We start from the raw sequence: 109,893 nt of genomic DNA on the forward strand, positions 1-109,893 counted from the left end.
AACCCACGAGCTCCGAATCGCGCGTCTGAAGTAGAAATTAGAATTCTTGGGACGTCGAATTGCCCTTTAAATGACGTGGCGTAGTATGAATCTCACGTCTCCGTTGCATGACAGATTTCCTACTACTGTTTTCCACACACCATGCACCTCTGGAGCATGTACTGTGTATATATGCAGCGTGTATTTTTGACAGCCGTTCATTGGAATACAAAATATGTTATTACGCATCGACCGGCTGCTTTGGCAGTATACAGAGATAATTAAAAAAAACTGCTCAGATCTCCGCGCTTTCGCATCAGCTGCACATAAAACGCAGAGGAAACAAAAACTATTTTGTTTTGGTCGAGCTTTGCTGCGATTGCCGTTATTAGCATTGCTTTATTTTAGTTGCTGCTGTTGATTAATTTGTGTCTTCCAGTGCACTGATTGTCCTGACAATGTGACAGTAGAACTTATGTCAATAAACATAGTGCTGATAAATTTGGAGACATTTTCGAGTCATCCTCCGGGCCCGCAAACGGACATACTGGTTAAAGGGGGGCTATGAAATGTTCTGAAGCTTTCAATTAAGTTTTCGAATATATTCTTCAGTACGTTACTCCCAAGCCTGCGCAGCAACGGAAGCTGCAAAGAATGCAATATGGCCGGCAAACATATTGTCTAAACAAGCCATCTGTACCGACTAACATGCATTCATAACGCAGATGGCTACGGAACGAAAAATGGTAGGGGTAACATTAAGAGATAGGAAGCGTGCAGAGTGGGTCAGAGAAATAACTCAGGTCACCGAAATTCTAGTGGAAATTAAGAAGAAGAAATGGGCATGGGCAGGATGCATGTAGTACGAAGAGAGGATAACCGATGGTCGCTTAGGGTAACAAATTGGATTCCAAGGGAAGGAGAGCGTAGCAGGGAGCGCCAGAAAGTTAGGTGGGCGGATGAGGTTAAGAAGTTCGCAGGGGTCAAGTAGTGGTCGAAATTTCTGGAGCCCGGTGTCTCTCAGCCTGAGTTGCTTTGAGACGTTAAACATCACAAACAAAACCGAACCAAACTTCTGGGTGCACAAGTGAACCATGCCGTGAAAGGAGGAACCATGCCGTGGGAAAAGAAGTGCTGCCATAGTGGAGAGCTCCGGAAAATGGCGGCAGTCCGCTAAATTTAGCGGGCGCTGTCCGCACAGTGCGGCTGGCCCACCAAATCTGGCGCCCGCTCGCGACACTCCATTAGTTCGAACGTGGGTGCTGATGATGTGATGTCAGTGCAGGATTAGTGCAGGTGGTCGAAATTGTTCCGGAGACCTCCCCTACGGCAGCATTTTCTCTCTTCTTTCACTCCTTATTTCCGCCCTTCTGTTATGGCGCAGTTCAGGTTCTCACCCAAAAGTGTGACAGATACTGCGCCTTTGCACTAAACGGCGTTCGTATGGAGCCTCCCTGACCATACGTCTCCACTTCTATCCATGGCAGTTGGCGCTCGGCGTGGCGTGCATGCATAGCAACACCTTCAGTTCAAGCTCAAATCCCAGCGTAACGCGACCTTGACAAATATGAACAGTAGAGCTAACGCTCTAAAAAAAAAAAAAACAAAAAAACTCCGCACCGTTCATGTCCGCTCCTCCTCCGGTTAAGGCGTTGACGTCACGGTGTCGTCGCTTTGAAGGAGCCCATTCAGAGCCTTCCTGGGCGCGCACCGGCTGCTAGTGCACAGAAGACCTTGCATCCAGAAACGCGCCATCATGAATGCTACGTGAAGAACGGTTGCGCCACAATTTTGGATACGAATTAAGGGGACTCTTGCGCCACATGGAGGTCCGGTAGTTATATGCTGTGTATAGTAAATGGTGCGCTAGAGGCGGTAATTGGGAAGAGCGGGCCCTGCTGCAATAATATCTATTGTGCATACCGTCGTCCCACTAGCTGGTTCGGTGACTCGACAATGGCTGGCATAATAGCTGCTATGGCAACTAGCCAGCACTGAAACGGCTAGCTACGTTGTTTCCATCAAACTAGCACTTCCATAAAGTATTGCCGCGAACCATTGAAATCTTTATTTGTTCTTTTTCGACAGCCACCGGCATGCGGTCTTATCATTGTGAATCTAGCGCGCGGATCACTTCTGTATTCTTCGTTTGTTCATGCTCGTTGTCGTGAGGCGCAGCCTTATCATTTCCTTTGCTGTGTGTCACAGAATAGGCGGCATCCATTAATTTGCCCATGTTGCATTTATACACACGCGGAATTGTTGTTCTGTAAGTATGTTCCCCACTAAAAGTCACCCCTACTACGTCCAAAGTATAGAGCTTCCTTTGTTTATCCGTATATTCTTTTTTCCCTGGCAATGTGACCCCCAGAAGAACCGAAGTTAGGGGCGTACGTGACTGTTGTTGTTGTTGTGCGTTATGTTTTTCAAACCTAAGATGGGCGTCCATGCAGTGCTGAAGAGTGGTGTGTCTACGTGCGCCTTCCTCTGTGAGTGAACTACTTTGTGCGCTCTATGTGTGTGTTTTGTTTCGGACCCCGACCCTGCGCACAAGGCATCGTCGACAAGGGTTTAAAAAGGAGCCGCCGAGGCCCCAAAGTCAGTCCGTCCAGTTCGCTCCCGAAGAAGGAAACCCGAGCTGCCGCGTGCTCCCGGAGGGTACCCTATCGCCGCCGCCGGCACCGCATCCTCAGACCGCAAGCTGCACCAGAAGGACCGTCGCCTTCGAGTGCCGCCCGTCTGCGTCGTCTCAGTGATGGACTGCCGCCGCGCTCCCCGGTCAATTGTACGTTCGAAACTGTCCTGAACTTTCTTTCCCTTACTGTTACTTGAATTGTTACTTCCATCCCGGAAAAAGCATGACCCTGTATACGTAATTCGAATTATTTAATTCGATTGTTTCTTCACTCATGTCGTTGCCTTTTAGAATGTGAATTGCTGCCCTCTAAATGTTTTGTGTATTCCTCGTTCTAAGCCTATAAGCCTCTTCTTATTGTTGTTTCAAGTCAACGCGTCTTCGTCTCATTCTCCACGTTTCTTACCGGCTACGCTGGACATCGAACGACCACCCCCCTCTTTTGTCATGTCTTGGTGATGACCTCCGGTGATTACCGAGCGCGTGACACTGTGGCAGATAATTCGAAATGTATCTCGAAGGATTCCAGCCAGCACTTGTAATTCTACAAGGTTCCCTGTTATGCTAGTCACTGTTCGCGGTTTTATCTATAGATGTTTCACGCCGCTTTTAAATTGAGCGCTGACGAGTGAAACGGGCATTTGTAGATCGACGACCGCTGAGCACGATTGTTGCTATCGCCGCCGCCGATTGCTTAGTTCAAGTCAGCCCAATAAAGAGTTTATACATGTGAACATCAAGCTTCCTCATTTGTTGTCAACGGCATTAAACGCTTTCGTTATCGTGAGTTATTGTGCCGGTAACGTGTCGAACGCTACCGGTAGTGAACGATAACTCACGCAATACAAAAGCTTCCACGTGACAGCGGTGCCACTTCAATGTTCCGAGACGCGTGTCAGCCTAACAAAATCCGCTCTGGAGGGCTCTCTACGAGGAAGCTTTGTTTGCGCACTGGATGAGTAATTTGAGCTAGAAGCTGGCCACGTGAGAGCTTTCTTTGAAGGCCAATAAGTATAATGTTCGCAAATCGTGACCTGATGGAAGCAACGTAGCTGGCCATTTTTTCGGGATAAACTGCAACTTCTCACATGATACTTTGTTCTCCAACCTGATAAATAAAAAAAGTTTGCTAATTAGTCTTTACTAATGATTTAACTTTGGTGCACTAAAATACTGCAAATTATAGGGCAAGCGACTCTCAACTGATTTAACTGGGCTAGGACACACCGCATTTGGTAAAATCTTGGTTGGTTACATTTAGCTAGAACATGGAGCCCACGTAAAGGGACATTCACACATTCTCCGTATGATGACCATGAACACATTCTAGGCAGGCTTGGATTCCAGGGTGGGAGGACAGTATCGCAGCTGAGTAGCTTTAACTTCAGAAACTTCTCGTTTTATATAAGAGGGAATGTTGCGGAGAATCGACTCACAGACGGCAGATCTGGCGGTCCGATCGCATGATGCATGATGCATGGTTGTGAAAAATGTGGTTGCCTTCGATATGACCAGGAATCGGATGAGAAAAGCACTTAGCTGCGTAGACGTCACCAGCTTGAGCTCGGATGGCCACTGTGCAAACTTGGTTCAGGAGACGTGGGTGTTGGTGTGATAAACTGTGGTCCATGATGAGTAGGCGAGCTGTCGGGGCTCGACAGGCCGAGTCTTATCGCCGGTGACAAGTCGTATGGAGTGGGTTTACAAGGCAAACGTGGATCGAGGTTATGATACCATGGAGAGAAGATACTGCAAAGTCAGAAGGTCAACCAATTGTGTCGGGGAGGCTATGAAGGTTTCCACCTTGTTCTGAGGTGGACAGAGTGAGTTTTGGATTGATGGGATATGGTTGGTAAAATTGTTACCAGACGAAAAATATTTTTGTCTGGTAACAATTTTACCAACCATATATTTTTGTATTTACAGTTAGAACAACGAACCGGAAACCGTGCTCTTCCAGCTAGACGACTGCAAAATCCGGTCAGTCTGGATAGCTTTTTTTTTTTTTTTTGCTTCCAGCTGGGAAATTTCTACTTCTAGTTGAAAAACGCCGCTTCCAGCAACATCAACTGGAAATTCGACTAGAAAAGTGTGTTTTCCGGTTGGAATCTGCATTTTCAAGCGAGATTCTGCTGAACTGAAAATGGCATAGTCCCGGTGCACGTGCAGATTGCTGCCAGGACAAACAGTGTGAAGTGGCGATGGAAAGTGAACCGAATTTTGAGGTGTCTGTGTGTGGCGAGGAAACGAGGTGTCAGCAGGAGAAAATTAAATGAATGAGACCAGATGACGAACAAAGCGTGCTACGATGCATTCCGAGAGTTTGACGGAACAAGCGGATCAAGACCAATGTTGCTTACGCGATCTTTGTGACGTCGACGTCACGGACACTGAAAAAACAATAAGCACAATGAAAAAAAAATACAAAGCACGTTTTATTGTTATTATGATGAAATATATGTTGTGTCTGCGTGAACATATATACGAAATTTCACGAAGCCGGCCAGAGGTGTATTGATAAGCGGGGCTAATTAGAAATGGATCTCCCACACACAGGCTAAGTTTCCCTACCAGAGAACCGTGTTGGTCGTCTTTTCTTTTTTTTTTTTTTGACGAAAAAATTCCAAGAAGTGTGTAGAGCAAATGGGACCACCCCCTTGACGAGATTGTCCACAAATCCGCCCACGAACTCGGCATGATCAACCAAATTTGTCGCCGCATGCACAGTGACGTCGCTCGGCAGCGCGACATGGCCATTACATTTCACGCTAGAGCATGTACAACTTGTTCAGTCGGCAAGTCATCGTCGCATTTCGGCTCGGGTTTTGTCGGAAGTGTTCGGAACGTGGTAGGAAAGGAGGAGATGACTGATACTGCGTCTTTCTTTTCCTATAAGCTAATTTACAAATTAAGTGTATATGTTCATCGAAAATTGAGACACAGCGCCTTCCTTTCCCTCAACGAAGTGCCTAAAGATACGTCCGACGTATCCATTCGATTCACCGGTGCAGGCCCGGCTGCCCTTGCTATGCGTACAGAAGCTCAGCCTTCGCTACTAAGAGATGCTGACAGGGTTCGCCCATCCTTACGTAGTTGCATTCCCACAATGGTGCAGATCATTGTGTCCACTCGGGGTTGTGTGCGGCGAGCATCGCTTTTCCTGCACGCCCGCAGGTTGCAGCTATAAGCAAGCGACGGCGGCAGGTGACGCGACGTACACCAGCAGAAGATACGTTACACATTCGCGATCAAGCAGTTTTCGTTTCGAACTATATAAACTGTCACCTCGATCTTGTAATGTAAGCTAGTTATTCCTAGCATCGGCGCTGTGTCCGATCCTACATCGACCTCCGAAGGTCGAGCGCCGACAAACACGCACATCGCCGCGCAGAATAGAGGCTTTACAAAAGTTAGCGCCATCTAGTGAAAGAAACAGAAACTGTGCGCGGCGGCCATGTTTTGCTCAGTCCGCCCGCGCCTCCCATCGAGTACGCTGTCAAAGTGCGCCTTCGTAGAACCCGTGCATGCATCGCAAGGTGCATTGGAATGCTCACAAGCGATTGTTTCATTTTTTAACATCACAGCAGTCGCTGTTAGCTCCAAGCTCTATTCGGAATGATGCCAGCATGTTGTTGCGTGCCCTTCTGCAGCCAGCGCACCGTCATAGACGCGGACGGAATCAAGGTATACGCAGTATACGCGTGTATGCGACCGTTCGTTTGCAGTCCTAATCGGCTTTACAAGGGTCACTTGCACCATGTAAAGCATTACTGCACGTCCCTCTGACTGGGAGCTAGCTCACAGAATGTGCTATCACCTAAAACAGCAAGGTTAATTGTTTTGCGCGCTATGGAGCCTTGTGAACTTGAAGGATAAACTTATGCTGCGATGGAGGACACGGGAGAAGGAAAAATGCATGTGTAACGAATGCTATTGTGCAATTATGTTCTTTGAAACATTTTGTACGTAGGTTACATTTACCATTGTGTATTTGATTTAAGACACGGGCATGATTACCGAAACTACTTTTTACAGTCGTACGAAATGGTAGTGCTTGGTGCAGAGAGCAATACGGTTGTCTAGTGCGCCCGAGGTGCGTGTTTCACGCTGCAAAAGCAAGTGGCTGCCAAAACCACGGCGTCTAGAAAAGCAGGAAAAGATGACATCCCACTAGTGTGTTGTAACGTGCTCACGTACAGCCCGTTTCGACCGGTCCACGTCCAGAGCGCGCAGCTCAGGTTTTATACCTGCCAGCGCGGCCGATAAAATAACGAAGCGTGCGCTTCACTTTTGTGTGTTTTCGAGTCACCCGATGGTTCGCTAATTCACAGCTACCTGAAATTCACTGTAATTTTTAAATATGTCGATTTCTTGTTTATTCCCTCTGTCAGAAAGTAAACATTTGAAGCCGTAATCTCATATGAAAGCGCTGACATTGGAAGCTTCGAGGAACTCGGGGGAGGAAGAACTCGGCTGAAACGAAAAGAAATTTGAAAAGTCAACTCACATTACTGCGAAGTGTTTGTGTTTTGTGCAACTGGCTGTGTTCATAAAATCAGATTTATATCATATCGTTATAGAAAAATTAGGGGGTCACTTAAGCTCCGCCGTTAAAGGTATAACGTGATAGTGTCTCTCTCATACACACACACGCACGATGTTTTTTCTTCGCGTGTTATACTTTAGCTCTTTTATTTATTTATTTATTTTATTTACCAAATACTGCAGGCCCTAACTGGACCCTAGCAGGAGGGGCGAAAAGAATACAATGCAGTGAAATACGAATTCACCAAAAGTAACATACTACACACAAGTGTAGTATGTTGTATGTTATATGTTATGTATGTTATATTTCTATGTTATGTATGTTATGTTAGATTTCTATCATTTCTTTATTTATTTTTATTTTATTTGACGTTTTATATTTTTATACACCAATACGCATGCGTCAGCAACAATCGGCTTTCCATTCTGAGCAATTTGACACTTTTGAACACATTCTTCAATTATTTCAATTAATCAATATTCTAAATTTTCTTCCTTAGCATCACCAGGCACTGGTTTTTCATTCTGACACCTTTAAACCCTTACTTTCCAATTTTTCCTTTTTTTTCGTTTCTTTATTTCATCAATTGAGCGATTAATTAGAAAGATTTTATTAACTCGTCATCGCCTATCGCACACCAATCAATATTCAATCACTGGAAGCACAAATTACCATGGCCTTTTTTTTTTTTTTACGCAGCCCCCGATTATTTCCGAGACTAATGCCAACAATTGCGTCGACGGCATGGGAAGGAAAGTGCTAAGCGCCAGTCCAACTTACGTCAAATTACGCATGATCCTTTTATCATAAAATAAAATGCATCCCCGCTCATTTCACCAACCATCTTCCAGTGGGATGAGCGACGGTGATTGCGCAAACCAAGCAAACAAACTCGCGATGATCTCTCATAGGCATTTAAGTAAACAGCAAAGGCGCACAGACAAAAAAAAAATCCACATTACAGAACTCTGGATACTGTACCTGGATAGGGATGACGCTGCGGATTGCCGAGGGGGGGGGGGGGGGTATGCACGACTCGTAGAGCAATTTGTAACTGCGCTCTGTAGCGCAGCCGGTGGGCCCCGCCACGTCTCGGCTTTCAAAATACGCTTCTAGGCGTCTCTAACAGAAACCGCCAGGGACCGAACAGAGGTCCAAGCACAGCACACTAGGTTAAAACGTGAAAAGCGCGAACAGAACGGCGAGCGCTGACGGACCGACACGAAGCGAACGGAGCGAGCAAAATATGGCGGCCAGCGCGGGATCAGGGTGCCGCTCACGGTTGCCAGACGTACTTTTGTAAACCCTCTATTGTAATCCGTATAATTCTTTGCATGCAGACGGAGGGAATAGAATGTTTTTCATTCAATCCTTCCTTTAGATTTTACTATTCAGCCATGGCAAAAGGCATGCCCCGAATCTACTATAAAGGTTTATATGGCTGGTACATCAGCGATGGCCAGCAGGCCGGCGAGCCTGTTGAGGTAATTAAGACTCGCTGCACCGCACTATTTATGAGCGTACAACCGGAAAGCCGAAAGCGCGAATGATCCGCTTCCGTACGAACAGCGGTGTTCTTTAGGAAACGATGCATGCTGGGTAATCCGCCATGATGTCGTTGGCAGCAGACAACGCAGCCCGGCACTGCGCCACACAGCCTCGTCTACATGGTCGTGTAGTGCGCACAGACGATGCTGGTGCGATCGGGCAGGCTGACTGCTGGCTCATCAAGATAAAAAAACAACAACAACAACATACATCTGCACGACGGCGAGAAACCAAAGGATTCATCTAACGACGCCGACGCTAATGGTTTGCACGGGACACACCGTGCACGGCGCAACACACGCGAGATCGACTTCAATCCGGGCAAGTATCAAACTACCCGCCAGAACTAGAAATCATGAATGTCTGCGATATGTCAACGGATGGCCACAGGTCCAGACGCATAGTGCAGTCAGTCGTATGCAACGTCACTGCGCGTAGCTTGAACAGGTACGCGTCGCACATGCTTTGCATTACTTCATGCGCGCCCGATTTTTCGGGTAGAGCGTCGACGCGTACGTTTCTCAGGAATCTGCCGATCATTGCAGGCACATAATGGCAGTGCGCACGACCAGCCGCTTGTTTGCTCGGTGGACCATCGAAAACATGGAGGAAGGAAAGAACTTAGGAGAGGCGCTGAGGCCCTGATGTGATTTTTTTTTTTTTTTTTTTTTTTTTTGAAGCCGGCGCGGCCGTGCCGCGACCGGACGCTGCAACGTCTCTCCTTCTTAACCCTCCGCATTCTCTTTCTCCGCGACGCTCACGTACCTAGGGCCCTTAGCAACGCCGTTGCTAGTGTCCCGAGTTTTCATAGCAACAGCGTCGCCGTTGCTAATGGCCCGACTTGGCTAACCCTAAATTTTGACGTCACTTCCGCCACACTTTCTCCAATGCATTGGGAATGGCAAGGGCCTCTTCTAAGTTGTTTCCTTCCTCCATGGTCGAAAATGACAATTGGCACTTGCTTATTTCAGCCTGGCTGCGCTGCCCGCCGTCTGCTGCCAGCAACATCATCATGGCGGATTTGCATCGCTTCATGCAAGCTAGGAAGCGTGCAGAGTGGGTCAGAGAAATAGCTCAAGTTACTGACATTCTAGTGGAACTCAAGAAGAAGAAATGGGCATGGGCAGGACATATGCAGTGGAAGAAAGGATAACAAATGGTCGCTTAGGGTAACAAACTGGATTCCAAGGGAAGGAAAGCGCAGCAGGGGGGCAGCAGCTGAGCGGATATGGGTCAAGTGGATGCAGCTAGCACAGGACCGGATTAATTGGAGGAATATATGGGAGAGGCCTTCGCCCTGCAGTGGGTATAGTCCGGCTGATAATGAATGAGTGATAATGATATAGCCAATTATAGTGTTCAGCTGCATGCAGCTTTGTCTTCTCGTACATGTACGCGATTATTAGCGCGTGAGTCGATCGAACGGCCACTCGTACACGACAAACGAGTGGAAGATATGAGGAGCCGGACTTCGCTACCCGGGAAAATCGCATAAATGTTTGCATGGAAATATGGTCAGGAATAAATTTGCATTTCAACGCTCAGAGAAGTGTGTCAAACAGCAATAGTATGCAATTCCGAAAGGCATTTATATATGGGCTGCTCACACTTAAGCATGTATACGCGCATCGGATGCCAATCGGCCTGCTTCGGGCAATGTACTGTACGTGTAGACGCGGAAAAAACGGGCTAAAACTATAGCCACCGCGCGACTCACACTTGTGCAATTGCGCCAACTTGCATCCGTCCTGTAATTACGATCGAAATTCACACCGTTGTATCGGTACCGAACTTATGCGAATGCCTCGCGAGATAAGTCGAAATTTTGAAAACCACCGTACCCGGAGAAAACAAAAAGTCTTAGGTCCGTCCGACGTATATCTTGGGCCACATCATGAAAAACAGCGGGCGAATCCGTCCGACGTACCCTCTCTCTCTTTCTCTCTCTCTCTCTCTCTCTCTCTCTCTCTCTCTATATATATATATATATAGCCACCGCCTTCCCTCAAAACCATCTTAAAAATATATATAACAAACGCGGAATGAAAAAGTACGGGTGTCCAGTCTGGAACGGATCTGCGTGGATCGCTTCGCTGGCGTGACCACGCCAACCACGTTCTCACTTCGAAACGATGGCAACAGCACGATCGTCATGCGGGTGATGAGAATGCCATCCACTTTACATCACCGTACGACAGACCTGCTATTTATGGCTGCCGAACGTGTTGTTTTAGGAAATATGCGACTCCGAGGCAGATGCGTTCTGTTGTTTACCGTCGCTGCGGCCCGCTTCTACTGCGCCGTCCATCTGCGCCGCGGATGTTTGCCCAAAAAAGTCACGTAGCGGTTTCTCTACCGCAATCTGGCTACCCTGGGCTCTGTCCTTAAAGCCGTCTGCTGTTAACGCAGAGATCTCAGGATGTGGAGCTCTGTGGACTAACGTAGTTGTCGCGCTTGCAGCTATTAATAATAGCTGAATTTTTTGTTAATGATATACAGGTATAGTTAGCAATGACGGCTTTTTACAGAAACGTCTTCTGGTTTGCAAAAGGCATGAAAGAATACAGCAGGTAAGACAGCTGCGGGGCATATTAATTGACACATGTTCAACGCAGTTTCCAACTTTTATCTTTGTTTTGCGGTAGTTATGCGCGTGGGAACCAAGTGTATGTTGTTCCGAGAACGCTCTGGGGCAACAGTTACACCAGTTTCAATGTGTTTCAATGCGACCTGACAGTTGCAATTTAGGGTGTGTCCGCGGACATACTCGTATTAAGAATGCTGTTGACATATCTTCTAAACCTGCCCTATATCTCTTGTTCGTCCTACGACGTAATGCGCCATCACTTCTGTTAACGCACGCTGCTGTGTGAGGTGTTTTAGAGCTCTTTTGTTTCGCACTTTAATTTTTTCAGGAGCGGATTTCGGTCTGCGTGTCGGTCCTTCAACCTGCCTGACTTGGATGTTGACTGCACCGGCAAGATCTTCATGATTACTGGTGCTACGGGTACGCTCGGCAAAGTTGTCGCTATCGAAATCGCTCAAAAAGGTAAGAAATTTCACTGTAAGCTTAGTGTGTATCCCTTGTGACCTTTCAGCAGTTTTCAGCAACGTATGTCCTGCTGGTACTAGATTGAACTGTAGTAATAATGACCGTCCATCGAAACGATCTTTATTTGCACAGGCATCGTTAAAACAGTGTGTGTGTGGTGTTGTAGAAAGGGTTCACTTCGTATAAGTGAGGTTGGAAATGACCAGAGCTTGCTATCTTGCTCATCGCTTTGTAAACAGGTGGCACAGTGCACCTTGTGTGCAGAAACGAAGAAAAGGCAGAGGCTCTGAGGAAATCAATCGTAGACATAACGGAAAATGAGGTAATGAGTGCATCCCTTCCATATTTTAACTCATTGAAAAATACGTGCCAACTATTTCACAATTATTGCTTTCACAGAGCGCTGTTATTGTGCACATCTTAGACATGTCCAATCCCCGGGCCGTGTTCAATTTTGCGAAACGATTCAAGCAAAACAATATCATCTTGCATGTGTTGGTAAGTAACAATTACTCTGGCTTCGACTTGCATGTATTTAGCTCTGTTTACAGTGAAAAGCTAGTTTCAGCACTAAGACGTTAAGAAATGCTCTCTGCAGAATCAGTGCAACAGTGTTTAACATCAGTGCAGCTTCCTTCTGTTCATCTGGAGAGCTCTCCATGTCATCTCTTTCTCTTAGAGCAGCGAGAAGGGCATCGCAAAGTTTACTGTGGGACTTTGTCAGCTATTGCAAGTTCTAGTGTGCACAGTTAACTCTGTGTAAAGGTTCCTTTATTTTTATTGTAGCAAGCATTTGTGCTTGGGTCTAAAAAGTGCTTATTACATTGAAATTCATATGATACTAAGCTCAGACGTTTATTAATGAAGTGACGGGTTACTAGCCAATGCAGTTCATTTTTCTTTGAGATCTTTGTGAGATCTATGTCTCACATTAAAAGCTCTTGTGTCAGCTTTGTATGTGGCAATTATGTACATTCAAATTGCATAATTTAGCTTAATGAGGACATGCTAAGCCCAGTTTAACTTTTGTAAACATTACTTTGGTGGGCATACACAAAATTTTCTGTAAATTAAATTCTTATTTTCCAGAATCATGGTATAATTGCTGTCTTCACCTGCACAAATATGTTAAAATACCAGTATGCACTTTAAATCCTCTCTGAAATTCTCTTCATGCACAAGGGACTATTTTGTCACTTCAGCAGCAATAAGTCATGGTTTCTGCACACCCACAGCTGCCTTTGTCAGAGCTGCCTTTAGTCTCAGCTGTCAAGTGTTGTAGAAAGTGTGCCTAGTGTCGGCTAATCAGCTGCCAGATGCGCAAGGTTGTTTGCATGTGGGAAGGATGCATGCATGACTGCACTGGCTAGTAATACAGCTCTCAAACCACCAGTCAGTCACAAACTGTTTCTGCATGCAGGCAGCTTCGTGCATTTGGTCACTAATTAGTTGAGTTAGTGTAGTCTCCACGACTGATGAGTGAGGTTGGACATGCTGTTTTTGTTTCCCTAGCACCGTCTCCCCTCCAGTTCCACAGGTTTGTGTCCCTGACTTTCGTTGGAGCCAGTTTTACATTTTGTTTGTCTCTCAGTGTGGCATGTTGGCATGCTGGCACAGTGAGTCCCAGAACTAGAGCAGAATTATGGACCATGGGCACCTTCAACAAAACTCGTAATTGGTGGTGGTATGTAGTTGGGAAAGTGGAGCAGATTCGTGAAGATAAGAATACTGCATACTGATGGAGGCAGCGCCTCTTGTTTTGTGCAATGTCAGCAGTGGCGGATTTAAAATTTCTTACCCAAGGTACTAGGGATTTTAAATTAACTCTATGAATCTCCGTTTTCAAAGTCTAGGAAATGCATTGCGATTTATAGTTGACTTTGAGTTAACCATAAATCCACCTGTATGTGTTAATGTGCTCTTTCCTCAACATGTTCTCATTAACTAATAATGCTTGTCTTCCAAACCATAATCAATTTAGTCTAGTTCAATTTATTCGCTTTTTGACATGAGATTAAATTAACAAAAACTTTTGCTCCATGGGACAGTTAGGGCACTAACTGAAGCTACTCAGTAAAACTGAAAAAAAAAAAATGGAAAAGGTGGAAAATTTTACTTGAATTGATCAAAGCCGAGTGTACAGTCCCAGCCATAGTAATATGAAGCATGCCTTGATGGTAAGAAACTTTGTGATGTGTTGCATAACAAATATAATAAAGTACCTTCTACATACATTTACACATTCTGCTGGTGCACTCTTGTATTGACCCATGTAACCATCACATCTTTGCAGCACACTTGAAAAAATTTCAAACACCCCCAGAAGCATGCGCCATAATATTTCTGGCTGCAGCTGTACCTGTAGTATTTGTGTGGATTCAAACTCTCCCTAAATGACACGATGCTTCCTTTATTCAGTCATATTTTGTTAATGAAACAGCTCGTGCACAATATTGTGCGGGGTACTGACTTTTGATTTGCTATTTAAATAAACATAACAGCTGAGTACACACTGCAGTGAGATTGAGTATGTGTACTCCAATCCTTTATACCAGAAATTGATATGTTTGAATGCACGCGTATGCTTATGTGATGTTGAAATTCCTGTTAGCAAAGCAGTGCAAGTGGCAGTGAAAGTGACTGAAAATTGTTGATGACTGAAACGGTTCCTTGGTTATGAAAATCTTTTAAATGAAAAAACTGCCAGTTTTGTCTATTTTCCCTTACAGTTACATCTGTCTGATGAAGATTAATCTGAGAAAAATAAATTATGTCAGTATGCTTGTGCGTGGTTGACAAAGTTATATTGGCTGCAGATGCGCCGCTTCAGCTTTTGACAGTGGTGTCGTGCAGGAGACAGTGCACTGTTTTAACTGCTGGTACTTGCATGAGTGGGACGAGAAAAATTTTAATCGGTTAACTGAAATTGTATTGTAAAATGGTGTTAATGTCACTTTCAGGTGAATAACTATGTATATAATCGGAGCTTTTTTGGGCAAGCTTTGCTCGATGCTCAAATATAAACCGTACCACACTCTTTTCTGTCCTGGATTTTCGCCATTGCAGTGATAGCTGCGTCATGTAGATTTATGCTCGTCAGGTGTAATAAGTTCAACCAGTGTGTTAAGTAAGCCCGAATTCTGCATAAAATTAGCCATTCACATGGAGGTTGCTCTACTGTCTGGTACATTTACCGTGCAGTGACAGTTTGGTAAGTCAGGCTTGCAATTGATGCTCTAGTCCCAGTCTTATTTTTGTGTTTCTATTTTCCTCGCTGCAGATGCAGTGCTTTCACATCATATTCACTACAGTAAGTCATTGTTCGCCGCAAACTGCACCAATTCTTTCTGCAGTGCTTTAGCACTGGACTAAATGTTTAAGTTGGTTCAGTAATTACGTTTACTTACATCTTGGTAGCACAAAACAGGCAACAGTCGTGAGGAGTTTCAGGGCACTTAATGCGAGTTGCACATCTGTGTGTTGGAGGAATGGAAATTTTTGCTGATGTGTTATTATGTGCGATTTACACAGGTCAACTGTGCTTCAACAATTACGCAAAACCGAGAAATCGGGGAGGATGGTCTTGAGAAAACCTTTGCCACAAACACACTTGGTGAGTATAAAGAAACTGCCATATATTTTTGTTTGCTTTTTGTGATAAAAGGCTTGTTGCTTGATGCACTGCTAGGCTCTAAGGTAATAAAATGAAGTGAAGTGAATGCAGCACTGGGACTTGCCTCTGATTGGTTACAGGCAAGCAATTCATGCACACTGTTCTTGGTTTTAACTAGCCTCAAGCTTGTGCAAAATATGTAATTGCATTTATGGATATCTTCTCTTGTTTTTGGGCACTGCTGAAATAAAAAGTACTCTTAACTCTGGGTCTCATAATAATTGGTTATACAGTCGTGCCTCGTTAATATGGACACTTTGGTTTCCGACCAAAACTGTCCATAAAGCGAGTCATCCATAATAACGAGTCATGAATAAAAACAAAAGGATTTTATTGAGAAAAGAGAATTGTAATTAACGACTGCTTTTGTACATAACGGTGTGCACTAGACTCAAAATTCCACAGAACGCCGGCAATTTTGAGTGCATTATCCTTGTCATTGTTTTAGCAGTAAACTTTTAGTGCAGTCTGAAGCGACTCGCTTACCATGACGCCCGTGATGTTGGGCTTTGTGTTGGTCGAACTTTCGAGCACGAACTCCTCACTGGCCGATGAATCGGCGTCTGATTCTCTACTCACCGCCACTTCCAAAATGGCCTCTTCAATGAGCAAAGTAGCCGCTAAGTAGCTGCTTGAGATTCTCCTGAGGCGAGAAAACAGCTGAGCTGTCGATACTAGTTCCTCGCAGCTTGGATTTACTGAGATGGCTTTTGCCGCTTGTATTCACAGATTTCTCCGCGTCTACGTTCAGCTCTGTTCTTTTGCGTTTAACTCCCGCCTTGCCAAAAGCCAGACTCAAGTTGGGGGCTACAGGCTCCTGATGCTGTGCACTTTTTTGCCTAGTTAACCTTTATGCCTTTCCGTCCTGATTCTTTCTTTTTTTGCCTTGTACTGTTTCTGTAAGGAAGCAAGGGAGTCAAGTTGGCAAGCTGTTATGCAGAGGGCTATCGAACGTCATATCTTCTTGGCGCCGTTTTTATGTGTTCCCATAAAACAAACACTGCAAGCTGAAGTACAGTTTAGAACGACGGCTAGCCGATTACGACGGGCTCAGACCTTTTCAAGGCCGCATCGTTGACTCAAAGCGAAGCCGACATACCTAGTGTGCAAAGTTTGTCAGTTCGGCAGCGCAACGGGGACGAAAACCAGGAACATGAGAGGGAAGCGCGTCCAGGACGGGACGCCCGGTCCCGGTTGCGTCTTCGTACGTCGCCTTTCTTTTGTCGCTCTACTTTGTGAGTGTGTCTTAACTCATCGAAAAGCGTTAACGGCTTCATGGAACACACATTGCGCTTTGGGAAAGAAAACTTCAGTTCCCACCGCCACTGTAGGCACTTGTCTTTCTTCCTGTCATTTCTTTCTTACGCTTTTACCGGCCTCTCTGTTCACGTTCAGCAGAATTTATGGCAACCACATGTTGCTGTTTTCCCGACTGCGGCGGCACTTCCGCTGCACCCAGAAATCTCCTGGTTCCCCCCTTTCGGGGTCTTTCTTACGCTGACCCTCGGTTTTCTGTGTACGTTCCGCTCCGCTCTTGCGCTCCCCTCCCCCCTCCCCCCTCCCTTAGTACGGCGACACGCAGGCTTTGGTTCTTTCCAACCCCACAGGACTCGTTCAGGCCTCCCGCCGTATCGGCTGTCGCGTAGGTTCGCGGGCGGCGCGCCCTTCTTTAACTTGCTTTCGGACTACTCTGCTTTTTTTCAAGCACTGTACATATTAACGAGACAAAAATACATGGGGCGCATGCATTCTTCCCCTGTCCATTGTCCGGACAGCGAGTTTCCATATTAATGAGGCAAAAATACATTGAAAAGGTTTCGTCCCCAGAAAAACTGTCCATAATTCGGGTCGTCCATATTAACGGGGGTCATATTAACGGGGCATGACTGTACTAGTACTGGAACCAATGGATGGTTGTTGCTTTTTTTGTTTGTTGGTTGGCTAATGGTGTTTCATGTTATGTGCAGTCTGGATTCGATTACTGCTTTACTCAACAGCATTTTGTTCCTCATGTGATTGTTGAATTTATGACAGGTAGTTTGACATGAACATTTTGCTCTGGCTGAGATTTGGTTTACTGTTCTGTTAACTGACAAGAATAGAAGTCATTATTAAATTTTAAAAATTATAGTATAACATGTCACAGTCTGGAACTAGCACTTCACATTTTTTGCAGTGCATTGACAGTGCCATTGTTGGAATGTTTGTAATGGAACTTTTTCCAGTAATACTACTGTACGTGCGCGAAGTCTCGCCATCCACCATTTTTGATGACTATGCCAGGTGAAAATGGAGGAGGAGTTAGCTGCACATGCTTTTCCACAAATAATATCCCCACAATGAACTGCTGCACAATTATATGTGAAGTGCTAGCATCTTCTAGGCCCTCTGAAATGCACACATTGTCCCCACTTGCCCTGGCATCAAGCGAGAAGATGCGGTCAAGTTTGCCAGCGTCCTTTTGTCATGGATGAAGTAGATCAAGCCGAGGAGGAAGGTGTGTCAGGGTGTGTCCATGGATGACTCACGTGCCTGCCTCACACTGCACAGGCTAGGCAAGACCATCCCTGCGCTTGACTACTGCTTGGAAAATGGGCCCACCCCACTATTGTTTATGAATTTCTGCAGGGAGTCTCTGTAACCTGCCCCATCAAATGTTCTTCGCCTGGCAGCCCCGAGAGGGGTGCGTTACTAGAAAAAGATATATTGTAATATACATTATCAAGAAAACAGTACCAAATCCAACAGTGTGAAAGCAAACCCTATGTCTGTTCTGAGCACATTTTGCATGAAGCTTTGCACCTTGCTATACTGTTCAGAAATGGGAGTGAATTTGTCAGGTCTTACCTTTGCATTGAATAGTTTAAATATTAAATGACACAGTTATGGCCATGATAACTTGAAAATATGTTATTTAAAAAAAAAAAAAAACCTAACCTGCATCTTGAAAAAAATATTTTACAAATGTAGCAGGCCAACTTTTTGCTATCTTTCTGATCGGCACAAGTACAGTAGAACCCTGCAGTAGTGAACTCGGAGAAAAACTCGGATACGTATAGTAAAGCGAAACTGCAGTCCCAGTTTGCCTTTTATAGATGACTGTACCTTTCTTTTTTTTATAGTAAATGCATTTTTAATAAAGAAACGGTACTTCCCATGGAACGACATCGCAGCACGCAAGCAACCTAGGGTAGCAAGGCTAGGTACCCTTTTTTTTTTTTTTTTTTTTTCGGAGGTATATGAATAGCAATAAAACGGCGTTTTTTGAGATTGCTTAACCACCAGGTTCATGAGCTTCCAGCTTCGCAAGGGCCTTGGAGCAGTGAGGCAAGCATGCAGCACGCACAAAAAAAAAAAATTAAAGCAAGCTACGATAGGGCAAGAAGGCGGCACGGTCCATTGAAAAAGTAAAAGGTAGGAAGGGTGCAGCAAGATGTAGGGAAAGGAACAAAAGGGCAAACTTTCACACCGCTAGGCAGTATGCAGCACGATAAAGCAGTGGCAAGAAGCGGAAGCGTGGTGTGCATGTACCGCTTGACTGTGTAGCACATGTTTAAACTGTTGCCTCTTAAATAACACAGAAGTCGCAGGAAATGATGCCATGTTCACCCAAAGCTCTGGTTTCCACATGGAATCAAATTTTCATTGTATTTGTTAAGTCCTTGTATTCACGCGAAAGCGGTACTTCCACTAGGCATTATAATGAAATCGAAAACGTGGTAAAGTAAAATGTGATAAATGAAAAAAAAAAAATCGCATAAAGAGATGATAAAAGAAAGGTGGAAGGTATTCCTAAGTTCCTTTTGTACACCGAGTACACGTGCGTCGAGTAAGTAGTCAGTTAATTACAAGACAGCATTTCCAGAGTAATGCCATCAAAAACTGATGTAGTAAAAATTTTTGCCAGTCCTGTGATTTTACTGTAAAAGGGCTATACTGAATTTATATTCTTCTAGATTCCCGATGCTAATAGAATAGTGGAAAAATATTGGGTGTTTCTTATTTCGTTTTTTTTGTCTGTAACTGTAATTAATATAAAGTGACTATGTGTGCGAGTGTGATGTACTTGGAAGCAGTGGAGAAAGTTGTGGCTGAGTATGAAAGAGGGAGTTTGGGTTCCTTTTCGTATTACAGTTGGTAGTGCATGCCTGTGTTGTTTTTATCCACGTGTTTGTGTACGTTGCGCCGCAGTTCTGGATAATAGGCTGCAGTATTTGTGCTAGTGATTACAAGTCTGCAGTCTTAATTCTTGCCTGGGGCAGCTGCATTTTGACGAATAAACACTTCTCGTGGTTGCAAGAATGCTTATGCACCGAAATGTTTATGCTTGTCAAACAGTCTCCCAAGCCCTATAGTGCGGTGGGCATTGTAACTTGGCTGCACTTTGTCGCATAAAATGTGTACTTTGTCACTGACCTTAACTTGCACGACTCTAGCATACTTTAAGGATTGTGACTGAATATATTGTGCAGTGTTTCGCTGCTGTTTATTTTATGCACTTTGACAGGTCATTTGTGGCATGTCAGTGTGGGCTTGGCTGCTTGGCAAACTTGGTGGTTGCTAGATTGCTAGAGGTGGGAAGCGCAAAAATGCCTAAGTACTTACATTTTGGTGCTTAAGACAAGGTTTAAATGTATCTTGGGCCCTTCACTACAGTGTGACTCAGAGCTAGGTGTAACTTCGATAAAATTCATTTCGTACTGGGGATGTCTATTTCAAACCTGCTTTCACATTTTCTTGCAGGAGTTCATATTCTGATTACCAACCTGATCCCTCTGTTGAACCAGAGCTGTGAGCCTAGAGTGGTGAGCTGAAACCAGGCTCTTATTGCTTCTTTCCTTATTCTCTGCCTTGAGTTTCTGGTGCAAGAAGTATGGCAGAATTTCAGTGTGAAATGCAATTGATGTCACTCTGCACAAGCCTCAGCTTTAGCAGTACATTGGCATCCAACTGATGCCACTGTTATTGCCAGTTCATATCTCTTCACATCACTGATACTGTGCTTGGCCTAAAAATATATAGGTATTTAGAATATGCTGCTCTTTGATATTGCTGCGAAATCTGAGATGCCAAATGTGCGTGCGTGCATGCGTGTTTGTGTGTGCACGCGCACATGCAAAAACACCTAGGAAAGAGAGGAGAGAGAGATCCGTAGCCTAGTGCCTGATGCGGCATGCAGATTGTATTGTGCATCTGGTTTGTGATGTTTTGTGTGTGTTTTTGTTTCGTATTTGTATATATTTCTGATGGTTAGTTTTCTCACCTAGCTTGTACAGGCAAAGAAAATGATTGATAGTGCTTTCATCTTAAAGCAGCGCGAAAACACAAGACTAAAAGGAGCAGGAGACGACACAAGCGACACAAGATTGTGCTTTCCATGGAATGAAAGAATAGAGACAAGTAGGAAGAAGGAAACGGTCGAGTTTATGCATTCGCTCTGTTATTTCTTTGTGTCATTTTTATTTTACGCTGAGAGCCATCATTTAGTGCCCACCCTGTGAAGTCGTTTAGCTGGAGCCCATTGTAGTTTTTGGCACTCCTCTAAGCCAGGCCAAGTGGTGAAGTGAGAAGTAGTAGAAGGGAAGAAAGGAGAACATAATAAAGAACAAGGCATGCTGCTAGGTTGAGGCATGGCTCCTGTGCCCAACTCATTTGTACATGAAGAGTGACATCATTGTATCGTGGTCTGGTACGCAAGCATGTGCTCTGTCCTACGTTGAGGAAGCGCAGCTAATATGGGGCAGCGATTTTCAGGTGCTGGTCACATGTGGGAGCCTGCTGATGCAGCGATTGGACCCAGTGGACCTGCAGTTTGAGTGCATGTTCCCCTTCAATGGGCTGGCAGCTTTCACACAAACGAAGCGACACCAGGCTGTGCTGGTGGAGCACTATGCTGAAACTTACCCTGGCATCCACTTCTCGGTCATGCACCCTGGCTGGCTTGAACCCCAAGGTAGGCACAGCTGTGGCGTGACAAAACCTCCCTGTATTGCACCCATGCCACCCATGGGTGCAAAGAAGGCTGTGGGTTCCATTCTGTTGTGTAAATATCTTTTGCAGGCAGCAGTTGCTGTGATAAACATAAATTTCCAGCAGTTTTGTTTGACGAGCTGCAAGCATAGAAGCAGCGGCTGCGCCTTGTGGAAGCATGCCAGTGCAGGGAACTGTAGGGTGCCTTGAGAGGTTGCCACTGTTACTATGGGCTTGATTTAAGATGGCTGGCAATTAAAAGGCGCGGTGTGCAGGTGAAATGCTGCATAAAATATATACTCTTCTCATCTTGCTTAAGGGCATATATATTTAGACAGGAATAGTCAGGTGAGGGGTAGATTGAGGTACACACACGAAAGAAGCCAAGGCTCATTGAAATAAAGAAAATTGTCGGATCAAAATGCATGTTAGGAAAGAATTGTAATAAAGAAAAAAAAAAAAACTTGGTTGATTAAGTTTTTAGTGCATCCTATTATATTCTATTAAAGAAAGAAGAATGGGAGCAAAATAATGCAAAACATATTATGTCTCGAGGAAAACTGAGAGCTTACTGTAAATTGTATTTTGCATGAAAAAAAAATATACTTAAGCCCAAATTACGAAACCTTTTGCTCAATAACAGTATTGGTACCTGAATTAGAGCTAAAAAAAAAACTTTCTTTCGTACCAAAATCAAATGAAAAAGGACCCTATTTGCCTATTCCTGGCTGCTCACAACATAGGGATAGTCTTGCTTGGGATGTTAAGAAGTTTACTGATTTGGCATGTATGTACACTTGAACTCTTAATTAAGGAAAGAGCTCTTTGTTGCTTGACATTAACGATTTTGTTGAAAGCTTCACACCAGCTAATTTAAATGTGAGGTGACTATATAGTGGAATGACTAAAGCATTCGTGGCAAATTATTGCAAGTGGTCAACTGGTAATATGTATGCGCCTTTTCTTTTGCCACGAAAGATTTCCAATTGTTTGCTGATTTGTTCTCCAGGCTATACATTTTGCTTGTGTAGTTGAGGGACATGGTAAGGGCATTGAATTTTGTCATAAGTAGTCTCACCTGCTGAGAGGAGCCAGCTTTAGGCATTCTTCTCTGAGCAGGTGCCACAGAAAATGCATCACTGCAGCATCACACACGTATCTTGGCCTAAAGGTTAGGAAGGCAGCCATGGTTGTAGAGGCTGTTGAAATATGGAGGCATATATGTCAAATGTACCAAAGTTTTGGTTGGTTGAGGCAGATGCTTTTAGTTTTCAGGCCGCTGTTTTGTCGAATGCTGAAATGGTAGTTTCTTGCGGAGTGAATGGTAGCAGAAAAACTTCTTTTCTTGTATTTATTTACCTTCCTAAAGGGAGAGTTTATTTTCATTTACGTCAGCCGTTTTGTTCGAGATGAAGCCTCACAAGAGTGGAGCGAGCAGAAGCAACGAAATGGTTTTCCCAACAAATCCGTAATGTTATGCAGTGCTGTGTAAAGTGCCTGTCACTGTTCTAGCATAAGCTCGGTATAAAACCAGTGGTTCTCTGATCTGTGAAAGGTAACATCGGACTTAATCCCTTCTTTCTTCACCTACATTGCATGTAAGTATTTGGCAAAACGTCAGCATTTCTTCACTTGGCATGCAGTATCTCCACAAGGCAATTGTTGGGAACATTAAATATGTTTTGTTTTTTTTTTAAATTATAACCAAAAGTGGAGCTTGTTTAGGAGTTTTCTTTGTATTAACCAATAAACGTTTTTAACGAGACATGTGCACTGCTTTACTAATTTATTTGTATTATGTAGCGTGGGGGGGGGGGGGGGGGGGGGTGTAGTCAGCATTTTTTGATAAGTGATTTAACATCGGAACTTGTGTGCATTTTCTAGAACGGCAGTCAGCTGCTGGATAACTTTTTTGATAAGCCGAGCGGAGCAACCAGTTTGACAGGCTGTACCATGAGGAAAACTGTGGGGCCTGTTCCCACCCTATCCAAAACATTGTAGTTTGCTAGATGATGCAACTTGGCATATTGGCTGCTCTACTTGTTTGAAGAAAGTTCTCCCATAGCTGACTGAAGTTTTTTGCAGATTCTGGAAAATGCAGGGAAGTTAGATACTTATCAAAAAAACATGGATCATCAAAAGCTACTTTGTGTTTGGTATTTGAGCCCAGATACTAGCAGGAAAATACTTTATAACACATACTGGTAGGCATGAAAAATTCTATCTGGCCAGCCTTAACTTTTTCGCATTTTAGGAAACGTTTCCTAAAATGCGAATGCACCAACTCGCCCAATTCAGCATTCTTAACTTTTTTTTTTTTCTTTGCATTAAGATGAGCCTCTCTGCGCTTGCAAATACACTTGACTAATCTGACACTTAAAAAATGCCAGCCCTGTTTCCTCAGCTAACTCAATGTCTGTACATAATTTGACCATAGCCTGAGCTTCTTACCTTCATCTAGGTACAGTAGATGCTTATCCACTCTGCATTTTCAGTACTTGCCTTTAACCAACTACTAAAACAGAGCGCTGCAGCATAGATATTGGAGGCTTTTAGTATAGCGTATGGACGCTTTCGTACGATAAATGCCAGAAAATTATGCGACGCTACTCCGTGTGTTGCATCGGTGCTTTTAGTTGGCCGTACAAAAGCGCGAACGCAAACGACAGTGCCGACATCTAGATTTAAAATAAAAAAAACACATTCAAGCTTTTTTTTTTTTCTTTTACTCCCAAGCCAAATCTAGCCAAGTCACCTCGCAATTTTAGCCAGTTTCTTTGCTGCGGCAGTTTCGTACTCCCCAACGTTGGTATTCCCGTGTTGAATACTTTTACCTTGTATTGCCGTCATGGTGAGTACCGGCCTCTTTTCAGCTCCGTACTGCCAAGCATATTTTTACGGATACACACGTGTAAGCAGTCAAGCAAAGGCGATCCACTTCATGGCGTTGCCAGGCCAACAAAGCAACACTACTTGTCAGGCTAATGGACTGCAATGCCGCCGTTCAAAATAAAAAAACAAAACAAATTATTCACTAATTATTTGAGCTGAATGCTACACGAGGCAAAGCAAAGACTCCATGTGCCATTTATAGGCAGCAGCGCGTCCTGTAATGCGGTAATGAAGACACATTCACTCTGAAGCGGGCGGCCTGGACGTCGCCATCTTGTCAACACTGATCTCCCATTGTACGTGAGGGCTGGGCACGATAAACTCAAGTTTCGGCATACGCTGGCGGCCGATCGTACGAAAGAGCTCGGTCTCTGGTATCGTATAGCGCATGCGCAGTACACGTCACAATATTTTCGGCGTGCGCTATTCCTCTGCGTGTGTCTGTGTACGCTATACTAAAAAAAGTCTCTATTGTGTCAACGCTACGTTGTTTTTTTTCCTGTGGTGTTGGTTCTCCTATTCTTTCCCATTCTGTCTGATGAAACTAGTTTATATTCTGCGACAGCTTTTTGTGCCAATACTGTAAAAGGTATGGAACCAAAGCATGCTTGCTCTTCCTATGCACTGGAATATAGTACCCGGTTGCAGTTCATAGTTTCTTCCTAAGTGCAGTATATAATATAGTTCTAAGTGTGTTTCTAACACAACAGAACATTTAAGCGTTAGTCGCACCAAAACAGTTTGTCGGATGGCAACAACTTATTTTGGCATGTCCAGTTGCAAGAAATATCCATAGATGGTGCCAGCTGCAGCACTGATGGAACACAGCAACTGCATGGCAAGAATTATGCTTGTCAAACTACTGCCGTTAAAAAAAGGAAGCAAAGGAATGGACTCAGCACTTCGACTCTACATTTAGCAAGGGCATAGATTGCCGCACACAGTGCCTCGACCATTCCTTGCAGGTGTGAAGGAAGCTGTTCCAAAGCTTCTGCGCAAAGTCTCCGTGCGGTGCCGGTCGGTGGAGGAGGCAGCAGACACCATTCTGTGGCTGGCCATCTCTAGGGCAGCTCTCAAACACTCAAGCGGCATGTTTTTTCAAGGTGGGCTTGGGCTTGTGCAAAGCACGTCTCACACTGGAATGTGGTTGTTGGCATGAAAAAAAAAGAATTATTTTTGAAAACCGCACCACAAATATACTGTCAGATTGACGGCATTTGAGTGTGCACATTTGAATAATGGTATGCAGATAGTGGATTTTACCTGTGCATGCTTTCTTTCTTGCTTAAGTAAGCACATCATGTTAGAGATGATGCTGCTGCTGCTGCTGATGTGGATGGAATTGTCATACGAATACTACCAACACTATTGCCATATACACAAGCTGTTTTTCACCCAAAGCCAATGTTAGCCAGCCAGCCCTTTAAGTTTGTAACATGCAGAGTGAACTTTTAAGCCTTTGTTTTTTGTTTGGCGGTATTAGTAGTAGCAGTAAAGGTAAAAAGGGGATGATTGGTCAGTCAGCAGATCACTGGTTTTGAAATCTGACAAGTCTCTGGTTAAACTCATTTTGACATCTGTTTAGATTTTGTACACGACTTTTCAGAATTAAAATTCACTGACACCCTGGAACACAAAATTTCATTTGAGATAGGTTTGACCTAAATTTCAGCTCTTATTGCAACATGGGGCGATATTTTTTTTTTTTTTACAATTTTTGTTTAAAAACCTGCGAAAGATGTGCCTGTGCAGGTGGATTGTAAAGCAAAGTATGCACTAGGTCCATGATAAAGTGTGATGGCTGACGATCAGTTAACTGAAATCGACTTTATTTCTGACTTGAAAGTGCAAAATTATAGTGCGAAATTGAAGCCCATCAACATCAAAGGCAAGTCCTCTTTTGAAATTTTCTTAATCGGCAATGTGGGTCAGATATCGAATGCCAAAAATATGCATCTGAAAGCTTTGGAGTAGGCTTTCATGCAATGCACATTTATAAAATGGCATCACTGTGTGTAGTGTTGTTACCAAAATCGTGTTGACTTCATCAGCAAATACATAAACTGCATCTGTATTTGGTACATAAAAATTGCTAGCAACACCATTCTATAACTGTGCAATGTGTGAAAGCAAACTCAAAAAACTTTCAGATGAATAGTTTTGACATTTGACATTTTGAGCCACACTGCGGAAAAAAAAAATTTAAAAAAGGTGGTCGACCTTTGAAGTTGATGGCCATCAATTTCACAATATATCATCCCCTCAAATAAAAATATAAAGTATATTAGTTAACCTTAACTATCTAATCATTAAGCTCTATACATTAGTGTCTGCCTAGGTTTACAACCAACCTGCACACATTGCAGACTTCTTTTACATAGTTTTTAAAATGCATATCTATACACATTAGAAAAAAAAAACACCCCATATGTGCACATACCTTGTTGCGAAGTTATTTGAAACAGATTTTAAAAGAAATGTTTTGATTAGATTACTATTTTTAAGCTGTTCAGGGCAACCGTAGCCAAACTACCTGAATTTTCCCGTCACTGTAGGCTCCTGTGCAAGTTTCTGGCATATTGGCCTCGAGATCGAGCAGAGTCGCCACCTTGCGGCTCAGCGGTGAAACCTACTCAGTGTGGATGCGTTTTCGCGTCGCGTGCCAGCCCGCAGTGATTTATGCGTGCGCATGCGGCGTGTACAGGAGTGTTTTTGTTTGTTTCGTGGTTTCTGTGAGCTTTTGCTTACCTATATGCATGCCTCTTGCAAAATAAATATGAACAGTCTATTACCCCACGCTTCATTAAAAAAATATATATACTTGTCCGTATCGAACATGTCATGCTTGGATTAGGACATCATCCATCGCGGTCTTCGGCGCTTGAGATCCTTTGACATGCAAGCCTCAAACGAAGTGGTACTGTCGTTACTGCCGTGTCAAAGCAAAACAGATCGCTGCCGTCAATAAAAGGTAATGCAAGCGCTCAGAAATCGCATATTCCCGTTTCTGTTTGGAATACCGCAGCTACTAAAACATATGCCACCGCAGACTGCTTCATATAGCCGAATGCAGTTTGAACAGACCACTCTATGCCTGCTATGCCGTCTGTATGCACGATAGAGTTGTGTGAGTGCATTGTTTTTTTTTTTTTTTTTGCTTTTAAACTTCTGTCGCAGTGTCTGAATGGTAAGGGCGCTCGACTGCTGATTTCGAGAACAGGGGATGCAATCACAACCGTTTCGAAAGGCGCTCCTCTGATGTGGGATTTGACTGCACAATAAATAATCCCACGTGGTAAATGTGGTGTTAATAATGAAAAAAAAAAAAAAAACGACACCAAAACCAGCCTCTGCAATCATCCCTCATAGCCGATGCCGCTTTCATGCGTTAAACCCGGACCAATATGCCTGCCTTTTCTTTTTTTTTTTTTTTTCCGAGAAAACTCGTTTCTGACAAGGGGAATAAAACAGCTTCATGCGGGCTTAAATATCAGTGTTTAGTTCGGGACTAAATACATTTTTATAGTCGCATTATAAGATGACCTCCATTTCTTTCGAAATAGTTCTTTATCCGGCATCTGTTTTGGAAGCAACCCTAATATTTTACTTCGCATAAGTTTTAGTCACTGCTAAATAATTAATGATAAAGAAATTTTCAGCCTGTAAAATTGCTTCCCAGAACATGACAATGCCCATGCGCAGTTTATAACGATGTCTTCGCAGCGAGGAATTCGTAGCTTGTACTTTAACGTTACTGAAAATTAATCGCTGATCATTGTAAATTTTGTCAAGTGTGTAAAAGTTCTCTCACACGGTGAAATTTATTCGCATTGCAAAACAAAATAATTACACTACTAATTTACAGTTATATATTAACATCACACACATCAAAAATCCCTTATACTTTCCTCGGTTTCAGGAAATCATTTACAGTTAGTGGCGCATGCATTAATACACTAACACATTCTATGACAGTGGCCGCAAAAAGCATCTCGGCAAATTCAATCCACTCAGCGCTATACACGTCAACAATCAGCTTTCCTGTGCGGCGAGGTTTCCTGTATGGCGTCGGCGTGATCTCATTTTTGGGGAATACTTGTGCGTGGTTGTCTGGGGCCAGAGTTGATGTGCACTCAGTCTAAAGCAACTTGCCATGCAGTGCGCTGCCAATGCTACATTTAACCTGCTTAATCCTCGAGTCAAGTACGATATAATGAACCAGGCTTTCTCGATTCAATCTAAAGTACCGCAGGTCAGAGCACGAACCTTGTATCTGCGTGGGCTTGACACTAAATTCGCCGGTCTCACTCGCATGAGACACGCGCAAACTGTTTAAAAGTCGATAAGAAAAACAAAGCTGTCATTAGGCAGGCCCAGGCATTTAGTGTGTCAGCATGGTACAGCGCAAGAAACGTGCAAAGTAAATCTAGAAGACTGCGTGCTTTGTTTTCCTAAAATCCGCTCTTCTTCTGCTGCATTGGCGAAATCCTTGGATATTTGTCTGCAATATTGCAGAAATACTGCAGAAGACACGTTTTCATCGCCAACAAACCCGCCGTAAATTCGGAAGCAGACCTACGCAACGTGCGTTTCTACGAGCGCCGCCGGCTGCCGATCCACACTACCGGAGTGACGGTGGCGCCACCTCTAGGTCGATCTCGCGGCGAATAGCATTTTAGTAGCACTTCCTAAAAGAGGCAACTTCATACTGACGACTGTCCAGGTTAGAAATCAAAAAATATTTTTACATAATAGTACACAGGTACAACCAGGTACCATTTCAATGAAAAGTGAATACTTGAAGAAAGTCTTTCGGCGGCTTGAACCCCCCAGCTGAAAACTCTATTCTCCAAAAGGTGGAAAAGGAGAAGCAGCCAAGAAAATCTGATGGTTTTATAGGTGAAGGTCCTGCACATTGCTCGACTAATTAACTAGGGCACCTTCTTTTTAAAGCCGTTTATTACCTGCATCTCTGAGGACAGCACGTCACTGGCTTGCATTGCATACCACTTCGAATTGTGAAATTTTTAGAACCAGCCACAAGCAGAAAAAATAAGGGCACTGTGACTATGCTGTGTATTTGAAAAATTACCTGCACCTCTCATGATGCGCTAATACTTACAATATTTAGGGGATCTCCCAATGGTGGAGTAGGTTTGTAATTACTCCCTTATTACAAATCTACACCTTGGGGGGGGATTCCCATAAATATTTGGTCAACATCGTTCCCACTTCGAGTTACTGATCAGTTTGCTTCTCACCCTGCCATCTGATCTGCTGGCTGTCCTGGTTAGCTCAGTTGGTAGAGTGACTGCCCCGGAAAGGCGGTGGTCCCATGTTCAATTCCCAGACCAGGATAAATTTTTCTTAAACTACAAAGCTTCCAAAAAAGCTGTATAGCTGCGCTTGGGTAGATGTCAATGAGTAATTACTCCTTTATTACTAATGCAGTTTGTGATGTTTTCAGTGTGTATGTTTAGAAAAGCCGTTTATGCCTTAGGCTATAAAAATTTTTATGGAGCTGTTGCAGCAGCGGCCCTTTAAGCAGCCATTTATTTTCCTAGCAATGTTGACTTCACAAATAAGTGTTGGAAGCGGATTTTAAGAGTTGATCAACTTTGCATGTGGGACGAGAGTAGTGCTCAGTTGTCACCTGTTTCTTACCCTGCTGTACTGATAGTGCTTGGAACTTTACCACGCAGACAGAAGAACAACTTGCCCCCATATTCCCTTTGGCAAGACCAAGACCAGCGTGGATGACGAGAAGTTTTTCATGAAAAACTTGGAAGACTTTGTTAGCAAGCTGGGGCTCTCATAGCCTATGTATTATGCTAACACCGACGTACGTGACCACTTTGGCAGCACTGGGGCCTGTCTTACTTAGTCATTCTATTGTGTGCTCAAGACCAGGGGTGACCCCTTTTTCTGCTGCCACATTATTACGTATAATGAGGTGCAATGTTTCAATCATTCTTGTACCTGGCATGGCACAAACGCGTTTTCTATGCATTTTGTGCATGGTTGCCATGCGATGCGTATGCAGCTGTTATTGCTAAACCTGAAAGTGCTAAAACTGCAATTTTTTTCACTTTCGTCTCAGTGAGGGCTGCAGTAGCATTTGCAACCTGTTTGTTTGCATTTGACATATGCATGCAATTGCATTGTAAACAAATCTGCTTGGCCACTAACATCTAGTTTTTTACCCCTTGAAGGAAGGATGTTTCTTAGCATAACGAAGAAATGCTGGTGTTCTTTCTTTGGGATTGTGGGGGTGGGGCTGGGGGGGGGGGGGCAGATTATTCTACCTTTAGTTGAACATTATATTTCTGATATAGAGCATAGCTATTGCTCACTCGAATGGAATGCTTTGCAAGCTTTTTTCCAGCAACAATTACTTCCTTAAATGCTCATTGTATTTACTGATGCATATATTTATTTGTGACGAAGACCGCCACTTGTGATGTCCTCTATGTACGTAAAGGCTGCAGAGTGTTAGTTACCTGTGCTTGTGACATTGTGGTGTTAATTGTTTTGCAAATATATTGATACCGTTATGCGTGTGGGCCTGTCGGTTCTCTTCATTCTGGTCACAGCTAATCGGGTCAGCTTTTACAACTCTGCTTAAGTGCTCTATTCCCAGAGACGAATTTTGCGATGAAATTGTTTAACAGATGTAATGCAGGAGGGGCCATTTCTGCATAATCAGTACCCAAACAGCAAATGCACCAGTTACCCTGGAGAACAGAAAACTGGGCAAGTTGGTTTGCGTACAAATGAGACATCGTTCAAAAGCGCTAGCAACACAGACAAGTAGGGCGTTCTCACTTCTACCCTGCTTGTCCTTGTTCACACTGTTAAACCACATCTCACTGGTACCAGCTACCCACTAGCCTTGCCATGAATGTACATCGAAATCTGTGCGAGCATTATATACTTGAATGCTGTACATTATCGAACTTGCCAACTACTGCTTGCAAGGTGATCCAGATAAACCTCATTATAGTACTACTTGTATTATTGGATGATATAGCTCGGCAGATTTTTGTGATGTTCTCTATAAATGGTACCTGCAATTGCTTCATGGCTGTCTAATAGTAGTTTAGGCAGTATGTGAGCCTCTTCAGTGTATCATTTTAACTCTATCCACTGTCCTCGTGTGGTTTCACTGCAAATGCATGCTTCTCCTGGGTTTTCACCTGTCCCCCTTTATACCTAGTGGCACGGGCAGAGGCATATTTTATATTTTTGGGTAGCCTCACCATAATATATGTCCCCCTTACGGAAGCAGCGACACACACCTGTGATCGATTTGAGCCAATTTTCTCAATAGCCAAATTTTCATGTTTTACAATGTGTGCCACATCTTGTCAAACAGGCAGGTTATGCAATCAGTAGTTGCATCTTTTTGAATATCAGTGGACATTTTTGGGTGTCTATTTCAGGTCAGCTTTTGTTTCCTTTTTTGTAAATGGCGTTGTTTACGAAGTGCCTTCTTTTATTATAATACAGCATTCATGTGCAGTCAATAGCCACTTGGAGAATCCTTTAGCTATGATTGGTGGTGGCAACTGAACCACGTTCACGTTGGCTGTCACAGATATACTGAAATGATAGCTTTTGCTCAGATGTACCATTTTCTGCGCAGCACAGCTGTTTTGCATGGAAGCCACCCTAGTTGCTGCCAAAGAAGGAAGCTTTAATTTGCACCTTTTTCGGTCAGCCACCTCATTTAAGTTGCGCAGCGTTATTTTTTCTCAAGTGACGAGACCAATTCCTTCTACAAGCACAGCTCCAAATACGACCACTTGCATGGTAATAGCAAATAACCTTTTCGTGCTGACAAAAACACCAAGATACTCTGACATTTGGCCACACAGGATTAAAACATTTTATGATTTGGAGAAGGTGGTAATTCATCCATCAAATAATACCACTTGCAAAAAATATACAGTACTTGCATCCTGAAAAAAAAGCCTGCCGAAATTTGGTGAAAACAAAAAATCCATGCCCTAGATACAACAGTTTGAAAGTAGTCTTGCATGCAAATATGCTTATCGAAATACTATTGGAATTTGGAAAACTAACAGAGGTTAAATGACTTAAGGGGACACTTAAGTCCATCTGAAGAGTGTTAAGTGTTGTTAGACAGTGACAATTAGAGCCACTAATTAGTGATTAACTACACAATGCTGTACTGTAATCTGCATACTATGTGAGGCATAGTGCTTTTACTAGGTCCCAGTTTATTCTCGCTGAACAAGCATCCGTTAGTGGCAAAGGGTTGGTGTGCCCAGGTCGTGGGCCAAGGGTCAGAGGTTCAATTCCAGCAAGTGAACCACACATTTTTCTTTTAAGCAACGCCACCATGTGCAACTTGATTAGAGCTCAACCCTCTTTTGGCAAAGTAGGATTTTTTAGCCGACACTAGGTTTTCCAAGACCATTAATGCTGTCATGTTAATAATGCAATTGTCGGACAGAAACTCAAATTGGAATAAATTTCAAAAACAGCTGCCACACCATTTCTGTGCTGTTGCTCCTAGTTGAGCGAGGGGGTGTGGCATCCATGTTCTGCATTAAGACTGCAGCGATGGAAATGCCACTCAACCACTGCAGTATGCAGAAAGCAATTTTTCTGACAAATTCATACTTATACGCATGTGTATTAGAGTACCTACTTAAGCCCCAAGTGGTTGGTTGTGGTGAACAGCATTAGGCTAGCAGATGACATTGACCAAGAAGTCTAGCCCGCCCCCCCCCCCCCCCCCTCAAGTCTTCAGAGGTGCGTGCAAGATGGCCGAAGAATGCCAGATAATACGAAATTCCAGTTTTTATTCTGACGGCAACACCTTCTCCCTTGCTTCCATACCTTTTCTCTTTGGTTCGAGTATACCTCCTACTCATTGCCAGCCAACAAGCAGTGGTGCACATTTTAAATGTAATGACCATTTTTAGTTGAAACTAGGAGTGCAAATATACTAGAATTTCTTTACACGATTTGAATGAAAATATGAAGAAAAAATACCTTTGAAACGGTGAACACCTGATCAGCATGAAAAAATTTCGTGGAAAGACAGGCATGTGTTGTTGGCCTTTTTTTTTTTTTTTCAATATAGTGAATGGTATCAGCAACAGATATTAATGCTAGACTGCCTTAGCACCATACAAAAACTGCATTAAAATGAGCAACACAATGAAGATACTGACAACTGCCAGCTAAAAATAACATGATAGGTAGTGTAAAACTTCAATTCAGACTTGAAAGCAAACTTCTACTCAATTATTGCTTACAGTAGAAATGATTCTCTGGCTGTTCCTGGTGATGTTGAAATTATCTTGCAGCAAAAGATGCACTCACTTAGATTAGTTTTAAGAATAGTTTCCTTGGTCAATTCAAACTCTTGACTTGCTTAAACACACACACTTGCGAAATCTGCTGGCAGTGGAGACATCTGTATTTTGTGTCCTACTCTGGCTTATAAAAGCTCCATTTTGTGTGAAAGTGGTCCTTTTACAATTAAGACATGGGGCATTCTTTGCATTCCTTTAAGGGACCATAAGAAGTACCCAGATTATGCAATGGTCAATTTAGCCCAACAAGCGGGATTTTCAAATGATCACTTTGCCTGTTACACCTTGAGTGGGCCCCACTTCAGGAGCACCATGCAAAATTCTGCAAGGAAGCTTCCCCCCCCCAATACAGTGAATTCTTGTTCACTTGGCCTCGAAGGGACCAGAAAAATATGTATGAATTAACCAAAGGCTCAAATTATCGTATGGGCCCAAACTGCTGAAAACCATTTACATCACAAATTTTGTCTGATGAACACCTGTACAATTATCTGCATTTGTGATTAAACCGGAAAATGTTTTTGTCCGGTTTCATCAAGTGCTTCACTTTATGCACACTGTCCGGAAGGGCTCCACTATTTTTTTTTTTGTTTTGAGTCCCTCTTCAAAAAACGGCCTCGTTGCTATCTGAAGATGCTTCACCACACAGCGTGGTAAATCGCTGCGGTAAAGCACGTAGTGCAATGGATTAGAAAATTTTCAGTGCATTCGGTACCATTTTAGAGAAATTCCAAATGTCAGTTTTTCAAATCTAATAACCACAATCAATTTATAATAATAATAATAACTGGTTCACAGGAAGGGAAAGGTGCAGATCTGTCGCACTTGTTTCTGTGGACACCTGAACCGTGCCGTAAGGGAAGGGTGCGCTGACATTGCACAGCACATGAACGCCTCTTCGTTTCACATCCATCGAAATGTCAATTTGTGCTCAAAACTTCGATTATATGCAGACCTCTAGATCCACATGGTGAATGTGTTGGAAAAAGCGAAATGGATGCTTTTCAGTGTTTTCTTGACATGCAAAGCTCCAGCTTTGGATATATTGCTCAGATATTGCGTTTGTGCCGTAGATAGATAATTTGACTGTGGTAAAACCACAATGCCTGGGCAAACTATCCAAAGACACATCTGAAATTTTGAATATTTTACAGATCCCTTGTTAAAAACAAATTGCCAAAAACGTTAATTGGTGCACTTTTTTCTTTTTAAACCAACAAGTCCAACACTTAGTAATAAGTGATGCATTGCACCACAAAATCCATAATTATGAACAAGTTGTGCTGGCTATGACAACAGGTAGTGAATCTCATTCAGAATGTGGCAGAGGAGAATTTCCCGTTTTCTGTAGTGTCTGGGCACTACCTGAAAAGAATTTGGAGAACCTCACTTTCTCCTTTTGATGCTTCCTGCAAAAAGCCAGCTCAGAGGTGTGCATAAACTATAGCATGAAAGCTCATGGACTATAGAGTAGATATCACTTCTGTTTGAAACATGTCCTCAAAATATGGCTTACTGACTGCATTCGATTTGGTTAGCACATGCAACCCATCGTAACCACCAGCAAACCAATAAACATCACCATGACAAAAACTGACTCATTCCTTTTCAGGCATTTATTCAAGGACATTAACCCACTTCTTACTTTGCAGGAGCTCATTATCACAGATGTATATAACAGCTTTCACGAGACCACGTAAGTGCTAGACTTTAGCCACTGGAATACAGTAGTGTTCCACAGTGTTTAGTTTATAAACCTCCTTATGCAACATTCATCAACGACATGGCAAAAAGACTGCTTACGTATACACAAGTTACTAGAAAAACGGGCAACACACAACAAAGACATTCTAGCAACATAGAAAAAAGTGAGGTGCTAGGCAAAGGAAATGGGCGACTTTGCAGCCAAGCACCATAAAACCATGGCTTTGTCCCTGCCCATGCCTCTCAGGGAGAAATCACATCTTCAAAAGTGGCCCAGGGTACCAGAGAAAACGATCTGCAATCTGCACGAAAGGTACGACGCAAAGCTGGCACAAGCGCATGAGACAAAATGAGGCTTCCATGCAACAAACTACCATTATAAAGTTATAGTAACCAAAATCAAGCTGAAAGATTTACAGGTACACGATATGACACTGCCAGTGCAGTCTTGTGGTTATATATATATATATATATATATATATATATATCGCTCAGCACTGTACACCACAACAATGGCTGCAGACTATGCGTGCATGCGGAGCATTGTTGCTTCACATCTGGTGGATCATGCCAATGCCGAGAACTACCTTGCATTGCGCGAGTTCACACCACAGCAGTGTTGGGCAGGTGCCCCCCCTGAGCCCTGCTACAAACTGTGCGTTGCTCCACCAGGACAGCTGTGGACCTCCCGAGTACCGACAGAGCAAGGTGCACAAAGTCGACTTCGTTTCCACAAGACCGAGCCGGGGCAGTGCAAGCTGCCAAGAAACCTGCACTGCCCACCTGCACAGCCAGTATTATGCGCAGTCTAAAAGCAAAGAGAGCAAGCGTGGCATCTTTGGTGCTGTGACTACTCTCTATACAAAGCAGTCGCTCCCATTGGCAGTTTTGCTTGTTTGGATAATGGTTGAAAATTATGTCCTTGCACGCGGGTGTAGTACAAACACACTAGTATGTGCACATACATCCCTCCTCCCCAAAATCTGCAAACTGCCCCTCAACAGCACACAGGAGAAACATGCCTGCATAGAGCACCCACATAGGCTGTGTACACTGGCCGCTGACAAACGCAGTATGTATACGGTGTCTGCGCGGGGGTAGTCTCTTGCCGTGATTAGCATTGCCACTAGGGTTAACGCAAATTGCACCCACCCATCGCACCACTGGTAAGGCGATCTTTGCCTTGCACTTTGCAACTGTGCACAGGTCAGGCATGGAAACAACACAGAACAAAACCGCGACGGGCAGGACAGGGTCAGAGGCCAAACCCCACTTGCATCGCGCTACGAAGTGACTTTGCCTTCCATCACTGCAAAGAAGAGTTGACCCGTGGGAGGAGGCCAGGGACATACGGTGGAAGACTACCGATGGCATTTTCTCCCGGCTGTACTCTCCCTAAAACAGCTGTTTCTAGCACAAAGAATGGCAACACAGTCCCAACAAATAAACGTGTAGCAGCAAGGTAACTTTTTTTTTTTTTTTTTTTTTCTCATCCAGCCCCTGCTTTCTCCATGGCACACCTTGGTTGACTACAGCATGTGGCTGATGTCCCAGATCTGTGAAAGAAAAGTGCATCACTTTTTTCACACCCTGGAATTTCATTCATTTTTAAACTACTGCACTTTCACCTCTATTAGAGTCCATTAAAGATCAGTGATGCAAGAAAGATGCAGTCGCATTAATGTTTTTTTTTGGTGGGGGAGAAGGGGGGCATAACAGCTGAGGGCACAGCCCATACAAATGCCTGTAAAGAAATTATTTTTAAAAGAATTTTTCTCATCCAAACTGTACACCTGGAAGGTAGCCGTTCATTAACAATTGGCAAATACTTTTCATAAGAGCTTGCAAAAGTATGTAGCATCACCTCGAAGCTGATGATGATGATGATGGATTTTAATGGCGCAAGGGCGACTCAGGCCAAAGAGCGCCAAACTCAAGGTTAATGGTGCACTCAAGTTTATATGATGGAATAGTTGTGATTTTTCTTGAAGGGATAAAAAACTGGTGTATAGGGCCTAAAAATGTATTCGCTCTGTGATATCGCTAAAAACAATGGTGTATAGGGCCTAAAATTCATTTGTGATATATAATGGATTCACAATGTATAAGTAGATGTATTAAAATATCTCATCCGTCCTCTCAAGGAGGAGCGGGCTGAGACCCACGTCGATAAAAAATTTCATGTAAAAAGCCTACTTGTGATAAAAATTTAAGCACCTGTTTTAAAGGAAACATTGGGTTGTCGCCAATAAAAATGGATGGGTGTGCAGGTATTTGATGAGTGAACAAGGAGGGAAAATGACGTCTTCTTTCTGGTTCCAGTTGTGCACATATGATTAAAACATGTATGACAGTGAGTCGATCACCACATCTCGAGCAGTGTGGTGCAGGAGAGTTGGTTAAAAGATATGTATGGGTTATGTATGTGTGGCCAATTCTCAGCCTGCACAGGGCTACTTCTTTAAATCTGTGTTGTTTTTCTGTGGTGTACCTGCCTATTTTTGCCTTTATTGTGTGTAGTTTATTTTCTGATGCTGCGTCCCATTCCTCTTGCCATTGTTGTCGAATCATGTTTTTTATGTGTGGTTTGAGGTCATGATAAGTTATCTTATCAATGTCTGTGTCATTTCGAAGGGCAGCTGAAGCAGCTAGCCTATCAGCTGCCTCATTACCAGGTATACAGCGGTGGCCTGGCACCCAACACAGTGTAATTTTAATTTCTTGTTCATGGGCAAACATAAGGGTGTTATAAAGAGAGTTCAGTACTGGGTTCTTATTTTGCCATTTCCAAAAGGATAGGGACTTTAAAACACTGAGGGAGTCTGTGTAGATGATCGACGTCTGTATTTTATTTTCTATAATGTGTCTCACAGCTAAAAGGATACCATTGCATTCAGCGGTAAATATACTAGTATTTCTGTTCAGGGTTTTTGACTGTGAAAACTGTGGCCCATGTGCTGCACAGGAGACTTGAGCAGACTTCGAAGCATCAGTGTAATATTCATCACAAGTGTACTTCTCCTGAAGTGACATGAAATGCTGCTGTATGGCAATAGGGGATGCATGTTTGCCCACTTCAAGAAACGACAGGTCGCAATTAACACCGTGCATTTCCCAAGGAGCAATTAGGTCTTTTATGGAAGTTGTATGAAGACTGGTAACCGAAACATTCAGATATTCAATGTGCGTGGCAACTCTGATTGGATATGGTGGTGTTAGAGATGGTTTTTTTGAGAAAAGTGCTGTGCCAGTTTTGTCAAGCAGGAGCCGACGACATGGATGGTCCAGTTGGCATAGTACCTTCATAGCATAAGTTAGAGAAGTAAATTGTCTCCTTCGTTGCAGTGACCATCGGTTCGCCTCGACATAGAGGCTAGCAATTGGGCTAGTTCGGAAAGCGCCTGTAGCGAGGCGAAGGCCGAGGTGGTGCACGGGATCGAGCAATTTTAGCGCAGAGGATGATGCTGACCCATAAACCATCGAGCAATAGTCAATGCGTGATAGAACTACACTATTCAGAAGGTTCAGAAGGCAGTCGCGGTCTGTGCCCCATGACCGGTGAGAGAGAATTTTTAGCAAATTCATCGCTTTGAGACACTTCAGTCGCAACTGTTTTATGTGGGGAATGAAGGAAAGTTTTTCGTCAACAACTACGCCAAGAAATTTATGTTCTTTTTTAAAGGCAAGGCTCTGGCCATTCAGTGTAATGTTGGGGTCAGGCCTGATGCCACGCTGCTTAGAGAAAAGTACACAAACACTCTTTCCAGAGTTAAATTTAAACCCATTGTCATCAGCCCACCTGGACAATTTGTTTACACCTAGCTGAATTTGTCGTTCACAGATGGCCAAGTTGCAAGATTTGAAGCTTATCTGGACGTCATCAACATATACAGAACAAGAAATAGTTTTTGGCAGCACGCTTTTTAAAGAGTTCATTTTGACTACAAAAAGTGTGCAACTGAGAACACCACCTTGAGGGACACCATTTTCTTGAATGTACTGCTTTGAATATGCATTGCCAACACGAACTTTGAAGGTCCGTTCAGACAAGTAACTTCGAATTGTGCTCAACATGTTTCCTGTGATGCCAAGAGAGAAGAGGTCGCGGATGATACCATAGCGCCAAGTGGTATCATATGCTTTTTCAAGATCGAAAAAGACAGATAAACAATGTTGTTTATGTGCAAAAGCATCCCTTGCATAAGACTCAAAGGCAATGAGCTGATCAGCTGTTGATCGCCCAGCTCTAAAACCAGCTTGGTTTTGATAAAGAAGACCATTGTATTCAAGGAAATGGAGAAGGCGACGATTTACCATTTTCTCAAAAAGCTTGCATAGACAGCTGGTTAGTGCGATAGGCCGATAACTAGCAGCAAGTGTGGGTTCTTTTCCGGGTTTTAATATTGGGATGATGATCGCTTCCTTCCATGCTTTAGGAAAGCGTCCTGTGGCCCATACTTTATTATACAGGTAGAGTAGGGTTTCAACAGTGTTCACATACAGATGCCTGAGCATTCCATATGTGATCCTGTCAGGACCTGGAGCTGTGTTACCACATGTGTCTAGTGCAATCTTCAGCTCCTGCATGGTGAATGGGCTATTGTATCCTCCTGAGGATGGCCTTTTATCATGTATGTGCTTCCTCTCCTCTCTTGCCTTGTGCTGCAAAAAGGAATCTGTATAGTGTGCTGAGCTGAATATGTATTCAAAGTGTTGCCCTAGTGTGTCTGCTTGATGTTCAAGAGAGTCACCACTGGTGCTGACAAGGGGCGTTGGGACTGTGCTATATCCTTTAAGTGCTCTTATCCTGTTGTGAACTTTGTGTGCGTCAGAATAGGAGTTCACTGAAGAAAGGAATGATGACCAGCTTTCTCGCTTGGAGATGCGTCGAATACGCCTGCCATTTGCCTTTGCACGCTTAAAGGCTATTAGGTTTTCGGCTGTGGGGTATCGGCGTAGTTTCGACCATGCCCTGTTTTGAGTTTCACGAGCAGTCTTACATTCTGCATTCCACCAGGGTCTTCGTTTATTTCGTGGCTTACTTGACGTCTGTGGAATGTATTTTTCTGCTGCCTCTATGATGTGCAGCGTGATTAAGCGTTGAGTTTCATCAACGCCTAAGTCAGTAACTGATGAACTGGCCAATGATGACTGTTCCCTGAACATCTTCCAGTTGGCTGCATTTTCTTTGAATTTTCTGGGATTCGACACATTTTCATTTCCGTTCCCAGTATATTTTATTAAGATCGGAAAATGGTCATTTCCGTATAGATTGTTAATGACAGTCCACTCTGTAGCTGCCAGGAACATCGAGGAGCCAATGGCTAGGTCTATGGATGTGTAAGAGTTATAAGCTATATTGTAGTAAGTTGGCTGTTTCGTGTTTAGTAAGCATGATCCCGAGGACAATAAGAATTTTTCGATTAGAACACCTCGGGAGTCCGTTCTTGTACATCCCCATAATGGGTGGTGAGCATTAAAGTCTCCGACCAGCAACCAAGGTTCCGGAAGTTGATCAATCAATTTTTCAAAACTTTCGCTACTTAGCTTATAAGTTGGAGCAATATACAGGGAACATACGGTTGTTATTTTGCCATAAACTAAGCTTCTGATTGCCACTGCCTCTAAGTCTGTGTTGAGTGAGATGTTTCGAGAGGGGATTGATTTTTGTGTTACAATGGCAACGCCACCAGAGGAGTGAGAGCTGCCTTGCCTGTCGTTCCTGAATACATTATATTGCTTAAGGAAATTTGAGTCTGCTGGTTTTAAATGGGTTTCTTGCAGACAAAGTATGTTTGGCTGATAGTCCGCAAGAATTTCATATATATCATCTAAATTTTTAAAGAGTCCTCGGCAGTTCCAATAAATGAGGAGCGCCATAATTAAAAGTTATTTAAGGGACAAGTTTAAATTTAGGTTTGTAGGTCCTTGGGACCTGTTATTGGGACTTTTCCCTTTCTTTTTCGCTCCAGTGAGCTTTGCCGCCTAGGCAGCTGGGGTGAAGAAGTTGTGTCCATCGCATCTTCAGATGCGGTGGACGACTGTGCAGAAAGCACAGGATTGTCAGTTTTAGGCCTCGACTCATGGGTCGAGGCCTTTGGGCCGGCTGACCTGGGGGTCCGCGCAGCCAGCTTTGCGGGTGGTGGTGGAGTAGCGCTAGCTGACTCCACCGAGGGCGCAGGTGGCGCTGCCCTGGAAGAACTGTGTGCTTCCTGGGCAGGTGCCAACGACCGCTGTGATGCCGCGCCCTGCTGCGTCACAACGGAGTAGTGTGGCTTTTGAGGGAGAGAAAGCCGCTTTCGTGCCTCTCCGTAAGATATGTTTTCGGTGACTTTCAGTGTAATTATTTCTTTTTCTTTTTTCCAGTATGGGCATGAGCGTGAATAAGCTGGGTGGTTACCTTCACAGTTTGAGCAGAGAAGCAGCTGTTCTTCGCAGTTGTCTGTAGGGTGTTCGTGCGAGGCACACTTTGCACATGTGAGTTGGCCACGGCAACTCTGAGAGCCATGGCCATATTTCTGACATTTGAAGCAGCGGCGTGGGTTAGGGATGTAGGGCCTCAGTTTTATCTTTGTGTAGCCTACTTCGACTGATTCTGGGAGAGTGCTTGCAGCAAAGGTGAGTACAATGTGCTTTGTTTCTATCTCTTTGTTATCTCGTCTGATCTTTATCCGGTAAACATCTGTGACATTTTGTTCCTTCAGGCCTTCAAGAAGTTCTTGTTCACTGACGTACCTAAGGTCATCATCAGAGATGACTCCTCGGGCAGTGTTTAGTGATCGGTGCGGGCTAATCTGTACCGGTATTTCTCCAAATGATTCGACTGCACTTAGCTTCTGATACTGATGGTTGTATATTAATTCTAGTAGCAGGTCACCGTTTCCAAGTTTCTTTATCTTATAGCCCTGGCCAATGGCCTCAGTCAACGTTCGAGAAACAACAAATGGGGACACAAGTCGTGCAGTGATTTCCTCGTGGTCACTGTGGACCACGTGGAAACGAGGAAAGTTGTTTATGTTCTTTGAGAAGAACATGGTGGTCTCGGTGCGCCCCCTTTTAGAAGGAGGACGATCGGGGTTAAGGTGTTTAGATGCCATAAAAAGTGTATTTTTCAGCTGCAGTGCCAGCCACCCACCATGGAGCCCAACGAGGGGACGGGACAGAAATTGTCTATTCCTGCCCACGCCAGCTGTACACCGCAACTATAACCCAATATGGCGTAACTCAGGGTAGCTAGCCACACAAGGTTAACCCTCGCCGCCTGGAAGTAGGAAGAAATGAAGAAGGTAAGAGAGGACAGGACAGTTCTAAGAAAGAAAATAGGAAAGTGAAAGATGGAGGGGAGAACAGGAAAAGGCGACTGCCGATTTCCCCCGGGTGGGTCAGCCCGGAGGTGTCGTCTATGGGAAGCGTGGGCCAAAGTGGTGTGTTGCCTCCGCCGAGGGGCCTTAAAGGTCCAAACACTCGGCATCGGCTCAACCACCAGGATCCCCTTTTCCCCAGACACGACGATGCCACGCACGGCTAAGCGTGGGTGCTCGGGGTCCGTGGTGTCGCACAAAACACACAAACACCTGCTTTAACAGGTGCCCCCTGCGGGGATCACCTCGAAGCTGATACGTCATAAAACTTAACTAGCAAATACTTTTCAGAAGAGTTTGCAAAAGTATGTAGCATCATCTCGAAGCCGATATCGTCATAAAACTTCTCAATAAATGTGTGCTGTGGTGCCGGACATACTTCCCACAACCTCACACAGGCACTTATCAGCTAGATATTTCTCCAAATTGGACAAGCTTTTCATGAAGCTAGTTTCATCCATGTTTCACACGGGGTGCGGATTATGTCTGCACTATAGTGAAATTTGCAAATGCTCAAGCAGATGTCTGTAGACAACCAACGCCACAAACATGGGGGGTGACCATGGACGCCGGGAGTATTGGTGGCACTGCTGTGTGCTATGGTGTACGGTTGCTTGTAAACATGCACTAGTTCAAGGTAGACATACTATACAGCTCTACATGGGAGGCAGTTCTCGAATGGCGTGATGAGTAAACCGTACACCATAGCACACAACAGTGCCACCAATACTCCCGGCGTCCATGGTCACCCCCCATGTTTGTGGCGTTGGTTGTCTACAAACATCTGCTTGAGCATTTGCAAATTTCACTATAGTGCAGACATAATCCGCACCCCGTGTGAAACATGGATGAAACGTGCATTCTACTTCCATCATTCTGTCCTCAAGAATTCAATGTAGCAATCGTTGCACGCGGGTGTCCTAACAACGCTTGTGTGGTGCACGAAATAACCAAATTGGAAATCGACTCACTGAAATGAGAGACGCCAGCCTCACCTTTATGATCCTATCTGTGCCTGTCGTTAAGAGATGGCCACGCGTCAGGTCCAAGTGCATGTGCACAATCGCGTGCTTCGCATCATGGAATGTGGCCATTGAGGTGCGACTGAAATTGAAAGTGGAGCCACACTTCACAATCTGCACATAGTGCTGTGCCAGTACGTAAACAGTACAAACCAAAAATGCTTATCTGTACACACTGTACACCACCATGGGTGGTGCCCAAAAATGACTGCTGCACACTTGTGCTTCTATTTGAAAAAAAAAAAAAGGCATAAACTTGTGGTAAATTCCAAGCCCATGATGCCAAATGAATTAATCCCATTGCTAAGATACTTTAAACCAGTTAAAATAACCACACAAGAACATTTGCATGCAGAGGTAAAAAGAGCAACCAATGAAGCCAAGCTTCATTGGCATACTACGAAAATATGATGCAGTCAAGCCTCGATATAATGAACATGGATATTATGAGATATTGGCAATATCGAACTCTTTTTAAGTACTCTTAATAAATGCGCGCAATTTTTTCTTTACATACTTATTTTTGATTTACAATGTACTGCAGGCCTTTTGATGGGCCCTAGCAGGAGGGGCAACAATAGTAATATTGTAACAAAACAAAAAAAATGCACACTGAACACAAAAGTGACAGCAGTCAGAAATAAAATAACTGAGCAAGTGCTGATAGAGCATCAATAAAGATCAAAATCAACGTTCATGAGCCTCCGCTATCGTCCAAACAAAAACAAAGATATCAACTTTTGAGTTTCCGTTGCAATCGCACGGAGGAATGAAATCACGAGGGAGATTTACCGCAAACCATGCATAGCAACGAAGGTCACAATCAGTTTTTTTTTCTGTAAGCAAAAGTAATATATAATGTACAACACAAACACATACTGTCCAGACAGATAAAAAATTTTCATCTAAATTTCGCATGTATTTTAAATGCACGGCACTCCATCTTGGTGTAAACACAAAAGGTGCCATGAGGGCAGCACGCCATACAAACGCGAGTGCTTGCACCTGACAGCACATCACATCATCCATGCACATCAGTGGTATGGATGGTGAACCACAATCAAGGCCTAAACACTGCACCAGAAAGTTGGCAGTGGAATCAACAGAAGACATCAAACTAGCTGTCATAACCAGCTCCTGGCCCACTTAGCCACATAATGCCTTTAACGAGTTATTCTCAGACTTTTGCTGTCACTTTTGCTGTCAGTACTCTGCAGATGCTTAGGCATTGATTCACTACTGCCACTTGTAGGCTTACTTTACTGCCTGCATGCTGTCCCACAAAGTACCTTTTTGTACCAGTATTCTGCCATCTGTGCAACAACACTGCTCTGTTTGTTCCAGCAGATCCATGATCCAGCCAAGTAAGCATTCAAATTGATCTCAAACTGATCTCAAATCAATGCAACCTATGTTCATACTAAGCCAGGAGAAAACCTTTTCCTAGGTGCATGTGTGTACTAAGTTGGCAACATTTTCAACAGAGATCTTAGAGAAAAATCAATCTGAAACCACTGTGGCAGGAGCGGAGAGCTCGCTAAAAATTTGCCTTTGCAGTGTCCGTCACAGCCCAAGGAAGTGCTTTGGGACAGGAAACCCTGTGCAGTGTTAGTTGCATGCACTACTGCGTAGATTCCAAAATAGTTATGTGATAACAGGAGGCCAAGGAAACTCACTCGTCATCTGTGATTACCACATGGCACTCGTCACAGACACGGACGTCAAACTCGTAGCCCATTATGGGTATACAGCTCCGGTTGGAGCTGCACTTGTCACAGACTGCCTTTCCACACTTGCGACAGTGGTGCTAGCGGGAGAGAAGAAACACAGGCACATCTTGTGAGTGGTGGTGTGTCAAACACGACTCTGTCACACCAACACAAGAGAGAGCACATACTTTCTCCACTCACTGTCACCTGGACGCGTCTACTTCTACATCAAGCACAAATGGCAGAGCCCCCTTCAGCATAAGTAACTTGACGCAGTGCCGATAAAGCATGTCAACAACCTTCCTTTGTGTTGTATACAAGACAGTGATAAGTAACTGCTGCAGCAGGAATTTCTGGTTCAAAAGAGAATGTGTGGCTAATTTATTACTGAACCATAAGAGGGGCACAAGGCAGTGAATGTGAACACTGTGCTTGCAAGCAACGCTACTGGACACAGGCAATGGTGCATTGTAATAGCTAGCAGCACACAAAAAAAAGTTCCAGCAGCGATCGACGAAAGGAGGGAACTTGAAAGTGACCTGTGACAGGAACATCAATAGGGAACCCAAGCAGAGAACCGTCTGTAGAGTCTGTGCAGCCTGCCCACATGGGAGCACGTGTCAGGCGCAGCAGTGCATGCACGCGGAGCATGACAAGGAGAATGAGGAGTAGGAAGAACAGTCACGTACAGACGCGTGCAAAGCCGGCGCTCTTCGCCAGTGGGGTTTCTCATTTTCGCTTTTTTCGGTTCCCTGGCTGGCAGAGAGGCTGGCTAGAAACATTTTTTTTTTATCGGTGCCTTCGAAAGCGAGCAATTATGATTAACTGACAGACTGTCATCACTGCACGCTGCTTCAGGTCCTGAAAATCAATCGCCGCGAACGTTGTTTTCAAAGGGCGCTTTTTAGCAGGCTCAGAGACAAAAAAAAATATATATACACTCAAACCTCGATATAACGGGCACTCATATAACGAATTATTGAATATATCTAACTCTTCCGAAATATTTTTGTCAAACACATGTATTTTTAACTTCCCATAGCAAACACGGTTCGGCATAAAACGGATATTACGAACTTCGCGACGCCAAGCACAACCTCACTTTAATAGCAGGAGGCAGGCTTCGTTGCACTACAAGCGTGTTGTGCGGCGCAGCAAACGTTCAGGACTACCTCGCAGGCGCTGACAGTGCCACAGATGCCACGACGGCATTGAGAGTTGACAGCTAAAGAAATCCATGGCCCCCGAGATCACCTCCACGCACAGGTGATCTCGGAGGCCATGAGAAATCGTTTGCATCTCACAATCGCTGACAGCGCCGCTTCAGCAGCGGCGCGATCGAATGTTGCTTTTGCCTTTTTGGTTTTTGCATCTTTCGCGTTTTTTGGTTTTAGTGTTAGCAGCGGCGTCGCGGCGTGGCAGACTCTGTATCGGTCGTTCGGTCGAGTGTGGTGCGCGGGTGTGCGTAGTGCTGTGATGGCGGTGAATGTGAAAAAAGAGCAGCACTGACGTTAAAGACCAAGCTCGAGATAAATCAGGGCCTTCAAGGCAGTTTACGGGAGGAGACTGATTGACACTCTTCTCGTGAAGCCTTGCTGGGAGCATTAAAGCGGCATGGGACAGCGTGAAAGGCGAAATGATTGCCAACTGCTTTCTGCACGCAGGTTTTGTTCCAGCATCAAGTGACGATGGGGACGATCCCGACGAAGCAGAAGCAGAGCTCCGCAAGCTCGATGAGGCCTGGAACGATTTTTCGCGTTATTTTGGTGACATGACCGCAACAATAAGGACTTTGTAGGCTACGATGACATCGCGGCGACCACGGCTGTACTGACGGACGCCGAAATCACTGTGGAAGTTTCTGACCATCCCGCAGACGTAGCTCAGGCTCACCCGGCAGACAATGAGAACATTCCGACTTCAGAAGAAGCGCTTGCTGCATTGGATTTACTGCGCTGCCACTGCAGTGCTATTGAGCAGTGGGTTCGCCCTTGTTGAGTGTTTGCAAACTGTGGAACAGGCCGTGATACGGAACGCGATCAACACAAAAAGAAGGCCGCGATAACACAGTTCTTTGCACGTAAATAAATGGACGTGACCCAAGTAGGCACCCTCCGAATTGCTGTGCCTTCTCAGATTGAATTTTGCTGCTCTTGCATGTATTTGCTACGAAATTTTATATTACGAATTATGGATAAAGCGAACTGTTTTCCGATTTTTTTAACTGTTCATTATAATGAAGTTTCACTGTATATATGAACGCAGACCTACTACACGAAGGCAAGATGCAAGCGACAGCTATTTTGGGCGACCCGAGGCGGCACCTCCTGTGTTGTTAAGGCATGGGAGAGCAAAGAATAATGCGGAAGGCCCAATGTCCCTGTCCATGCTGCTCAAAGAATGAAGGGTCCAGCCTTCTCGCGGAGAATCATTGATACTTGTGTACTAAGCAACGAGTGCTCCAGGCGCCGGTTGGGGAGTTTCCCTTCCCTTTGCGACTGCTCACTTGAAAGGAGCCATTCAACTCTTTGGGGACAGACGTTTTAGGCAATCCCCAACAAGGTCAACGAAACAAAACGTTGCCATCTATGATGGCCTATTTACTTCAGCAGGGTAACGATTACACAGGCGCCACAGTGCTTGTCTTCGGCTCATTTTTGACATGTTCCTTACAATGGCACAAAACATCACCTTACCCATTGGTTTCTGCCGACAGTGGCCAGAGAAAATTCGCTGCTGCGGTGCTGCTGTTCGAAATCAATGACCTATCTACCGTTAACGATCACTGGTTCCTAACAACCTGGGTCATTCACCGGAAGCTAAGGCATGCCATTCCTGCGGCAGTTTTCACTCTCTCCACGAGACGAACAGCGAGGAAATGCCCGACGACTTTCCATGCAGACGGAAACATCTCTCCAGGGAAACCTTTACCTTCTTTGGTCTAAAGCTACTCTGTGCAATCCCTAGTTCAGTAATCTCCTCGAGCGAGTGCGCAGTTTTGAGCTCCCGAAGCAGGATCGCACATGAGGATAGAACAATTCACATATCTGTTGTTTGAGGCCGACTCAGTTCCACGACGGGTGCTTTGGCACCGCCAGGGACAGAAAGCAGTGCAAGATATAAGTGGTACGAGATACTTTAACAAGAAGGGCCGACAACCACTTTTGTTTACCATACAAATCGTACGAGAAAGCACTCTGTACTTTAATTGTTTCTTTCTTGCCCCCTTTCTTTGAACGCGCCGGCGGCTGGAACGCAGCAGAAGGAGGAGACCAACAACCGCGTGCGCGCACGTAAACAAAAGCTCAAATGCAGCGCGGAGCAGATGAAGTGGCGGCGCTGCCCGGAGGTTTTGAAAAGGTTACAAGGTCGTCATATATCACAGGATAACTTATATCTAGTACAATGCAATGCAATAGTCACCAGTCTCTGCTAATAGCTGATAATTAGTTATTTTGTGACGAACACTTCAACTTTGGTCTACACTGTCAAGTCATATATCACGGCATGTACAACTCCAGTACACTAATTGCAGGTCTTAGTTAATAGCCGTTAATTGTGAATAACATTTTAACTTTAGGCTTCATTAAGTCATATCACGGGATAGCTTATATAAGTGTGACTGCAGCATTCTCTGCCGGCCTTTGTCTATAACCTCAATCAGCTAATTCTGATTAACGAAAATATGAGTCATGATACACAATTATGACAGAGTCATGAATACACAATGTTTTATTTAGACCACTCGTTACAGTATGCTACTCTGTTAAGTGCTGAGTCATGCTACCTTGCATTATGACTGTGAGTCACAAATTATTATGACTGAATTCCCCCTTTGTCCAAGTTCTCATTTTTCCAGTTATTTAAATTAATTGGTCAATTACACTAAATTTTAATGAGCATCATCAAGCATCCGCTTTTCACCCTGAGCATTCTGACACCTATGAAACCACATTACTAATTTTCACTTTTCAATTATTTCTATTCCTTAATTGATCAATTATATACTTAATTAGACTTTGCTTGGCTTTTCACACCTTTTAACCTCACTGTTTTGTAATTTTTCATTTTTAGTTATTTCTCTCAATCGATTGACCAATTATATGCTCCAAGTTTTTTAATTAGCATCATCAAGAATTGGCTTTACATTCTAAGCATTTTGATACCCTTGAACTCCCTTTTTTCTCCTTTTCATTTTTTTTAATTACACTCAAAATTTTCTAAATTAGCATCATCAAGCATTGGCTTTATATTGTGAGCATTTTAACACCTTTAAATCCCCCTTTTTCAGTTTTGTCCTGTTTTATTTCCTTAAATCATCAATCCTAGAACAACAAATTACCATATACGATTTTTATGCAGCCCCCAATTATTTCTGACACTTGCTGCAGACTACTACTACCTACTGCAGCTACTATTGCGCCAACGACTTTTCGTCTGAACGAGCTGTATAAGCTATCACTTAATATTCACTGCAGTGCGCAACTAAAATTTCACGCTATGAGCAATGAAGAAAAGGTCGGGCCGCCGCAATATACGAGCACCAACGCGCCAACTCTCTCCTGCATGAAGAGTGCCTGGCTAGCCCAGCCGCGTCAGTTCAGTTGGGGATCAAAATGGCGCCACTAGCTCAACTGGCAACACTGGTCTTTAGCGGGCGGTGGGAAGTGCCCCTTCAAAGGCTGGCACCGCCCTGAGCCGGGTGCCGCGGTGCAACATGAAGGCTCCCTAGCGCACAGAGTGGCGCTGCGCCTCCTGGCCCAAGTTGTCTCCCCTTACAGTAGAACCCTGCTGTTGCATTCCCAGGTGCTGCGTTTTCCTGGCTGCTACTTTCTTGTGGTCGAGTCCCGGCATGACTTCCATAAGGTTCCATGCAACAGAAACCTTGCTGTTACGTCATAACTTTGGGCATGTTCCCACATATTACGTCATGAACTGGCTCCCCAAGCGGGCCTAGGTGACAAGTGACGATGGCCATGCTTGCTTTTAAGGCAGCTTGATTTGGCTTAGCTTGGAACATCTAGCGGCCCGTGCACTGCATCAGGCAGAGGGCGTTGGGCAGGTTGCACCACCGTCAGCAGCAGCGATTTATTTTTTTTGTCATTACAGTAAAAGCTCGTTAATTCGACTCCCGTTACTTCGGAAAATCGGATAATTCGACCTTCATGCCTGGTCCCCAAAATTATGTATAGGAGTCTATGGGACGAAACTCTCGTTAATTTGGACGGATTTGACCGCACAACGGATAATTCGGACAACTTCGGGCAGCTACCGAGGCTCGAAAACGAAAATAAGACGAACGCGGCGCAATAGCGATACCCAAAAGCAGCATCGCCATGGACATCAATCAACTTTGCTCAACTTGTGGCCGGATGGGCGCTTTTTCTTGTTTTTTCACGAGTCGACGTTACTGGCGGTGCCATTTTGTCGTTTTGCTGCTGTCGGTGCGCTACGCTGTTGTATTGAAGACTGCTCGCTTTAGTGCGGCTCATTTTTTTTGCTTCTCTGTTGTGCGCTGGTATCACCGCACTCGCCCCCGATGACAACACCGGCGAAACGGCCGAAGAGCTACGAGGCCAAGGACGTTGCTACCAAAGTGGCAATTTTGCGGGCCCTTAAGAACGGGCTCTCCCGACAAGAAGCAATGAAAAAATATGACGTTAAAAGGAGTACTTTAAGCACATATGTAAAAAATGAAGAACAGATTCTTCAGGAGTTCGAAAGCGAGAAGTTCCAAGCGTCAAGAAAGCGTCTGCGAACAGCAGCTCATCCGGAGTTGGAAGAAGCCTTGCTTCGGTGGGTGGTCAACTCGTGTGATGCAAACCTCCCATTGAGTGGACCCCTCATCATGGCGCAAGCCAAGAGGTTTGCACTGATGATGCATATCGATGGATTAAAAGCGTCAGAAGGGTGGTGTGCGCGCTTTAGGGACAGACATGGTCTCATTTTCAAGACTGTGTGCGGCGAAAGAGGTGCCGTCAACGAAGATGTTGCCAACAACTGGAAGAACGCTCAGCTGCTGGAACATATCGCAGCATATGATCCAAATGACATTTTTAATGCTGATAAAACAGCACTTTTCTTTAAGCCATTGCCTGACAAGACTGTGACAATGAAAGGAGATCCCTGCATCAGAGGAAAAAGGAGTAAAGAACGAGTCACCGTTCTTTTAGCCACAAACATGACAGGGACAGAGCGCTTGCCGCTTGTTGTCATTGGAAAGGTACAAAAGCCACGGTGCTTTAAAAACGTGCCTGCTCTTCCGGTGGAGTACCGGGCTAATAAAAAGGCCTGGATGACATCGGAAATTCTTCGCGGCTGGATACAAAAGTTAGACCGACAGTTTTCCGCGAAGAACCGCAAGGTGTTAATTGTCCTTGACAACTGTAGTGCACATAACAGTGCCACCGGACTGAACAACACTGAAGTTGTTTTTTTGCCGCCCAACACTACATCGGCCCTCTAACCGATGGACCAAGGTATAATTCAGTATGTGAAGACTAAATACCGCAGGCGCGTGCTGGAACGCATGCTACTGTGCAATGAAGTCTGTAAGCAGTACGACGTGGATCTTCTAAGCGCGGTCAACATTCTTGCCTACGTTTGGAAGAACACGCCTGCGCACGTCATCGCTAACTGTTTTTGACACAGTGGCTTCGTTTTGCCTGAGCCCTGCAATGACACAGTGGCAGAAGTGTCGCCAGACGACAATGCAGATGACTGCCCGGATTTCGGAGGTGTGCTGCCGGATACGGTGACACTCGCCGATTACATCAGCATTGATGACGGCGCTGCTACAGCCAGCTCTCTACCTGAGGAAGAAATTGTTCGGGACATACTGCACGGCGAAGATTCGGAGGAGGAAGAGGGGCTATGAGAGGAGCAGTCTCGGCCCCCTCGCACTGTGAAGGAAGCAGCAGAGGCCCTCGTTGTGTTAAAGGAATTTTGTTGGGGCACTGCAGATGGCATGCGCGCTGCTGAGCACCTGGAAGGACTGAGGAAAATAGTATCCGCGCGGGTTTCTGCGGGAAAGCAGACAAGCATCCGTGATTACTTTAAGTAATAAAGGTATGTTGAGATAAAATCGTGCATGTGTTTTTTTTTGTTCTCTCGATAATTCGGACATATCTTACGGTCCCTAGAAGTCCGAATTAACGAGCTTTTACTGTATCGTCGCTGCACATGTGCACATGTGACGTATCGGCACGTCGCTTTTTCTGCTGTGACGCACCGTGCAATATGCAAGGACTGAATTCTTTGTGTACCATGGTTGGGTTCACACGCGTACCGCCCGCTCTATCTCCCATCTGGCACTGTGCCAACCGCTCCACGCTGCAACATGAATTGCTGTGGGTAGCGCAAAGCATTTTCGCTGGAGGAGAAGCTGAATATTCTTTGCAATGTAGATGCAAACCTGACGCGGAAGCGGGTGTGCATTTCAAAAGAACTGGGACTCCCACCATCCACCCTGAAACCTATTGTTTCGAAAAGCAACATTGAAGCAAACGCCCGATCGTTCGACATCAAAAGCAAGCAAGCCCGCGGTGTGGGGCACGTGCAGCTTGATGAGGCTGTTTACAAATGGTTTAAGCATGCCAGAGCTGCAGGTGCGAATTTTGACACCACCATTTTGTGCGAAAAAGCTCGGGAGATAGCCGACAAGCTTGGGACCGACGATTTCACTGTGTTAAATGGATGGGTCGACCGCTTCAAGAGAAGACACGATATTTCCTACCGAACTGCGAACGGGGAGGCTGCAAGCGTGGACACGACTACCGTAGGCAAGTGGAAAGAGTCTGTGGCGGCTATTATCAACGGCTGTGAGCCTAGAGACATTTTCAATACCAATGAAGCAGGCCACTTTTTCAAGGTACAGACATTGAAGACGTTGAGCCTAAAAGCTGATGCTTGCCACTGCGGGAAATGGAGCAAGGAATGCCTCACCATGCTGTTGTGCTGCAACTCGGATGGCTGCGAGATGATGAAGCCGTAGATTATCAGAAAATTTTGCAACCCTTGTTGCCAAAAAATATCAAGTGCCTGCCCTGCCACTACAAAAAAAACAGTAAGGAGTAGATGACATTAGGTAAATTTTGAAGAATTTTTGTCGCAAAAAGTCCTTTTTCAGACGAGTGCACCATGCATCCAAAGGATACCACGTCGCTGCGGAACATCAAGTTGGTGTACCTTCCGGCCAACACGACAAGCCACCTTCAACCCTAGGATGCTGGCATCATCAAAAACGTGAAGCACGTTTACAGAAAGTGCATCCCTGGCCTACGTGGACCGCGGACAGCAGCCGACTGGCATTACAATCCTGGATGCCAGGCACTATTTGGCCATGGCATAGAGTGCTGTCATAGCTGCAACGGTTAAAAACTGTTTCGAAAAGTATTTCAGCAGCGCTAAAGTATTGAAAAGTATTGCTAACTGAATCATTAGCAATGCTCGAAGACGGCTGACAGATGTAAATATGCCAACTATTGCAAACGCTGCTTAGAATGCTCAGTAAGAAAAGTACGGGAAGCACAATTTGAAGCCCTCACAAGGTTACCTACTTGCAAAACTAAGGACTAAGCATACAAATAAACTAGCTCATCAAGGTATTTCAGCAAAAAGAAAAAAAAAAGGGCTTGATCAGTTTTACATACCACAGTCCAATGCAAACAATCTACTGTATACTACGAGCCTGAACGCTTATCGCAAGAGCGTTAGGTATGCTCGGTGGGATTTTTAAACCACTTCTAGTGCCGATGGTTCAAGAAGCATGTTCTTGAAAGTGTCGTACTATTCCTTGATGACAAATCGAAAAAAATACATTTTTCACAGATTCTACATACCATCCCCACTAACCACTAGCTTATTAGAGCTTGCTGGGGAGTAGTGAGTAGCACTACTAGCCGCAATCACAGATTTCGCCGACGCTTGTCTGACGCTGCCCTCTCACTTTTTCTCTCTCTATGAACTTGAAGCACGAAAGAGAAGGTGGTGGCGCGCTTGTTATGCAGTTCAGTCAATGAGAAGGCGGAGCGGCTGCACAGCCTCAGCCTCCGAGATAATGGCTCGTATCGCAGTTGTGGCAGTTATGGCCGCCACCAGGCAGTGGTGTGCAAGCATGCGTTACTCTGGACTGAGCAGTCGTGTGTTGTTCGCAGGCCCTCAACTTCAGCCTCTCTCCCCTCGCGCCGTCCTTCCTCAGCCTTCATGGACAGCAGACGTATATGCGCGGTACTACCTAAACCTCAACTCCGCGCCGCATCATGAAGCAGCTTATGCTCACCTCCATATCTTAACGTAAGGGGCGCTCGCCTTCAAGCACACTTTCTTGCTCTTCACCAAAGTGTAAAAATGCATAGAAAAAATAAAAAGGCGTAAGCAGTGCTAGTGCACCTACTTCACGTTTCATTCGCTATGCAAATCGGCTGTAATTTTTACCTTTTTTGTGCAATGCAACACAGAGGATTACGAATTCAGTCTTATACTTTCTACGAGCTGCCAGGCATGAAAGCAAAAGACAGGAAAATGTACACCCATGATACCACAGAAGCAACAGTGTGATATGTCCATAAAAGACACATCACTTGCCTAATGTCTCTAAGTAAGGGATGGCACATATAGTCAAATCTCGTTACTACTAACACCACATTAACATATTTTTAAAAAAATCCCCAACAGGCTTTCTGTTTTCAATTTAAAAATATTTCAGAATTACGAATTTCAATATAGCGTATAATAAAATAAGTATTTTATTTTTTCCTGTATAATCAAGGAATATCAGTATTACGAATTCGGCTAAAATTAAGGGGGGGACACTGGTCTTAAAACTATTTTCCTTATTTTCTAATCAAAATTGATGCAACTTTGTGGGTTTGTGTAGTTTTTTGTGCAGATTCCAAAACTGCAATTATTTCATTTGCAATCCAATTATTTCATGGGATAATTACACCAATTACTCTAATTCTTACAAGAACAATTAAAAAATAACCACTGACGAAAAACTTCAGATGAACACATTGCTAGACACTAGAAAGAATAAGGAACACAATGTTGCAAGCAGTGTTTTGATTGAGCAAATATTTCTTGTTTTATTGCATAACAAAGTTAAAAAGTCAATATATAGCACTATAATGGTCACAAAAAAAAATGCAATTTTAAATATTTTGAATAAGAAATTAGAAAATCTACTTGCAACATTGTGTGCTCCACAATATTTGGCTTCATGCTGAAAAAGAAATTATTACTCTATCTGTAATAGGTGCCGAGATATTAAGGCCGCAAAACTGCAAGTGGTCGACAATGCATGTTTTGAGAAAGGAGCAAAAAAGAAACGGGGGCTTACCGTATATTGCTGCGTATAAGTCGACCTTTTTTTTTTTTTTTTTAAATGTCCTTCCAAAAGTTGGGGGGTCGACTTATAATAGGGGTTGACATATATGCGAAGTCTTAATGTCGGCTTATATGCAGGGTCAAAAGTAATTTCGGCAGAGTCGCAGATAATATCACGCCCCGTGCGCTCGTAATTTCATAAAAGTTGTCAGACACAACGCGAAAGTGGATCTGCTTAAAAAAAAAAAAAAACATGAATTTAATTGAGATATGCATTAAAGGTTTGCTTTAATACGATAGCAACTTGTTATCGACAAACCGTGGGCGTTCCACGAAAAAAAAAAAAAAAAACGGACAAAGCCGGGCAGGCTGGCAATGTTTGATACAAATGGGACAGCTACAAATCCAATCCAATCCAAAACGATCACACGTGACCAGTCACATGAGCCGAGAAGCATTTTCGCTTGTTGTGCAACGCTGTGTGCCTTTCGCCATTTCTTCTCGTCACACCACCTGGACTCTAGCCGACGAGACAGCTAACAGCGGTGTATGTGGTTTGTGTCACCCGACAGATGCCTTACAAGATGCCGCTGCAACCTCGGCAACAGTACAGCGCTGCTTTCAAGCGGCAAGTCAACCTCTACGCAGAGTTGAAAAACAATGTCGAAGCAGGGCGGAAGTTCAACATCTCAGAAAAGTGCGTGAGAGGTTGGAGAAAACAAAGAAGTAAGCTTTTTGTGTGCTGCTACACGCCGTTCCTTTCATTGGCCGAAGTCCGGACAATACCCTGCCGTTGAGGAGGCAGTTTGAGATTTCACGATCAGAGAAGCAAAAGCCTGAGTGTTTGCTACAATGACATAGAAACAAAGGCACGTGCTGTCGTGGAGGAGATGTGTATCCCGCGTACAGAGTTTAAAGTGTGTAAGAAGTGGGTGACGAATTTCATGAAGCGGAACGGCCTAAGCCTGAGGCGACGAACGACCATATGCGAACGGTTGCCCGAAGCCTACGAAGAAAAACTGAGAGGCTTTCTGCGCTATGTGAATGACCTGCGGGCAACATATTCATTCCTGCTTGGTCAAATAAGCAACGGTGACCAGACTCCAGTCTGGTTTGATATGCCTAGCAATAGGTCCGTGTCCGCAAAAGGGGAGCTGCCAGGTCCGCCTGCTGACAACCGGCAACACGCACAACCGTTTCACGGTCATGTTGTGCTGTACGGCAGATGGGCACAAGTTACCGACATTCCTTCTGTTCAAGAGGAAAACGATCCCGATGAAGGAAAGGTTCCCGCCAAAAGTCATCGTGCGGGTGAATGAGAAGGGATTTTTTAATGATGAAATGGTCCTCGAATGGTTTCGTCTCGTGTGGTGCAGGCGTCCGGGGGCACTGCTGAAGCCCCGCAGCATGCTCATCCTGGATTTTCCGCGGCCACATAACCGACCGTGTGAAAAAAGCAGTAGCGGATGCGGGATGCGACCTGATCATCATTCCGGGCGGATTGACACCTATTCTTCAGCCACTGGTTGTGGCGCTGAACAAACCATTCAAAGACCGCATAGGTGTATTCTACAACGTGTGGCTCTAGCAAGAACACCAAAAGACACCAACAGGGAGACTGAAGCGAGCTTCTTTGGGCGAAGTGGCTCAATGAGTCAACGATGCCTGGTATGGACTACCAACGTTCTCCACGTGCGGCATCTTGGCACCGCTTCTGATGACCAGCGGCAGCAGTGGCTCATAAGATGATGATCGCGACCGTGTCCTCACAAGCGACGACAGATGTTTCGTGAACGAATAAATGTTTCTTTATCACTCAGCCTTGTGAAATACTTTTTGGGCGAGCTAGGCGCAGGGTGCGGCAGCGTCGACCTAAATTCGGAGTCTTAACTTTTTTTGCCCAAAGAGGGTCGCGAGTTGGGGGGTCGACTTATAATTGGAGTAGACTTATAATTGGCAATATACGGTATTCAACAGACATTCACTGGTGCAATGAACACATTTACAATTTAGAATAGCTAGAAACCTCCAGGAATGTAGTATCTTTGTTTTCAAACGTCCAAAAGCCCGTCTTTCATTTTGATTTGTGTCACTTTTTCGACTGCGCGAGCCACATGCAGGTGGCAACATTTTTTTTTGTTTTAACGTATGTCATTTTGCCACGTCCTTGCATAAAGACCGCGGTGAGGAACGTTCATTGCGGAAAAGAAATGTAATTTGGAGCTCTTGCTGCTTTCCAGTGCTCTGCATTTCACGGGAAGCAAGTGCATTCACTAAGGACTATGAACGAGGTCTGATCGACGCAAACGTGCAGCGAGCTCTAAAAAGAAGTGTCCCGCAGTTTGCGCATGGGAGAAATTTGACGGCGATTTCTTATCTACGTTCACCTTTTTCAACGCGAATAACCCCTTCAGGCGTTGCGTCCACATATGTGGACGCGACCCAAATGTCGTCGCAGCTTGCTCGCAAGGCGTGTTCCCACCTTTGAATTTGGTGCACAAAACAACTGGCCCCTCCCTGTCAAGTATGTGGCGCCATCTGTTGCAGGTACTCCCTGTCAAGTATGTGGCGCCATCTGTCGCAGGTACATCGAAATGTGTTTGTAAACAAGAAGTCAAGATGGACGTCTCCACATTTTACGGCGCGGCGAGTAAGTTGATCTTATTTTCGCGTGCTCTCTTTCCAAATGGTTGTGAAAAACGGAATTTGTCATGTGAAATATGCCAGTAAGGTAATGTAGAAGGGGCATGCTGGATTTCATTACCATAGGCAAAGAAGGAATGCTTCGGTGGGCTCTCAGAATTGCGCGTCCACAAACGTGGACACGGCGCCTTAGTGCCGAAAATATTGTTACGAGACACAGTTCTGTGCGCACGAGAAAAACGAGGACAAGGAACAAGAAAACGAGGCACGCGCGCTCGCTCGAGTAAGAAACCATTGACGTGGTAGATTGTGTGGTTGCTCTATGAAAACTGAGAAAGAATTAAAGAAGGAAGGAAAGGGAAGTTCTGATGAGAAGGTTTCAGAAAATGGTGACATTGTTCTTGTGCGCTAGCATGACAACGGTATTGTGAACATGGCTTCAACCGCCGTGGGCTTAGGCGAAGCAGGCACTGTACGAAGGTGGAGCTAGTCTTCTAAATCACACATCGACATTGAATGCCCTCAAGTCATCCTCGAGTACAACAAGTACATGGGAGGCGTCGACAAGATGGATTTTTTGATGTCCCTCTACCCACTGCGCACAAGAACAAGGAAGTGGCCGGTGCGAGTAATATCGCATTTTGTTTCATTTGCTCTTTGCAACAGTTGGTTGGAGTACATCAGAGATGCAAACAATATGCAACTGCCGAAAAAAAGCACATTAGATTTGCTCGCATTTCAGAGTGATGTGGCTAATAGCTTAGTCGCCTGCAACAAAGCACCCCCAAAGAAGCGAGGCCAACCGAGCAATGAAGGCCCACAAGAGATCAAAAAGAAGCCTCACAATGCAGAGCCATTGCCAACAAGCACAACGCGCTATGATGGCACCAACCACTGGCCCCAGGTTATGAGCATACCAAACGCACAACGATGCAGACGCCAGGGCTGCACTTCGAAGAGCCGCATTCGCTGCCGTAAATGCGGAATTTTTCTTTGCCTGTCGTCACAGAATGACTGTTTTTATCTATTTCATAAGCCTTGAACAAGTGGCTACTCTTCTGTACCTTAGGTATTTTCAGAGTAAAACATTTATTCATTCCTCATACTTAGTAGAGAATACAAGAAAATGTTGTAGTGTTTGCACTCATGTAGGAGCTTTGAGGCGCCATGTCCACAAACGTGGACGCAAATAAAATGGGCTCAAATATGAAAATTTTGGCGTATTTCTTGCACTTGACTTCTGTCTGGTGTACTGATCATGAATAACACAAGGAAAAATTTTTCCTTTCAGAAAATTTAATTCGCGCCTGAAGGGGATATTGGCACCGTATTTTTTACACTTTGCCATCTAGGCAAACTGTTTAGATCTGACGATCGTGAGCTCCGCCTCGCCAAGCGGACTGTCCGCCGCGCTACCGTCATCATCACGAAAACAATCAGACTACTGCTTCGTTGCCGCGTGTTCAAGCTTTTTTTTTTTTTTGAGCTTCCCTTTCTGCCCATCTGCGGCCTGCAATATCACTGTGTCGCGGCTGGTGCGACCACGGGCAGTAGTAGTCTCCCGTGCTGGGGAACACGCTAGGCCTACTTCAGGCTCTTACACCCAATCGTTCAGTGCACAACTTTCGCTGGCCTGAGTGTACACAGGCAGTGCAGGCCATCACTTAAGATAATTAATCAACAATTTTTTTCTCTTTTTCACAAATTCTTGCCGTGAATGCACCTCGCGGTTCGGAACCAAGTGCGGCCGGCGTCATGTCTCCGCCGTCTCCCCGCGGCTCGGGCACGCCGAGCAAACGTCGCCAGCCAGCTCCACCAATGCGGTGAAGCCCTATCGTCATGTGCACCCCGAAAGCCAATGAAATTGCAAATGCCACGTTTTCTTTTTTGCTATTTTTTATGCGACCAATGGACGAATGTAAATAGAGGCGGCAATTTGAAGATGAAAGGCGGCTCTTTCGAATGAGACCAAGATGGCTACGGTGCCGCACATAGAGAGGGAGCTACGCCTCGTGGAAAATGGCTGTTTCAGGGGCCGTTTTCGGCCTAAATTCGAGCGACATCGATAATATAAATTGGCATTGTGACTAAAATACCAATCCTAGAGATGAAAAACTTGGATTTCTATGGATTTCCTAGCTATGGATTTCGAAAATCACATTTTCTAAAAAGTGATTTTTTCGCGAATTTTTGGGTCTTGAAGGCGGAAAAATCGCCCAAAAATCAATTTTTAGAAAACTGAAGTATTAGAATCTACAACTATTATTCTCTGATTCCACCAAGTTTCTCACCTCTCGTGTCAATATTTGAGGCGTAATATCAATTTATAACAAGTCGGCTGGCTCATTTCAAGCTGATGTTTTCACTAAAATAGCGCATTTTCAAAAAAGTATAGCTTCCGTTCCACGGCCGCACTCACGGCGATCTTGGTCTCTTTCGAAAGAGTGGCTTTTCGCCTTCAAATTTCGCGCTCCTGCGCGTCATTTCGCTCATTGGTTCGGTACAAACAAAGAAAAGAAAAAAAGCCACAGCACACGTTCCTATTCGTTGCTTCGGTGCATGTGACAAAAAGGGACCCTGTGATTGGCCGTTCGCGTCTCGCGTCGTCTGCTGCGCGCGTCAGGGCAGTCGGAGCCGTGCCCGTAGACGCCATCTTGCCTAGTGCTGTCAGCCTCGAACGCCTCGGAGATCTCGCAGCGATGTCTACGCCAACGAGAAAGTTTGCGATGCGTCATAAATACGGCAAAAAAAGGAAAAAGTAGTCGATCGGCAATGCTAAGAAAGGTGCTTTGGTGTTGCGAGACGCCGAAAACGAGCAGATTCCTGCGTCCAGTGACCGTGTCGACGAACCTACGGATCAGCTAGGCCTAGCGGGCCCGTCAAGCGAGCACACTTCAGACGTCGTCAGCCGCGTTCGTCACGATACAACGCTTCTGACGCCTTCCGATCTGGCAAGTGAAAAGAGAAAAGCCGACGCCAAACTGCGGGAGTTGGATTCAACGCCAGCAACGAAACGTAAGACAGACTTTGCCGCCAGCGATGCCGCGATCTGCCCGCTTGATGAGACGAGCTTCGCCGTGATTTGCATCGAGTCGATCAACAGCCTTCTTGACGGTGCAAAGTGTAAAACGTGTGGAGGGAGTGTTAAAATCGGCCGAGGTGATCGCGAATACGGCCTCGCTGTCAAGCTTTTCTTGACATGTGTCAACTGCGGCGACAAGGCATCGGCGTGGAGTTCGCCGCGTGTGGACGGAAAGCAAAGTGTAAATCCTTTCGCTGTGAACATTCTGGCTGCGCGCGCGATGCAAAGTACCGGCAACCAGCGGACTGCATTCAACGACATCTTTGCCGCGATGAATATTTCCCATCGTGGACTGCACACGAAAACGTGGCAGAGCTACGTAAAAGAAAAGCTGACGCCTGCCGCGACGCGTGCAGCTGAGAAAGTGACCGTTGAATGCGCGGAGTCAGTCCGGAAGCTGTACGATGAACTAACGTTGACAATCCTGGCAACGTAGCCGTGTCCTACGATGGGACTTGGATGACTCGTGGGCATTCTTCCCACATCGGAGTCGGCACTGTCATCGAGCTTTTTTACGGGGCTTGTCCTAGACTACGTTGTCCTGAGCAATTTTTGCGCAGGTTGTGAGCGGGGACCGAAAGTGGACGACCCCACGTACCAAGAATGGAGAGCAAGCCACGTCTGCCAGAAAAATACTGATAAAAAGGCTGGTGAGATGGAAGTAGAAGCAGCCCTAATCCTGTTTAGAAGATCGCTCTAGAAGCACAACCTCAGATATACAACGGTGCTGTCAGACGGCGACAGCCGGTCCTTCCTCGCCCTGAAAGATGACCAAGTGTATGGCTACGTTGAGGTCACCAAAGAAGATTGCATTAACCATGTTCAAAAGCGGATGGGGACAGCTCTCCGCAATCTGCTGTCAAAACAAAAAGGGTCAGGCTCGGAACCACTTGGTGGTAAAGGCAGACTAACTGGTGATCTAGTCAACAAGCTAAGTTCTTACTATGGCTGGGCACTCAAGTCCCACAGTGGCAACATAGAAGAAATGGCAAAAGCGGTGATGGCTACCTATTATCATGTGACATCAAATGATCAGGAGTCGGATCACAGCCTTTGCCCAACAGGTTCAAGTTCCTGGTGCCGGCAAAATGCTGCCAGTGCCAAAGGAGAGCCAGCCCCAAGGCACCGCTACAGCCTTCCTAGTCATGTATGCAAGGCATTGCGACCAATTTATGAGCGCCTCTCTGACAAGAAGCTCCTTGAGCGATGTGCAAGGGGAAAAACCCAAAATAATAATGAGAGCCTGCACTCTCTCATATGGGCACTGGCACCAAAAGAAAGGCACGCATCCCTCTTCAGTGTTGAGGCCGCAGTAGCAGAAGCAGTCTTGAAGTTTAATATAGGGTACCAAAGGACTTCGGTAGGAATTTTGAACGAGCTGTGTTTGAATCCTGGCCAGAGAAGTGTGCGGCGTATGGTAGAAAAGGACAAGCTTCGGTCCGTTGCATCTACAAGCAAGCGTGCATCGGCAGAAAATTTGCAGCGTGCTCTGAAAAAGCGCCACAAAGGTGGTAGTGCTCAAAATGACTATGCCCCTGGGGCATATTAACAATGTCTGGTAGTTGACATGTACATATTTTTTACTTTTAGTGATTAAAAATGACTTCCGTTTGTTTTTCTCATTTTCTCAAGATGTGAATTTTGGTCTCCTGTCAAGTTGGTGAATGCGATATCTCAACACCCATTGCAGATACAGCAATGATTTTTGTTTCAGCATTAAGCCAAATATGTGGAGCACACAATGTTGCAAGCAGATTTCTTAATTATTGCTTTAAAATTTTTTTAAATGGCACTTTTTGTGACCACTGTGTTTCCATGTTACGACTACTAAACTTCAATGTGAAATAAAATGAAAAATAATCATTAAATCAAAAATCTGCTTGCAACATTGTGTTCCTTATTCATTCTAGTATATAGTATATATTCTAGTATATATTCTAGTAATAAGAAGTTTTTGTGAAGTGGTTTTTTTCTTATTGTTTTCACAGCAAGTGCACCATTGTTCTTAATTATCTCAACGCCTAATTGGTTCAGAGAAAAACTAATTATATTTTTGGAATCAGCACCAGGAACTGCACACGTGTGCCAAGTTTCATCACTTTAGTTCAAAAATTAAAGAAAATGGCTTTAAGACCAGTGTCCCTCCTTAAGTGCCGCAACTCTCGCGTGAAACAAGCCAGTTTTTGTGCGTAGGATGTGTGGGCTGTAGCTATCATCATCAGCACTTCTAGTGGCAGCTCCTGGCGCCAGCACAAAGCTGTGGTTTAATATGCAGTAGCCATCAGGCCTGGCCACCTGCCTTTTTTCTTGCAGTGTTGTGCATCGTTCACCGGTAGATCGTTCGTGCCATTTGCGCGTGCAAGTTTTTTTTTTTTTTTTTTTTTTTTTTTTTTTTTTTTTCTTGTCGCAGATTATCTTACTGTGAAGTTTGTATGGACCTAATGATGACTGCAGCAGCGAAGGTGCCAAGAAGATAGGAAAACAGCTTTCGCTGCAAGAAATCAGCGCAGCGAAAAAGCGAATCGGCCTCTGCAGACAGCTAGCATTGCCCTATCGACCACCGTGATCATTTTGAAAGACAGAGATAAGATTTCCAAAAATCGGGGAACACTGACAATGAGGTCATATCGAACTCTGATGTTTTTTGTCCGTGGACAAAGTCCGTACTTTCGCCGCGCACGCGCCAGAAGAAAACTGATTTCCTCAAATAAATCAGCTTTAAAGTTAGTGCAAAGTTTTCATCCGAGATTTCGCTTGTCTGCACTCATGCTTACTGCCACAGTATGTCATTTTCATACCTAGATTTGACCGCTGGCTTATAACCGAAGATTTTTCATTACAACAGTATTTCAAAATAACAAACAATTTTTTTGCGGTCCCGCGTGATCTGTTATATCGAGATTTGACTGTATTTACATTTTAAACTGCCACTATACAATGAGCCATCATCCATGAGACACTCAGACAGAATGAAGTGGGTTAGGGTTAGAAAAGCCTTCAAAATAAGACATGTATAGCCACCACAGGCCTTTTATGCAACTATACTATAGTGATGACCAGGGACACTTAAAGCAGGCCTCTCACACTTACAGACATATGAGAAAAAAGATGATTATAAACCTCGATACTGAGGCAAGTTTCATACTGCAAAAGCTATTTCACTTTTATGATACTGTACCAAAGACACAAACAACATGACAATTACAGCAAACTGATGCTTGGTGCCACCACAGGTGGCCGATTCAGTTGCAGCTGTCAAAAGCACACCACACAAGCTGAGGGACTGGAATAACTAAAATGCAGTCCGCAGTTCTCACTTAGCAATGACTTCACTGTTGGGATCATGAACAGGATCTACACATTCTACAGCAATTCCAGCGCAATGCAATCAAGTATGCCTGCAGCTAAAATGCCCGTTCAGTAGCAGCTTTCGTTTCGGTTGCTGTTTAACACACCACTCATGATCCACCTTCTGCCGAACAAATAAGTCAAGAATAGCACAACTTTAATGAGAACAAAAACAATAAATTTGTCCTCACTGTCCCTTCAATATCACAACAATGGAGCACATGTAATGCAAGATTATGTACTCAACAACTGCACGGGTAACCAGGTGTGACGCTTACCTGTCGGATCCCGATCGTTTTCTGATCCACCATAGCTTTGATGTTCCAGAAGAACGGACGGGAACACCGTTGGCACGTGTCGCTCTCCCCCCACTCAGGCGTCTGGGCAAAAAGCACGCACACATTCACAAACAGCAGACCAAAACATGGGCTCGAGTATAATCTCTTGCAACTAGCACTATGCCAGATGTCTAGTTGAGAGCCCCCACTTCACTGCACTACACCTGTACATTTTTTTTTTTTTTTTTTTTTTTTAATGCACAATGGACATGGTTGGCAAGCTCGCACCAGGTTTTAGTGGCAGTGAAGTACAGTAAAATCTCTGTGATACAAATCCGGTTGATACGAATTCGCGAAATTCCCCGGCCAGATTGCACTGTGTACAATGTGCAAAATTTCGGATGATCCGAACACTCTCCCGCGCCACTATGGATGATACGAAACCGCGAACTGCGACCGCAACCTTGAGCACTACGCACTACCCGCACATCGTTGACTCCGCAATCGCCAGCCGCGCTGTATGTGCGCATCACGGGCAGTTTTTGGTGACCCGTGGTTCGCACCTTGCCAACGGCGCGATTTTCCGTCGGGCTCACGCCGCGAAAAGCTTTTCAGCAGCGCGTGGCTCACAAACCGCACACGTCGCAACCACCGCAGCTGGTGGCGGCGTACGTGGCGGGTGCACACAAACCGAACATCACTGGCTCCGCGATCGCGATCAGTGAGCAGTTTGTGATGCCGCGCGGCCCGCATGTTGCCATCTCCAGTCATACTGTACGCGCTGCAAGAAGTATGCGGAGGTGGGCGGACCACACATCACCAGCATCGCAATCGTGTTTTCCACGCCGTGAAAGGTTTGCAGCGACGCACGCGGCGATAGAAGCGCACGGGCCGCACATTGCAGACTTCGCGACCGCTAGTCGCGCTGTATGCATCTCGAGCAGTCTGCGGCACCACACTGCTGGCTCGCCACCATCTCTTGTCCTGCTGGACGCATCGCGAGAAGTCCGCGGAGGCACGCGGCCCGTGCGTCACCGTCACACAGCACACCACGAGTGCCAAGCTGTGACCGCACGACCGCAATAAACATTCTCGAACGTAAACAGAGATGCGCAAATGCCTTTCCTATACTTCTGCATACTTATTTTCATTTGTTTTGATGATAAGAATTTTTTTGTGACCCCATGAGATTCATATCACCGAAGTTCTACTGAAGTACACTGTGCACGCTTCAAAATTTCCATCAGTGCAAGCGCCCATATAAAACATGACAAACAATTGTACTGCATATTTTATACCCTTTATTCCTGCACACCAATTCTGTCATCGTACCTCATCCAAACTGTGCCACAGTGGTGTTTCTAGGAGCAATGCATGTTCCATGAACATTCACTTTAGTGATGAAACCAGAGCATCGTATGTATGCGCCCTTATCTCAACACACAGATTACCTAAACATTTTTTAACCATAAGCAAACCTGAACACAGTAGGCCTGCTCAAGTAAGCAAGGACGGCAACCCAGTACAAACGTTCTTTATGTGCATGATGTGCACGGCTTTGTCATAAATTCCACAGAAGAGATACAACTCAAGAAGAAGCGGCAAAAGCCCCTCAAAGAAGGCCCTTGAGCCAATGGTGTCCACTGATTTTCTAATCTAATCAATTCAGCGATAGTGAACCCTTTTTCTCTCCTGCCACACTGTGTTGTCATGCTAGCAGGTTTGCGGGGATTATCTACGATGTCACGAGAATCAGTCAACGCCACTAGCTGCAAGGGTGGTCCTCTGAAGGATAAAAGTCACTTTTTCCTCCAGTTAAGATTGTGAGATTTCAGACTGTACCCTTTCAAATTCACTAATAAGAGGTGAGAATGAACTGCTCTAGGAGGAAACTAGTTACCTAAAAAAATATGCCTATGATAATTGCAGCAAGAATGGCAACGAAGACAAGGCAAAAGAATGGCACTTTTTCGGTACTTTCGTTCATTAACGTGTATCCAACTTTCAGCGCATATTAATTAATGCATCCCCCCCCCCTTTTTTTTTTTCGTTTTGCACTGAGAAACCTAGCCCTTGAGTTACAATCGTGGTTGTTGCTACATTCAGGCAATTATAATTTATTTCCATATGCGAACAACTACATCTCAAGCCCCGGAGCACTTACCTCTATCCTCTTGGTTGTCATGTTCCAGAAAACCAGCATTGAATCCTCACCCGCTGAAATAAGCGTCTTTCCTGGACTATGATAACACAAGGCTGTCACTTTGTTGCTGGAAGTAAACAAGAAGCAGTACTGTCAGTGTGTGAAATGGAGATGAAGGAAAATGAAAAGGAAATAAAAAAAGCAAATGCAGCTAACCAACAGCAGTAGCCACTATAAAATGCAACCTAGTTCCCCCTTACCCCATTCACAGTTGTAATAAAACTACCTTTCGAAGTTATATACTGGAACAGTCCACAAGACATCCATGCCATTACATTAGCCTACGCAGCTACTACTGGCAGCATAAAAAATTTGGCAGGCCCTTAAAGGAATGACGTTACAGTACCAAATGGCTCCCCTTGCGGATCCGCATTCACGTACAAGCACCTTGCTACTCTCCTTATGACTAATCCTTTAAACTGTGCCTCAATGTTATCTCACACACTCGTAAACATACCGCTTTAACCCCTAGCGGACTTAGACAAGGCAGGCTCATCATAAGGCGGCTGTCATTTTTGGCTCATGGCAAGTCCAGATTGTCATGTGCTTTCTGGCACTCCAATTACGGTTTAAGATGAGAAGGGCTCATCCAAAGCATTGTTTTGAATTGGCGTGAGGTGACAGTGCAGGTAATGAAGGGCTGACTGCTTTTATTAGGCCAGAATGGAGAAACTAGTCACTACACAAATGAACACAGCAGAGTGCAAGAGGCGCAATGCGACAAAGTTGAGTTATACTGAAGACAACAGTTTGTTTTGTCCTTCAAGTGAGGATGATGATAGCAAGGACCTTGCTTGCACTGAAACAGAAGAAGACTATACATAATCAGAATGCCTATAAATGCTGATTTTTAAAGTTAATTGTCTATATATTGTACGGTGCGGAAGAAGAAGCGCATGGATAGGAGAAGAGACAGAAGAGAAGGACAATGGAGCCTGTAGTGTGCCAGTAACTACGTGTGTCTCCTGAGTGTCATCCTACCCCGTAACATTTGGTGGCAGCGGTGGGATGATGCCACAGACACACAAGCTCCCACAGCTAAGCTCCCGACGTGGCGGACGACCGGTGTACACCACCAGCCAATGGCGTCGAAGACCTGGAGGCTCGCACCGCTAGGCCTAGGCGCTTGGAGGGGCTCGGTCCTTCCCAGCAGCTGGAAGCTAGTGCTCAGTGCTTCCTGAATCTTATCTCCCAGCAGCTGGACACATCGGAGGCCCAACTGGCTGCCCGCACTGGAACGGTGGCAGCTCTCCGGCGCGAGATTAAATGCCCAATGCCGGCCGACTTGAACATAGCAGGTAAGGTGGCTTTGGACATTGCTGCCGCTGTCCCTGAGCAAGAGGCCCATTTTCGGAGGCAGCTGGCCGAGCGGAAGCATGACCTGGAGGCTGAGTGCCAGCGCACCACGCTGCCAAGGTGAAGGAATTGAGGCAGGAGCTCAATCAGCAACTGAGCAAGGCGCAGCAACAGGAGAAAAGCTTCAAGGCCCAGCAGAAGCTTGGTGAAGAGCAGTCGGCAAAGCTGCAGTGGCGGGTGCACCAGCTGGAGGTGGAGCTGCAGCAGGCATAGGACTCTGCGTGGACGAGTCCGTTCGCAAGATGAGCAGCTGGAGCACTGCCACCAGCAGACCCTGGAGCACGGGTGGCACGATGCGGAGGCTCGCCTGGCTCAGGTCCTGGGGCAGGCCGAGACCCTAGGAATTGTGTGCCAGCAACTTCGGCACCAGCTCAAACAGGAGGCTCAGCAAGCTGGCCAACCAACGCTATGCCTCCGAGGAGAAAGTGAAGGAACTGAGCAAGATGCACCAGATGGAGCTAGAGGCGGAGCGGGCGAAGCACCGGCGTAGCCTGGATGCTCTGAAGCACTGCTGCGAGGAGAAGGCCCACCTGGCCGAGGAGCTGCGTGCCCGCCTATCCAAGGCCATTCAGACTCGCAGCCGGGAGGTGAGCGAGCTATCGCGCAAGGCGGAGGCTGATGAGGCCAAGCAGCGGCTTGCCTACGCGCAAGAGGCCAGTGTAGAGGAGCTTCGTTGCAAGCTGGACGACCTACACATCAAGAACTGGGAGGTGGTAGAGACCAAGCAGGCATATGAATGCAAAACCGAAGCCCAAGCCAAGGAGCTGAGCACGGAGCTGGAGACACTCAAAGCCAGGCATGCGAAGGAAATTCAGAGCCTGGAAGAGAGGTTGTTGCCCGAGTGTGAATAGAAAGAGTGGGAGCTGCTGGAGCATTTGTTACCTGCAGTCAAGGTGGATGGTGGTCTGGCCCACTTGGAGTGACTGGTAGACTTTGAGAAGGAGTTGCGAGAATGGCTCCTGAAGCAACCGCTGCTGCATGGTATGGGCAACCACCTCGCACAGGAGGACGGTTCCTCCGCTGTTAATGTGAAGGATCCGCAGCAGCTCACCGTGACCAACAACCGGCTGGACAAAGTGGTATCTACTAAGCGAAACTTCGAACACATCGAGGTGCTCATGTTGAAGGCTGGGTTCGCAGTTTTGGTTTCCACCCTCAAGGTTGCAGGGATGTTTCATGAAGAGAATTAAACCAGGAACTCGATGCATATGACGGACAGAAAGGACCAACTTTGAACATACACAAGTCCCAGCTCAAGCCTGGGCTACAGGAGCTCACAAACACGGAAGGCACCAAAAGCGAGATCAAGAGTGAGGAGGGCAGCAGTGGCAAAGGTGAGTAGGGAGACGAGTCCGTAAAGGTAGACAAAAAGGCTGATGATTCCTCGTCGAGCAAGGAGGGTGAAAAAGAGGATGGGGACAAGCTCAAGGAGCCAAAATTTGAGCCAAACACAACTATGCTGGCCAAAGTAGAAAGCGAGGCCATGGGTATCACTGTCCAGCCAAACGTCTTCAAGCCCAATCCATCGAACTTCGACCAGGTGGTCAACAACGCGTGCTATCTGCTCATCAACTTCTACGCGCCGTGGTGCGAGCACTGCGTGAAACTGGGATCTGAGTACTCTCGCGCGGCCACCGCTCACTTGGGTGAGCGGCCGTTGCTGTGGGACGGTATAACTTGAGGACATAGTGAGCATCGAACGGCCTCCCCACCCCCTGACTTAGACTTGGACTAAGATTTTATTTGGACATTCCCGTTTGGAGTGGCCTTGAGTGTTATCATCCAATCCCTGTGTAGTCTTATGTGTTTTTGCATGTGTGCGCTCGGACACCTTCAGTGCATTTCCTGTCCTGTCCCCTCCTCCCCCATGGAAAGATGTTACAGCGCAGAAGAAGAGCAAGAGCGAGGCAAGCGTGTGGGTAGGAGATTAGACAGAGGAGAAGGATGATGGAGTCGGCGGTGTGCCAGTGTCTGCATGTGCCTCCCAAGTGTCATCCTACCCCGTAACAATATGCATACTTCAGACTTTGGTGCCTAAGAGTGCCTTATTTTTGCTTAAATCATAAAGGGCCTTTAAAATTCAGTGCTGTTTCACTTTCAAACTTCGTTTGGCTTCAGTTTTCAGTACCCACACGAAGCAACATTAGATGACCTCTTCAAATGGCTGGGATGAATGCTGCACAGGCGCCCGCTGTGTAAACAATGCCAACCACGTAAGCTGAACTTTGCAAAGCAGCCATCTTCGTATTGGTGCTTTCAAAACATTTGGCTGATGGCGTGGTAATCAGTCAAATGGTGCCACATTTTGGAAAGTATACAAAATGGGTTAGAGGGCTCAGCTCCAGCTGCACTGCCTCAGGGCAGCCTCCATCTTAAAAGACCTTGCGTTCTTGTGCGTCAACTTCACTTTTCCTGCATGCACTATGAGGAAACTAGAATATGCCAGTGAGAGCCTCTCTACATATATCACACTAATCCAGACTCTACAGCAAGGAATTGTTGGCTTTAGTCCTAGTTTTAGTCTACAGGAAGTTGCTGAAAAGATCTGCATGAAATTGCAGTCTTGAACGCTCACCAGCATGTTTTGGACTTCAAGAAGGTTTCAAGAATGCGTGCCAGTGAACATTCAAGGGTACTAAAGAGTGTACAGCCATCAAACGTTTTGAAGATGCATGCTACTATTATATCCAATGATGTCAAGCTTTCTTTTTTTTTTTTTGCAAATTATAAGTTTGTTCTCAGCAAGAGGCATAACCTCAAGCCCACGAATCTGCAGATAGTGCATGTGTGTTACTGCTTTTATAGTTTTTATAGTCACTTATAGAAGGAGGACTTCTAAAAGGCAAGCACCTTTAGAAGCTAGTGTAGATTCATACACCAACTATAAAGCACTGTTTTCATAAGTGGCGGCATATTTATTATTTTTGAAGCATTGTAAATGTGCAAAATTGATGTTTCATTTCCGCATGAAAGAAAATTTTCAGTTAACAAACATGACAGTCTTAAACTTCTTAAACTTACGATAACTGTGTCATTTCTAAATAATAAGCGGCCTCCTGTCAATTCATTGATTGTTCACTTTTAGTTTTGTAGCATGACGAGCATATTTTCTGATGCTGAACATAGATGAGTACTTTTTTTAGTACTAAGTACTTTATTAGTTTTCAACTGCTGTAATAGTTTCACTTTTTGCACTAACAGTTATGGGGCACAATGGGAGACAAGCAACGCCCTTCGTCATCTCGCCTTGCCGGAGCATGGTGTGTAGGAGCGAAGACACAGCTTGAGCAAAGGAGGAGGACAGAAAACAAGCCTAGCGCACATTTGCACAGTGATAAGCGCATGCGCCGAAGTGCTGGCAGCTTTCTTGTAACAAACGAGGTGGAAGCACAATTGAAACGCCTCATAGTTGCGTGTTTGACATGAGGTCACACCACCACAGAAGCAATTTGTAGACGGCGGCAGCCTGCTTGTTTACGAACAGTTGGTACACCAGCACTTAGCAAGTACAGTCAAACCTCGTTATAACGAAGTCTCATTTTGCGCGGAAATTCGTTCGTTATATCCGATATTCGTTGTAAAAGTACACACAAATTCCTACAAAAAAAAAATTCTGTTCATAAACCCAAGTAAAGGCTACTCTAAAATGGAAAGCACAGAGCTGAAAAAAAAGCATTTTTTTTTCTTTAAAGCGTGGTATAAGCACGCGAAACCTTACCTTTCATTTTGCACTGCCAAGCAAAAATGAGCACACAAATCAAGATTTAGGCCACGCAGAACTGATTTATTTAAAAAACGACGTAATCTTCACTTGGCGGCACTTCAATAAATTTCTCAACGAAATCGACACTGTGCAGCGCTTTCCCAATGTCAGCTGATTTGGCCACAGGTAGGTTCTCAAGGTACCTTCTCAATTTTCTCGCCATATCGGCGGCCTCGGTGCTGCTGAGAGCTCGCTCTTCGCCTTCTTCACTCTCATCGCTGCTCGTAGCATCATCTGTAGGAAGCAGCTGATCGACAATTTCTTGGTCGGTCAATTTGGGCGCCACAGCCAAGTTGTCATCGGCAGCAATAAAGTCCTCGAACGCATGGAGTTTTTTTCTTCCTCCATGCTCGAACGTAACATTCGGAACTGCCAGTTGACGCCATGTCGTCTCGTCAAAATTGTCCGCTTCACCTTCAGAATGGTGGGCGTCGTTGGGCTCAGTCTCGCTGGTGGATGGGGCTGGGCCAGCATCAACAAAGCAATTTCTTATTGTCGACTGTGCCACTTCGTTCCATGCACCGTACAGCATGTCCAGCGTAGTTTTGAGGTTTATGGCCGTTGCTATGCCCCTGTCTATGTCAAATACAAGCTGCGTAACCAATCGCTTTCGGTAGCAGAATTTTTGTGAGCGAATGATGCCCCTGTCTAATAGCTGCAGCACTGAGGTCGAGTTTGGCGGCAAAAAAACTAGGCGGACCGCTTCAAGTGGTACAGACACCTTATGGGCAGAGCAGTTGTCCAATATAAGGAGCACTTTCCTGCGCTGCTTTGCCATGTCTTTGTCGAAGGCCTTCAGCCATGCTTCAAAGAGTGACGACGTCATCCACGCCTTTTTGTTCGAGCGATAGTCCGCTTGGACATTCCGGGCGTTGCGCAGGCACCTGGGGCGAGCAGATTTACCTGACCCATCTATGTTGACACAAACAACAATGGTGACGTGGTCTTTGCTTTTCTTGCCTCCTCGGCACAGTTCGTTCTTCGCAACGAGTGACCTTTCCGGAAGCAGCTTAAAAAAAAGCGCAGTCTCGTCCACGTTGTAGACATCGCGCATCTCGTAGCCATCCAGTTGCATGCAGAAGCTTTCTGCCCACTTCTCGCAGTTCTCTACATCGACGGCTGCTTCTTCGCCCGACAAGGTGTGGCAAACAATCTGGTGGCGGTCTTTAAATCGCTGCAGCCAGCCACTGCTTGCATAGAAGTTATCGTGGTCTAAGACGCAAGCGAGACTTCTTGCCTTCATTTGAAGCACGGCACCAGACACAGGCAGGTTGCGCGCTCTAACGTCCTTGAACCACGCGAACAAGGCATCTTCAACGTCCTGGTAGTGACAATACCTGACGCGCTTCCTGTCGTTCTTCACGGCACCTGCAGAGTGCACGTTTTCTATCTTCTGCCTTGCGCTCAGTATGGTTGACAGAGTGCTAGGCGCAACGCCGAAGTATGCGGCAATCTCTTTCTTCTTGCGCCCGCTGTCGACCGCCCTGAGTATTTTTATCTTTGTTTCAAGAGAAACCGCTTTGCGTTTCGGCGCCGCCATGCTGCAAGACGACGGCACAACCTCGAGGAAAGTGAGCACACGCGCGGGTCGGAAAAAAGTAGGGGCAGGGGCACGCGGGCGGTGGTTCGATCATGTACAGGTCACATGCCAGGCAGCTGTTGATGCTAGATTCACTCACGGTCCCTAGATGGCGTGGCGTGCGAAAGCGCGGGTGATTAAACACATTTTAGGTGGAGGCGATGCGGGCGTTTTTTTGCTTCTTTGCGGATTTTGAGTCGTGTGAATACGAAATATGCTTCGTTATAACCGATTTAGTGTAAAATTTTCAGTTTTTCATTTCGTTATACAGATAGAACTCCTATAGAAATATAGCACAGCCAACCAAACTTTGCTTTTACTTCGTTATATCCGATAATTCGCTGTATCCGTGTTCGTTATAACGAGGTTCGACTGTAGTTCACCATGGATTCTGTACAGGCTAGTGAAAGTTTGGCATTGCAGCGAGAGCAGCCTCAAGTCCGTGAAGTGCGCCACGAGCACGACTGAACTGAAGACAGCAAAAGAAGGCTTAATACGGGAGATAGAGACTCCAAAATGGGCCACTGAGATGCCCAACCAGGACAATGCCTGTGAAATGCCAAAAAAGATATTCTAGGCCGCTAACGCCAATCAGCTTTGGCTGATAAATGCACCAAGTTGGTAAGTTTAGCACTGCTATTTCTTTTTTTTTTTCCTTTTCACCAAATTCGCCACTAGGGTTCACAATACGTCTAACACCGCTACTTTTAAGGATGCTGCTAAGGTGTGTGAGCTGTTCGTTATATGGTATAAACCGGGTGACCTTAAGTGTTCACAGATGTTTATTTTAAAGCCTACTAAGATGCGTCAATGGAGTCTGTGCGGATGGACTGTACTGCAAGGCAGACCTTATGTGCGTGATAGAGCATAATGATTACACAATTAAAATTAGTAACAAACTTTTTACTTTGATTAAAGGGAGTGTTACTGTATAGTGATAATGCATGCCATTAACACTACTTCATATATTTTCTGAATCAGCGATGTACTTTGGAATACTGAATGTCGAAAATATGCATTTGGAAGCTTTGGCTTTCACACACTGCACATTCCTCAAATGGCGTCGCTTGCATTTTTTGCGCATTAAGTATAGACGCTGTTTGCATATTTTTCGGCGTAGAACAATGGAACGATTTTGATGCCACGAGCAGCAACACCATTTAGAAAGTGCGCAATGTGCGAAAGCCCGCTTTCAAATGCACATTTTTGGCTTTCTATGTTTTACTATGTTGCCGATTCAGAAAGTTAAACTGGGATGACCGTCAATGTTGACATCATTCAGTTTCGCTTATGCCATTCTGTTTAAAACAAAAATGAAACAGTTGACTAGGTAAATTCAGTTAATCATCTAATCATTCTGCTCTACAACAAACAATGTCAGTCTTCCTGTGCAATCGTTTTGAACAGACCACAAAGAAGTACCCTCCACAGGTTTTAAGGGGAGATGCGGGTCGAAAAACGCGGGTTTTTTCGAAAATGACTGATTTTTTGTTTTTACTTGTTTTGTCAAGTTTAGTATCTCTACTTTCATGAAAATAAAAATCAAAGCTGAGTTTAAACAGGAAATGGGCTGAAATTACGTTTAAAGAGCGCACGGTGGCAGTTAAATGACCGAAAGTATGCTATCTTCGAGCGTCCCGCGGTCGGCATAGCGCAGTTGATAGCCGTTGCGGATCACGTGAGGAGATCAGCCAAGCCGCATTCTCCCAATCACCACAGTTGCCCGGCGTCTAAAACGCAAGCAATAATAAAAAAAAAGCATGCCTACGTCGCGTTTTTCAAGCGCTGCGACTGGTTTTTAAATCACGTGGTACGAATCAAGCCTCGCCATTGGCCGCCGCGCGCGCGCATGCGGCGAAGCCCACTTGCTGGCTCCATGCTACGTCGAGGTGCGTTTCCGAGTGACGATCGTTCGGCAACTTTATCTTCGTCATGGATGAAGCACAATTGAACCAGCGCAGTCACCGAGGAGTGAAATACTGTTCTGTTCACAAATATAGAGGACGTTGGCGAAAATCGAAAGAGAAGGCTCGTCCAGTGACAACTCGACCTGTGGCAGTTAGGCCTAGTGGAACCGACGCCGATCCCTCCAGCGTTTCAGATGCCTCCGAGGAATTTGAAGCGGCGTTAGATTGTGTGAGTGCCTCGGAAAAAAAGATTGGGCATTTCTAAGGTGAGGAAATAGCCTGCGATGAGGCGTCATCTGTAGTTACTGACTTGGCAGCGGTGAACGTTCTTGTGGGTGGCGCGATTTGCCCAAGCCAGCGTTCAGGACTTCCATTATTCGGGAACCGGCCGCAAAGCGCAGACTCGCTTCGTTTCTTGAACTACTCTGTGAGAACTCTGCCAGCCCGCAATGTGTACTTTCCACAACATACTGATTGCGGCGAGTTATGGCGTGCAGGGATGCGAGCAGAGATTGACAGCGGGAGCTCGGATGAAAGCTTCGCCGTCAACGTCAAAGCTGCTGTGGCGGCCTGTTTTATAGGAATTGGATATGAGCAGCTAGTGCGATTTTCCTCAATTATTGGACTCCACAAGCCAATGCATCATAGCTTGGCACATCCAGAGAAATAACAATGCAGAAACAAATGTCCTTGAAGCTGACTGCGGAAGCGAACGCAAATCGCCGCACACTGAAGAAAAAAAGCGCATGTCGGAGTCCACTCGCAAGGGTCACAAGGGAGCGACATATGCTGCAGGAAGTTTCTAGTGCCAGTGGCTGCTCTATGGACAATTTTCTTCTTTTGTTCCAAAGTTTGATCGGAATTGAAGCTCTCTTTTTTAAATAAACATGCAATTTTAACTTCAAATGCATTTTTCTCAAAATGCAATTTTGGGCAATTTTCAGTATTTGCCCTTCATGTTTTTGGTACTTCTGATGCTCATATCTGAATGAAATTTTGCACACATTTTCTCTGAGGCATGAGGAGTGCCATTATCTCTTTCAAAAATAAATACTGATCAAATATTTACAAAAAAAAAAATAATTACCACATGGTGGTGTCTTGACAATGTAGACTTGCCAGGTTCAAATTTTTCATGTCATTAGCATACTTAATATGTACTTTATTATTAGTTTTTGGCACTCTACAGTTTATATGGATCAAAATGAGCCATCAACGATGTATGTTTATGGAAGTTTAGTATGACAAAGAAGGGGGGCAAAAGAGTGTATATTTTACACACTGTCACTAAACAGAACAAAAACTATGCAACTTACAATAAACCTAATTGGAGATTTGAAATCAGCATAAAAAACTGAATTATTAACCAGAGTTTCATAGCTCTAAGTCAAATATTAAAGAAAAAGTGTCTTCGAGTAGCATCTCCCCTTAAACTACAAATCTGTAAACACTAGATGAAATGTCGCGGGGCAACATGAAAATAAAGGTGCCTTTAAGGTTTGTGCAATTTTTTTATGATCGTAAAGCACCATTCTTCAATTTTTTCCAGCAGATAATGTGCACAGTGCACAGATGTGCAGATTTGAAATACTAGTTAGTACACTTTTGTCAGAATTTAGAAAGCCACTTTTCTCCCTTTTAGCATCTAAAATGTACATTAAACCTCCTATTTTTGGTGCCTAAAACACCTTTTAGTGCCTACCAATGCGGTCACTTTCGCTCACAGCGCCTACAGTACCGGATTTTATGCAAAACGGGGCCCTTAATATTGCCCTGTTAAAATTTGCAAATCGTTTTGTTATCCCGGGCTCTTCAAAGCATCGCTAAGGAGAGCTCTGCAAAGTCTAACGCCTATCCGAGAGGCAACAAACTTTCCTTGACGATGAAACTAAACCTGTCCACTTCCGCAAAAGCAGAATGACACTCACTGGTGTCCTTGCAGTTCGTAGGCTGTGCCTTGCTTGCCACCGATGTCCCACACAATGATGGTCTGGTCGAAGCCACCAGAGAAAAGCAACTTGCGCTCTGCGTCCCAGGTTAGGCACCGTATGCTCCCTGTAACGAGGCATGCACAATGACAAGCAGCTCCCATCCATGCAAGTACTCGGAAATGGTTCAGCACAGTCCGAGCTCATAATTGAAACCTGAGCACAAGCTACTTCCCTTAAGTTACAGATGCGTTACAGATGCCCACCAAAAAAGACACGCTTCCTAAAAACGGCACGTGCGGCAAACCGCTCGGCAACAGCTGCTTCGTGTCATGGATGTGACAAGATCAGTAAATAAGCTGCCACAATGCTGTGCCACCAGCTAATACGCAAAACAAAGCTCCAGCTGAAATGTTCAGCTACTTTCAGAGGAGACCACCGAGCCCAAAGAAAAATGCCATTTTATCACTCATGTAACACAAATGCGGGCACAAAAGAAAACATACAGGTTGAAATTCAATTGAAGACTGTTACAATAGAAAGCTTGTTCTAGCGCTCTAGCTATGCATTGCGCAGACCAGTAAAAGCAAATGCTGGGTTAACTGGTGCTGGGCCAGCTGGTGCGTCGATGTGTTCGTCCTTTTTTAATGTTGTGGAACTTTTCCTTCACTTAGCGCTGCATAGTTTTCAACATCAAACACATAACCAAATTACAAAAAGCTAGAATAATTCCTAGGTCCAGCCAAATATCTTCATGTGTTGAAACCCACCATGAAACAAAAACCTTGAGTCAAAATCCCTTAGCAACTTATGCTATATCAATACCAAAAAAAATCCACAGCCACATAAAAAACCCTCATTCATGTATGCTGCCTATTTGCTCAATATGTACAGCCTCGTCCACTTCTAGCTATAACACGGTCACTGCTTTCAAAGCGTCACTGCGTTCGACTCGGCCACGCAATTTAGCTTAGTGGCAAGCCATGTGAAGCAACACGCCCGGGTCCTTCTGTGCTCGCATCGCTTAGCATCGATATATGCCTACGTCGGGCGCAATGTTGCTTTGAAAGCAGTGACCGTGTTATAGCTAGAAGTGGACGACCCTGTACATCACAATTTTTGCATAGTATGCATGTACTAGTGTCATTGTTTAGGGGATAATTTTTTGTACACATTCGGTGTTTCACTGTCCAACCAACAAGCATACTGCGCTTAGGTTGGACAGGAAAACCAATGTACTAAACAAAGATAAATAAATTTTGATATGATTTTATTTGAGGCAGCTTCATTACAATTCAACAATACCAGCATGAGTCTGATTATCAAAAATTGTTACCCTGTGATGACTGCAGTGAGGTAGCTTTTAAAATGTGTCAGTGTGAACAATTTTGCTACAACTACCGATGCAAAAGTTGTCTTATTCCTTTTTTTTTTTTTTATTGCCACTGCAAGACAATTTCTGCACAGTCCCAATTACTAACAAAAAACTAACTATAACCAATATGTAGACATTTTCTAAAACTCGGCATATCTCGGTCTGCACCAAGTTTAATCATATTGTTCTTTTTAAATCCATAATTAAACATTCATCAAGGCAGTTTTTGGACTGCTTCTTTTAAAAATTTATATCAATGCCCTCAGCACTGAGCCTAAATATATTTTGTATGAAGACAATGCCAGCATTTCTAACTGCTTCAGGCTGCCATATACTGCAAGATAAAGTGGACTCTCTTCTTATCAAGCCTAAAAAGGGGTCAATATCAAACCATTTCAAAGAAAATGTTAACAGAAAAAAAGCTCTCATACTGATACCGAAATGAAAGAAGTCAAATTCTCATGCGAATTCAGTACATATGATGGAGTGCCAACAGAAATTACAAAGATTAGAATTCTGGGACATTTTTCCAGAACATACTATGGGATAGTGATGCCGGTTCTTTTAACCAAGTTGTCCCACATAGTTGGCTTAATATCCCATTACAAATTGGATCTCCGATTCCAAGTAAAAATCTTGCTTTATATTACCTCTCATTCACACCGCAATTACTGTTTTCTGGTCTGAATCACAAGCACATACACAAACTGGCAAAGATTTTTATGCTTCAATAAAAGTTTATTAGATGTACTCTTTAATCTATCGTATAATAGCCATGTAAAATGTTTCATAAAGCAAGCATAATACCGGTATTAATACTGTTTAATTGTAAGCTAACACTTGCATTCACTGGTAGTCTCTGCATAAATTATCATTACAGGAAAAGTATGCTGTCCATTACTCTACCTATAAAAAAAGAGGAGTGGAATGTAGTAGCCCTCGAACAAACTACACAACAGAAAAGTATGTTTTACCCTTCCCACATAGTTAAAACGCTATAACGAAACCAGCACTGGCATTCCTGAAATATCCGAACAAGAGATATAGCAGCTCCACTCCCTACATTCCTAGAACTCTGCAATGATTTTTTTTTTCCTTTGCCTCTAATCGTTATCTGGATATGTACTATTCCCACATTTACTGTAGAGCGCTTTACTGTCTGTACTTATTGCACTGCTGCTTACCATTTCTTAGCAGCTGTTTCATTTTACTGACCACCTCATGTTTACTTCTGGACCGCTAAATTCTGAAGCAATCAAATGTGTCTGGGTGCATTTTCCTGCAGTCTCCTTTTAAAGGGGCTGCTGTATTCCGAACAGTTTTCACTCACAGCCTCCTTCACTGTCTCTAAGGAAATAAAGAATAGTATTACACAGCAGCAAGGCCTTACCAGAGTGCCCCTTGAGAGTAGTAACTGGCTTGTAGCCAGTTTGCTCCACCTTCAGCATGGTTATCTGGCCAGAGTAGTCCCCAACAAATGCATGCTTAGACTGGGCATCAAATCTAGCAGATAACAATTAAGGAAGAACACTCAGACAAAATTTAAAATAAAATAGACATAACCTATGGGTAACTCGCAACACTAAATGCTGCAATGTTTCATACAACAGCAATGCGAGACTAAAATCATTGCAAATGCTTGGTGCTTTGTGAGGTTTAACGTCCCAAAGCGATTCAGGCTATGAGAGACACGCCGTATTGCAAATGCATCAAAAATGAAGTGCCCAATTGCATAATAGCTGACTCCTGGAATATATTGTTGTGCTAAGCTTTAACTGCAAATGAATGCAAAATACACTAATTACTACTAAATAAGCACTTTACAGCTAGACTTGGGGAGTTGAAAGTGAGGCCAGAGAGAAGGAATGCCTCATGGGCATTCTAAGTGTACATTAAAAGCTCAGCACACAGGCATCTGCATACCCTACACTCATTTAAATGCAAGAATACTAGACACTGAATCAAGAGCAGGATGCCCTATCTGCTGTAATAATGCAGTATGTATACAACTAAAGACATTTCTCTAAACAGTGCTATTGCAGTTGTACACTTCCCCACAAATTTTTCACTATCACACATGCCATACTACAATAAGACCTTGTTTTCAACTCCAACAATAAATACGCTCAGAAAGCAGGTATGGCCCCAAGAGCCTCAATAACTGCCAACACATTAGTATGTACCACGAATTTTTCTTCCTAGAGTCCTGCGCCAAATGCGACTGTGATAAATAATAATTGCCAACACATCAGTATGTACCACGGATTTTTCTTTCTAGAGTCCTGCGCCAAATGTGACTGTGATAAAACAACCAAAAAACTGAGTCTTTCAAAATTCATCAATTACAAGAGCGAACCTGACCATTATAGGACGTTTCAAAATATGCATGAAGCAGTTATACTAAGACTCCAGACATGGCTAGAGTGACTGATTTCACAAGTGTCAATGGCAAAGTCTGAGCTAACACAAAAACAGTCGGGCGGTGCACAAATGACCATCCTCCCTTTACCAGCCAGCAAAATTACAGCACACATTTATTTTTTTCTTTGTGCTTTCCCAAAAGTATGCAGCCCTGGAAATCAGAGCCAGAAGAAGACAGATCTGAATAGACAAGTAAATGCTTGAACATGCTGAAGGAAGCATAGGGGCAAAGGATACTGGAGAGCCATGCACCAGGCCCCACTCTGGAAGGCGCCCAGTCGCCGGCCCGTCTCAGAGCAGTGCCACAGGAAGTGCTTGTCCCTTGCCACACTCAGCACCCACTCGGTCATCAGGGAGAACACTATGCCCATCACCCGGCCCTGGTGCGCTGCATGCCAGCCAACCCACCCAAGAGTTGAACTGCATAGTACTTCTGGCACTAGCAACGCAGCTACAAGATTCCCATCCCTCCAGAAGCCAGTTAGTACCACTAGGGTCCAACAGACTTCTGCACATGCTATACTTACTTTTAGGAAAATGCCAAACACTGCCAGAATGCTAGATATATTGAGGCATCTTGCAGGTATTGCGCACACTCAATGAATAGCAAGATTACCCGGCAAACTGAGAGAGAGTTCAATGTTTTTAAGATAGGGCAACTCAGAGTGTGGCATTTTAAAATGCCTGCAGGTGTTATCCAGTGAGCGGAATAAATTGAACTCTCATTAATTCTAACCAACTAAATTTCAACTTGCGGTTCAATCTGACTAAGGCTTTAAATATTGAGCATATTAAAAGTTGCACTGAATTTAAACTGCACATAATTTGAACCCATTTCAGCCACCTTTCAAGGGTTGATGGAACTAATACAATCTTCAAAGATACAGTCTTTGCCAAAAGTAACTAAGCAGCTGTGCCAGTAACCAGAACGCATTCACAGCCGAGCAATGGTACTACGGTTTTCGGCGCTGGCCCATGATCCCCTGGCTTAAGCATAAATTCCACGCTCCTCTGGCTGCGAGCAAAATATGACTGACATAAGCCTCTGCCCTCACTCTGCTTCCTTCCACGATTAGAAATTAAGCTGGAAAGCATGTGCGATGAGATTTTGTGCCTTTGAAGCACTGCAAATAGATAAGCCTCGTACTCGCAGTCAGGGACCAGGGGCCAGCACCACAGATAGTAGCACCGCGGCTCAACTTTGAACTCGCTCACGCCACTGACATGACTGCGAGGTGGCAGAGGTGGTACCAGTTGTGTACTGCACAAGAAATGTCACCAAATGGCAACTGTGGCAACACAATGTGTGCAAGTTGCAGCTTGACCACCTTGTAGTAGAGATTAAATGTTAATTGTCCTCGATTGTACCTAGATGTGCAAATAGCTAGAGCTGCAGCGTACCTGCGCAATAAAGCAGGAATATTTGGCTGAATTCCTTGTGTGACACTCTGTTACCCTCGGCAGCACAAGAGAAAGACACTTTCCTCAGAGGTACAAGCAACATCACTTTTTACTGTAATCATGACAAAGCAACTTAAACTCACCCAAGTAGGTTTTCTGAAGAGTCATCTTGTTGAAATCATCAGATATCTGGTACTCCTAAAAGGACAAATAAAAACAAAACTGAGGCCTTGCTGCATGCTGCACACTAACATGAGTGAGCGACTTTAAAACTGCCCACATACCAATATGGAGCCATTGTCCATTCCAACAAATATTCTTCGAGTTTCAGAGTTGTAGTCCATTGCTGATGCAGCAGCTAGGAACAAAGAAAGCATCAGTGAAGTTCAACTTTAAACACGTTTTTAAAGAATGGAGAAGCCACCTAAGCCATGAGAAGTAAAATGCAACCGGATGAAAAATCAAAATAAATTCCTTCAATGCTTACAGGGTAAGTTGAGGCATATGCTTGGCCAGTACTGCCCAGTATCTCTTCGCAGCCATACCCTGACAGTCCTGTGGAACAAGCAATAACATTTTTGTCTAGAAAGCAGACATTTCTAGGTTAGCTTCGTCAAGGTCAAGCAACGACTCCATATAACAGGCTAGTGCCTCATGGATGCAAGAACACAGTACTTGTAGAGTGATGAAATTGTGGTACACTATGCTCACCTTAACAGCACATGTGCACTCATACCTATTTTCCAGTTACCTCCAATATTCCAACAATGTTTTAAGACAAAGCTATAATAGTGCAACTTCTTACCGCCAACTTCAAACCACAAATAAAGGGCGAGGTATGACAAATAGTAGGAAAGCTCCTCACTAAATATCACAGGCTATTTCAATATGATATCAATGCTTTCAATTAAAATTGTAGGTACTACTGAAAGATGGTGGACAACATTCACCGAGTGGGTCGAGATAAGGCATATAATGTGAATGTGATAGATATTGAATAAGAAAACAGCAACATATTTTTTAATGAATATAGTATCAAGTCTGCAACATTTTCACGCTCACCTTTCCAGATAATAAAAGAGACACTACAATGGATTTGAACTCATCCCTCTTATCTCAGAGTACAACAGCTGATTAACAAGTAGCCCTCCCATTAGCACAGCCAACATGACCAAGTGAAGCCCAACTATAGTAGCTTGTAGCACTATAATTACCATATAAAACCGACAACTATGTTTGTACCACCACTAGTACAGATGACTATTTGATTTTAATGGTACATGGGCAGCTTTGTCGAACAGTGTGATGGCTAACACATTTGGCATACTTGAGGTGGGGCCAGACCTATTTTTTTTAAGCATTTCTCCCCAACAAATCCAAGAAATAAGGAAGCTTGCCTGAACTGATAGGTCATGTAGACATTGCAAATACAAAGTGAGGCCCTGATGCATTCACCTTTTTTATGAAACAGCATGCCTGAAGGCTTTGATCTTTGCCCTCTTAGAAGCAAATGGAGAATGTATGAAATTTGGAAGTGAAGACATGAACTCGCCAGCTCAAATTAGCCTGAACTAAGTACGTGTCACATCAATATTCACGAACTTTGGGCTAAATACTTACGTCCAGAGGTGGTCAACACTGACATGAAATTGTCCACAGAGACACCGACGAACAGCACAGTCAAGTTTCTGGGCAGTACAGCTCACCACAGTTCACCAATGCCACAGTGGTACTATGTTATGTTAACAGGTATAGCAACAGGGGCAACTACCCAAAGCTGTCAATGAGAAACATGGATCAGGACGAAGCCACTTTTCATTCTTGGGTTTAGCAATACATTGAAAGCTCCGCTACGACATGCTCACTATGCTCCAATAACCCACTTGCACTGACATTACAGTGCTGTCATGTTGGCAAGGTGGGAGCATTTCAAGGTGATGCGTTTCTACAATCCGCTCATCACTGCCTGCACTGCAGATACCAAGTAATTCACCTTCGTTGCAACTGTGACGTCATGTGCAAGCCGTCATAAGCAAACAAGAAAGTGAAGGATACAGTTCTCATAATTAAGACTTTGAGTGCTCACAAGTTAGGAAAATAAATGCAAGAAGCATATGATGCATAAAAGAATTATAAATGATGAAAACAATACTCAAAAAATTGTTTTTTTGTATGTGTGTGTGCCTTACTAATTCCATTACCAGAAAAGTCAGCAACGTGTACATGCAGATGATCCTGAAAATAGCAAGCATGCCTCTGGCAGGTAGCAGGCAGGTGACATGGCCAGGCATTGATTGGCTGGTCAATTACAATCCAAAACAAATATTTTTCTGCCTATAAAGCTTATTCAGGCACAAAAAAAAATTGTTAGTATTCCAATGGAAAACACCAATCGCTGGAATCATTTTTAGCGGTAAAGAACACAGACACATGGATGGAAGTTTTAGCCAAAGGTAATTTTTTATATGTGCACTGAATTTTTTTACAAACTATCACAATGGTTGAAAATTAATATTAAAAGAGGGGTTAATAAAATATGCACCACAGGGATCTTAGAACCATTGTGTATTAGAAGGTGTGTATGACACAAGGAATCCAACAAAAATAAAAATACTAACATTAGCTCTCGTGGCAAACTGTTTAAGGGAAAGATTTTATTAATAGAGTTCTTAGTTTTGAATTCTCGGTCAGCAATATAGCAGCAGATTAGGAAGCTCACAAAGTTTCTGACTACTGCACCTGGTAACAACTACAGTAAAAAGTTGGAGACCACGCACCTGTGGTCAGAACAGCTGCTCGGTCTCCAACCTCTTCCAAAGCTTGACCATAGCCATGAACCTCAGAGGTCACGTTTTCAAAAAAGTGCACCACTAAGTAAAGACGCTGCCTCGACAAACAGCAGCAGCAAAACCTCCACACATTCTGTTCGCATTATGTTTCTAGATGACAGCCGTTTATGTATTATTCCGAGCTTTCAGCAACAGCCGACGTTATTAAAGATCTCTCAAATCACGTAATGATGCCACCGAACACAGACACGCCCACGCCAAAAGATCACTGAGTAGACAAATGGATGGGGTTCTGCGACTTGCACTGGCGTTTAAGTTACAAACTGGAAACTTTCAGACGCAACGCAAGTGCCACTTCTCTGTTTACAACACGGGGAGAATGCATATTTCTGTGTTGGATTAGTGCCAAGCGGTAGCTCAAATAGTCACCTGTCATCGCTGATGCTTATGACTCCTTCCTCGCCCGGTATGATGACGGCAAGGTTCACTGGCTCCTGATGGCCTTCGAGCTTGTTGATCAGCTGAGGCTTCTTCGCGTTGCTGACCTGCCCGTCTGGCCCAACGATCGGCTTTATTTCCGCAGCCATGGATACGGCGATTCAAAGGACACTTGCTACCTGTCAAATCCACAAATACAAGATATCACAAGCGTTAGATGTCCGATGTTTATGTTAGTAATGGTATGGCTGTCTAGGCAACAATCGGATGCGGTAGCGAGACACCGCAGTGAGCAATAAACAATTCCGGCGGGCTATCAAGAATTCATGCGCTGCTGTAAGCCTAAACTCGTCATAAGGGGGCGGCTGTGTCGTCATGCCGCCAGGCTAGTAAGCAATGCTATACTGTGATCGGTGCTCTTTACTTAAGAACAGGTCGTACCTTTTAGACATGCAACTGCTGCCGAAGAGTGTCACTGCAACCGCTTTCGTGAAGTTATCAATTGTCGAAATTCGCTCGCCGACGCCCGTCGCTGAAAGCGGCGACGGCCCGGTTCTTTCCGCCGTCGTCGGCTGCGAAGCGCTCTCGACCTCTGGCGGCTGCTGCTTCGTGAGCCGAGCGAACAGAGCTAGACGTCGGCAGATGGCAGCACATGTATAGCTGAGCTTTAACCTGGCATCGAAGCACCCTCAACCTGCGCGGAACTAGCAGAACTGAGATATGGCAGTAATTAGAAGCGCTAGTTCATGGCTGAGCTATGACATTCCTAGAATAAAAAGGTAGCGCAATAAGAACGAGGACAGAGTAAAGAGTTAAGAGACCGGAAACACGAACGCTTTGTGTCTTTTTCTCTGTCCTCGTCCTTATTGCGCTACCTTTTTATTAAAAGAATGTGTCACCAACTAGCCCAGCAACAAGTTCTATTGAAGCTATGACATTATTGCAGTTTTGTCCTGGAGGCTGCAATGCTGCACTTCGCATTAACGGAAGTACGAGGTGTACTGAGAGACGATTGCCATATATCCGAGTCATGCGCCTCCACCTTGTGAAAGCCACCAAATATTTTCGTGTACTGTAGCTCAAAAAAAGCAGAGCCTGTCAAGCGATCCAATGGAAACGTTAGGCTGCATTTGGGATGAAAGCAGCTTTATGGCAAAGTACGTAAACCACACGCCGCATCTTCTGTTGGGTGGTGTTTGGTATCCACCGTTGATGCCGAGATGCTGTAGTCGTTCGCTACCCATGTGCGATTACTTAAAGTATGTTACCAATAATAACGCCCAACGAACTGTGCTCACGACGCAATAAAACACACTATAATGTCGCAAGCATCAAATATGCTTGCTGCTTCACTACTTGCACGTGCTAGGCTTAAGGAAACGCGCGCCGCGCGGTACATTAATTCAGGATTGTTACTTTACCGATGTTTAGCAGGCAGAAATGCGAACAATTGTTCAAGTGCCCGCTGCTATGGAGTCTTGAAGAGGAAATTCAAGCAGAGCTCTCAAACTCTCAAAAGGTCCGTACTCTATCGATTCGCCGGCATTATACATGAACTGGTTCTCACAATGCTGCGGCCATTCGTTTCAAAAAGGGTAGAAGTCCTGCAGGCCTAGTTCAGGAAAACGGTACCCATCCTCAGTGAACAGTGCCGAAACTGTGCAGCTGCCGCCGCTATAGAAGTAGGCGGTGGCTATAATTGAGCGTTGTGATAAACGGCAAAGAGACTAACGTTTTTTCGCTCGTCAACCAGAACGGTACTCGAACTCGCCAGGTAAACAGGCGTACTTCACATGCATGTTTAAAAAGCCAACACGTGCGTGCATACCATTAACTAATCACTCGTGTTCAGTCAAAGCATACACGCGCATCGTTTCATGGAAGCTGTCGCGAGGTGCATATGCATCGAGGCTGGCTCATGGCAGCTTTTCATCGCGATGTGCTGTTGGAAAAGTCTTTAAGGTATTAGTAACGTAGGCGACGCACAGCCGGCTTCAGTTTGTTGGTGACGCCAACGCTCAACCATTCGTTTTGGAGGCAAGTTCCAAGCTGCAATATTGAGCTGTCAGAAATGGCACTGCATGCTCCCGTGCATAACTTTACGGAACTGGTGCAGCGAGTGAAGCCGAATCGAACAGACCTAAAGTGCCATTTAGTGTTTTAAATCTTAGGCCAAAAAAACACGTACGTGAAGACCAAAGACAAAAATCGCTCTATAGGTGAATTTAGCCTTCTGCAAGTGTAATATGGTCAGTACGCATGAAATTAGTCTAGCTTGATCCTTATCAGGCAAACTGAATAGAAACATAGTGACTAGAATTCACTACTCCCATTGATGTCCCAGTTGAGAAAAGCATTAATTGGGAGAACTCGCTCCGGTTACGGTCCGAAGCTTTGTGACCATGACCAGGGCCAAAGCAAGCCTTACTTGACCGTTTGCAGTTGATCTTCATGCTAGACATCATCATCATCGTCGTCGTCGTCATCAGACGGATTCAGGGATGCAGGGCATTGCTGCAGGGTGAAAGCCTCTCACAACGGTGGATAAGTAAATTAGCCCCCCCCCCCCCCCCCCCAATTGAGGAATTTTGCATAGGAAAACCATACTAAAGAAATGTTCTTGTGATGAAAAAAGACCAAGAATTATATTATTTAGATGAGACGGCCCCCACCCACAACTGCGCTCTCCCATTTGACTGATGAGAGGACGCTAGACGCCTCGCAGATTCGTTGCTTATAATTACATACTCAAGGAAAACATGACAAACATGGCCTGCGCTTGGTTATAAAATTGCATGAGCATAGTCCTTTATGACAGTAACAAAGCAATAACTGCCAGGCTGAAAAATTTACTAAATGTAAGTTGGTGGTTTATTAACACAAAACTTCGAGGTCGCATATTTTAGACAAATCGTTTGTTTTCCCACACTATTCGCCAACGGAATTCCTTATCTTTTAATGCCAATATTATTAACGTGGCGTTCAGCGTACTTTTACAGAGGATCGCACTGAAATCACAATGTTTATCTTCATCGATGATGCAGTCGACAAACGCAGCATTCACGACTAGGTAGGAGGGAAAATTAGCCTACACTGACGCTCGCGTGTCCTTTTGGTCCTGTGTAACTGGCATCCATCTCTCCGCAGTCTATAGTGGCAATGAAGGTTTCTATATAAAGGCTTCTAAATCACCTCAAACTGACGCTGTGAGATGTTTCCGACACTTCATTTCGTCTAGCGGCCGCCACAGCAGTTTGCATAAATAGCATATGTCAATCCTAAAGCTGATCTCTATACTTAAAACACGGTGCTACACACACGTACCAACATTTCGTTCAGAGTTGAAACTTCACTGAAAGAAGGGTGTAATAAATAAAGGAATAAAAAGACTGCTACGCTCGTGCTATATTAGCGCGAAAATTTGTATTGGCCGCTTTGCTGTACCTGCTCATGATCCGTGCCGGGGCGTGCGGCGAAAGAGGGGTCACGACTGTGTTTATATTATGCCAATTTCAGCGTATCAGCAGTATTAGCGCCGAGCGCATGGGGCGCTACCTTTTCCAACATGGTTTTCGCGGTATGTGGGAAAAGAACGCGTACGAAGCCGTTGAAGTTAGTCTTTGAGAAGCTCATTGCTAACGAATATCACGGCATGACAAAGTTAACGTAAACGTCGCAGCCTACATACAGAGCGCACAAGAAGCCCGGCTGATTGCACACGAGACCAGCAACGGACCGATACCCGATGCATGCATCCTGTAACGACAGTAATACATGTCTGACGTCCGTGTACAGGTGTGGACGCCCGTTTGCCAACGAGCGTGAAGCCTTTGTAACGGTATTTCATCCTAAGCGATCGCGCCTCCGCAAGCTCGGTGAACCTTCGAAGCCATTCCCGATTGACCATAGCGACGCTTATTTTTATTTCGCCATATCCATATGGGCTCGCTGTCTCGTCTGTGATCGGGCTAAGCAACTGGTTTGTTCTCGAAGAAACGAGCGAGTCTCCTTATTATCTCCTGCTCGGAGCATGTGACAGTCAATAAGCTTGTGTTTTTCAGCCCGTCTGCGCCCGCCTCCCTGGCTCTTACGACCGGATCAAAATATTTTTTAAATTCACTTTTTACTTAGTGTAAACGGCTGCGGCGGCGCCCTACGCATTCATCCTGTAGAAACAAAAATCGATGCAACCGTAGCAAAGGCATGTACATACTTCGGGGACCGTTTTAGTGCATCCAACTGTTTGGAATGTCGCGTGACATGTTGTCGTCCGACATTAATTCAACGCGGTATATATAGGACCGAGAGTTGGCCTTGGCTGCCACCACTATCAAGCTGTGGGGAATTTGCGCGATTGCAGTGTTAAAAAAAAAAAAAAAAAAAAAAAAAAAAAAAAGAAAAAAAAAGAAAAAAAAAACATTGCGAATGAGATCCATGCGGCATATATGCGATAGCGTCACTTTTCTGCAGCATGCTGGATGATTGCGTTATCACCCATGTAAAGAAATGCGAAAGTAATCCTCGTTTCTGGATCCATCAACGCCCAGGATCCCGGGGCGGCTTCGGTTCCGATCTCGACGAAACAGCCCGAGTTGGCGGCTTCTTCCATGTCGACCATGCCGTATATAGTCTAGTGACGTCACGCAACCCGCCGACCAATCAGTACCCGGCTAGGCCACCGTCTAACTATACCACCTGCCAGAGGCATGCGCATGATATTTTTCGAGTACGCTTCAAATGGCAGAAACCGCCGATCAACTAATCCAAAGTCAAGCATCCAAAGCAATATATTTGTCTGGTTTTATGCACGGGTCATAAGAGCTTCGTCGAGAGTGCATAATTAACCAAATTTCGATAACTAAGTTTTAAATATTTTCTCAATCCTGGAGCAGCACCATCGCCCTAATAAAATCTCAATCACTATAGTCCGCTTTGTGCCAGCTTTCACAAAGGCATCAGTTATACTCAGGCAGACTGCTCCATGGAACTGCTCGAATTGTTGCTCATAATACTGCCGCCATGACCGCCTGTATGATGCGTCGCACAATTGACGTCACTCGAATACGTGCCTGCGTCATGCCTGAAAGGCCGCTTTCTTTCCGCTAAGTAAATAACGAGAGGCATTTCTGTGCGATGAACGGCGCTCAAACTTTCCACGAAAGAAGTATATGCGCATCGAAACTGTAAAGGCACTACTGTTCCCCGTTTACTGCTCTATAACACATGTCCTCATGTCCTAAAAAGAACGACCGTGGCTCTTCAAATACGTAATGCCGTGCTTGATAGTGTAACCCACACGTAAAAATCTGGCCCGTAGTATATATCACGCCTACAGCCTTTTGAGATATAACCAAACCAGTCTTGACTGCACGGTTTAGTTTATATGATTTAAAGTTCCAAAGCGACACGGGCATATGGAGAGACGTCATAGCGGAACGCCGCGGAAATTTCGCCAACTTGGGTTTTTTAACGTGCACTGATGTGACACGCTATACATGCACGGTTTGCATTTCGCCTCCGTCGAAACATGACCGTCGCGGCCGGGATCGACCGAACCCGGGTCTCCTGCTCTAGCAGTCTAGCGCCCTATAACCACTGAGCCACCATGGCGGGGCACGAAGAGTCGCCATGCAGCACACAAACTCGGCGCGCCGTGTATTATTGACCGCGCTGATGCCACCCAAGGCAAGCGGCTGCAGTGTTGAACTCGGTTTCAAATCCTCTTACGACGGGCAGGCGCTTAGCATGCAGAATAAAACAGGGCAGCAAGGAAAAACAATCAAAAGACAAGGAGAAACACAAGAAAGGCGAAACGGGAGCCGGCATGGCATGTGACGCGACCAGCAGGATCCGTGACCAGAGCGTAATCCCCGCTACTGCTCGTGATTTCGAGATCCGCGAAGGCATGTAGGAATGCTTCTGCGATGCAGCGCGGATCAGATTCGTACTTCCAAGAGATGAATCACAGTGGCCGACCGCATCGGTCTAGTCGGCGGTGATCCTATCTCGTATTTCTGCAGCTGAGGCTCCTGCGGAGTCAGAACGACGGCGGCGGGGGGAAAAGAAAAAAAAAAAAAAGAAGAAGAATTTTATTTTATTCAACACTGCCAGACGCCATTTTGTAACCGACGCAGACTTGGTGCAAGTATAAATGTCGCGCGATATAACACACACAAAGAAAAGAAGACGCGAGCAGCGCCAGCACATGAAGTAACTTGACAAAAAGTGAGCTCAAAATGAGAAAAAAATAAAGTTGCTGCAGACAAGAAAGACTCTTCATTTGTCAAGCAAACCAGTAACGCGGAAGCCGGTTTTATTCCTATATCGTTTTAGCAAAAAAGAAAGAAAGAAAGAAAACCGATAAGCTTTTGTTCGGCACCGAGGCACCAGGATTGTCGCGTTGAGTTCGCTGTGTGTTGGATGTGATGCTTTATGCTGCATGAATTGTCAATATTAATTTTTGTCTGGTTATTGGTGATACTGGTCAATATATTTAAGTGATGCAACTTGAGGCGAGATTTAGGCGTCTGCAGTTCCAATCACCTGAGATAGATTGGAGATGGAAACGCGCCATAAATCTAAGTGCTTTCTTTCTACGGCTCCAATACGGTTAATTTCTACATGTGCGTGCCGGCCATTCCAACCGTGGGCTTACCACAGTTGACTGTAAGTTCGTTTTATAATGGAGTCTGTTTCAGTCAAAGCCTGTTGAACGTCTCCAGAAATGCAAGCTCCAACTTAGCTTATTGTTGAAAACTATTAGCAGATATTTGCATTCGTTTATGGGGCTAATCGCTGTACCGCTAATTTTATATGTGCATTGAAAAAAAAAAAAAAAAAAACAGAGTTTGTGTGTTACTAACATTTTAACGCTTAGAGCTATTTAAAAAAACATCTACCAGATCTGTCATTAACTGTAAACCTCCGACAAGTAGTCGCTCAGTTCAAATGGTCCTCGGCTTTTTAAACAGGCAACACAGTCATCGGAAAATAAAAATAAAAAGAGAAAAGAAAATTTGCCAAGCGGAGTATTAAAAATCAGGTGGTTTAAATAAATAAAACAATAACAACGGACCAAGCACTTATATATCGCCTTGAGGGACTCCCGGGAGAGCTGAAGGAGAGCGCTGATTTAGAACCAGAAACTTAGACCTATAATACTGGTGCCGTTCAGAAAAGTAGAAATAGATCGAGCCCTTAGACAAGATGCTACTTTTGCAGCAAATGTTGGAATTTTAACCATCTCACAGTGCGAAACGTGATCAAATGGTTTAGCAAAGTCTAAAAATGCCGCGCCTATTTGAAGTTTGAACATCCTTATCCAGACACGCCAAAAATCCATCGGTTGCATCAACTATAGTTGTGCACTGACGGCAATCCACGCCGAAATTCATTTTGGCTCACAAAAAATGAATTGATGCTTTCTAAAAAAGAAACGCAAGTGCTTGCTAATTCATATGTTCTAGAACCTTACTAGAAGTACCTACACTGAGAATGGCCCATAATTAGTTACACGGAGTTTGTCACCAGATTTGTGAGCAGCAGGAGGTGAAAGTTGTTGCTCCAGTTTTCCTCGGGTCACCTTCCCGCGGAGGTCATCTGCACCTGAGGTGTACGGTTAAAGAATAACTAAAATAAACATATAGCGCTAGTAGCACGCGCAGTGAATACCGATCGTGGAAGTAATTTTTGGCGGCGAATTCTAAGTATCTATAGCCCGGCTTCGCTGCCATGGGAAGTGAGAATGCCTGAGCATCCTGAACTGAGGCGAAAAATAATCACGCTTAAGCGAATGAGCGTTGTTGATACAGTGCGATAACATATTCACACAATGGGGCATACCTTTCAAATGTATGCTAATGAGGTTGTGTGGTATAGTAGAGGCACAAATAAGGACTGCTGATAAAAGTGAGTAGCAAAGTGCTTGCATGTATACGTGAACGAGGCTCTGCAAAGGGATCCAGCAGGCAGGAGCCATTACCGCTGTCACGTCCCCCCTTTTTTTTGTCCTTCTTTTCTTTTTCTCTTTTTTTTTTTTTTTCTTCTGTTGGCTTTGTTGCTGTTTACGCGCTTGTGCGTCTGGCTCTGTCGTGGCAGTTTCCATCGAGTAAAATTCAGCTGTGTTCGGAGCGTCGTCTTGTTTACTCCTTCTTGTGAACGCTTACTTTTCACTCTGCTTGCTTCTGTACTGTCATGAGCATGCTTAGAGCACATATATATGGGAGGGCTGCGGAGCAAAGAAAGTGAAATACTTGGCTCAGCTTCACTACTGCAGGTAGAGATAAGGGAGAATACGTGCGGCGCGTGCCTCCGTTCATGGTATTCTGCGTTTTTTTTTCTTTTTTGTCACTTCACGTTGCTTTACTGTTGTGCCGCGGGGCAGTGCTGGAGACAAAGGTGAATGGCGGAGAGATGATGGAACAATTAAGCAAGATGTGTTTGCCGCTCGTGCGGTAAAGCGCGAGCCTCTGCGAAGATTCGTTGTAATTAAGACGATTGACGGGAAGTGCGGTCGCGTTAGATATATAAAAAAAAACAGGAGGCTGACAATTTCGTTTCGTGTCGTTTGGTTATTGGCAGTAAAGATACCTAGCCCTACTACAAATGCTTGGAGAGTACATTACGTCCCTCGCCGCTATACGGGGCAAGTGTGTTTTCCAACGAGTGTCACTAGACTTCATCGTGGGGAGAACGAGGGGAAGAATGTGGCTGAACAGTATGAAAGAGAAACGAACAAGGGCTGATGGGGAGCCTCAGTTCGAAAGCCGATCGAAAGTTTCGACAAGGGGACCTGCTTTCGTCTGGGCTCATCGAAGTCTGGTCCCCCTGTCGAAACGTTGGCTCCCCATTAGACCTTGCACGTTTCTCTTTCATGTAGACTTCATCGTGTGATACTGCACGAACGACACTAAAGGCGAATGTTATTCGTTAAAAGTGACACTAAATGTACCCGTGGGCTTTCGCAAAGTGTCATTCCTATAGATTTAAACGCGACAGTGTAGACGATCCTGCTCGCCAGGAAACGGTGATTCGGCGTTGTGAACGAAAGACCGCGAGCATTCCTCTGACGCGTGATAGTTGGCAGGTGACATGGACGTCAGGCACTGATTGTTAATTCGGTTGGTTGTGTGACGTCACGAGTCCACACGACACGGCCGAGTTGCAGGAGCTGCATACTTGGACAGTGGCAACCACAAGGTGGCGTGCTGTCTCATGCATTCCTATTTATTATCACCATGCGTGACCTACCAGACCTGCTAAATAATATCCCACATGTCTAGCTAGCCCTCTAAGCTGATGATGTCACTATCTGGACGAACAGCGGATCGGACAAACAAGCTGAAGGAAGCAGCTGACGTGGTCAACCACTACGCACACCAAAATGGATTATCATGCTCCCCGTCCAAATAACAGCTTATAATTATCAGGCGGAAGGATAAAGGGGGTGCCAAATTTCAAAAAGAGAAGATCATATATACTACATTAGCAGCACTATACCGCAGGTTGGAACAATCAGGGTTCTAGAGATGCTATTCCAGGATAACACAGACATGACGCAATCAAAGCCCTAGAGTCACTGCCAGACAGGTGGAAGGTCAAATGAAAAGGGTGACCAACAAGCAGAGAGGTATGAAAGAGCAAGACTTTCAGCATCATGCAGGCTTCTCAACAGAATCACATACACGCTTCCATAATGCCAAGCGGGGCTTGGTATCTATGCTCCATCGTGCCACCTAGGGGTTGCATATCTGACTCGGGATCCAAGGGTTCCGCGTTCGACTCCCATATGTCATCTTTCCATATCAGAGTTGTCCAGTTGGCTGCTGGACAGCCCGGTGGTACAGTCCATATATACCATATATACCATATATACCATATATACCATATATACCATATATACCCGGTGGTATAGTCCATGTATACTTCCATATATACCTGCAATCCAGGTGACGTGCCAACTCACGCATCCGTATACGCACGCATATATGCATGAACATGCGCCTGATTTGTCGTTTATAACCTCCCCACCATTTTTTTCTTTACTTTTGCCTTGAGTAGTGGCTTGTTTTGCGAATGCACGGTATGTTGTGGCGATCCAACAACCACCAACATTGCCCCTCGCTTATGTGCCGCGACACGAGCATGACCTACACGCCGCTGCTCCGCTTTATCCATTGCACTAACACGGCTACACGTTGAGACTGCCACATAGACTATGTTCGACTGCACACTATGTGCCAATCCGTACCTTAAAGTGACTGCAAAACATCAAGACAGCACTGATATTCATTAAGTGGCTGGATGCCTCATTCCCGCTTTCCGAGGCAAGTGCGAGTAAAGCTACCGGAAGTAGGACTGCCGGTCACGGAAGTCAGGTATCTGCCATGCATTAAGCGACAGCTTATATAGCTCGTTCTGTCGAAAAGCCGTCGGCGTAGTACTAGCAGTAGTAGTAGTAGTAGTCGGCCGGAGGCTGCGTAAAAACATCGTATCATGGTAATTTGTTGTTCTAGTGATTGACGATTGTTTTGTGTGTGATAAGCGATGACGAGTAAATGAAATCACTGTAACTGATTGGTGATTTAAAGAAAATGAAAACTACAATAGGTGTTTCAAAGGTGTCAAAATTCTCAGAATGAAAAGCAGATGTTTGATGATGCTAATTAAGAAAATTTGCAGCGTGTAATTGATCAATTACTTAACTGAAATAATTGAAAAAAGAAAAAAAAAATACGTTGAAATATGTCAAACTGCTCGGAATTAACAGACAATGTTTGCTGATGCTAAGTATCGTTGTATAAAAAAATTAAATTTTAAAAATAAAAAAGAAGAATATATAAAATTAATACATCAAAACATAAATATTGTCCATGAATGTGAAATGCAATCGCGTCATAACCGTCATAATCCTCAACGGCAGAGCTTAAGTGTCCATCTAACTTTTTTTTTTTTTTCAGTGGACAATGCCGCGACTTTCGGGCTTTAGTTGCAGTGCTCAGCGCTGTCCTCGTAGCGTATCCGCTGCTATATCTTTTCTAGACACCCATCTTGCCCATCTCTCGAACAGCCCTAGCGGTTCTTGCTGCAGACAGCCGATATATGTCGCACTGAGTCGATCGTTGGTGACGATGCTGATTGCTTTATGACACATTTACTTGTCCGGTGTATGCTTTTAACCTAACTACATTTGTGCAGTCACGTTTGTACAGCTGCACATATAGAGGCGAGCAATATTCTTGGGTCGGTCATCGTTAGCATATATAGCGCGATAGATTAAAAGAGGAACGGGGTAAAAGCGCTGTTATAATTTGCCGCATGCACCGCGCGCCCAAGGAATAAACGCCCATTCTGGCATTGCCCTTTATTTGGCACAAAACGAAACAGTACTTTATAACATCCGTTGGACAAGCAGTTTATACCATTTTAGGCTTGCAAATAACCAACACCGTCGGCCCGATGAACCACCATCGAGGTTTCGAAGTTTCCGCCGAAGTTCGAGAGCGCGAACGTGCATTACATGCAAAGCATTGGCGACGCTAGCGCGACGGGGGGAGGAAAGCATGCTAGCGGCGGCGTTCGTCTGCTACGTGCACCTTAATAGAGCACTATAACCTTAATCCAGCGATGCGACTGGGCGCCATGTGGGCGCCAGTGCGTTTCTAATCACGAGCTGGATGATCTCGCTTATTCTGTGTGATTTCTGGCGTCGATGATTGTTTATCGGGCCCTGTTGCTTTTCCTGCATTCCTGTTGCTGCTAAACCTCCAGTTGTAAGTCAGCGCTGTGCGTATCTCGTCTTACAAAGCGGTGAAGGGCGCGGCCATATGTAGCGCTAGATTGCTCTCTTAGCACAGCCGCGCATTCACACTGGCGACATCACGAAGGTCGCGCGGCTGAGTTTCGTCGACCCGCGACAAGCGCCGATCAACACCGCGTGTTCAGGCTGGCGTGCGACTCGCTTCGCGACAACCCTCTCTCATAATGAGATTATAGGGCAAGAGAGTACGAGAGGCTTTTGTGGCCGCTCACGGCTTGGGCCACTATCACGTGGTCCCCCCTTTACACGGTGCTGCCCTGTGTCGCCGGCGTAACACCTCTGTCGGCACTGACGAAGCTCTGCCTGGAGCGGATCCTTTTCGTTTCTTGTGGAGTGGAGTCCCAAGCAAGGTCAAAAGACCTGTGGTGAAGCTGCCTAGGGAGAGGGGAGGCCTCAACATCCCCGACCTGGGCATCGTAGCCTCGGCCTTGTACGTCAGGTGGACCCAAGTGGCACTGAGCTCGGACACGTCTCTGACTCGAAACCTGACTTTGTTTTTTTCTGAGTACTGGGCTCCTCCTCTTTGCCCAGAGCACGTATTCTCATAGCGTGTGATGGTCGGGATCTTCATCGCCCTTTTACGCCCAGGCAGCCATCTGCCTTGAGCGCCTTCGTAAGGCGGATGCTGACATTGATGTGGTTTCGGTTCCCCTCAAGAAATTGGTGAGGCTCCTCCAAGTCTCTAAGTCTTCCTCTTCACTTCCGCCAGTATGATCTTGTCAATGTTAGGCCTAGCTGGCGGTACATCACGGCGAAATTTTTGAAAGCAAGCAGAGCGCCGTTTATGTATCGATTCGCCAGGGGAGTCCTCCCCATTAAGGATCCAGCGTTTACACGGGTCAGCTTGCTGCCAACATGTCCATTTTGGGGTGGTAGAGAGGACACTGTGCACATGTTTTCTCAGTGCTTTCTTCCTGAAGCGCTTCTCTGTCGTGTAGCTGACCCCTTTCAGCTTCCGGGTATACCGGCCGTACCAGACTGTGCGATACCTGAGTCCGTTGCCAGACGCAGCCGTTAACCAGTTCGTCTTCCTGTTCGAGGAGTGCATGTACCAAGTATGGCTGGCACGCTGCGCGGTCGCATACAGCAGCAGGGTTCCGGGCCTGCATGAAGCAACTGCAAAGGTGTGGAAGGAGGTCTGGTTTCACTTGCAACGGGAACGTCGCATTCTCGGCGAGCGGATATTCTCGGAGTTTTGGTGCCGGCCGCCTGCGATTTTTTCGGGTACTGGTGGAACGCTTTCTGTGTCAATATGATTCCACTACAGAGAACGGTCGTCCTTGGTGTCATTTGTATGATCAAGAAGGTCCGTCTTGTTGGCTTAATGCCACGATGGTGCTGCAGGCCGTTTTCACGTTTGATGCAGCCCACTCCTCTGAGGGCATCGCGCGGCGGACCCCTTGTCCGGGTAGGGCCCTCACCTCGAACAAAAAACGCTCCCTCAGATCCAACTTGTCCCTTGGGGAGGGGGCCTGCTGGAGGTGTTGAACGGATGATGATGGGCTGATGCGTTATGTGAGACTCTGGGGCACGGCACTTCCGGGTGTCAAGTTGCCTTCCCCATCTGACAAAGGTAGATTTGAACGAAGAGGCGGCTTTCGCGCCTTTTCGGTCCCTTTCGTCTGCTGTCGGACTTGGGGTAGATCATTCGCACTCCTTTCAGGTAAGCATATGTATAATTATTTCAGTGATGAAGGCTATCTGCATGGTTATGCCTATGTGCGGAGCTGTTTCGGCAGCCAAAAGCGCTTCTAGTTCGACGAAGACGGAAGCGCCGGTGGTGCGCACGCCCTTGCTTGCGGTCTCACGAAGTAGCAGAGTTGCCCCGCCGCAATGGTGCAGTGGCTACGATGCCTGTGTGCCTGAGTACCCGGGTTCGATCCCAACCGCCGGCGGCTACGTTCGATGGAGATGAAACGAAGAGGAGTCCGTGTGCTGTGCGATGTCAGTGCACGTTAAAGATCCCCAGGTGGTCGAAATTACTCCGTAGCCCTCCACTACGGCTCGCCTTTCTTTCCTTCCGCTTTCACTCCGACTTTCCTCCCTTCCCTTACGGCGCCGTGGTTCAGGTGTCTACAGAACAAGTGTGACTAGATACTGCGCCTTTCCTTTCCTGTGAACGAATTTAATTTATTTTATAAGTGCCAGATCATGAAATCGCCTGATGCTCGAGCGTCGAGCACGTGAAGATGAATACGAGTACAAACGCGAACGACCAAGCTTCATTAACAAAGTGATCCTTGACATGCGTGCCCAACAACTACGTGTGCAGCAAGTCGTACGCACACGAGCATCTTTCTTGAACTTTGCCGCCCAATGAAGAAGGCAGAAGTATAAAAGTCGCGGCGCAAGGAATTGGTGAGTGAGCGACTTTTTTAAAGATAGATCCCTTGTCTCCCACTCCATGACGAATCGCCCTCTCCGTGACGAATCGACTCGCGCGACCTCCGTGAGTCGCCAGTGTGAATTAATAACCCAGTCGAATCGGTTTCTCCGAGGGCTGTGAAATGGTCTTGCGATGAACCAACCAGTCCGGGATGTGTTATTCAACTGCAAGAGTGACGAGCGACAGAGCCGTGCCGCACCACGCGCAAGCGCATTTCCTACCATGCATTGTGAGCGCATGCTCAGACGTCCCTAGGGAAAAAATAAATAAATAAATAATAAAAAAAGTCCACTGCTCTCGTTTTGAGCCACAGTACGCATCGGCTGCGCCGTCAATTCTCTGGAAATGTAGCGCCACCATTCAGCGAGGAGTGCTTGTCACATGTGCTGCGCGCTGGCCAACGTTAAATGGTGTTTGCAAGACAGCGCAGCGGCGTAATACGCAATGTGAACTGTGATAGCGTTTTTTCTGTGTACGGGTGTCACTTGCGCCAAAGAGTTTGCTAGAAATTCAGTGCCCTGCACGTCGCATGCTACCAGCAATGAAAGGTAAACATTCGTTCGAGCAATGCATGCACTTTGCATTGTAGATTTGTCGTTGGAGCCGCAATGGAAAAGGTTTCTCTACGCGGTCAATGCGTGTAATTCGGAGCCCTCCACTTCGGCGTCATCTGGTAGCTGATGTGTCGAATCAGTACGGTCAACCCCACAAGTCGCAATATATTTAATCTTGAAAGTGTCTTGAGTTGTCATTTTCGTGGAATGCACAGATTTCACGAGTTAAGAGACGGGTTTTCTGCCAGTTGAAGCCAGCGAATAGTGTTGTGTACTGTCGCGCTTACCGCGGCCAGTCTGTGTGAAGAATGTGTGGCTGTCGCGCATGTGCAGTGCCTGACCGGTTAATTCTCAAGACGCTGCGGAAGAAACGCGTCGTTACTGTAGCCTGTCCCAGATCGTGAAGGAAGTAGTAAATCGTAACGCCCACCAGACGATGGCCTCTATATCTGCCCATTATCATGACATAGCGGTCGACTTTGTACGAACGCGTCCGCTGCTAGAGCTCGCGCTCGAAAATAATTCGTAAATGGGGAGTTCTTTCTAGTTATTTCGTCTTCTTACAAACTTCATACAAAATGTTCACGTATCCCGATCATCACTCAATCACTGGAAGAAAATAATTACCTGCAAATTATTTTCTGGTTGGGTTGATTCTTAGTTAACATCAAAAAGCGACTCAGGTCATGAGGGATGCCGTACTGGAGGGCTCCAGAAATTTCGATCACCTGGAATACTTTACCGTGCGCTTGCATTGCACGGTGTACGCGGGCGCTTTGTTTTTAGTCTCCATCGGAAAGCGGCCGCCACGGCCTCGATTCGAATCGCTTTCGGGGTTCAGCTGCCGAGTGCCCTAACTACAAAGCCACCGCGATGGGCGGGTTTTCTGTTTTCTATAGTGCAAAGGGGGGGGGGGGGGGGGAGACGGTCTTAAAGTTGGTTATCAAATTTTTTCTTATATTTATTTGATTACTTCCTCTGCATATCTTTGTGTAATTGTTCGTCGCCTCAAATGAATAATATCTTGGATGTATTTCAGTGTACATTTCCTTTTTTTTCTCGTTGCTTCTGTATGGAGTGGGGAAACCTGCTTCTATTATGTTCAAGTAGTTTGCATTGCTGGTTAGTTTCTCCCAGCAAGTAATGCATGCCTGTTTTCCAGTGCCGCCGTGTGGGTATTTCAAGCTGCCCTGTGCAGCCTTTTCTATGCCTCTTTACTTGTAACGTACGGAAAAAAAAAAAAAAGAAAAATCTTGGTGCACCACACTATGTTCCCACTAAAGCTCAACAGGTACAGCTACTTAATTACAAATGAAAATTATTGATTGTGCAAAGATTTCTTAGGATCCCCGCAAGATAAAGAATAATGGTTTATCCCTGAAGTTATCCTTTGTGATAACTTTGGTGTGGAAGTCCCTAAGGTAACAACATTACTAAGCCTACGATTAATAATTTCGCTCCTGCACCTTTGTCATATGCACGGCACACTTTTGACTCACTTTGCAATTTTTCTTTGAAAGACTTACCTGTCATTCAATTAATTTAATGTTCTTCTGTCCTTTTGTGCTAAATTAGAGGAATGTGACGTTGTCTTTCTCTGTAGTGGTCAAAGTATTGAAGCTATGCCATGTTGGTCAAGCTCTCATGGTCAACTAATTATGCCAATAAACATATATAACAGTTATTGTTGACGCAGACTAAATGTCAGTGGATACATATTGCACACAGTGAATTATGTCTGTAGCACAAACATATGATTACCGAGTACTAATTGTTTGTGCTCATTATTTGCTGTCATTTTTGTATATTTTAGTTCAAAGTGTGTTAATGTAGACTGCAAGTAACCTTTTGATTGAACAAAATTTATTACTCACTGCAGACATTGGTTGGGCTGATACAGTGTAACATAAGGATAAAGCTCACGCTGTGGGAACTTGACCTATGAAAAATGAAAAACATAAAAGAGTACTGTAGTAAAATACATGAAATCTTTAGGGACATGCATTCATAGCAAAGGTATGTGTTGAATGATGCTTAGCTTAATGTGTATTCTTGACAAGGTTGTTTGACACAGAGAAATGCTTATTCACAGGCATGATGGCAGAGGAACTGAAGTGTTCAGCTGTCGAGCATTGGTAGCAGCTTTGGTCCCAGCCATTACATTCACCTTTTAATGGCAGTGAAATGAAAAATTATTCATAAACTGAGTGTTGGTGCATAATAAAGGACTTTTGTTGTCAAGGTAAATTCATGTATGCCGCTCACTACAGCACCTTTCATAGTCTTGTTTCAAGTCTCAACTCTACAAAGGATGACAAATTCTAATTAATGTGTACTGGTCTCACATTTCATGCACGAAGTGAGTAGTGTCATGTGTGCCATGCGGACTGAAAAAAATATAGCTTCGTTCGAGCATTCTCTAGCATGGTATCTATAACATTTATCTATACAAATTGCCATGTATGACCATACTGTAGAAGCTTTCGAGGAACAACTTGCCTGCCCGATACTGCCGCGAAACCTTCAAAACAATATTTGTTTTTAACAGCCGCCGGCATACGGCCTTATCACTCTGATTCTGGATCGCGTAGCAGTTCCGTATTCTTGGTTTGTTAATGCTCGATGTCGCGAGCCACACCTTTATCAGTTTTCGTTGTAGCGCAAGATGCACCGAGATCTATCCTGAAGATTGCGGCCACTCGTGTGTCTTTCTACAATGTTCCAGCCTGTGCTGGTAGCTGTTTGCGACGTTATCTAGATTGTTCTGAGCAGCCTTTAAATTGAGCGTTGACGAGTGTGACGGGCATTCTTCGTCCGACGACCGACGAGCACGTTTGTTGCTATCGCCGCCGCCGAGTTGCTTAGTTCTTTTGTGGGCGCAAGTCAGCCCCAATAAAGAGTTATTTCAGTACCATCACGCCTGTGTCTTCTTTTGGCGTGTACGGCCTTGTCATCACTACGTGACATCTGGTGGAGGTGCTGCCTTTGATCCTTCAAGCGAAGACTCCAGCCTTGTTCCTGTCGCCATGGAAAACCAGCCTACAGGTCACCGAGCCAGCCGCCGACTCCAAGGCCTACAACCCGAACACGGTCTGCTGCCTGACCGCATTCGATCTCGGAAGGCATCGACGCTAACAATGGCCCATCCAACAGCACCGGTTGTTTTCGTCCAACCCCGTGAGCCCCCCTGCTTCCATGGACGACCGGATGAAGATGCGGGAGACTGGATGGACCTTTTCGACCCTGTGGCATAATTCAACGGTTGGAACGACGCTGTGAAACTCAGGCAGGTCTACTTTGTTCTTGAAGGACATGCCCGAGTTTGGTTTGAAAATCCCGAGACTTCTTTCAAGGATTGGTAGATATTCAAAGCACAGTTCTTGATGGCCTTTACAAGTTTTGTCCGAAAAGAAAGAGCTCAGGCCCTCCAATCAAGGATTCCACTACCAAACGAGCCCGTCCTGGTCTACGTAGAGGAGATGAAACGCCTGTTTCGCCGCCCCGACCCTAACATGACCGAAGGTGAGTGAAATTCCTAATGCGAGGCGTTAAAGAGTCTCTTTTTGCGGGGCTTGTCCGGAACCCGCCGAGAACTGTGGAAGAATTTTAAAGTGAAACATCGACCATCGAGAAGACGTTGGACACCCGGAGGCGCCACTACGAGCGACCACTTCAACCAGACTACTCATGCCACTACCTCAGCGCATCTGTAAGCGGAGAGAACCTTCGGGACCTCATCCGGGAGATCGTGCGAGAGGAGCTCCGCCGAATGCTGCCATCATCACAGCAACCCCAGGTGGCGATGCTCGCGGATGTCGTCCGTGAAGAAGTTCAGCAGGCGCTGGGCGTTCCTAAGGCGACGACTCCGACGGCTCCAGAGCATGAATCAGCAGCGATGGACTATGCAGCTGCATTATGTCGTCCTGCACCCCGACGCGACCTCCCAAGCCGACGCGACCTCCCAGCCCTCGTCGCTACCATCCTGCTTCCGAAATCCGCCCCTTGGCCCCCGCCCGCCAAGTCTACAAACGAAATGCGACGCCTGGAGGACATCTAACAACCGACCGCTCTGTTTCCATTGTGGTGAGGCAGGACACGTCCTCCGTCACTGCCCGTACAGGCGAATCGGCCTCCGTGGTTTCGCTGTCGACGCTCCACCGCCCCGTCCTGGCGAGCGACCACAGGAAATCAATGACTTCCTGCGCAGCGGAGAGCACTCGTCGCCAAGGCGTCTGTCACGCTCCCCATCGCCGTACAATGCCCGATTTGCGTCGCCGGGTCGCAGTTACGTGCAAGGATGGTCTCCTAGCCACCGTAGGGGAAACTAAAGGCAGCAACCTTTGGAGCTGAGGTTGCTCAACGGCGAAAATACGAAGATCCTCCGCCGCCGACGACCACTAACGACGACGCAGCTATTTCATTGCCGCTCCACACGACGACATCGACGACAACACGACCAGAGTGCAAGCAGACACCGCCGCTCAGCGAAGTAACAATGGTATGCCCCGGCCATGACCTGAAGAAACGACGCAGCCGAGATCGGACACCAAGGCCCACATGCAATGCGAGGACGCGAACAAGCGACCTTGAAGTTGATATCGACGGTCGCAGAGTCACTGCCCTAGCAGACACCGGAGCTGACTATTCAGTCATTAGTGGACCGTTAGCCTCTCAGCTCAGGAAGGTTACGACCGCTTGGGATGGCCTGCTAATTCGCACCGCAGGTGGCAACCTGATTACTCCATCGGGACGATGTACTGCAAGAATAACCGTAAATGGGCGTACTTACCCCACTAGCTTTGTGGTCTTGCAGCAGTGCTCCCGCGACGTGATTTTAGGCATGGACTTTCAAATGAAAATGGGGCTATCATCGACCTCCGATCCAAGCTCATCAAGCTTTCTGCAGACAAAGTCATACCTGCTACGACGACTTCGACGCAACACGTCGCTCTAAACGTCCTCGACGGAGAATTGACCATGCCGCCCCGATCAAGCGTCGCCGTCAGCGTAGGTAGCACAGACATCGAAACCGCTGAAGGCATTGTCGAAGAAAATATCCAATTGCTCTTGGAACGAGGTGTCGGCATCACAAGAGGCATCGCGAAATTCCGGAGAGGACAAGCTCAGGTACTGGTAACAAATTTCACTGAAGAATACCGGCATCTCAAGAAGGGCACGACAATCGCTTTTCTCGACAAATTAGCGGACCTCTAAGACGTATTCGCCCTCCACGACCAACCACTGGAAGACGCACCGGACCAATTCCGTCAGCCCACATTTGACATCAACTCAGCATTGACTCACAGCAGGAAAAACCAGATTCGCAGTCTTCTCCGAAGCTACAGGGAGTGCTTCTCGTCATCATCGAAGGTACGACAAACACCACTGGCCAAGCACCGCATTATAACGGACGAACATGACCGACCTCTGCGCCAAAGCCCTTATCGTGTATCGCCGCGAGAATGGCAGGCCATTCGCGATCAAGTTGAGGAAATGCTGCGTGATGACGTAATCCAGCCATCGAACAGCCCCTGGGCGGCACCAGTCGTTTTGGTCAAGAAGAAAGATGGCACACTTTGTTTCTGCGTTGATTACCGCCGCTTGCATAGCATAACGAAGAAGGATGTCTACCCGCTTCCCCGCATCGACGACACTCTCGACCGGCTATGCAATGCAAAGTACTTCTCATTGATGTACCTGAAGAGCGGATATTGGCAAATTGAGGTCGACGAAAGAGATCGCGAGGAGACCGTATTCATCACACCGGACGGCCTTTATGAGTTCAAGGGGATGCCATTTGGCCTCTGCTCCGCACCAGCCACGTTTCAACGAGTAATGAACACAGTCCTGGCAGGCTTGAAGTGGCAAATTTGTTTCGTATATTTGGACGACGTTGTTGTCTTCTCGTCAAACTTTGAAGACCACCTAAAACGACTAAAGACAGTGCTGGAAGCCATCAAGTCATCGGGACTAACGCTAAAAGCAGAGAAGTGTCACTTCGTCTACGAAGAACTGCGGTTCCTAGGTCACATCGTTAGTAAGGATGGTGTTCGCCCAGACCCGGAGAAAACAGCTGCAATATCACGATATCCACCGCCTGTCGACAAGAAAGCAGTGCGCCGATTCCTTGGGTTGTGCGCTTATTATCGACGATTTGTCAGAAACTTTTCGCGCATCGCCGAACCGTTGACGCAGCTCACAAAGGCTGACGTACCTTTCAAATGGGAAGTGCCGCAAGGAGACGCCTTTGACGAACTCAAGCTCCGCCTGCAATGCCCTCCTGTACTTGGCCACTTTGATGAAAACGCCGAGACCGAAATTCACAATGACGCGAGCAGTGTGGGCCTAGGAGCCGTTCTCGTCCAGAAGAGTGCCGGACTGGAGAAAGTAATCGCCTATGCTAGCAGGTCCCTCACAAAAGCCGAAGTCAATTACTCGACGACCGAGAAGGAGTGCCTCGCAATCATCTGGGCCACTTATAAGTTTCGTCCATACCTATACGGCCGACCATTCAAGGTGGTAAGCGACCATCACGCGCTCTGCTGGCTGGCTAATTTGAAAGATCTCTCCGGCCGCCTTGCCAGATGGAGCCTACGACTTCAAGAATTTAACGTGACTGTAGTCTACAAGTCGGGCCGGAAGCATTACGACGCAGACTGCTTATCCCGCGCTCCCGTCGACGCTCCCCCGAAGGACGATGACGACGACGCCTTTTTGGGACCGGTAAGCGCCAGCAGTTTCGCAGAACAGCGATCAGACCCTGAGCTAAAAGCGCTAGCCGATTACTTGGAAGGAAAGACCGCTTCCCCTCCTGGTGTGTTCAGTCGACATTTATCATCGTTCGCGTTAAGCAATGGCCTCATCGTGAAGAAGAACTTCGCACCCAACAAGACCGCGCAGCTTCTCGTAGTGCCTAAAACCCTCCGGCAGGAAATTCTGCAGGCGTTGCACGATGAGCCCACAGCAGGCCACCTCGGATTTGCGCGCACGTTGCATCGAATCCAGGAGAAGTACTACTGGCCGCGACTGCCTGCCGAAGTTGCCCACTACGTGAAGACGTGTCGTGAGTGCCAACGACGCAAGATGCCGCCGATCAGACTAGCAGGACTATTAAACCCGATTCCGCCCCCAATCATACCTTTTCAACAAATTGGGATGGATCTCCTTTGCCCCTTTCCATCTTCGTCTATGGGTAAGAAGTAGATCATCGTGGCCACCGACTACCTTACCCGTTACGCCGAAGCAAAAGCACTACCCAATGGTACCGCGGCAGAAGTCTCCAAAAGTGTACGGCCTTGTCACCACTACGTGACAATTCTTTCACATCTAAGTAGCACTCTGTTAGAAGCCCCAAAATTTGTAAGGCAAAAGCCTTACATGGCTCATCAGCAGCGAAACCAGACGGTGTGGTTGTCGAGTGCAAATAATACCAAAACCTCAGATTGGTCAATGCCTGTGATGTTATCACCCAGAAGCCCAAAAGCCCAATCAGCAAAATGCACCAAATTAAAAAGGAAAAGAGAAATTTGAAAGCCTAAAGGTGCATAAGTTGTAGTAAGGGTGAATTAAGGAACTCACATATACGGAAGCAATGGAGAGGCTAAATAAAAGGGTTCTACTTAAATTGAGTACAATACCAAGAGCTATGGTACTGAAAATGGTAGCGTTAAGGTTAAGAGAGACGAAGCATGCAGAGTGGGCATAGGAACAAATGTGTCAATAACATTCTAGTCTAAATGAAAAAGAATAAATGGGCAGAACATACAATGTGAAGGCAAGATAACCGATGGTGGCTAAGGGTAACAGATTGGTTACCAAGGGAAGGCAAGCTTAGCAGGAGGGGGGGGGGGGGGGGGAGGGGGGCAGCAGAAAGTTAGGGGGTGCAGATGAGATTAGGAAATTTGATAGGACAATGTGAATGCAGCTATATTTGGCAGCATATGTCAGAGGTTTTGCCCCGCAGTTGGTGTAGTCAGGCTGATGGTGATTTATTAATGGTGGATTGCATTAGTTTATGGGTTATTTGGGGGACTCTGGGGAATTCAGAAATGATTACATTAAATTAGGTTGCAGTAGGATGGATTAAGTTGGCTCCCAATGAAGTAGGGGTGGGTTATGTTGGATTATGACAGATTAATGACATTTTTGTAGATTGTGGTGGATTAAGACGAAATTGCATTGATTATAGTGAATTCTGGTTAAAAGGTAATTAAATAGGAACATGATTGGTTGGGGTGGATTGAGGTGAGTTTGGGGGATTAATGATTAATCATCATCATCAGCCTGACTATAGACCGTTTTCGCGGCGAGGAGGAAAATAGCCTCGAACCGGAACGCGCTGCGCGGCTCCTCCTGTCTGGTATGTGGGGACGCGGGGATAGTAGCGGGGCCGGCAGGGCATTCTACAGAGAAAGGGCACACGTTGCAGTCCTTTGCACACTCTTGAATAGCCGCAAAGTATCTAAGCCGATTAGCTGATGTGATCGATGTGCTTCTTTTCCCTGTTCTTTCTTTTTTCGCCCCTTTCTTTCCTTCATTTCCCTGATCGTTTCATTTCCGCCGGCCGCAGTTTAGCTGCTAAGAGCTGCCGCAGTTAACGCAATCGTTTTTTTTTTTTTACTCAGTTGTTTGCGTTAACAAAAAAATAACTAAAAGGAGATGATTAACAGAAGATAAAAGATTAACAGCAGTGGTATGCGCGTGTGTTGCTCCACACTATTCCACTTGCAACTCACGAGCAGCTTCTGAATTCCAAGCGCCAACCGAAAATGTTTCGCTTTGGCAGCCTTTCATGCGAGTTCCAAACACTGCGTTCGTAGAGTAGGGACCGGAAAAACTGAATACCCGTGCAACAGCG

At 45.3% G+C, this 109,893-nt stretch overlaps 2 protein-coding genes across 3 annotated transcripts; one reads left to right on the forward strand and one right to left on the reverse strand.

Annotated features, from left to right (window-relative positions):
• The first annotated feature begins 11,071 nt into the window (after positions 1-11,071).
• LOC146202993 (dehydrogenase/reductase SDR family member 12-like) lies at positions 11,072-30,855 on the forward strand. 2 transcript variants are annotated; one of them, XM_084588483.1, is made up of 9 exons: positions 11,072-11,278; positions 11,624-11,757; positions 12,000-12,082; positions 12,160-12,258; positions 15,292-15,373; positions 20,177-20,238; positions 21,188-21,386; positions 25,261-25,398; positions 27,473-27,583. In XM_084588483.1, the coding sequence occupies exons 1-9, from the start codon at positions 11,220-11,222 to the stop codon at positions 27,484-27,486; spliced, it is 870 nt and encodes a 289-aa protein (XP_084444609.1). In that variant the 5' UTR covers positions 11,072-11,219; the 3' UTR covers positions 27,487-27,583. The 2 variants fall into 2 exon arrangements, with proteins under 2 accessions (XP_084444609.1, XP_084444608.1); XM_084588482.1 differs by lacking the exon at positions 27,473-27,583 and adding an exon at positions 29,998-30,855 and having other exon boundaries at positions 11,073-11,278.
• Positions 30,856-35,240: 4,385 nt separating this feature from the next.
• Positions 35,241-86,876, reverse strand: Wdfy2 (WD repeat and FYVE domain containing 2). Its single transcript, XM_084588484.1, has 13 exons — positions 86,720-86,876; positions 86,270-86,457; positions 83,539-83,606; positions 83,336-83,409; positions 83,195-83,249; positions 81,888-82,038; positions 80,620-80,732; positions 77,855-77,981; positions 67,283-67,388; positions 65,119-65,220; positions 45,409-45,539; positions 43,706-43,814; positions 35,241-36,905 (listed from the first exon to the last, which is right to left on the reverse strand). Exons 2-13 carry the CDS (start codon positions 86,425-86,427, stop codon positions 36,879-36,881), a joined length of 1,221 nt encoding a protein of 406 aa, XP_084444610.1. The 5' UTR covers positions 86,428-86,457; positions 86,720-86,876; the 3' UTR covers positions 35,241-36,878.
• Between the last annotated feature and the right edge of the window lie 23,017 nt (positions 86,877-109,893).

The sequence above is a fragment of the Amblyomma maculatum genome, chromosome 1, assembly GCF_055883805.1.
Source record: "Amblyomma maculatum isolate TAMU_Amacu chromosome 1, ASM5588380v1, whole genome shotgun sequence".
Taxonomy (NCBI): Eukaryota; Metazoa; Arthropoda; class Arachnida; order Ixodida; family Ixodidae; genus Amblyomma; species Amblyomma maculatum.

Excerpts from the sequence above, each read along its gene's own strand:
- LOC146202993 (XM_084588482.1), top strand. The coding sequence starts at position 11,220 with ATGACGGCTTTTTACAGAAACGTCTTCTGGTTTGCAAAAGGCATGAAA. Across the intron at positions 21,387-25,260 it reads TGGCTGGCTTGAACCCCAAG|GTGTGAAGGAAGCTGTTCCA; the intron begins GTAGGCACAGCT and ends CATTCCTTGCAG. Across the intron at positions 25,399-29,997 it reads AAGCGGCATGTTTTTTCAAG|ACAGAAGAACAACTTGCCCC; the intron begins GTGGGCTTGGGC and ends TTTACCACGCAG.
- Wdfy2 (XM_084588484.1), bottom strand. The coding sequence starts at position 86,427 with ATGGCTGCGGAAATAAAGCCGATCGTTGGGCCAGACGGGCAGGTCAGC. Across the intron at positions 65,221-67,282 it reads TGACAACCAAGAGGATAGAG|ACGCCTGAGTGGGGGGAGAG; the intron begins GTAAGTGCTCCG and ends CTTTTTGCCCAG. Across the intron at positions 43,815-45,408 it reads GTGGTAATCACAGATGACGA|TCGCACCTCAATGGCCACAT; the intron begins GTGAGTTTCCTT and ends TTTCAATTTCAG.